Source organism: Drosophila montana, unplaced genomic scaffold (assembly GCF_035044405.1).
Source record: "Drosophila montana isolate Dmon_TW-CO22-7 unplaced genomic scaffold, ASM3504440v1 contig_3832_1, whole genome shotgun sequence".
NCBI classification, from domain to species: Eukaryota; Metazoa; Arthropoda; class Insecta; order Diptera; family Drosophilidae; genus Drosophila; species Drosophila montana.
This window is the reverse complement of record NW_026998703.1, coordinates 1-132,137: the sequence shown is the minus strand read 5'-3', so window position 1 is coordinate 132,137 and position 132,137 is coordinate 1. Positions and strand designations below refer to the sequence as shown.

Here is a 132,137-nt window from a genome sequence, read left to right as displayed (position 1 = left end):
GGGTTAATAAACTTTTCTGTACCTCGCTAATGTCCCGTAGCGTGCCTAATTCTTACTGTCCATCTACTTATGATCGCTGTTTCCAAAGTCCAGTTGCTGATCAGCCATACCGCCTTATGACCCACTTTCGCTCTATTCGCCGTGCTACGAGAGCTCTTTTCTTAAGCCTTCTTGCTCCTCTGCTCCTCCTGTTATCATTTTAGGAGTCATGGTTGTTTCAAACTAAACTTAAGCTATAATCGGATTCCTATTTAACTTCAATAAATCCTCTACTTGGTATTTGCTTAATAATGTGTTTTATTCTATTTTTACTTCATGTTTGTTTCTTATTAAAAGAAATTATTATAAAAGAATATATTAGTATATAACTCCATGTCGCTCCTTATTTCCTGTTGATAATTTGTTGGTCTCATATCTATTGTGACCCTGCGTCACAAACCCATTAGCGGCCTTAGAAAGCCCGGCCTTCTCCTCTGGTGTTTGCTGGGTAGGGCGATCCGGGGGTAACCTCGTCGTGCAAGGCCTTTCGGAAGGCGAGGCTCGCTACCTTGTATTAAGAAGGCGGGACACAATCTGGTGAAATCGGCCACGCTCGTGTTTATGGCGCGCGCGATATTTCCGGAAACATTTCGTCCCACGAACTATGATGCTGTCTGGTCAGACCGCTCGGTTGGGTTTTCCTGAGGAAAGTACGGTGCCGTGTATTGCACCTCTACGCCGATTGAACTCGGGAAAGCGTTGAACGTCCGACGAATTTCCGAGGGACTCTCGGAATGTTTGTGCTCTGCTGTCACCCTCTTCAAGGGGACCAATTCTACCCACTTACTGAACGCGGTGTGGAATACCAACAACATCATTTTCTCGTGTTTCGAGCGTGGTAAGGGGCCTACGAAGTCGGCGCAGAGGATGGCCCAAGGTTCCGTCACCTTTGCGCTAGTTGGGCTATCGTCTTCCTCACGCCTTGATGGCCCGCCGTAAGGGCATTGTGGGATTCCTGCAGGACTCTCTGCCGATGGCTGCTGGCAATGCACAATTTCCACGGGCCGAAATTGTCGAAGTCTACATAGTAGGAGTCACTCAAATACTTTAGAGAGCGTCGACAGCAGGCTTATAGGGCAGTATGATTCCAGCTGTGCAAGCGGCTAACCTGGTTTGGCGATCAGGATGATTTTCACACGTTTCCATTGCATCGGGAAGTCGCCATGAGCATGAAGTTGGAAATTATTGAGAGCACCGTGATGTCTTTGCATGGGAGTGCCTTGGCTGCTTTGTTGACGATTTCGTCCTACCCAGGGGGTGCAGTTCGAGCGCGAAGATGTGCTACTGATTGGGAGAGACATCTGCAGTGGCGCATCGAGTGATTCAACTAATTTACGTAGCTGTGCAAAATCTGCCTTCTCCTCCTCGAAGCCCGAGGCCAAAGTGAGCAATGGTCGGAGAGGCAAAAATGGGTTGCCATGTAATACTTCTTGTTAGCTTCCACACTGACAAGGTGCTGTTGTTGTCATGACCAGATGTTTCTAGAATGCTGTCTAGATTTTCCCTTTGGGTCCTAGCCAGCAGTCGACGAAGCGCTGACAATTTCTTCTTTGGCTGAGGGATCGTCGTTGCGTGGGTGCGTGGCGCAGTTTGTGGAGCTGCCCGTCTGGCAGCTTCTGTTATTTTTTCTGTGAGGAAGTTGACATAGCTCACCAGTTCCCTTACCATATTTCTAAGGTGTCCTCGAGGCAAGTCTAGTAGACATCCAGCTTAGAGCGCGGGAAGAGCATTTTGCCATTTAGGAGTCTCCTCTAGCTCAAACTATACCTGGTTTCCCAGGTCAGGTCCAAAATACTTTTTATTCTCAGATGCCCCTGTCTGAATCCCGCGTAGAGTCTGAAATCAAGCACCCTTGGAGTTGCAAAAGGTCTACTTAGATATCACCTTGCCTCTCCAGTGGCTTAGAGTGGCTTAAAGTTTCCCCCGCCATGAGTGTTGGGCCGCACACAGTCACTCTAAAGGCCGGTGGGCAGTATACTGACGCCAGGTTGAAGTCGTCTCTGTTGGATCCGAGTCGAATAACAGCGGCCTGCATATGCCAGTGGGCGACCTGATTAGGCTAGATGGTCCTCCATGTCTCATTCACCTTCGAGAAGACTCCGTTGGCGTTCCATAGTGCTACCCTAAGGGAAGTAATTTAAGGCATTGTGGGTTTTGCGCTAGTATTTATTATCGCTCTACGAGAGACATCATTCTGTCGAATCTGGCGAACAGTTGCTCCAGCCAGAGCTCAAGGGCTGAGTTGGGACGTCTTTCGAGGTTTCTCTCATGTCACTTTGTGTATGCATATTGCACTTATGGACTTAATGGGCTTGTAGTTGCCCTCCTTCCCAGGTCAACAAATCTCATGTTAAGTGGCTCGTTGTTGACTCTGCTACGCAAGATATATATATGGACGACGTGGTGCATTTTTTCTACCAATTGGTCAGAAATATCGTCAGATGGGACTTTGTAGTGGATATTTCTAAGCACGCTACGGTATGACCGGTCCTCTGTCAGTTGGTAGTGGTGGTGCTCGCAACAGTTGTCGCGAAAGTGTTTTGTCACGGCTCGGTTATTGTCCGAGGTTCGGCACTGGATGATATATATGGACGACATGGTGCATTTTTTCTGCCAATTGGTCAGAAATATCGTCGGATGGGACTTTGTAGTGGATATTTCTAAGCACGCTACGGGATGACCGGTCCTCTGTCAGTTGGTAGTGGTGGTGCACGCAACTGTTGTCGCGAAAGTGTCTTGTCACGGCTCGGTAATTGTCCGAGGCTCGGCACTGGATGATGCAGTCGCTAGAGTTGAGCGCTCTCACGGTATATGTGTCCGCTTAGGATGCAATCAAGTTCCTTGCAAAACGTAGCGAAGATTACGATGGCTGGCACAGTTATTCTGGGCAACCTAGGGGAAATTCGATTCGGTTGCAGGTGTGTTGCTGGTTGCTATTTTACCGCTTTTTGCCTGCTGGCCCTTGCAGGTGCAGCGTGCGAGGTAAATAGTGTATAATCTATATCTTCATCTACACTTTCCGCGGCTTTGTTTTTGGCTCTTCCTCCATGTCCATATAGTTATTACACAGCCTGCGGCTCGTCATGGTTAGTGTTAGTGGAGGTGCGTGTGCGATTACTGCACCTACGATAAGAGAATGGGTTATAACAGGTGCCGCTGCGATATAAGTTAGGGTTAGTGGAGGTGGGTACCGCTGGGATTATCTTCACCCGCGAATATATATACTTTATGGGATCGGAGATGCTTCCTTTTGCCTGCTACATACATTTGCACAAATATATAATACCCTATTTAAACATTTTAAATGGGTTCAGTGTATAAAATTAGAAGAATAAATCTTTAATGAAGCGACAATTGTGGGGAAAAAATATATATAATTTTATGGAAAACATTTTAAACTAAGCAATTGAATGAAACGGAAAGAAAGGAAGTGAATCGGAATAATGTGATAAGCACGACCACAAGTGTGGAAGGAAAAGAAAAATAACATAACAAATAAATCGGATTTAAATTGATTAAAAAAGTTTAAAAAAAAGAGAAAATAGTGTGTTAATAATTAAAGATATAAAACAGTGAATAGGAAGGTAACTCTTTTATTTATTTATTAATAATTTTATTGGTGGAACTCTAATAAAAAAATTCAAAAACATGAAATAAATAATAAAAGAAGATAGTTTAATAAAATGAAAATAAATAATGACTGTGAATGAGTTAATAATAGAAAATAAATAATAAAATAGAAATTACTTAACAACATAATTAACAAAAAAGTGAAAAACAGTGACCAAAAAGGGTTGGAACAATAACGAATAAAAAAACGAAAAAGAAAGAAACAAAAAACCGAACGCCGGAGCCCAGGTACTTTATAAAAAAATAATGAAAGAAGGATACGGGTTAGTGTAAAAATCCTGGTGTGCGTTGGAGCCACCAACGTCGAAAGGAAGAGTTGGAGAGGCTCGCTCGTGATTTCGGGCTGAGCGAGGAAGGGTGGGGTGAAGACCTGCGCCGTTGTTTGGCAAACTTCGTTTTTAAGGGTCTGCATTCAACTAAACTACGGACTCAGCTAACCGAGTTGGAGGCCAAGTTTATGCTAGCTCTGGAGCCCTAGATCGCCGAATGGGACAGACCGTGCACGACGGTAAAATCCAAGTCAGATTCTTTTAGAGGCCCTCGAGGAGCGGGCAATATCGTACATGGACAAGCTACCAAGGGCGATGTTCGAAGTAATGATAAGTGAAGCCGCGCTGTGGATCATGACAAGCAGGCTACGCGACGTGTCATAAGTCGCGTTTAAGAAGGGGTTTCTGGAGTTCTTCTTATAGCCGCGGTCCTTTGAGCGTCTAGAGAACGAAATTCGGGCCAGCCACCTACGAGATGGTGAATAGTTCAAGCACATGCGGGCGTTAATGCACCATGCCGACTACAGCCCCGAAAGGGAACTTAGTAGGGTTTACGAGAACGCGGTATATGGATAAGACAATACGGATAAGACAATAGGGTCAGCAGTATTCGTTAGACTCACGATCTCGAGTGGGGTGTGGGATAGGCACGTATCCGGGCGTATCCATTTCGAGCAACTCTACCGTCGGCTGTCGGGACGGCTTCCGGCTGAGCGATCTCCGGATCGTTGTCGATGCAGAAGCCGCAAATAGAATTATCGGTCAGGAACAAATGACACCAGTTAAGCGGCAAGAAGGTCATGTTATACGGGAATGTCCTAATCAACAGGCCATTTTTGTTTACAATGAGGCACTAGAGGGGTGAGCAGTCAGGAATGTTGTAGGCTATCGGCTCAGCAGCGAAGCCAACGGAGTCCGGAATCGTCGAAGGGGGTCGTGTCGTAGCAACGATAAGGATTGGCTGGGGCGGGGCGGGTACGCGGCGACGATCGACTCTGGCGCGACCCGATCTTTCATAAGCGAAGCATGTAGCCAACAACGGACAAATCAGGGAGGTTCGGACTAGGATACGGCTACCGGACGAATCGGGGTTAGATGTCGCACGAATGGTACTAATAGATCAGCTGAATCTAGGGTTTGACTTCCTTTGTGCGATAGGGACGAGGACACGCTGCGGAAACAGCGAGATCATTTTGGAGACGATGGTGAGGCCAGGGATTCAAGAAGGGGTGACAGTCCGCCTCGCATAGGGAATCCCAAAGGCGAGGCCATGGTTTCAGTAGGAGGAAACAGTCTGCCCAGTGGAGGGAGTCCCGGAGGCGCGGGTGGGCAATAAAGGCGTGGTCAGGGTACCAGTTTTCAATGACCAATATGGAGTAGCAGTGCCGAACCGGGAGCTTATAGGGGACTCGACGAGAAGTAGGTGGGAAAGACAGGAGACGACAGAGCGTGGAGCTGGGAAGAGTGGCCGGATCCGACGTGCTGAGGAATCATCCTCGCACCTCTGGGGGAGTCGTGCTAGCAGGCGAACGAGCCGCTGGAGTTCGCAACGAGGCTTGCCGGGGCGAAGAATCTGAGGAGGGGAGTCTGGACAGTGAGGACGTCTGGCCAGCAGATCTGGAGTCTGAGCTACAGAAGGAGGAGTTGGCATATTTCCAGCCATCGGATCGTGATGAAAGACAATGAGCCCATAAAACAGAGGTACTACCTGAGGAACCATCCCGAAGGGAAAAAGAAGACGGGGGATGGCGGATGTGCATTGACTACAGGCAGTTTACCGCGCATTCAGTCCCAGATGCATACCCTGTACCCTTGACAAGCCACATACTGGAGCGTCTAGGATACGCGCGCTATATCTCGATGATGGATTTTAAACAGGGATACTGGCAAACACCCGTGGGGGAAGTATATATGTATATGCCATTTACGGTCCCAGGCAGAGGGCTATACCAGCTGAAATTGATGCCCTTCGGTCTGCACTCCGCGTGCGCTACTTTCTAGAAGACTTAGACTCCGTAAAGGGCCAGAAACTAAGCTTTACGCATTTGCCTACTTGGACTTCATCGTCATAAGCACAACAAAGGAGCAGCATGTAGCCAATCTAAGGGAAGTGTTCCAACGGCAGAGAGAGGCTAATTTGAGGCTTAACCAGGAGGTTAATTGAGACAACTCAAGAGCGGCCAACAACAGCTCCGATCATGCTGCAGACGAACACGAGCACCGACCACATGGCGCTCGAGTAATGAGCCCTTGATGGGCGCTTGATGGGCCCTGGAGCTACAGCAGTTCCAATTTAAACAATACCGGCGAGGAAAGCTGAACGTGGTTGCAGATGCGTTGTCCAGACAGCCACAAGAAGCATGCATTCAGGCCGTGGAATAGCAATTGCCCTGCTTTCGCCTTCGCTAATCTCAGCTCACTGTGAATTTCGAGAAACGTCAATTCGGGAGAGAAGAATTGAGTCTATGGCAGCTCACTATGTATGACAATCAATGGATAAAGATATAGCAGGAATTGTAAGTTCCTGTATCCAATACCAGAAAGTCAAAGTGCACCGTCACACTAGGTCACCCTTGGCCAACTATGCATCCGTGGATACTCGCTTTGAACACATCAACATTGTAGGCCCATTGCCAACATCAAACTGATACCAATACTGCTTGGCATATATTGACCGCTTCACGAGATGGCCGGTAGCAATTCCGTTAGTCGATATTACGGCGCAATTGGTAGCTAGCGCACTCATCCATGGCTGTATTGCTAATTTCTGAATTCCGTTCCGCATTACAACAGATTTGGAACGGCAATTCAAGTCATCCATCTTTAGAGAGCTCGCCAAAATGTTTGGCTTCATTCAACTCCGCACGACTGCTTACCACCCGCAATCAAACGGTATTATAGAACGATGGCACCGATCTGTGAAAGCTGCAATCAAACGCTCCGACCCAGTAAGTTGGAGTTAGCACTGCCGACATCGGTTACAGCCGGGTGGAGATGGTTTATGGCACCTTTACGCATACCTGGAGAATTTCTATTGCCACGAATAAATCGGCCCACAAAATTTAAGTTTGTTGCAACTATTCGCTCAGCGATAGCAACCCTGTCAATATCAAAACCAGCACATCACCAAGTCCCGAAAGACTTTATACAACCAGCGCTGACTGACTCCAAACAAGTTCTCATCCGCATCGACCGAGTCAAAACGCCGTTGAAACCAAATACTACCGAAGGTCCTTTCGAGGTATTGACAAAGCATAATAAATATTTTCTGGTGAAAACGCATCACTGGGATATAAAGGTATCGATCGACCTCATCAAAGCCGCGTACATTTTCGATACAGATACACATCCTACAAGCAGACAAGTTACAGGCGAGTTAGTAACGACGGATACTTCTACAACACCACCAGAACGACGTACAAAATCTGGAAGACATATTAGGTTTCCGTCAAAAGACCGATCCTATCAAGAAGATTAGAAGGCGGTTTTGTGGCAACTCGCCACTTTATCAAACCACATTGTCATTCATAGCCTTAACATAATCGAAATATAATGTATTAAGTTTGACCTCTGTAACGATAATAGTACCGATAGTTGTTAAGCTTATCAAGCATATCTAACAGATACATACGAATACTAACTGACTAACTTGCACGCATTGCACCATTCTCTTATTTTATATTAATAATGTTATAAAATAAATAAAGTTGGTGAACAATAACACCAAAATCTTTTTGAACCACCCCTTTTAATTAAGATTGTGGTCCATTGGTGGGTTTTTGGTTCCATTTCAGCAACGCTTGATGTCATGGTAGGCTATCAGTAGCCTCTCAATTGGTCTAAGAGTGCATGTCGCAATTGTACTCTGGAATGCCACACGTGCACACAATACCATTCACAAGCATAGCCTTCTTCTTCAGTAGGTACGAAATTAAATTCTACAAAAGCCAACAGAGCCCCAATAATATAGACGAATATTACTAAGAACAAAAAATCAAAACATAAATAACTCCAATATTATATAAACTAACAAAATAACTTAAGATATATACATTTTCCTGGGTCTACGGGCTTCGAAGCTCTTCCTAACTACGGCCAGTACACATCCAACGCAGACGTAAAATGAAACAAAACAAATAGTAATTAATAAATAATATTTACGAAAGCAACCCTTATATCACATCTTTTATCACAGGGTTTTTTTATATCAGATACCACTACGCTTTGATGAACAGTCGCGAACGTTTCGCCACCGTGCAATCGCCATAAACCGCCCTTAACTTAAACAAAAAAAAATCCCCTGCCAGAGATCATGCTAGCTAGATCCGCCTACACACTGCGCAATTATGGGTTACCAATACGTGCTACATAAGACTTCAAGTTAGTGGGTCCTGCATGAATTGTTTTCATATATTTATGAATCCGCTACGACTTCAACGAAGCCGTATTGTTACGAAACTGCTTGTTTCGCATTAGACCTTGCCGGCTGGCTCCCGTACTCTGCACAACCTACAACACTGATACACAAAACATCTCTAGCAAACGGGCTTATACAACACTGCAGCAAAAATAAACAACAGAAATGAACAACCCAAAAAAATTTGTTATGAAATTAATAGTAAAAAAAAAGTAGCGACACTGATATATATGATAATTCCAATAACCTTCAAATACAAACGGCTGCACGCCTAATACAATATTTATTGACTGATAACACAGCTGCCAATCAATTTATTGAGACCCCGGACAAGCAGAGCGATCTCTGTGCAGGCGAACGAAAGGAGTTAACAAAAACATTGGACAGTCCATCTCACAATCTAGGCGAGAGACAGCTTTTGTGCAAGAACCGAGGCGGTTGCGCTTGCGCGGCGGCGCAGACATCTGTGGCAGTCATAACAAAGAGTCTCAAACGCGGGTCGTCTTGGAAAGGGAGAGACATAGAAAACAATAGTGATGGTGGTCGCAAAGCCATATAATAATTAAAATAATAGAAAAAGAAGGTGTTATATCCAAATCCTCTGTGTAAAGCTTTTCAGTCGACAAAATCCACTCAAAATCCCAAACAAGCCATTAATGTGCTCGCATGCCAAGAAAGTGCCAAGTATCCGCATCAAAGTTTTATACAAAATTATAAAAAATAACCATATACATGTGGAAATGCAAGTGAAACATATTTAAACTAGTTTGAGGTTCTAGTCGGGAGCTTCCGACTAGAGGATACACTAAACCCTCTTTTCCAACACCAAATGCAGCTCGCGATACGCACTCGTTTGCTTAAGAAATAAGGATAAATTTAAAAGATAAATTAAAAAAAAATCGTTTTCTTGGCAGGATTCGAACTCGCACTACCTGCCGCCGCCTCTACCCAACAGCCACACCATTATTGAGTCTTAATGAGAAAAATACAAATTAAAATAGCAGCACAGAATACAATACAATCGCAATTGCTATGCTGTTGATAGAATTCAAAGCAGATGCGCATGAATGTGTGTGTGTACATGTATACAGAAATTCTTGAAATTTGCGCTTGCTGCTGCAAACCCGTAGGCAGTTAAAACACATTTTCTTTCGTGTTTCTTTGTTTTTGTTGAAATTTTCTACATCTAATTGTACTATAAAATATTCGTGTATTCTCAAAATGACCAGTGCATTTAATTGTGGATTATATTGGTGGGCAGCATATGTAAATTGGTTTATTTACTTGATTTATAGCTATGTGCTGGAAGCGGGGTGGTGGCGATAGCTACAAAATAAAAGATAATTGATATATTCTATTCAAGATTGGTGACTCTAGCTCTTATTTTTTTTAAGCAAAATTGCTCAAAAAACAGGATTTCGATATCGATTTTTATCGATTACTTGGAAACGGGGCAAGTTATCGAATATCGGGAACAAACTCGATCTGGGCGGGCACTAGGAAGACCTACAGCTTTCAAGTCTCTAGCTCTTATAGGTTCTGAGATCCTTGCGGTCATACATACGGACAGACGGACGGACGGACAGACAGACGGACATGGATAGATCGACTCGGCTATTGATGCTGATCAAGAATACATATACTTTATGGGATCGGAGATGCTTCTTTCTGCCTGTTACATACATTTGCACAAATACATTATACCCGTTTTACCCATTTTTAATGGGTTCAGGGTATAAAAATAGTTTCCTCGGTAGGGTTCAAACTTGCAACAGACCACACTACTTGCCACCGCCTCTGCCCAACAACCACACCAATTATTGAGTCTACATAAGATAAAAAAACGAATTTAAATAGCTGCACGGAAAACAATACAATCGCAATTGCAATGCTGCAGCGTCAACATGTTGATAGAATTCAAGCGGGCAGGATAAATTGGTTTATTTACTTGATTTATAGCTTTGTAGTGGTAGCGGGAAAATGGCGATAGCTGTAAAATGAAAGATACTTGATATATATATTCTATTCTAGAAGCTACATGTCAAGTTTAGTGACTCTAGCTCTTATTATTTACCAAAATTGCTCAAAAAACAGGTTTTCGATATCGATTTTTATCGATTACTTGGAAACGGGGCAAGTTATAGAATATCGGAAACAAACTCAAACTGCGCAGGCACTAGAAGGACCTACAGCTAAAATTTCTCTACATATGGGCAGGCGGACAGGCGGACAGATGGACAGAGGGACAGACGGACGGAGAGATAGTCGGACATAGCTAGATCGGCTCGGCTGATGATGCTGATCAAGAATATATATACTTTATGGGGTCGCATATGGCTCCTTCTGCCTGTTACATATGTTTGCACAAATACATTTTGCCCCTTTTACACATTTTTAATGGGTTCAGGGTTTAAAAAAGTTAAAAATTTCCAGCTAATTACCACAAAATCAACAACAACAAAAAAACAAACCAAATAAAACTTCTAAGCACCATGGAGCGCTTCATCGGAATTTCAGAGGGTGAGTTCTGAGACAACGTTTTATTTTATATTATATTCTTTCCGATCATTTCAACATTTAACAAAAAAAAAAAAATAATGAAACTAAAGAGGAAAAAAAATCAAAACAAAAGAAATCGGAACACGAGTAAGATACATTAAGTCTTGTCCAACAAGTGCGAACGCATTGCGAAGATGTTGGAAAGGGTTATTCTCAACCGGATCTTGCAGCTCACAAGCGTGACACAGGCGATTCCAAAGTAGCAGTTTGGCTTTCGAAAACGTCATGGAACCCCGGAGCAACAAAACCGAGTGGTCAATTTTGCACTGGAAACCATGGAGGACAAGAATATGTGGTGGTAGTGTTCTTGGATATTCAACAAGCCTTCGATAGAGTATGGCACCCAGGAATTATCAGCAAATTAAAGAGCCTCTTACCGCCACAATTGTTCCAGTAAGTGAGTAGCTTCTTGAAGGATAGAACATTTTGTGTAGTCGTGGATGGTGAAAAGTCGACAAATCTACCCATATGCGCCGGAGTCCCAAAAGGCAGTGTCCTCGGTCCCACTCTCTAGACAATATACACAGCAAACATGCCAACAACCAGCTCGGTTACAGCAGTGGACAGGGAGGATGTCCTTATTGCCACGTATGCAGCTTACACTGCTGTGCTGATCAGGAGTCCTCTAATAGGCACTGCCACCGAGCCGTTACAAGAATGCCTGGGTAGCTTCGAAACATTGGCCTTAGAATGGAATATGAGCATCAATAGTAGAATATGCGCAAATGTCACATTTGCTACTAGGAGAGAGTCCTGTCCAGGGGTAATGTTGCTCGGCTCCACTTTAAAGCATGGACCCGCACACAAATAACTCGGAGTCATTTTGGACATACAGCTCACGTTCAGCAGACATATCACGATGGTTCATCAAAAAGTTTTGTCTAAAGCTACAAAGATGACATGGCTACTTTCTGCTAAAAACAAGCTTTCGCTTAAAAACAATGTAAGGATTTACAAATCAATACTGACTCCTATATGGACCTATGCACTGCAAATGTACGGGATGGCCGCAAAATCCAACCTCAACAAAATAAGAGTAGCGCAGAGCAAAATTCTTAGAAGGATTAGCAATGCTCCTTGGTATATGCGTACGAGGGACATCGAGAGAGCCCTAGGAGTTCCCAAAGTAGGAGACGTAATCCGTCAGCATGTCGAAAGAATCTTTGAGCGCCTTTGCTCTCATCCCAACCCACTAGCAAGGCACCTAACTTCTACTGGGAGAACAACAATAAGGTGACCCATTACAGGAGTCTGTCTCTCTAGGGCCAGAAAGATCTACCTAACAGAGCCCTATAAGACATGTCTCTTTAATAAAATATATAATACTAGCGGGTATTACGCGGACTTGCCCGTGGCACGTATGTTATAAAATCAATGTTCTCAAACAAATGTGAAATGATTTTGAAACTGATCGGACAGTAAACAAATAACTTTCATACAAACGTTTTCCGCCAATTTACCACTGTTGCGAGTGGAATTTCCCAAATCGCTGAATCAAGTATTCATTACATTCTTATGTAGAGCTTTGAAAATAAGTTTGAAGCAAATCGGACACAACTTAAAACTTCGCACAAAAAATCTTTGAGTCGCATTCCACGCGAAAAAGTTTGGATTCTGCGAAAAGTGTGAAACACGTCTTTTTCTTATAGATCTTTGGAAACGAATTTGAGCGCGAAACGTCACCCACCAAATTTTTAACCTCCATTTCCACCAAGGAGGAACGGATTTTGCGAAAAGTGTGAAACACCCCTTAAATTAATTTGAACAAAGATCTTTGAAAACAAGTTTGAGGCCGATCCGATAGTAAACAAAAAAGTTACATACAAACGTTTTTCGCGATTTTTCCACACTTGCGAGTGGAATTTCTCGAAGCTCCGTCTCAACGTGCACCTACATCACATAAGGTAGCTACAGTGAAATTTTCAGCTTCCTAGCTCTTACGGTTTGGGCTGTGCGTTGATCACCAATCAGTCAGTCAGTCAGTCAGTCAGTCAGTCAGGACAAACAGTTTTATATATAGAGATAATAAATAATCTGCAGAATATAAAAATAAAACTTTTCGCTTTATAGCCTTATACACCTAAGACTAATTTGTCGTAAGTCTTGTTAAATGTTTTCCCCATATATAACTAGCTTAAGCTGCCATATTAGGTAGAAGTGATCTTGTTAACAATAACATATATATGCATTTAATAAAAGAAAAAAGTATTTTTCAGTTCCTAGTTATTGTCCCATATTTTATGGAAGTGTTCTTATTTAGATAAAGGGTTAGGTTAAGCCTCTGGATTTCGATCAAATGGGAGTATGCTAAATTGTTTCGACCGATGCAATATCCAAGCTCAAATAAAGACGTCGGAGACAATTAACAACAACTTTAATGAGCTGAAGATTATATAAACATGAGGATCGTCCTTGTTACTATGTTAATTTGTCAGAGCAATGAAGTAGTCGTTTAAAATACATCATCAAATAAATAGCTCACTTGTCTTCGATTAAAGTTTAGTAAATCTAAAAAAAAAATCTCTTTGAATTGAGTAATTACTTTGCATACAATTGTGGATTTTAAGTGATTATTTAATTGAATACCTTTGACCGAAATTATTGGTATTAAGTTTGTTGCTTAGCAATTCATTATTCGACCATTCATTCATTCGACCAGCGCAAATAGTCAATCTGGCCGCACGAATCAAAATAAGTCGTCTCCTAAGCCTCCAGCAATCCGTGTGCCCCAAGTTAACAAACTTCACGAGTTGGAGAGGGCACTCAACGCTGTTGTAACAGACAAGGAATACGACGTGCGAACATCCAAGTTCGGAGTCACGCGTATCTACACTGCCAATGCTCGACCGTTTCGATCAGTTGTTAGAACGCTAATCCAACTAAACTGTGAGTTTTGGCACCACCAGCTGCGGGATGACAAACCTTATAGACTAGTACTTAGGGACATTCACGCCAATGTCCCAAAAGATCTTATAGAGCGCAAATTCTCGGATAAAGGATTCGCAGTCCTTAACATATATTGCCCAAGAAAGAGCAAATAAATAACGCGAAGACTAGACAAAATATGTTTTACGTTAATATCAAACGTACCTCAAATGTAGCCGAAGCAGTTAAAAAAACCCATATAGGAAATCACAGGGTTACAGTAAAGAAAGCAGGTCGCAATAACGAGTTGTTTCAATGTTTTATTTGTCAAGACTTTGGGCATACGCGGAACTATTGTCTTAAAAAGCCAGTCTGAGGCAAGTGCGCAAGCGATCACCGTACCGACTCCGCATCTTGTGAGTTGAGGTTGCTTGACAGCAACACATGTGCTAACTGTGGTGGGGACCACATAGCTAGTTTCAAGGGCTGCAAAGTAAGAATGGAAAATAAACAAAAAGTGCAGCAAATGGGCTTACGTTTTCTCACAAGCAAAACAAGCATGCCAATACGAGTACCAGACAAGCAAATGTACCGGCTGCAGTTGTCCAAAACGGCTATTCCTATGCTAACATGGCAAGGTCAGGTAACGTAGTACATAAAAAGACTGCTGAGAAAAATGTCGCCACAATAAAGGAAAAAGAAATAGATGATCGAGGATTTAGTAAAAAGTTCCACTTATTAGATAAATCGATTCAGGACTTAAATTTGAGAATGGATCAACTGTTCAAACTGACACAAGAGACGATGGAAGCTAACAAAGCTTTTCGTAAACTGGTTCAGCATATCATCTCCCTAAAATCCAAATGACCAACCCGCATTTAAAAATCGGATTGTGCAACGCACGAGGTTTGCTTAAGAACAATTGTGAACTTAGGCTCTTCCTTAGTGCCCACACTATAGACATAATGCTGGTAACTGAAACACACATGCGTCTTGGACTGAAAACGTTTTTGCCCGGCCATGAAATTTACAATACTTATCACCCTAGTGGTAACTGCAGAGGTGGAGCCGCGGTCATTGTGCGATCTTCTGTTCGTCATTGTCAGAATAAGCCCATATCGCGCACGCGTGTCCAAATTACTAGTGTGAGCGTGCACACAAACTCTGGAAACAGCACAATTGCTTCCTTATATCTTCGAGGAAAATGCTTACAGGAAGCCAGCTGCTCTTGCCAAATCCTGGCCACAGGTAACCCAACTATTTATTCATATAACACCCAGCTCACCCCGTCTGCGGTGGACTTTTTCATAACAAACGGGATTGCTTGGGATAGGCTCATAGTTCAATCGCTATATGAAATCTCCTCGGATCACTTGCCCATACTGGGAATAATGCATCACACACCACAATTCAGGTTTCGTAGGCAAGGACTCCTCCCACCTGGATCCTGTTGAAACGTTTAGAGCTGACCTGGACAGAAGAATTAATCTCAACATGGACTTAAGCGTTCCGGAGGACATTGAGGACGCAATCTCCGGGTTCATGGAAAATATAAGGCAAGGAGCAAATTGCGCTTCGCCTATGACGCTGCAACAACCATATCAACGAAGGGAAGTGCAGCTGCCGACCACAGTTAGTTCTCTGCTTTGCTTAAAGAGAAGAGTCAGAAGGGAATATGCCAGAACGGGTGATGAACGTGTTCATCGAATCTATAAAAGGCTTGCCAACCGTCTACAAAAGGTCCTAAATAGGTATAAGCAGCCTCAAATCGATCGACTTCTGGACGACGCAGGAACAGATGCATCCACAAACTATTCGCTCTGGAAACTGACAAGGCGCTTTAAGAGACAAGCTATCCCGAAGGCTTCAATCAAGGATCCATCAGGTGGCTGGTGCTATACGAGTCAGCAGAAAGCCGAATCCCCGCAAATAGTCTGAAGAGCCGGTTTATGCCAATAAACCTAACATCGGAATGCAGAAAAAGAAAGTTCAAGGAATCGCTGGAAACCCCATTCCAAATGTCTCCTCTAACCCAGTCACTCTGCCGGAGGTAATTTTGCAGATCAAAAACTTAAACGTTAAAAAAACCCCAGGCGAGGACCTGTTGGACAATAGGACTGTCAAACTTCTTTCTATATACTAGATCACTGCTCTTTATAGTTCCTTTGCTCAACAGCATTTTACAATAAGGACACTTTCCAAAGATCTGGAAGTCTGCACTGAACACGATGATCCCTAAGCCAGAGAAGCAGCTCACAAACGTAGACGCGTACAGACCAATCCCTCTCCTCCTTGCCCTTGCGAAGATGTTGGAAAGGGTTATTCTCAACCGGATCTTGCAGCTCACAAGCGTGACACAGGCGATTCCAAAGTAGCAGTTTGGCTTTCGAAAACGTCATGGAACCCCGGAGCAACAAAACCGAGTGGTCAATTTTGCACTGGAAACCATGGAGGACAAGAATATGTGGTGGTAGTGTTCTTGGATATTCAACAAGCCTTCGATAGAGTATGGCACCCAGGAATTATCAGCAAATTAAAGAGCCTCTTACCGCCACAATTGTTCCAGTAAGTGAGTAGCTTCTTGAAGGATAGAACATTTTGTGTAGTCGTGGATGGTGAAAAGTCGACAAATCTACCCATATGCGCCGGAGTCCCAAAAGGCAGTGTCCTCGGTCCCACTCTCTAGACAATATACACAGCAAGCATGCCAACAACCAGCTCGGTTACAGCAGTGGACAGGGAGGATGTCCTTATTGCCACGTATGCAGCTTACACTGCTGTGCTGACCAGGAGTCCTCTAATAGGCACTGCCACCGAGCCGTTACAAGAATGCCTGGGTAGCTTCGAAACATTGGCCTTAGAATGGAATATGAGCATCAATAGTAGAATATGCGCAAATGTCACATTTGCTACTAGGAGAGAGTCCTGTCCAGGGGTAATGTTGCTCGGCTCCACTTTAAAGCATGGACCCGCACACAAATAACTCGGAGTCATTTTGGACATACAGCTCACGTTCAGCAGACATATCACGATGGTTCATCAAAAAGTTTTGTCTAAAGCTACAAAGATGACATGGCTACTTTCTGCTAAAAACAAGCTTTCGCTTAAAAACAATGTAAGGATTTACAAATCAATACTGACTCCTATATGGACCTATGCACTGCAAATGTACGGGATGGCCGCAAAATCCAACCTCAACAAAATAAGAGTAGCGCAGAGCAAAATTCTTAGAAGGATTAGCAATGCTCCTTGGTATATGCGTACGAGGGACATCGAGAGAGCCCTAGGAGTTCCCAAAGTAGGAGACGTAATCCGTCAGCATGTCGAAAGAATCTTTGAGCGCCTTTGCTCTCATCCCAACCCACTAGCAAGGCACCTAACTTCTACTGGGAGAACAACAATAAGGTGACCCATTACAGGAGTCTGTCTCTCTAGGGCCAGAAAGATCTACCTAACAGAGCCCTATAAGACATGTCTCTTTAATAAAATATATAATACTAGCGGGTATTACGCGGACTTGCCCGTGGCACGTATGTTATAAAATCAATGTTCTCAAACAAATGTGAAATGATTTTGAAACTGATCGGACAGTAAACAAATAACTTTCATACAAACGTTTTCCGCCAATTTACCACTGTTGCGAGTGGAATTTCCCAAATCGCTGAATCAAGTATTCATTACATTCTTATGTAGAGCTTTGAAAATAAGTTTGAAGCAAATCGGACACAACTTAAAACTTCGCACAAAAAATCTTTGAGTCGCATTCCACGCGAAAAAGTTTGGATTCTGCGAAAAGTGTGAAACACGTCTTTTTCTTATAGATCTTTGGAAACGAATTTGAGCGCGAAACGTCACCCACCAAATTTTTAACCTCCATTTCCACCAAGGAGGAACGGATTTTGCGAAAAGTGTGAAACACCCCTTAAATTAATTTGAACAAAGATCTTTGAAAACAAGTTTGAGGCCGATCCGATAGTAAACAAAAAAGTTACATACAAACGTTTTTCGCGATTTTTCCACACTTGCGAGTGGAATTTCTCGAAGCTCCGTCTTAACGTGCACCTACATCACATAAGGTAGCTACAGTGAAATTTTCAGCTTCCTAGCTCTTACGGTTTGGGCTGTGCGTTGATCACCAATCAGTCAGTCAGTCAGTCAGTCAGTCAGTCAGGACAAACAGTTTTATATATAGAGATAATAAATAATCTGCAGAATATAAAAATAAAACTTTTCGCTTTATAGCCTTATACACCTAAGACTAATTTGTCGTAAGTCTTGTTAAATGTTTTCCCCATATATAACTAGCTTAAGCTGCCATATTAGGTAGAAGTGATCTTGTTAACAATAACATATATATGCATTTAATAAAAGAAAAAAGTATTTTTCAGTTCCTAGTTATTGTCCCATATTTTATGGAAGTGTTCTTATTTAGATAAAGGGTTAGGTTAAGCCTCTGGATTTCGATCAAATGGGAGTATGCTAAATTGTTTCGACCGATGCAATATCCAAGCTCAAATAAAGACGTCGGAGACAATTAACAACAACTTTAATGAGCTGAAGATTATATAAACATGAGGATCGTCCTTGTTACTATGTTAATTTGTCAGAGCAATGAAGTAGTCGTTTAAAATACATCATCAAATAAATAGCTCACTTGTCTTCGATTAAAGTTTAGTAAATCTAAAAAAAAAATCTCTTTGAATTGAGTAATTACTTTGCATACAATTGTGGATTTTAAGTGATTATTTAATTGAATACCTTTGACCGAAATTATTGGTATTAAGTTTGTTGCTTAGCAATTCATTAGATTTAATATTCGCTTAATTTCATGACTCGATTTTTATAGTGATACCAAGGGTGATCCGTTTTTGGTTCTACAGGAATACAAATGAATAAGAGCTTGCGTATCTTTGTCCGTAAAATCTGACTCAGTGAAAAGTTGGTCACTGGTAATCACAGCAAAACCCCTTAAATCAATAGCCCAGTTTTATATTCCTCTACTCTAAGTTATGAAAAGGGTATTCGTTTTTGTTTATGCCTGTGTATGTCTCCCATAAACGTCAAAGGAATTCGTTTGAAAGATGCCAGTCGAACATAGTTTTGAAGAAACAATAGAGCCGCAACAGCCTACCGCTGAACAAAGTGCGTGCATCATTTGTGGAGAACGTATAGAGGATACGCCGCCCTGCGCTTTCACCAAATTCCAGCATATTTTCCACAAAACTTCAATTGAAATTAGAGTGAAGACCCAAAATGTTCAAGTTGTTGTAACTTGTTCATCCTAACGATTTGAAGTGTGCAGTGGGAAATCATTCTCCCAAAGCATAAAATAAAAAAAAAAATTAGACAAATAAAGTCCCCCAGACAAAATCCCGTCCTTGCACTCGCTCGCTAGGTAGAGAATTAGAGCAAGCCGGTGATCAGTCTATCAGTCCCTAATCCTACTGGAAGAACAGACAGCCACCACTAGACAGGGAGTTGGACCTCAAGTGGAAAGCACACCCACACCGAAAGGAGCAGCCCCACGACCGCAACAACCACGTTTGCGTTATTCACCGAGGAAGAGAGGCAGACCAGTCAGACCCACATATCCACAACAGGAAAGCCCCAAACAGCTTGAAAATGTAGAGTCGATTGTCAAAGAGACAATAGCTCTTGCTCAGCAGCGTAACACCGTCAGAGCAGTGAGCGTCGGTAGAGACTGAGTCAGCGCACGGTTAAGTCGTCAAATTTAAAAGAGTTTTAAGAGAGAGGTTTGGAGCAAAATCGCAGACATCTTTCAAAAATGGGGAGTTCGATTTGATGGTACTCAAGAGGGTTATCGGATGAGGAATTCTTGAAAAGAATTAAAATCTTAACGCAAGTAAATCTGGATAACGATTTTGAATTGATAAATAAAAATATTCATCAGCTGCTGATAGGCAAAGCCAGTAGTTGGGTACAGCGTGAACAATATCGTGAGACTTGCTCAGTAACCGAATTGCGGGAGCAGATGCGCTCTCGAAAGCAAAACCCCGGAGAGTCGTTCGATTACTTCTACGAAGTCATCTATAAGCTCATGGATAAAATGTCTGTTAGTTTTGCTGAGGACGAATTGGTTCAAATGGCTCAGGGAAATTTGCTTACCGAATAGATTGTTGTCTGAAAAGGTTTTATCCATTTTGGAAATGCGTCGTCTTAAACATAAACGAGAAAATTTCTAGGTAGGACTCTCCCAGCGCCACTAAAAGCCAAAGAAACCGGTGCATATCGCATATACATCCTAGATCAAGAAAAGATCAAGGAAAATCCAACTAGTGGGGGTGAAGCGGAGATTGCCGCTGTTAATCGAGTAGTTTCTTCCAAAATCATTTGTTGGAATTGCGAATCTACAGGTCATCTGTGGGAAGATTGCTTGGCCGAGAGACGAATCTTTTGTAACGGTTGCGGAGCACCGCAAATTTATGAACCGAATTGTCAAACTATCAAGTGCGGGTCGGAAAACCGACAAGCGGGGTTATCCAGTCAAGACTGGATGTTCCACAAGTAGAATGTATCCTGAATTAAGCGAATAAAGTCGTTAAATTTTAGATAATAAAGTTGATAAAAACAATAAAAATGAAGTCAGATTAACTTTTCTACCATATCAAGTAAGGTTATTTAGTTAGAGATCGAATACTTTTAGGCCAAGTGAATAAGTGTCGACGTAATACAAATCGCATGCGAACATATTATGGAAAGCTGAAAGCTAGAAAAAATCTTTTAGTTTCTACGGTATTTCCAAACAATGTTGATAAACGTTCTCTATTTCGTTCCTACACTTAACCGAATTATGTTTGCTCGATACAGGAACAAATGTTAGTTGTATTGGATCACCACTAGCACAGAAAAATTTCTTGGAATATCCCAATTTTAATTAATCCTGTCGTACTAGGACTCCTTCGAGTGAAAATGAAATATTAAGATCCAGAGAAGGAAATTGATTTATGCGTGATACCTTCTATAGCCCAACGCTTGATTTTAGGTTAAGATTTCTGGCGAATATTTGCATCAGCTCCAGGAGTTGGCACTATCTCTACTACGGACTTGAAAACGGATCGCGGTTCAGATCAGTATCCCTTGTCCGGCAATCAGCTAAGACGCTATAAAGTCATTATTTCCGAATTTTGAGAAGAAAGGACTAGGGCGTACGTCCCTGATAAAGCACCATATCGATGTTGCAGGAGCCAGTCCTGTAAAGCAAAGACACTACCCTGCTAGTCTAGCCGTCGAAAAATTATTGTATGCGGAAATCAACCGAATGTTAAGTTTAGGGGTGATTGCTGCCTATGCAGAGTGCGTGAAGTTCTCCTATTCGATTAGTATTTAAGCCAAACAAGGTACGTTTGTGCTGAAGAAAGCTTAACGAAGCTACCAAAAAGGATGCCTACCCTTTGCAAGGCATCGAGGGCATATTTGCTCGCCTTCTAATGCCAAAAGCCAACTAAATTTCTAAATTGGATCTTAAAGATGCTAATTGGCAGATAAAGATGCGCAGCCATTGAAAGCTTTTACGGTACCAAGCAGATCCCTTCTCCAATTTACTTTTATGCCTTTCGGGCTATGTAACGCACCATGGACAATGTTTTCTCTCATGGATGATTTAATTCCAGCAGATCTATGCAATTTCGTGTATATTAAACTGTCCCACACAAAAGAATATAAAGCAAGAACGAGGTTTGCTCAGTGTAAGGGGCTGGTATAGACGCTTAATTACAACTTTTGAGGAAGTCTTGCTGTAATCTTGGCAATCGAAAAATTCCGATGTTATTCATTGACCTCGATACCTTCAGCCGTTACCATTGGTGGTATCCCTTTAAAAAATGCACTTCAGCGGTGATCAATGAGTTTCTGAGTAAACGTATCTTTGCAAAATTTGGAGTTCCCGATTCAATAATAAGTGACAATGAATTTGAAGTGTTATTGAGCAAATTTGACATTCAACCATGGCGATGACTATAAGCTATTAAAGAAAATATCTTTGTTGAAAGAATCCCAGACTGTGCAGTGGAATCAATTAGCATTGCTTAGGCAGGATATTACGAAAAATAGTTGCGTATGAACAGTGTGAGACAATACAATCTACGATCAAAACATGTGTCTTTTAAGATTGGCCAAGAGGTGTTTAAACGCAATTTGCACTTAAGTAAATTCAGACAAAATTACCACAAGAAATTAGGACCCGAGTTCGCGTATGTATGTCGTATAAAGAAAAAGTTGGGAAGCGGATCCTATATATTAGAAACTTAACAAGGAAGAGAGATTGAAACATTTCACGTAAAACTTTCAGATTATCTGTGTTTTTAATGGTCGCAAGATTTCTACCCCTATTTAACGGCACATATTTCGCTATAAAATCGGTTGCTTGGTCTTTCTAATTTGCTTTGAATTTTAAGATCCCTTTCTTTTCCATTTAATTTAGTAGTTTGTTAGAGTAGTTTAGTTTAAGTGGTTTAATGATAATGTGTAGGGATTTAAATTTAATTTTGTCGGGTTAGCCGAGACATCAACCTAGTTTCGAGGAGCTTAGACCTGATTAATTAACAGAAATTAGCTCGCTGTCTCAGTGACAAATGACAAAATGGTTCTTAAGTTTGCCTAGAGGTCCCCCAAAAAATTGCATTTCTGAGTTCGGTCTTTCCGTTTTGAGCTATCTTCGAGAGCAGATGGGTACATCTCAACCGATTAGTCCCAGCTTGCAAATTCGTCACGGCCCAAAAAACATAGAGGAAACCAATCTGCACAATATATAGCCCTCTAAGGATATAGCTCAGAGAATGTAAATCTCACAACCTTCACCTGAAAACGGCTGCAAGCCCGATGCAATATTTATTGACTGATAACACAGCTGCCAATCAATTTATTGAGACCCCGGACAAACAGAGCGATCTCTGTGCAGGCGAACGAAAAGAGTAAACAAAAACATTGGCCAGTCCATCTCACAATCTAGGCGAGAGACAGCTTTTGTACAAGAAACGAGGTGGTTGCAGACTTCTGTGGCAGTCATAACAAAGAGTCTCAACCGAGGGTCGTATTGGAAAGGCAGAGACAGGGAAAACAATAGTGATGGTGGTCGCAAAGCCATATAATAATTTAAAAAAATAGAAAAAGAAGGTGTTATTTCCAAATCCTCTGTGTAAAGTTTTTCAGTCGATAAAATCCACACAACATCCCAAACATGCCATTTATGTGCTCGCATGCCATATATTAAAAGAACGAAAAAAAGGAAACAAAATTATAAAAAATAAACATATACATGTGTAAATGCAAGTGAAACATACTTACAAAAATACAAAGAGAATCCATAAGTGTGCAGAGTAGCAGAGCATTGTCGCAAATGACTCTCAAACTGTACAAAGGGGAACTATATACCTATGACCAATATTTTTTTTTTCTTCTTCATTTTTTTAGTGTTTAATCGGAAATAGTAATATAAAATGATTTCTACCAAAAATAAAAAACAAGTAAGTAGCTCTAGTCGGGAGTACCGACTGTACCCTCTTCTACCAACACAAAATGCAGAGCTCCTTTGCTTTAGCAGTAATAAAAATAAATTTAAAAAATAAACAGTATCCTCAATAGGACTCGAACTTGTAACAGACCACACTTCTTGCCATCGTCTCTACTCAACAGTTGATTTGCTAATGAAAAAAAAAAAACGAATTAAAATTGCAGCACATACACACAGCACAGAAAACAATACAATCGCAATTGAAATGCTGTTGATAGAATTCAATAAAGACGTGCATGCGTGTACATATATACTGATATTCTTGCAATATGCGCTAGCTGCCACAAGCACGTGGCCAGCCACAACACGCTTTCTATGCGTTACATATATCATAACAATATTACAAAGCCCCCTACAGCACATATACAGCTCAGAATGCAATACAATTGCAATTGTAGTTGCAATGCTTTTAATAAGTATGTTGCTCAATAATGACGCGAGTGAATGAATGTGTGCACATGTATATGTATATCTACACGTGACATGTCAATATATATAAGCCCACGTTTATGTGGTTCGTATCCAATTTTAATGAAATTTCCTGCAGTAGATCTTAGCTTATTTAGAATATATTCTTGAGCCCTAATGAGTTTAGAGGGAAGTCATGAGAGTAGTGCAATAGGGCTTATATGAGAATAATAGCAATGGAGAATCGAGATTAAATGCAATTAAATAATTTGTCTTTCCCATCTTTCGACATGGGAGATCCGGTGGGAGTAATCATTCCTTATCCCTAGTCGCGGGTGGAGTTAATCCCATCGGCACCCACCTCCACTAACTTATATCGCAGCGGCAACTCTATTAATCCATCCTCATATCGTAGGTGAAGTAATACGAGCGACACCCACCTCCACTTACACTTACCACAACGAGCCGCAGTGCGGCGTAATCCTAGCGTCGTCCGTGATTGGTACGGTCGCCGTGCCACGGGGCAATCCATACATTCCCCGCGATTCAGTACTTTACAAATTTCTTTTGGGTTGGACCCGGGTAGACTGAGATCTGTATCCCGGCTTAAATCACTACTTTATAAAATGCATACTACACTTGTTAGACGCAAAACGATGCCTAATAGATTGATGATTTTATCGAGCCGGTGATGGATTTTTATTGTTGCAAGGAGATTTCTCATGTACCATATGTCCATGATGTCCAGGAGATTTCTCATGTACCATATGTCCATGTCCACTATCTGTCTCATATATGATTGGGAAAAATTATTTCTCAATTTCTCTTCTTCGCTTGTCATTGCCACGTACATTGTTAAGTTAGTCGTGTGCTTAAAATATTGAAAAATTTTCAAAATTGTCGTGTATCCATCCATTGCCGTAGTCCGCGTTCGAGTGGTCAGTCATTTTGGTTGTTGTCATCGTGACATAAAGTAGCAGATTCCAGTTCCTGCGGTGACGGTAAGAGAAGAAAATGTCTTTCTTCGAATGAAGTTACGAAAAATCATACTAACACAAACAGCTCCACACAATATAAACAACAAAATAACAGTATTCTTTTACATCATTGTGAATACCAATAGGCTACGATCAAAAACAATATAAACACTAAGATGAGTAACGCCATACAAAAAAAATTGAGAACGAAAACGAAATCAGTATCATTGCGCTCTCTCAGCCGAAAGAGCGAAAGGCTAAAAATATAATGTACTCTCAGCTTCGGCTCTATGAGAGCCGTGCAAGCAATTATGTTTGTATGTGTGTTAATATACATACATAACAGCATATTTGAATGTGTTGTTATTCACTGCTCTGGCTTTCGCTGGCAAAGAAATAAATGTTAGTTTTCTAGCGCTGGTCATGACCTATCCCAAATTTGTTTTCACATAATGAATGCATGTTATGTATTGAGGTTGGCTCCGTAGAAAATATTTATTTTTAAGTCGACTTATGGATCATATGGATCCTCGCTAACTTCCACTGGGCAGGTAAGTGTTGCGTCCTTAATATGGCGTTGAAGATCAACGTTATAAAAAGGAGTGCGCGCATTAGTAGGGCCTTCAGAGTGGTGTGGCATATTCCATCATGGCCTGGTGCTTTAGCCCTGGAAATGACTTTGACGACGTTGATCACCTCCTCCACGCGGATGGCGCCGATAGGTGGTGACATCTGTAGCGGTGTCTCCAACGCTCGGGCAGTTTCATCGAGCTCTTCTGGGGAGGCCAGATCGAAAGGTGTAAGCCGTTCCTCCAGGTGGCTGGCGAAGGTATCAGCTTGCTCTTCGTCTGTAAGGCAGTATTTTCCATTGTGGCGAAGTAGGGGAACATAACAAATATGTTATAAAACTATTAGCAAAAAAATAAAAAAACGGACACTGATCCTCTTATTGCTGACCCGGTACAAGACCAAGCCGTACCCACCCTTCTTGAGACGAACACCTTTACCTTGCCCCCCTCATGATTATCAATTTAATGGGCCCTACTCAACCATCACCGGCGCTCATAAATATATATGTTCTAGCGGGTATTGCCCGGTCCTGCCGTGGCCACGACCTTGACTCTACAAGTTGTAAGTAAGACTTTATCCTATTACCGGCGGATAGTATGGTTGGTTACTTGGTTATTTAAGTCGACCCATAATGTCTTCGACTCAACGTGTAGTTATATTTCACATTTCACATTTTCCACTGGAAAAAAAAAGTTTTTTATATAAATTGCCGCTCCCTAGCTTTTACTCTACCGTACTCTACCAGAAGAGCTCAAGGATGATAGGAGGTATGTTTAAGTTACGTTTTTTTGTTTTCTTAAGCCGGCAGAAGCAATAAAATTTGGGTCGTCCCCTTTCTGCAATATTAAATATGAAAATATTGCTGAAGATTGCCATCGGGACGAAGGCAACCTTATGGGCCTAGTCTGGCGCCCTCGGCACACTCTGGGGCGTCTCCTATGTCGTGGTTGGAGGAGGTTCTTGAACGATCTTCTCACACACCTCCCAGCGAGGTCTCTTGCTACCCGGTTGCAGTGTCGCTGCAAGCGTTCGTTGTACCGGTTGGCGAATGCTCCGACTTGGCTGTCTATAGTCTCCATTTTGAGGTCTCTGTGCAAGGTAGAATTTCTGACGTACCAGTCAGCACCGGTAATTCGGCGCAAGGCCAAGTTTTGGAGTGTCTGAATCCGTCTTCGATTTGTCCGATATGCAATGCCCCAAACCTGAATACCGTATCTCCAAGTTGGTGCCACCACGACGTTGTAAGCTGCCCGTTTGCAGCGAAGTAGCAATGGGCTTTTGAGGTTTAGTCGCCAGTTGGCCTTGGCCATCTTATAGCGGCACTGCTTAAGAAGACCGTCGATGTGCGCCCGAAAACAAAGCCTCTGATCCAGTACAATTCCAAGATAGTTGGGGCTTCTGCCAGGGTGAAGGGGGCTACCATCTATCCAGACTGTTGGAGCCTTGCCACGCCTCAGTGTGTAGTTGACCGCCTGGCACTTCGAGCTCTCAAGCAAGTGGATGTATTCCTGGGCACCGTCAGTGGCTCCATACTCGCAGTGGGCGAAGTAAAATATTGCCACGTCATCGGCAAATGTGGCCATCAAGTATTTGCCTGGGGTGGCAAACTCGTGTAGGTCATCCAGGATGGGGCTGTCTGCCGTGTTCAAATTGTAGAGAAAGGAGCCCAGTACGCTGCCTTGGGGGGAAGGCGGGTGCCTTCATTTTGCGAACAGGTGAGATTGCTGCTCTAACTTTGACTTCGAACTTTCGCTCCATTAGATAAGAGCGCAGAAGTAGAAAGAAGGGCGCGGGAAGACTCATCTTGATTTTCTGGAGCAATCCATTAATCATGACTCGGTCGAAGGCCTGCTTAACCTCTACAACGACTCCATAGCTGTAGTCTTTGTCGTCGTAAGCCTTAAGAATATGGTTAATCACTCTGTGAACCTGTTCAACAGCGCCATGCCCTCCCCTGAACCCAGGAAGGATGGCCATGTGATCCATAAGCCTTGAAAGTCGGGCGACAATCAGTCTTCCCCAGACCTTCGGCAGGGTCAGGAGACCGATCGGCTGATATGACTCGGGGTCATATTCCGGCTTGCCCGACTTATGGATTATATGGATCCTTCCACTGGGCAGGGAAGTGTTGCTTCCTTTATGTGGCGTTGAAGATCAACGTTATAAAAAGGAGCGCGCGCATAGGTAGGGCCTTCAGAGCAAGATAATACTATTTTAAACAAAAAACAAGTAAGAGGTTCTAGTCGGGAGCTCCCGACTAGAGGATACCCTGAACCCTCTTCTTCCAACACCAAATGCAGCTCGCGCTACGCACTCGTTTGCTTGAGTAATAAGGAGAAATTTAAAAGATAAATTTTAAAAAAAATCGTTTCCTTGGCAGGGTTCGAAATCGCAAAAGACCGCGTTACTTGTCGCCGCCACTACCCAACTGCCACACTAATTATTGAGTGTTAATGAGAAAAAAACAAAAAAGAAAATAGCAGCACAGAAAACAATACAATCGCAATTGCAATGCTGTTGATAGAATTCAAAGAAGACGCGCGTGAATACACATGTATACAGAAATTCTTGGAATTTGTGCGTGGGCAGCTAAAACACATTTTCTTTCGTGTTACTAAACCGATCTTGTTGAAAGTTTCTACATCTCATTTTACTATAAAATATTCGTGTATTCTCAAAATGATAATTGCATTTAAATTGTGGCCTAAATTGGTGGGCAGCATATGTAAATTGGTTTATTAACTTGATTTATAGCTATCTGGTGATAGCGGGGTGGTGGCGATAGCTATAAAATAAAAGATACTTGATACATATATTATATTCAAGTTTGGTGACTCTAGCTCTTATTATTTACCAAAATTGCTCAAAAAACGGGTTTTCGATTTCGATTTTTATAGATTACTTGGAAACGAGACAAGCTATCGATTATGAGAAGGAAACTCATACTGTGCGGGCACTAGGAGGACATATTTTTCAAGTCTCGAGCTCTTTTAGGTTCTGAGATCCTTGCGTTCACCCGTACGGACGGGTAGGCGAACGGACGGACATGGCTAGATCGACCCTATATCGGATATTGATGCTAATCAAGAATATATAAACTTAATGGGGTCGGCGATGCTTCCGTATGCCTGTTACATACATTTGCACAAATACATTATACTCGTTTTACCCATTTGCTCAAAAAACAGAATTTCGATAGCAATTTTTATCGATTACTTAGAACCGGGGCAAGTTATCGAATATCGGAAACAAACTCGATCTGCGCGGGCACTAGGAGGACCTGCAGCTTAAATTTCAAGTCTCTAGCTCTTATAGGTTCTGAGATCTTTGCGTTCATACATACGGACGGACAGACAGTCACGATATAAAAAGAAACCAGAGAAAAATATTATAAATAAATAAATTAATTTTAAACACATATGCACATAAACGTGAAGTTAATAAATGTATATTACTACAAACAAATTGATATATAATATGTAACAACAATTACGAAATACCAACAAGTTAAAAGCAACAAATAATACTGTGCAAAAATACACAAAAGAATTAAACGTTTTACCTAATGTTGGCCTCAGCAACGTTTGCGGATCTTTACGCTCGAACAGCGGTGGTGGCAAACAGTTGGTGCATAATAAGCCGCATGGCTAAGTGACAACCGCGAGTTGCATCAAACGCTGGACGCGGATCAGTTCACTGAAGCAAGTCGATCAAACACATCGACACGCTGGACGCAACTCTAACTGGTTTGAATAGCTCACTGAAGCGTACGATAAAACTCATATTCACGTCACACGATTTACGCTGCGATTTACTATTAGGGCAAACGAAATAAAAACAAAAATTTGTCCCAACAAATACAATAAATAAATAAAACAAAAATTAAAAACAAAATTTTTCCCAACAAATACAATAAATAAACAAGAAAGAAGTTCTAGTCGAGAGCTCCCGACTAGGGGAACCCACTTCTTCCGAGAGGCGAGAGGTATAAAATGAAAGATACTTGATATATATATACTAGTCTAGAAGCTACATGTCAAGTTTGGTGACTCTAGCTCATATTATTTGCCGAAATTGCTCAAAAAACAGGATTTCGATTTATATCTATTACTTGGAAACGAGGCAAGTTATCGAATATCGCGGGCACTAGGAGGACCTGCAGCTAAAATTTCAAGTCTCTAGCTCTTATAGGTTCTGAGATCCTTGCGTTCATACATTCGGACAGACGGACAGACGGATGGACGGACGGACGGACAGACAGACAGACGGACATGACTAGATCGACTCGGCTATTGGTGCTGATCAAGAATATATATACTTTATGGGGTCGGAGATGCTTCCTTCTGCCAGTAACATACATTTGCACAAATACATAATACCCCTTTTACCCATTTTCAATGGGTTCAGGATATAATAAAACAAAAAATAAACACACACGCATATGCACCTTTTCCTACCATTTTGATATACAAAATACCAATTTTACAATGCTACTTAATCTTGTGTAACATCCGATACATAACTTTTTATTATTTTTACAAAAAAAAACAAGTAAGAGGTTCCAGTCGGGAGCTTCCGACTAGGGGATACCCTGAACCCTCTTCTTCCAACACCAAATGCAGATCGCGCTACGTGCTCGTTTGATTTAGTAGTAATACAAATTAAAATAATAAAAAAAAATTGTTCCCTTGGCAGGGTTCGAACTCGCAACTAACCGCACCACTTGCCGCTGCCTGTACTCAAGGGCCACACCAATACTTGAGCTATAATTAGAAAAAAACGAATTCAAAATGCAGCACAGAAAACAATACAATCGCAATTGCAATGCTGTTGATAGAATTCAAAGCAAACACGCATGAATGTGTGTGTGTGTACATGTATATAGAAATTCTTGGAATTTGCGCAGCAGCTATGCTGCTAACACGTGCGCGTATAACTTTTGTGTTTCTTAACCGATCTTAATGAAATTTTCAACAGTACATCTTATTGTAGAATAGAATAAAGAATATTTGTGTATTCTCAAAAATTCAATTGCATATAAGTTGTGGCTTAAATTGATGGGCAACACAAGTTGGTTTCTTTACCTGATTTACCTATGTGGTGGTAGTGGGGTGGTGGCGATAGTTACAAAATGAAAGATACTTGATATACATACTATACTAGAAGCTTCATGTAAAGTTTCGTGACTCTAGCTCTCAAAAGCTAAGAGATTTGCTCAAAAAATGCGATTTTGTTATCAATTACTTGGAAGTGCAAGTTATCAAAACAAACTCGTACTGCGCGGGCACTAAGAGGGCCTACGTACAATTTCAAGACTCTAGCTTTTATAGATTCTGAGATCCTTGCGTTCGTACATACGGCCGGACAGACAGACGTACATGACGTACAGACTCGGGTATTGATTATGAGGTCGGAGATGTTTCCTTTTGCCTCTGACATACATTTGCAAAAATACATTATGCCCCTTTTACACATTTTTAATGGGTTCTAAGCACCATGGAGAGCTTCATCGGAATTTCAGAGGGTGAGTTCTGAGACAACGTATTATTTTATATTATATTATTTCCGATCATTTCAACATTTAACAAAAAAAAAAAAAAAAATAAAAAAGAAAAAATAAAACTAAAAAAAGAAAAGAAATCAAAACAAAATATATTAATCTTGTCCAACAACGTTACGTGGAAAAAATTCGAAACAAATATAAGTATGTATCAAGATAATAAAATTTTGCAGGTGCGGCTAAGAGAGCAGGGTTCGAAATCGCAAAAGACCGCGTTACTTGTCGCCGCCACTACCCAACTGCCACACTAATTATTGAGTGTTAATGAGAAAAAAACAAAAAAGAAAATAGCAGCACAGAAAACAATACAATCGCAATTGCAATGCTGTTGATAGAATTCAAAGAAGACGCGCGTGAATACACATGTATACAGAAATTCTTGGAATTTGTGCGTGGGCAGCTAAAACACATTTTCTTTCGTGTTACTAAACCGATCTTGTTGAAAGTTTCTACATCTCATTTTACTATAAAATATTCGTGTATTCTCAAAATGACAATTGCATTTAAATTGTGGCCTAAATTGGTGGGCAGCATATGTAAATTGGTTTATTAACTTGATTTATAGCTATCTGGTGATAGCGGGGTGGTGGCGATAGCTATAAAATAAAAGATACTTGATACATATATTATATTCAAGTTTGGTGACTCTAGCTCTTATTATTTACCAAAATTGCTCAAAAAACGGGTTTTCGATTTCGATTTTTATAGATTACTTGGAAACGAGACAAGCTATCGATTATGAGAAGGAAACTCATACTGTGCGGGCACTAGGAGGACATATTTTTCAAGTCTCGAGCTCTTTTAGGTTCTGAGATCCTTGCGTTCACCCGTACGGACGGGTAGGCGAACGGACGGACATGGCTAGATCGACCCTATATCGGATATTGATGCTAATCAAGAATATATAAACTTAATGGGGTCGGCGATGCTTCCGTATGCCTGTTACATACATTTGCACAAATACATTATACTCGTTTTACCCATTTGCTCAAAAAACAGAATTTCGATAGCAATTTTTATCGATTACTTAGAACCGGGGCAAGTTATCGAATATCGGAAACAAACTCGATCTGCGCGGGCACTAGGAGGACCTGCAGCTTCCTTCTGCCTGTTACATACAATTGCACAAATACATTATACCCTTTTTACCCATTTTTAATGGGTTCACGATATAAAAAGAAACCAGAGAAAAATATTATAAATAAATAAATTAATTTTAAACACATATGCACATAAACGTGAAGTTAATAAATGTATATTACTACAAACAAATTGATATATAATATGTAACAACAATTACGAAATACCAACAAGTTAAAAGCAACAAATAATACTGTGCAAAAATACACAAAAGAATTAAACGTTTTACCTAATGTTGCGTCAGGCCACACCACCACACATGGCTCCAAGCGCGTATCTAACCAAACAACTTGTTTGTTGCGGTCTTTTGGCCTCAGCAACGTTTGCGGATCTTTACGCTCGAACAGCGGTGGTGGCAAACAGTTGGTGCATAATAAGCCGCATGGCTAAGTGACAACCGCGAGTTGCATCAAACGCTGGACGCGGATCAGTTCACTGAAGCAAGTCGATCAAACACATCGACACGCTGGACGCAACTCTAACTGGTTTGAATAGCTCACTGAAGCGTACGATAAAACTCATATTCACGTCACACGATTTACGCTGCGATTTACTATTAGGGCAAACGAAATAAAAACAAAAATTTGTCCCAACAAATACAATAAATAAATAAAACAAAAATTAAAAACAAAATTTTTCCCAACAAATACAATAAATAAACAAGAAAGAAGTTCTAGTCGAGAGCTCCCGACTAGGGGAACCCACTTCTTCCGAGAGGCGAGAGGTATAAAATGAAAGATACTTGATATATATATACTAGTCTAGAAGCTACATGTCAAGTTTGGTGACTCTAGCTCATATTATTTGCCGAAATTGCTCAAAAAACAGGATTTCGATTTATATCTATTACTTGGAAACGAGGCAAGTTATCGAATATCGCGGGCACTAGGAGGACCTGCAGCTAAAATTTCAAGTCTCTAGCTCTTATAGGTTCTGAGATCCTTGCGTTCATACATTCGGACAGACGGACAGACGGATGGACGGACGGACGGACAGACAGACAGACGGACATGACTAGATCGACTCGGCTATTGGTGCTGATCAAGAATATATATACTTTATGGGGTCGGAGATGCTTCCTTCTGCCAGTAACATACATTTGCACAAATACATAATACCCCTTTTACCCATTTTCAATGGGTTCAGGATATAATAAAACAAAAAATAAACACACACGCATATGCACCTTTTCCTACCATTTTGATATACAAAATACCAATTTTACAATGCTACTTAATCTTGTGTAACATCCGATACATAACTTTTTATTATTTTTACAAAAAAAAACAAGTAAGAGGTTCCAGTCGGGAGCTTCCGACTAGGGGATACCCTGAACCCTCTTCTTCCAACACCAAATGCAGATCGCGCTACGTGCTCGTTTGATTTAGTAGTAATACAAATTAAAATAATAAAAAAAAATTGTTCCCTTGGCAGGGTTCGAACTCGCAACTAACCGCACCACTTGCCGCTGCCTGTACTCAAGGGCCACACCAATACTTGAGCTATAATTAGAAAAAAACGAATTCAAAATGCAGCACAGAAAACAATACAATCGCAATTGCAATGCTGTTGATAGAATTCAAAGCAAACACGCATGAATGTGTGTGTGTGTACATGTATATAGAAATTCTTGGAATTTGCGCAGCAGCTATGCTGCTAACACGTGCGCGTATAACTTTTGTGTTTCTTAACCGATCTTAATGAAATTTTCAACAGTACATCTTATTGTAGAATAGAATAAAGAATATTTGTGTATTCTCAAAAATTCAATTGCATATAAGTTGTGGCTTAAATTGATGGGCAACACAAGTTGGTTTCTTTACCTGATTTACCTATGTGGTGGTAGTGGGGTGGTGGCGATAGCTACAAAATGAAAGATACTTGATATACATACTATACTAGAAGCTTCATGTAAAGTTTCGTGACTCTAGCTCTCAAAAGCTAAGAGATTTGCTCAAAAAATGCGATTTTGTTATCAATTACTTGGAAGTGCAAGTTATCAAAACAAACTCGTACTGCGCGGGCACTAAGAGGGCCTACGTACAATTTCAAGACTCTAGCTTTTATAGATTCTGAGATCCTTGCGTTCGTACATACGGCCGGACAGACAGACGTACATGACGTACAGACTCGGGTATTGATTATGAGGTCGGAGATGTTTCCTTTTGCCTCTGACATACATTTGCAAAAATACATTATGCCCCTTTTACACATTTTTAATGGGTTCTAAGCACCATGGAGAGCTTCATCGGAATTTCAGAGGGTGAGTTCTGAGACAACGTATTATTTTATATTATATTATTTCCGATCATTTCAACATTTAACAAAAAAAAAAAAAAAATAAAAAAGAAAAAATAAAACTAAAAAAAGAAAAGAAATCAAAACAAAATATATTAATCTTGTCCAACAACGTTACGTGGAAAAAATTCGAAACAAATATAAGTATGTATCAAGATAATAAAATTTTGCAGGTGCGGCTAAGAGAGCTTAAAATATTTTACTCTTGCTTCGGGTACTGATTCGCTGATAACGCCAAATCATAGAAGCGATTGTTTTCTTTTGATTCTGATTTCGTAGTGTTCAAATCTTAGTAATGTAATGTGGGGCTCTAAGACGGCATAAGAAAAAAAAACCCAACAAAACCAAATAAATTAAAGAAAATGCGTGGACGATCATCTGCATACATTAGATTTTTTTCAAATCTCCTGAAGAATTAAAATAATTAGACCAGTTAAAAGAAAGTTAACGCGTAATAAGTAAATCATAATAATTAATAGAATCATGAGTTATCCTGTTAATAAATCGGAATAATTATTAGCTTCAGTAGCCGATCATTAAACAAATTAAAATAAAGAGAACTTAACATAACAAAAAAATGAACGTTGATATATACACAAATACCTCCGTAAATTTATTAAAGAATATTTTTAAAGGAATGATTTTGTAAAATTATTATTTAAATCCGTTGACATGGGAGCATAAATAGAAAAGAATGCCGTATCGCTTCTGGGGTCTTCAAAACACAGCAATTTAGGAGAACATGGTTGGACTCTATATAAAAACGTAGTAGTGGCGATCAGCAGCGGCAGCAAATCCCCCAACCCGCTAGAGCTAGGATATTAAAGGGTACCGCGTGCGGCTGCCTAGTTGTTGTCCCATATTTTATGGAAGTGTTCTAATTTAGATAAAGGGTTATGATTTCGATCAATTGGCCGTATGCTTAATTGTTTCGACCGATGCAATATCCAAGCTCAAATAAAGACGTCGTCGACAATTAACAACAACTTTATTGAGCTGAAGGAAAGCCTGGACAGGAAACAAACAGCTTGAAAATGTAGAGTCGATTGTCAAAGAGACAATAGCTCTTGCTCAGCAGCGTAACGCCGTCAGAGCGTCAATGAGCGTCGGTAGAGACTGAGTCAGCGAGTAAATCTGGATAACGATTTTGAATTGATAAATAAAAATATTCATCAGCTGGTGATAGGCAAAACCAGTAGTTGGGTACAGCCATTAACATGGAATGAATATTGAATAGCTTTGCTTGAACAATATCGTGAGACTTGCTCGGAGAGTCGTTCGATTACTTCTACGAAGTCATCTATAAGCTCATGGATAAAATGTCTGTTAGTTTTGCTGAGGACGAATTGGTTTAAATGGTTCAGGGAAATTTGCTTACCGAATAGATTGTTGTTTGAAAAGGTTTTATCCATTTGGAATTGCGTCATCTTAAACATAAACGAGAAAATTTCTAGGTAGGACTCTCCCAGCGCCACTAAAAGCCAAAGAAACCGGTGCATATCGCATATACACCCTAGATCAAGAAAAGATCGAGGAAAATCCAACTAGTGGGGGTGAAGCGCTTGAAGCGATTGCCGCTGTTAATCGAGTAGTTTCTTCCAAAATCATTTGTTGGAATTGCGAATCTACAGGTCATCTGTGGGAAGATTGCTTGGCCGAGAAACGAATCTTTTGTAACGGTTGCGGAGCACCGCAAATTTATGAACCGAATTGTCAAACTATCAAGTGCGGGTCGGAAAACCGACAAGCGGGGTTATCCAGTCAAGACTGGATGTACCACAAGTAGAATGTATCCCGAATTAAGCGAATAAAGTCGTTTAAATTTTAGATAATAAAGTTGATAAAAACAATAAAAATGAAGTCAGATTAACTTTTCTACCATATCAAGAAAGGTTATTTAGTTAGAGATCGAATACTTTTAGGCCAAGTGAATAAGTGTCGACGTAATACAAGTCGCATGCGAACATATTATGGAAAGCTGAAAGCTAGAAAAATTCTTATAGTTTCTACGGTATTTCCAAACAATGTTGATAAACGTTCGCTATTTCGTTTCTACACTTAAGCGAATTATGTTTGCTCGATACAGGAACAAATGTTAGATGTATTGGATCACCACTAGCACAGAAAAATTTCTTGGAATATCCCAATTTTAATTAATCCTGTCGCAAGTACGTACCACTGACGCAAGACTACATAAGCTACTAGGACTCCGAGTGAAAATGAAATATTAAGATCCAGAGAAGGAAATTGATTTATGCGTGATACCTTCTATAGCCCAACGCTTGATTTTAGGTTTAGATTTCTGGCGAATATTTGCATCAGCTCAAGGAGTTGGCAGAAAGAAAGTCCCTGATAAAGCACCATATCCATGTTGCAGGAGCCAGTCCTGTAAAGCAAAGACACTACCCTGCTAGTCTAGCCGTCGAAAAATTATTGTATGCGGAAATCAACCGAATGTTAAGTTTAGGGGTGATTGCTGCCTATGCAGAGTGCGTGAAGTTCTCCTATTCGATTAGTATTTAAGCCAAACAAGGTACGTTTGTGCTGAAGAAAGCTGAACGAAGCTACCAAAAAGGATGCCTACCCTTTGCAAGGCATCGAGGGCATATTTGCTCGTCTTCTAATGCCAAAAGCCAACTAAATTTCTAAATTGGATCTTAAAGATTGGCAGATAAAGATGCACAGCCATTGAAAACCTTTACGGTTCCAAGCAGATCCCTTCTCCAATTTACTGTTATGCTCTTCGGGCTATGTAATGCACCATGGTTAATGTTTTCTCTCATGGATGATTTAATTCCAGCAGATCTATGCAATTTCTTGTATATTAAACTGGCCCACACAAAAGAATATAAAGCAAAAACGAGGTTTGGGGCTGCATTGCTTAGGCAGGATATTACGAAAAATAGTTGCGTATGAACAGTGTGAGACAATACAATCTACGATCAAAACATGTGTCTTTTAAGATTGGCCAAGAGGTGTTTAAACGCAATTTGCACTTAAGGAAATTCAGACAAAATGACCACAAGAAATTAGGACCCCAGTTCGCGAAATGTCGTATAAAGAAAAAGTTGGGAAGCGGATACTATATATTAGAAACTTAACAAGGAAGAGAGATTGGAACATTTCACGTATAACATTCAGATTATCTGTGTTTTTAATGGTCGCAAGATCTTTACCCCTATTTAACGGCACATATTTCGCTATAAAATCGGTTGCTTGGTCTTTCTAATTTGCTTTGAATTTTAAGATCCCTTTCTTTTCCATTTAATTTAGTAGTTTATTAGCGTAGTTTAGTTTAAGTGGTTTCATGATAATGTGTTGGGACTTAAATTTAATTTTGACGGGTTAGCCGAGACATCAACCCAGTTTCGAGGAGCTTAGACCTGATTAATTAACAGAAATTAGCTCGCTGTCTCAGTGACAAATGACAAAACGGTTCTTAAGTATGCCTAGAGGTCCCCCAAAATATTGAATTTCTGAGTTCGGTCTTTCCGTTTTGAGCTATCTTCGAGAGCAGATGGGTACATCTCAACCGATTAGTCCCAGCTTGCAAATTCGTCACGGCCCAAAAAACATAGAGGAAACCAATCTGCACAACATATAGCCCTCTAAGGCTATAGCTCAGAGAATGTAATTCTCATAACCTTCACCTGGAAACGGCTGCAAGCCCGATACAATATTTATTGACTGATAACACAGCTGCCAATCAATTTATTGAGACCCCGGACAAACAGAGCGATCTCTGTGCAGGCGAACGAAAAGAGTAAACAAAAACATTGGCCAGTCCATCTCACAATCTAGGCGAGAGACAGCTTTTGTACAAGAAACGAGGTGGTTGCAGACTTCTGTGGCAGTCATAACAAAGAGTCTCAACCGAGGGTCGTATTGGAAAGGCAGAGACAGGGAAAACAATAGTGATGGTGGTCGCAAAGCCATATAATAATTTAAAAAAATAGAAAAAGAAGGTGTTATTTCCAAATCCTCTGTGTAAAGTTTTTCAGTCGATAAAATCCACTCATCATCCCAAACATGCCATTTATGTGCTCACATGCCAAGAAAGTGCCAAGTATCCGCATCAAAGTTTTATTCTTTTAAACAATTAATTTAAAATAATATAATAAAATATATAAATAAATTTTTAAAAAAACAAAAAAAAAAAAACAAAATTATAAAAAATAATCATATACATGTGTAAATGCAAGTGAAACATACTTAAACAAGTAAGAGGTTCTAGTCAGGAGCTCCCGAGTAGGGAATACCCTGAACCCTCTTATTCCAACACCAAATGCAGCTCGAACTACGCGCTCGTTTGATTTAGTAGTAATAAATAAAAATTAAAATAATAAAAAAAAATTGTTCCCTCGGCAGGGTTCGAGCTCGCAACTAACCGCACCACTTGCCGCTGCCTGTACTCAAGGGCCACACCAATACTTGAGCTATAATTAGAAAAAAACGAATTCAAAATGCAGCACAGAAAACAATACAATCGCAATTGCAATGCTGTTGATAGAATTCAAAGCAAACACGCATGAATGTGTGTGTGTGTACATGTATATAGAAATTCTTGGAATTTGCGCAGCAGCTATGCTGCTAACACGTGCGCGCATAACTTTTGTGTTTCTTAACAGATCTTAATAAAATTTTCAACAGTACATCTTATTGTAGAATAGAATAAAGAATATTTGTGTATTCTCAAACATGGAATTGCATATAAATTGTGGCTTAAATTGATGGGCAATACAAGTTGGATAATTAACTTGATTTATAGCTTTGTGGTGGTAGCGGGGTGGTGGCGATAGGTATAAAATGAAAGATACTTGATATATATATACTATTCTAGAAGCTACATGTCAAATTTGGTGACTCTAGCTCATATTATTTGCCGAAATTGCTCGAAAAACAAGTTTTCGATATCGATTTTTATCGATATCTTGGAAACGGGAGTTATCGAATATCGGAAACAAACTCGATCTGCGCGGGCATGATAATAATACTACCACACTCAATTACAGATACTAAAACACACATACAACAATCAAGGAAGATAAGTCTACACAGCCACAATACACTCCACACATATACAGTTACAAATAATTCTTATAACAAACACTCACTACATTACATACACAATTATATCTAAATATTGTTAAGTCTAATTAAGTCAAAATAGCTTAACACTTTTCCAACAACGTTAAGTCTAGAATAACTAAGTTAAGGTATATAAAACCAAGAGCCAAACTCTAAATTAAACAATCGCACCTATTAAAATAAGATGTCTACTCTTGGGAAAGTTAAAAAACTTATCCCAAACACTAGGGTAGGGTCAAAATTAGTAGTAGTTTATCAAACATTAGGGAAGACCCCGCCCAACAACTCCAGACAGTTACAAGAATATCCTCAGCACCATCAATGACTTCGACATCTAGCTCTCCTCTACCTAACCAAGCTGCAATATCAGCAAATAATATGGACGTGATCCGCTTCCTACCGCCTTATGATGGTTACCACAAAAGGCTGAGCGACTTCATTAACAATGTAGAAGAAATCCTCCTTCTAATTACAGGAACTGTTAAGACCCAATACGGACAAATGCTCATAAGGGCAATTAGGCAGAAAATTTAAGGCAAGGCTGATGATGCGGTTCATACATCTGGAGCCAGCCTTAATTGAGATGAGATCAAGGATGCATTAATTTTGCATTGTTCCGACAAGCGAGACGAACAAACTCTCATGTCCGAATTGCATAACCTCGCTTATTGTCAATATCCAATACAAATTAAATGTGAAAAAATTTGCGCAATCAGAACGGCCCTTTTCAAATTAACAGATACCAAAGATGCGAACCAATACTTATCAAAACAAAGAAGGAATTGTTTGGAATTGTGTTAAGGGTCCACTTGGTTTAGGAGTAAGATCTATGAGACCTACTAACCACCAGGAAGCTTTTGAATGGTCTATTAAAGAAAGGGACATTTATTTCCAAGAGAATAGCAGGAAACAAGAAACCAGGAACTCAGATTACAGAAAAAAGAGTAGTCAACCTGATGGACAGCAAAGGGAATATCAGGGCAGCTCTTAGCTGCGTTACTGATGACGTGAATACTAACGACGTCGTTTCCCCCATAAACAAAAATATTTCTTACATAATCCCCAGCTCTAACAACCTTTAAACGAATTTAATGTACAAACTGTATTCAAAGTTAGAACACAAGCCGAAATGTTGACTCCTATGCCTTTCAAAAACTTAAAGAATTCCGTAATTATCTACCCTGACATAAAAGAACGCATAGATAATAATATGAATGATTGAATAACAAAAATTAACGAAAACATAAATCCCCCAATGAAGTCTTTAGAAAACAAAATAGGAGAAATAAGTTAACGCCTAGATTCACTAAACATAAAGTCAAGCAGGACAAAGGACAAACTTTTGTATCACACGAAAAACAAAAGATTTACCAATCAAAAATTAAAAAAAGGACAAAATAGTAATTACAGTTATATTTTACAGATTCTGCTGTGTAACAGCACAGATTATTGAAGTACAACAGCTGGAGGAACACGACATCCAAGTTACAGAAAATTTAAACAAACAAATAATATTTAACCAAGAAACTATCCTAAGATTTGAAAATATTACTGAATACATAAATCAAGAACAGGGAATTATTAACAATTTTATTTAAAACAATAAAAACAATATATACAAAATGTAGAACTCAACGAAATATATCTACTCCAGTATATACATACAGTATAGCAGAAACTATTCTGCTAACTTAACTAAATATAATACCTTAATTTATATTATCTGAAAAAGATATTAGATTTATAAATGAATTCATATCCAACCAAAATATGATATTAGAATCTGACGAACACTTATACAGATTGTTAAACTTAGAAACCTACATCAACGATTTTAACATAACATTCCATGCACAAATTCCCATATTCAACACACAAATGTATAAATTAGTACACATTGTTCCTTTGCCGCTACATTAACCAAATTCCTAATTGTACCCAACTAAATTATGTACGACGAAAATGGTCAAATTTTGTACTTGGAGAAGAAATGTCCCAAAATCCACCAGACCTATATATGCGAAAACACGCTTGCACAAACCAACTTGGTCAACACCCACTGTCTCAAAGGTATACTCTAAGACCAAACGGCAACATGTGACATCAAGGATGTCGGCCATCAATAGGTCATCAAAGAAGTGGAGCAACTACACATTTTTTTTTTTAGCACCGTGAATACCAACGTCACATCTTCATGCCAGAGACCCTTTTCAATCAAAGGGTCACCCATATTAACATTCAACAACTGTACGGTCAAAATCAATGGCTTATCATACGATGACACAGTAATGAAATTCGAGCAAAGGACAGAACTGTCTATAGAATCGTTCAAGCAGATGAACATAAACAACACGTTCGAAGACATAAATCTACACAAACTTCACTTACAGTCCTTATCAATTGTCATGAAGACGACAGCGACAAACCACCTCTTCACACTCTCCATACTGCTTACTATATTGGCTGTATCTGCAGAATGCATCCTGACACTTAGGAGAAGAAACATCATCTTCACCCCGGCGGAGCCTCCACTGATTTGCGTTCCGGCCATTCCAAGCGTGGCCTGAGAACATCGAGATGCTCTTCATTATCTCCAGGAGGCCCTGAACTCTCTGTTGCCAGACTTGACTGACTTCGGACCAAAAAGCTACCAATCTAACTTTTAATAACGCCAAAACATCTTAATCATACGAATAAACGCTACTAATATCGACAAATCTTACTAAAATTTATAATTCCTAATAAATAAATAAAGTACAAAATAAAACTCACGAGCTTTATACTCAGCGAACTACCTATAAGCTGGGGGAGAAAAAACAAATCCTAAAACAGGCTAATTGTTCATAGGCGTGGAGAGGTCATATGACAGCCGACGCAGGCTAATGTAGGCCCACTAAGTGGCTAATATGAGGGCGACGAGATTAAAGAGTGCGGCTCAGGTAGGTCGTACGCCTGGGTCGGGAACCGGGATCCTATCTGGTGATAGGTCTTTTTATTTTGTTGTTATTAGAGTCTTACCTTTGGTGTCATTTATTATAAGTCTCAGCTGTTTATGTTGTTCACTTTTGTATGTCGTTTTGCTGTAGGATTGTATAAGCCCGTTCGCTTCAGATGCTTAGTGTAGCAGAGTCGATGTTGATTGTGGAGACTGTGGGCCTGGAATGGAACTGCCCTTGAGAAGCGATGAGCCAGCCCGCTCGGCACAAAAGTTAATAAGCAAGTTCGTAACAATTGTGTAAATCAAAGTTAAGCTAAGTACAAACATGTTATTAAAACAAAGCTAGTCCTGTGACCCATATTCGCTGATACAAAACTTAGTCGAAACAAGCCGTATTTCGGACTACCAGTGCATGCACTAACAGTGCCTGTTCATACACTTGTTTGTGCGTGTGCTCGCTGTTGCATATTTCTGTTTGTGCATCGTGCTCTCACAAATATTTGCTGTTGTCTTTCGCTCCACACAATTTGCTTGTGTACGAATATTTTCGCTTTGCGCTCTCGCAACTTCTGTTTAACATTAACGCCGGGAGAAAGTATGTCGTGCTGTAAGAAACCTTACACGTTCCAGCAGGCTGATGATTCTGCACAGCCGCAATTTTTTAATTGCTGGCTGTGAGAGAATATGATGCATGCTAAATGGTCTGGTCTCACTGGGCGTGATTGCGACAAAATCGGTGCAATTGCCAAGAAGGGCTGCGGCGGTTGCGTTGGTTATGCCCAGTATGCATCGACAAGCAAATTGCTTTCTCCAGCACGTATAATTATGTGAAAATCAATTTTTAAAACTTAATAATGTGGCTAAGCAGCTCTCGAGAAACTTTGACTCGAGTTTTGAGTTGCTTGGTAAATATGAGTCACCACCCAATCGCCGATTAAATCCTCAATTTTTGCAGTTGCCCTCTCTGTCTGTCCAAACACCTACGCCTCTTTTGTACGTGCCTAGCAATTTATCTCCAATGTTGTCACTATCGCCTTCTCCGAACGATTGTCCAAATATTACCCTTGTTGTATCCCCAGATGTAGTCCCAGTAGACCCTGTAGTTGTACCTGCCCCAGTCAGCGAAACTGCTTCTGCCCGTCAAATTCTGGCCGCAAAGGTATACCTACGCGAAATCTAGTCCAAATTGTTAAAAGCAATCATGCTGCCTCTTTGGCCCACTCCTGTATTACCTTCAGCCCCATCAGTTCCTACTTTGACTGTTGATGCCCCCCGTAGGCAAGTTTTTGTGTCTCGATTTTCGTCTGACACCACTTGTGAGTCATTGGCTGCCTTTGTTGCTAGCAAATCTTCTGCTAGCGTGTCAATTACAAAATTTAATGTATCCACCCCTCGTGATATAGCATCATTCAAAATTAATGTTTCACATGATTTATTCCCAATCATTTGTGATCCTAAATTTTAGCCTCCTCACATGATTGTTCACGACATTAAGTAAAAAAAGCGAGACCCTGTCAGCCTTCCGGTCCCCTCGATACAAGGTACCGTTACTGCCCCAAAAACGAAATTCGTCTTCCGAACTAATTTCCATTCATTATCAGAATGTCAGAGGTCTCATTTCTAGGCTTAAAAATCATTTTATGGCTAGCACTTCCTTCGATTCGGATATAATCGCATTTTCAGAAACATGGTTAAATTCAACCATATCTGATTTTGAAGTTTTTTCGAACAGTTTTATTTTGCATAGAAATGATCGGCGGACTCGAGGTGGGGGGTATTAATTGCCGTTAAAGCAACGCTCCAGTCAGAACATTTCTGTTTTAGTACTCCTACTGACGCTGAGATTGACTCAGTTAAGGTGACTTTTTCATCACGTGATATATATATCACATACTCCTATGTTCCTCCTTCTCCTGATGTTTAAGTTATTTGAAACATATTACTTGTATTAAAGAAGTTTCTTCACACGTGCATGATACTGACCTATTTATGGTGTTGGGTGATTTTAATTTGCCGAACATCTCTTAGTAATTATTCACTGCCGAAAATTATCTAGTACCCTCAGCACAGCATGACTTTATAGATTGGATGCTAGACCCTTCGTTGTTTCAAGTCAATTCAATTTCTAATCATTTGAAAAGAACAATTGATCTTGTATTTGTTGACGACTACCTTATTGCTAATGTGTCCAGGTCCCCTACTTTATCTCTTCCTGAGGATGAATATCATCTTACTTTAGAGGTTGCAATGTTCAATTGCAATCCTCTAATTCCTTATTCACCAGCTACCAACAAGCTCCGCCGTTGCTTTCGCTAAGGACACCAATCCTTGCTTAATCAATGTATTCATGCAACCGATTGGTCTTTTTTATATGACTCGGTTGATATGAATACTGCCATTAATTTTTGTATAACACCCTAAACTCCCTCTTAGATATATGTTTTACCTAAATTTTTGCAAAACTGTCCGCTGTTCCTAAATTATTTGAAAAAATAATAACTTCGAATTTGCAGCATTTCTGCAAATCAGTTGTCTCCCCTGTTCAATATGGATTCTTAAAGAATCGGTCAACGACGACCAATTTGCTAAAATTTACTTCCTTGGTTTATTATGCATTTCTTACTGAAATGCAAACTGACATCATTTACACTGACTTCAGTAAGGCGTTTGACTCTGTGCACCATGATCTACTACTCTTTAAACTTGACCGTGTAGGTTTCCTCCGTCTCTTCTACAATGGATTTCTTCTTATTTAAAAGGTAGGACCACTAACCAAATAACATATAGACCGGACATGCAGTGTAAAATAGGTGGTCTCCAAAAATTGGTTTGCATCTGGTCCAACGAGCGAGTAAGATATACATATGACATCTTTTGATCGCTCACACTACAGGAAACTCCTTTGGCTTACTCTCTTCCATATGATTTGTGCGATAGAACGGCATCGCTGTTTTTTATCTCGCTCCCACTACAGGAAACTGCTTTGGCTTACTCTCTTCCATATGATTTGTGCGATAGAACGGCATCGCTGTTTATTTTTATCTCGCTCGCAAAAGAAAATATCATTTTTGGCCCGCGGTTGTCGCGCACCCTTCTTTTTATGATTTTGGGTTTGAACCCCTGCAGCAGCCCGTTGGGTGGAAAGGGTAAAATTTTGCCAAGCACCTGTACCTGCATATGTAGGTCAAGTGACTGATCACTTAACTAGTTTTAGGAAAATTGTGTAAAAAATAAAATCTTTAAAATATTCAAATATACCAAATACAAAATAGGAGCAATTATATATTTATAGTATTCATAATTTTATTGTCTTTAAATATTTAGCTTTTTCATATATGAATTGGATCTGCAGGTATTGAGGGGTCAACATTTTTTCATCGATTCAACCCCAAAATCATAAAAAGAAGGGTGCGCGACAACCGCGGGCCAAAAATGATATTTTCTTTTGCGCCCATGATCTGCCCATTCACACACATTTGTGTCTGTGTGTGTGTGTGCGCAGAGCTCGAAATTCAGAAATCACAAAATATTGTCAAATTTGGATCGGACAGGCAGGCAGGGACCAACAGGCACACATGCGCATAAATGCTTCTATTCATATACAAAATACGCAAGTATGCGTGAATAGCAAGTCCAAAAACTTTAAAATGCACACATGCCAACGCTTAGGTACCCTTTCCAGCAATACCGAGCTAAAATGAAAGAATTTCGCATCGACTTGGCAAACCCTTTCATGATTTCATATTACTCGTCCCCTCAAAAGGGAAGAAATGCCACCGACTTTTGACAAAAATTGAATTTGTGGGCATTTTTGCTTGTGCGGCCACATGCACACACAAACATTTAAACGGTACCTAGACATGAAGAGAGCATTGAGAGCACTGAGAGTAAGTGCGAGCGAGATAAAAATAAACAGCGATGCCGTTCTATCGCACAAATCATATGGAAGAGAGTAAGCCAAAGCAGTTTCCTGTAGTGGGAGCGAGATAAAAAACAGCGATGCCGTTCTATCGCACAAATCATATGGAAGAGAGTAAGCCAAAGGAGTTTCCTGTAGTGTGAGCGATCAAAAGATGTCATATGTATATCTTACTCGCTCGTTGGACCAGATGCAAACCAATTTTTGGAGACCACCTATTTTACACTGCATGTCCGGTCTATATGTTTTTTGGTTAGTGGTAGGACCCAACGAGTAATGCTGAGGCTGACTACCACGTAACAGAACACCAGAGTGTTCTTCAAGGTAGTCGTCTTGGACCTTCACTCTTTACTCTTTTTATAAATGATCTCCCCTCGGTTATAACATGCCCGTGTACTTAAGTATGCGGACGATGTGAAACTTATTCTTGCTGACAGTAATCCCCTACATCATTCTCGTCTAAAAGATGATTTGAACGCTTTGCGACTATGGTGTTCGGCCAAACAATTGCATCTCAATTGTTCAAAGTGTATGTTTATAACCTTTAATCGTACTACACCCTATCTAATAAGTTTTACAATCGACAATACTCCATTGCAACGTATACTTACAGTTAAGGATCTAGGCGCTCTTTTTGATTCTAAACTCTGCTTTAATTTTCATATAGATACCATCGTTAATGGGGCAAAAAGTGTACTTGGATTCATTAAACGATGATCTAAAGAGTTAAACGATCCTTTCATAACGAAACTTCTGTACATCTCTCTTGTTCGCCCTATCCTTGAATACTGCTCTTGCATCTGGTCTCCGCAGTAAACCAATAGCCAGGATCGTATTGAATCAGAAGCAATTTCTGGTTTTTGCCTTACGAGGTTTAAATTGGGTCCCCAATCTTCGGTTGCCAGCAGGCTGCTTCTTCTTAATCTTCTGTCGTTAACTAACCGTAGGACAATTATCGGTGTTGTCTTCCTACATAAGTTGATTGTTGGCAATATACATTCTCCTTTTCTGTTAGGGCGTCTTCAATTCTCTGTTCCGTCTAGACCTACCAGTAATTATCGCCCTTTGTTCCTACCAACGTGCACAACAGACTACGCTATGTAAATCCTTTTCGCGTGTTATTACAATAGTTTGCATCACGTTTTCTCTACCGAACTTTTTCAGCCTTTAATAAAATCGTTGCTTTCAGGATACCTTCGGGAACTCACTAACCATTCCCAATTATAAGCAGGGGCATAGCTTGCCGGACAGGCTTTAAATTTTTTCCCTCCGGGTCGGTGATGTCCCATTACTATCTCTTAATCCTATCTTCCTAACACTCTATATATCTAGTTTAAATTTCTTTACTTTATTAATAACTTCTTTCATTATTTTGCCATATTTATTGTATTTTCTTAAATAATATAGTAAATTAAGATTATTTTTAATTTTAATTCAGAACACTATTTTCTCTACTTACACCCCTCTTCTTAGCTGTAGGTTCTAATGGCGTCACTGACTAAATTAGCTGTGAAAAGGGGCATAGCTGGCCGGACGGGCAAAGAAAAACACCTCCATCGGTCGGTGATGCTATTAGAAAATTATGTATTTTAACTAGGCTTTTAGCATTTAATTATCATAATGTATGCATAGCGTATCGAAAAATTAAGAATAATAAGTAAAAAAAAATAAATAAAAAAATAAATGGGAACGCTGGAGACAGCATTGTTGCTGACGCGCGTCAATGTTGTTGTAGTCCCACATGCGGCGTTAGATTATAGATAATTCACAAAATAGTTTTTATTATGCATGATTAAAAGGCCGTTCACTTATTGCTAGCTGGATATGTTAACTCATATGTACGCACGTGCATCTGTCTGGTGAACGAGTGCATCGAGGACTTTCCATTTGACTGTAGGCTGTCTTTTATCAGAGGTTATCAGAGCGAATTTGGCACGCAACCAAAAGTCCTTTCTCATTCTACCTGCACTCGGAGAACGTTGATAAGATCTCTACGCATCTTTTGCCTGAAATAAATACTCTCAAGGAATCTGCTCTGTATTTCTCGTTAAGAGGTGCAGTTAAGGTGCTGTCGTAACTCATTATTATCTTTTTAATAAGGAGCGCCAGCTTACGTTCGATCTCCCCATAGTATAGCGTTATTGTCCAGTTTTCCTGACGCAGAGTCGATAGATCCTTTTAATTAGCTAAACAGGCCGTTTGTCGGCGTACGTAAGGTTCAGCCTCCTAATTTTGCTTTAAAATTTAATGGTGTGTCTTATGAAGCAGCATATCGGCAGGGCCATTGTTTTATTTCAGATTGGCTTTCCTATAGACAACACCAAACAGCTGATAATCCTATGCAGCCTGACGAAAATCAATTCCAAACTCAGATTGCCTTTCCTATAGACAACACCAAACAGCTGATAATCCTATGCTGCCTGACGAAAATCAATTTCAATTAGAATGCCTTACGCAGACCGGCCGATAGCTGAGGTTGGTGGCCGCTCCCTGTAAAAGGTGAATCTAAGTTAAACAGTACTAACTGTCTCTCATGGCAAAAGTATCACCTGTTCAATCACTATGTCGCGTTCGCGAGTATTGCTTAACCAAATACGTTAATATTCAATTTTATTGTTAACCGAAAAAGTTTATCACGTCCAAGATAAGACAATTTTAATACAAAATAAGCAGACGATGTGCCCCTGTTGCATTTGTTCGATTTCGCACCCCAAGACGAAGTGAACGAGTGCGATCGCGTGGATAGCTCACTTTGGCTATGCAACTACTACGGAACGCCAGCTACATTTGTCACTTGTGATATTTAACGGTACTATGGAGTAATTGCTTATATTTTTTTTTATGTTTTTTTTTATGTTTTTTTTTATTGCGTTTACATCAGGTGCGAATGGAAACTGATGCGAGAAGATGCAAATATCACAATAGCCGATGCGTGAGAGCGAGACATTAGGCTGACCACCTCGAGAGATACGTACGTACATACGACTTAATATTAAGGGTTTAATTATTCTAACCTACTGGCCCCCACAAGTTACGGACGTGCTTTTTCTTTTGGTCGGTGCCGGCTGGCTCATCGGTTCTCAGGGGTAGTCCCAACCCTGGCCCTTACTACAGTTAATACTACGAGAGTCTCAACTCGAGAAGATGTAAAATAAAAAGGTGCAGTAAACTACGTTTATCATCTTGGGGCTATTAATTTATGTTTTTAAGTGATAGATTTGTTGTTTTCATAATACGTCAGACTTAATTTTTTAACAGCCTTACCTTTATTGAAGGCTGGGGCGAGTTTGCTGCTAAGCTTATTGCTTGCATTATTTTGTGCAAAGCTACGTGCGTAAATAATATTGCCGTAACTAAGCTTATTTTTCTAAGATGTTCATAGTCTTTACCATTCATACACATATTCTTGCCAAAGAACAAAACTATCCTGTACTACGACGCAGACTATACCTCAGTAATCCTCTAATTTTATTTAGATACTTGTCCCAACTTGTGTGATCCTTACCTATATATGCACGTATAGCTGCCAATATGGAACGGTTCAATCGCTCGCTTGCATTCGCCTGTGGAGAAAAGTTTGCGGTGCAGATGTTAAAGAAGCTTCGAAGTATCCAAATTAAATTGGGACCCATTATCTGTTTTTTATTTCACATTCAGGTCTTCCGAATGTGGAAAATACATAATTTTCCAAGAAATCACAGATTTTATTAGACGTCAATTTTTTAACGGGTGCAAGAAGTAAAACTTGGTGTGGTGGTCGACAATGACAAAAAGACCAATGTTTCCGGTTTTTTGACCGTGGGTATGAACCTAACAGATCCATGTAAAATGTTTGGAATGGTCCTTCCGATGTCATAGGCTTACCTATTGGTGGTCTAAGAACAGTATTAGGACCTTTTGTTGACTTCCATGTGGAACAATTGGAATAAAGTCACGAATTTGCGTTACCATGCCGGGCCAAAAGAGATTCCGATTCAGAGGTGAGACCGCCGAATTATGGGCTCGATAAGTCCTGTTCTGTCAAATTGACTGGAACCCAAAGCTTCCTAGAGTCTGATCTAGGTATATCATCATCTTTTGCGGGCTCAGTTCGCTTATATACAAATTTATATACAAACTTTAGGTCTGGTAACTTAAGTAGGTTCACATTTAATTTATTTATCAAATCTAGATATTCCTGGGAAGTAAATTCTTTGGACGATACATCAATAATTGGTCCGAAATTCGAAAGTGTCCTCCAGGACAGGGTATCGTTTTGCGATCCGCTTTAAATGAAAAGCCTTGCAATCGGATCGACCATCTGCCCAAGCGCCCTGATAGATACTTTTGCCTCATCAGCCACTGTAAACGTGATCGGTATCTACCGTGAATTCTTGTCCTTCAATGAAGGCACGGAATTTACTTATTCCTTTAATAACTGCTAAGCATTCGAGTTCGGTGACCGAAAAATTTCGCTGAGCTTTAGACAATTTTTCGGACATATATGCGACTCTATGCTGGTCATATTTTTATCCAAACTAAATAATCTCACATAGCGTTGCCAATACTGAAAACTACTGATGCTTTTAATTGCTGAGATTCTGTACGTATTTACAGGTCCACTATTCATAAGTTGCTTTTCCGCAGACATACGCGTCCTAATCTTGCAATCGTTACCCCAGAATAGAAATATGCTTTGGTTGTCTGGCAATCTATCCGCTCTAGTCCATCTATTCGTAATAGATATCGCACTTCCCAGAGACGAGGATTCACTTATATCAACGGGTCGCTACAACCTATGTAACTGGGTGAATTATATGACTTAGAAGTTATCTCTGAAATAAGATACGATTCGGTCAACTAATCCGTAAGCACTTGAAATATAATCGCTTCTCCAGAGAACAATATCATAAGACAGGTATGGAAATCTTCAAATTATAAAATTACGGAGTTAAGTAAATGCAAAGTATGTAATTCAATGGGTGAATGTTAAGAGCTATAATGTAGGGTTTATTTCTCCTTCGGACCCCACGTTGGGCGCCACTTTCTGTAGCATGAAGAAGGGTATATATGCGATCTTGTGCCCTATTCAAATGTCAATTGCATAATTCAAATGAAAATGCTTTACGCTTTTGCATTTCCAAAACTAAACTAATGTATAACAGATCGGTGTTTACTTATGAAATATAATCATACTAGCTAACAAGCATTCTGAGTGCGATAAGGCCGATTTAATAATTCGTTCGCCAATAAAAGGCCGAACTCACTTTAAGTTAGATTAAGACTTGTCACTCACACTTATATCAATCGGCGCTGGTTCGTTGGGCCCATCGAAGTTGCAGTTGATGTAGTATTTTAAAGTTATCTGTTGCTGTGCCTACAAAAATTATTTAAACGGTAATCGCTGATACGGGTAACGCAATTATGTACTCATAGGAAACTCGTTTATTAAGGATTCATTTAAATAATAAAGAAAGTAAAGAATCCGAACTCAGATTGGCTTTCGTATAGACAACACCAAACAGCTGATAATCCTATGCAGCCTGACGAAAATCAATTTCAATTAGAATGCATACGCGCGAGATATCGAACGAGCTAGGCTTTATTCGATTGCGGTTAATTCTATTTCGTTTCCAGATAAAGACTTCTCTTTCACTCCTTTGTGGACTGCACTTCTTCTTTCCTTGTGTCAGATCTACGCTTTACGTTACCAAGCGCGGCTATACTCTACCAAGTAAGATAAGATATGCACGACACAACAACTCGGTCGCTCCCTGTAAAAAACTGAGTCTAGGTTAAACAGTACTAACTGTCTCTCATGGCAAAAGTGTCACCTGATCAATCACCATGTCGCGTTCGCGAGTATTGCTTAACCAAATACGTTTGTCTTCAATTTTATTTATGAGCGAAAAAGTTGAAAACGTATAATCTATGACAATGTTAATACAAAATAAGCAGACGATGTGCTCCCATTGCGTTTCTTCGATTTCGCAGCCCAAGACGAAGTGATCGAGTGCGACCGCGTGGATAGCTCACTTTGGCTATGCAACTACTACGCAACGCCAGCTCCATTTGTCGCTTGTGATATTTAACGGTACTATGTAGTAATTGCTTGTCCTATTCTTTGATGTCTTTTCTTGTCGCTTTATACATCAGGTGCGAATGGAAGCTAGTGCGAGAAGATGCAATTAACACAATAGCCGATGCGTGAGAGCGAGACGACATTAGGCTGACCGCCCCGAGAGATAATACTCTACTTTAGCTACTGCGTATATACGACTTAATATTAAGAGTTTAATTATTCAAACCTACTGGCACCCTTTTTCTTTTGGTCGGTGCCGGCTGGCTCATCGGTTCTCAGGGGTAGTCCCAACCCTGGCCCGCAGTCCGCACAATCAACATTAACATTGCTACTTAAACATCTGTAGCGAACGGGCTTTTACAACACTACAACAAAACAATATAGAAAAGATACAAAACGTAAACAGCTGAAACAAAAAGTAAACGACAAGAATGGTAAGGAACTAATAACAACAAAAAACGAGAAAGAGGGCTATCTTCAGCATGGCTTTTTATTATGCTTTGCTCGTGTCTAAGAAGCACGGAGAAAATAGTTAATGCCGAGTTTGATCAAAATATCTCGATATAAAAAAAAGTTGTTCATTCAAGAACCTAATTTTTGACCGATCGTTCCTGTGGCAGCTATGTAATTTTGTATATATGTAGGGAGCATAGTGATACCCTTAAATGCTGAGTTTGGTTGATATATTTTGAAAAACAAGAGGTTCTCCATACAATTACTTAATTTTTGACCTATCGTTCCTATGGCAGCTATATGAAATAATGGTCGGGTCCAGCCAGCTCCGACATATGTACTGAATGCACAGAAAAAGGGGCGTTTGAAAAGTTTCATGACGATAGCTTTAAAACTGTGACACTAGTTCGCATAGAAACAGACAAACAGACGGACATGGCTATATCGACTCGGCTGGAGATGTCTCCTTCTAAGCGTTACACATTTCGAGACAAAGATATAATACCCTCTGCATGGGTATAAAAACAATACTGATCCACTTTTGTTTTCCAGATAGGCGAACCCGCTCTACCTGATACAAACTCCCTAATCTCCTCTTCCTTATATTGGCCATTTAGTGGGCCTTCATCAGCCTGCGTAGGCTGGCATGCCTTTTTTCTAGTGTGTAAACTTGGTTGCATGATTTTTATAACTATGACAATAAATATTATATCTTAAATTTTAACCTTTTAACTGAACATATCTTTAATACATTTGTTCAAACAAAAAAACATAACAGACAAGAACGTCACCAAAGACTATTGCTAGCCGCCGAGGAAAACACCACAATTGGAAATAATAAATAAATAAAAAATAATAATAAAAACTCACTCTATTCTTCCCGCTTTTCTATTGGTTTCGAACCATATGCTGCATATCTCTATAATAGACACTGTTGAAAGCCGCTCTAGCTTCAGGTACGCCCCCCTCTCTTCAGTCCTTTATCCGCATGTTTCAGTTGTTGTGACTGCGCCAGTTTCTTGTCTGAAGGTTTCCGACGAACCTTGGGGTGTTAGCTGGATACTCCTCACTACGCGCGCCTTGCCTTTATGGTTTCGGTGGTGAAAACGTTGCGCGCTGTATCCCTTCGCGGTCGTTCGGGATGACACCTGTTGCCGGTTTCGGCACGATGGGTCTCTGTGGCACGGGCACAGACTTGAGCCCTCTGGCGTACATATCTTTCGGCGTCACCTAAGCACAGGGATGACGCCCTTCATCATCACCAGGAAGTCGTTTCGCACTTGATTGACTTCAAACCAACACTACTACTTTCGACAAATCCTTCTAGTATATATAGTTCCTAATAAATAAATAAACAATGCACAGTAAAATAACTCATGATAAATTTGTTTTGCTTTCAGTGAACTACCTGTTGGCGCAGATCTGCACATTGAATAATATATTTGATTAGAAAGTCGAAGTCTAGTGTAAGTTAGGTTTAGTGCGGAGCGAGAGGGTAAGAAAGATTTATCCCTTTCACTGGGAGCGGATTCGCCTCGCTTCGCCGCAGTAGCTTAATTGTCCTAAATAAGTTTATAGTTCACAGTCGTCGAATTATACAAAACCGATCAGCACGAAGCACACAAATTTCGGTTTCTTTTAAAGCCACCAACAAATTTTCGTTAATAATTATTCAAAACCGTATAATATTTCATGGCCACCCGGGGGGTGGACTCTTTTAAAAGATAATTCATCATATAAAATAAACTCAAAAGATAATTCAAAACTAAAAGATAATTCATCATATAAAATAAACTTAAGTGGTTAAAGTGGAACTAGTTGTGGCTCGCGATTCAATTAAATTGATAAGTAAAATAAAATTGCGTCGACCGGGAAAATTCCAACAATCAATTTATCCTCCTGTCTTCGTTGGATAATGCCAAGGAATGTAGCATCTAAGGTGGAATGTCCATGACAGCAGATACTGTGCTAAAAATTGAAAGGCCAACTCTATTGGCTTGGTTGCGCTAATGAAGCAGCCGATTTCAATTCTTGGCACATATTTAAAGTAGTTGAGCATAATTAAAATTGCATGAACTAAGTAAGATAAGATAAGATAAAATATTGATATATAATAAATATTTGTGCGACCTATAGTGCTTGTAACCGAATGTTTAATTAGTTGTCAAAAACTTATAGTCATTGCAATTTCATTTCGCTATCGTTCCCCCCTCTTGCCATCACTCGCAACCACTGTAAATTATACAGTTGCTCGAGACCAAGCGCTTGTATATAAGAGCAGTACACGCATATATACACACGGACATGGCAAGCCAACTGCAGTCCATTTATTTTCGTTCCAATTTGTGCTAAGCGGTGGCTGCAAAATTGTTCTTGTACGCACTTTCGTTGGCACGTTTCGGTCAAGAGACGCTCGCTCCCGCACTCTTTATTATTCGGGCTTATCACCTTTTTTGAAGTCGTTTAGCACATAGAGCGTGCACGTCTAAAAATAATTTGATATAGTTGCTATAAATAGTAAATTTGATTTTTAATTTAAATTAATCATTTTTAAATCGAATTTAGAAGAATGCGTTTATATGATAATAAATGCTCAATGACTTAAGTGGAAACTTTTGTTCCAGATGATGTTTATCTTGCCGAGCTGGAAGAACTTTGTATCCGTTATGAAGGTTTTAAGTCCTGCAACGCCTGCAGGCATGCCCGTTGCGGCTCCAAGCACACGTCTTCCGCATCTGGCACCTCCCAAGCTTAGTGGAAAAAAAAATTGTATAAGCTTGATCTATCGATAACGATCATGCGATTCCGAGTATAGAGATATTCAATCATCTGATCTCATGATAAGGGCGCTTCAAGTCACCGATAACAATTATTTAAAAGCATTAGACAGTCTAAAGAAAGTATACGACAATGAATGTCTAACATTCAATAAAAATATTTCGGCTTTATTAAGCCTGCCAAAAATAACGCAACCCTCTGCTGCATCATTGAGATCTATAATTGATACTCTCTCCGCCATCTATGGCTCGCTCCTGTCAAAAAGTGATGACAAAAAGATTTCTAACGAAATTCTCAGCAGTCGTTAGCATCAAAACGAGAAGTGCCGAACTCGTTTTGACTGAGCTTCACTCGATCCTGGTACACAAATTAATTTTTTAACAGACGAACTAGCACAACGATTGCAGCTGCGTAAAGAAAAGACTAGTATCAGTTTACTTGGGATTGCTCAATGCAACACTTAAGTTAAAAAGAATATTCATACAGTGGTGGAGTCGCGAGTCAATTGCAGCGAGTTCTTGTTAGATCTGTGGATCTTGAAGACCATTTCTGGTTACCAGCCTGACCATACGGTAAATGTCAGTGGTGGGAAAATCCCTGAACTTGCGATTGGCTGAGCCATACTTTCACAAGCCACAGAAGATCGACATGCTCATCGGAGCTGAGAAGTTCTTCGAACTTCTCTCTGTCGGTCAGATTAAACAAGAATCGAATTTTCCGACTCTGCAGAAGACTCTTGTTGGCTGGGTTGTTGCAGAAATCTTGGTCATTGGAAGAGATGCCTTCAGCCAAAAATGTGTGAGAGCCACTTTAAAGATTTGGATTTAAGGTCGATTTAAAGTAAGACTGCCATTTATATCAGACCCCAATCAGTTTGGTAACTCCTTCGAGGATTCTAAGCGGCGTTTTTTGACGTTTGAAAGACGCTTGTCCCGAGATTCCGAGCTTAAGCGTATGTACTTAAAATTCATGCAAGAATTTTTAACATTGGGTCACATTTCTGAAGTAGATTATCAGATTCCAAGTACTTCACACTACTTCATTCCGCATCTGTTTGTTTTAAGACCACGAAGCACATCGACGAAGTTATGCTTGTTTTCGACGCGACCTGTCGGACATTGTCACAAATTGCGTTGAACGACATTCTTATGGTTAGAAAGACCATTCAAAGGAGCTATTTTGACTCTGCTTCAATTTAGACTCCACAAATAAGCATTGACAGCTGACATCAACAAGATGTATAGGCAGGTCATGGTGCATGAAACAGATTCGAGATTGTGGAAAAAGAACCCATCTGACTCTTTGGGGTCCTTTAGGTTAAACACTGTGACTTACGGCACTGCGCTGTAAACACTTAAACACTGAGATGAGCGAGTCATCACACCCTAAAGCGGCTGACGTTATCAGGCATGACTTTAATGTCGATAATTTACTGGTGCTGCATGCGTACAGAACCTTCAGACGACTAAGTTTCAAGTGTCGCAAATACTTCAAAGCGCAGGTTTCGAATTAATCAAATTGTTTTCGAAATCTCCTAAGCAGCATTTGATATCAAAATTGATTCAGTTGCAACGAATTAAAATACCCCGATATGTGTTTACAGAGCCAACTTCACCGATCTAGATACATGGTTTCGCCGATTCTTCAATAAGAGGGTTTGGCGCACACGTATATATACGCAGCCATACTGCAGAAGGTTGCCGTATTTCGTTCTTGAGATCCAAATCTAAAGTAGCCTCCCCCAAGACGAAGACCCTTCGCACCTTGAGTTGTGCGAGCGTCACCTTCTCGCGAATTATTGTCATCGAATCACAAATCTCATAAGATAACCGGTCGGTTCATTGGTCTGATTCCGAAGTCGCTTTATTGGATTCGGTCATATCCTTCGTCTTTGGCAACATTTGTGTCGAATCGAGTGGCTGAAATCCAAGAGTGGACAGAGAACGCTGAATGGCGCCATGTACCTACAAAGCAAAACCCAGCTGATATCGTCTCGAGAGGGTTTGCTGTTAACGAGTTACTTTCATCGATGTGGTTCGATGAGTCTTCGTTTTTTAAGGACCATCTGATGACAGATGTCATACGAACCTTAGAAGTACGTTTTTATTTAAAAATGTAAAAATCGAGCAGTACAATTGAAGAGTATCCCTACGGCGCTCGAAAGGAAAGAAGAGGAGAGTTGACGTCATCCCACGAGTTGAATTTAAAGATGACATAGATAAAGTTCGAAAAGGCACATGCATGTGTCGTCGCCTGCAACGTCTCAATCCATTTAAATTGAGTATAATTGCTCTTTTCCGTTGTTAGGAGTAGGGGGACTACTTGCAAATGCTCTTCTTTCGTATGATGCCAATCTTTCGCTTCGTTTTGAATATAAGCTCGCACTTCGCTAGAAGTTTTTTTAGATACGTGCATTTGACGAATTGTCATTCTGGCCTAAGAACCATCGTAAGTCATCTTGGTGAACGACTTTGGCTCATAAACGGTCTTTCGTCAGCGGTTCACTTAAAACTAGTATCTGACTTATCTACTAATAAATTTTTAATGGCTTTTTAAAGGTTCGTCGGCCGTCGAAGAGACCCACAGACCGTCTATACGCGTGAGTTGCCAGCTCGAATCGAGGAAGAGGCGGCGCGATTCGCAAATCGGCATCAAAAAGCAGAAGCAAATTTGCGTTTATACCGCGGCGATAGTCAAAGGAGTAAGTTCTCATACTGCTAGCCCTAGCAGTGATTGATCGGCAGAGTGACGGCGGTGCGTGCAAGAGAGGACGGCATCGTTAGGGTGGCAGAACTGAGCACGGTGGCGGACCTTTCAAACAGCCGATCCACAAGTTGGCACGGCTGCCAGACAAATGAAGCCCCAAGCGCTTCATAGTGGCCGGTGTTGGCGATGATCTGCGGATTGAATAATTAAATTGATTGAAAAGTTGATGTCTAGTGTAAGTTAGGTTTAGGGCGGAGGGAGAGCGCAATATAGATTTGTCCCTTGCTCTGGGAGCGAATTCGCCTCGCTTTGCCGCCGTAGCTTAATTAAGCCTTAAGAAGTTTATAGTTGTCAGTTGTCGAATTATAAAAACTGATCAGTACGAAGCGCACTAATTTCTATTTCTTTTTAAGCCACCAACAAATTTTCGCTAATAATTAAAAAAAACTATAATTTTTCACTTCTTATAATCTGGGGGAGAACAAACACATCGTAACACAGGCTAATTGTTCGATTTCGTTTTGTATTGTTGTATTTCGTTTTGCTGTAGTATTGTATAAGCCCGTTCGCTACAGATGGTATGTGAAGCAGAGTCGATGGTGATGTTGCTGCGCGCCACCCGGCGCGACACAAAAGTAAATAAGCAAGTTCGTAACAATTGTTTAAATTAAAATAAAGCTAAGTACCAACATGATCTTAAAGAAGAGCTAGTCCTGTGACCGACATTCGCTGATCTAGCATTTAGTCCAAACAAATCGTATTTCCGACAGCCAGTGCATGGGAACGCTGTAGACAGTATTGTTTCTGACGCGCGTCAGTATTGTTGTAGTCGCACATGCGGCGTTTAATGATAGATCATTAACAAAAATATTATTATTATTATGCATATTTAACAGGCTGTTGACTTATAGCTGGCTGGATGTGTTTACTTATATATACGCAAGTGCATCTGGCTGCGGTCATCAGTGGCCACCAGTGCATCGCGGACTTTCAATTTGACCATTTCCATCCAGATATATATAATTTATAAAATACCATACCATTATCCATATGTTTGCTCTTTACGGTTAGTTATCTATTTGTATATCTATATACAAATATATTTATAATGTAATGAGCTATTAAGTCACTAGCAGGCCACAATTTAACCATAAAATTTGATCGGCAAAGTAGCAAGAAATTGTTGCATATATACTTAACAGCTCACTACCACTAACTATACAATGCATAGACATGTCAAACAGCGGAATAATCGGATACCGATAAATCGTCAACGACTGAGCCCCATGGGTGTCCGCGACCATTTTAGTGTGCCCAGACAAAGTAAGACTGCTGAGAGTGGCAGCCGAACGCCGGCCTTGAAAGCCGATCGTTAAATATGAAGCCGCATCTCGCTCAGCGCACAACGTCGCTGCAGCTGATGCCTTTTCATAATATATGTATGTTAGTTTTTAATTCCTTACATCCCAAAATTGGTCCCCACAGTAAACAAAATAATTAATATATAATATATAAATATATCATTTAGGTCATTTAAGTTTTTAATGAATATAAATATATCAGATTCTTCTCATTATGCCTGACTGGACCAAGAAATACATGATAGAGCATTTCAATGTGTGTGCCTTTTGCTACCACGGGCACAAATGACACACAATTGAAGAAAATATCTCTGACTCGCGACAAACGCCGTGATCTACTTGTGCGCACACACGTACACAAACATATGTATGTTTGTAGATCTCGGGGTTTTTGAGAAGCTATGCAGAGAGAAAGAGATGCACACAAGCGCGCACAGCAATGAGTGGGAGCAAGGCAAACTCTGGACATGCATACACACATATGTATTTGGGCTGTAAGGATTTACAACTAACATACATATATTAAGAAATAGCATCAGCCGCAGCGACGTTGTGCGCTGAGCGAGATGCGGCTTCATACTGAACGTTCGGCTTTCGAGGCCGGCGTTCGGCTGCCACTCTCAGCAGTCTTACTTTGTCTGGGCACACTAAAATGGTCGCGGACACCCATGGGGCTCAGTCATTGACGATTTATCGGTATCCGATTATTCCGCTGTTTGACATGTCTATGCATTGTATAGTTAGTGTCACAACATTATAAAGATATCGCTAATATCAAACACCTGCGTTTCCCCTCTTACTGATTTTGGATGTGAATGTAGATGCATCCATAGTAAGAACGCACTATGTGTTTGTAGTTCTTATCGAAATATAGGTCCGATATAAACATCTGTAATCAGCACGGTGAGAGCGCACCGTCATTTTTAGGCATTTTGTTTACTATCACTTTATATTTACCTAAATTGAATTAAATTTAAGTTACGCACCATTTAAAACAGAATCTTGTATAAATCGATACGGGGCGAACAGGGTATGTAAAAAGATCAAACCCTAGTTTTCCAATCTCTATTGCTTGCCTATTCTGTGACCATTTGAGCTTAGATTTGTGTCAAAACCGCATTGCTTGATAAAACAGCTGCTGAGTTTTCAAGTAATTGTCATTTTAGGCATTATATTAATCTAAATTAAATTCCCTATCCGAGATTCCAATAACAAACTGTTAGATCAAAACATTAATTTTTATTGCGAAATTTTTAAGAAATGGCGGCCAAAAATTAATCATTGAATATTCAATACTTGATACAAAATATGGATATTATACGCAATGCCTATACTTAGGGGAATTTTAGTACCCCATAAATTTTGCTACATTTATGTTTTCACATTTTCCTAATTGGTCAAAATTGCACACATCGTTGTGCATTATTTCCTTAACAAATTCAAATTTGACTAAAATTTGGTTTAAAAACAAATTCACATACAAATACATGAAAGATTTTGATAAGGGGATGTTGTCGGTTATGGAGTCGAGGAATGTCCGGGAATCTCACTGCTTCAGCTATCTTTCACTTGGTAGCAACATTCGCTACCGTGCGGGACTTTCGCTTTTTCAACTTCGTTTTAACCTTCCGTACAAGGCTGACTGTGTCTAGGGAAATCCCTGCAACAGATTTGTTTGCTGGCAATGTGTTAGTATTGCGATATTGTAGCATGTTGTGTGCGCCAGTGGCGATTCCGCTGCTGCCACTCTTTATAAGCGACCCACCAGCATGACGCATTCGTCTCGAAACCCCACCACCACCTCCTGAATCCTGCTGGACCGCCGTGACGACTAGGCCACTAGCCTTGAACTTGTTAGATGTGCGTCCAGCAGAGTGTTGCATTCCACTGACAGATGCTGTTTGAGCGTGTTCTGTACCGCTGCCTGGTTGAGTTTTCAAAATCAGGCGTTGCATCTGAGTCATTTGTTGATGTTTCTGTACAGCAAAGTTGACGGAGCCTCTAGCACTGCTATGAGTCCGCGAAAAGCTTGTAACCAGCTGCGTCGTCTCAGCAATTTTAATCATACTGGATTTGCGCTTACTCTTACCAGCTACGCCAGATACATTGATAGCGTTACCACTAGCTGTTCTGGTGCTCTTGCTTGGTTTGCAAACGCGTATGGGGATCTGCGGATACTCAAGCTTGGCGCTAGTCCCGCCCATTAGGCGTGTGTTTGACGGCTGTATTTTCTTATGCTCTTGCTGCCAGAGTAATAGTTTTTGTGAACATGCGCTACAAAAGGTATGTTTACATTTTTCGGGAAACTGAAATACACTCTCTAACTTACTTAAATAAATCCACCTGCTCCAATTTGCGGGATCTGCGCGGCGCCCCTACATAGGGGGGTGGCACAGTTGCTGTAGTTGTTGACGATCCCGCTGCCGATGTCAACGGTTCCTTGTTGCCTCCTCCAGAGCCCCGAAGCGCTGCAGTCGCTGCTGCCGTAGCCATTACGGTTGCCATGTGAGCATTTGTCTTGGCCTGTCCTTTGTACCAAGCAAACGGTCGGACGTCGGGGTCGCCATGCGCTCCTGTCCAAATTTTTCGTTTCATTGAGAGTTTTACATGCAGGTCGTTAGCATGACTTTCAGTGCCATGTCTTTGAGGGCCAAGTGAGATTAGGTTGCTGTGTACACTGCTGCAGTAAGAATAGGCTTAGGTAATTAAGGGTACTTGAAATTGTAGCACTTACCGTCGCGGTGGTGTCTTATGAATCCTCACAGCTGGCTTTGATTCGTTGATAAAGTTGGGCCTAACACGGCTGCTATCTTGGTTGAGATTGTGCCAGGAATATGTACGTCGAGCACCTGTGGCATTAGTCTGGCTGTGCTGACTGCCTTGCTGCTCGGGCGCTGTACTAGGCGTCAGTTTGTAGACGTCTAACCTTTTAACTCCGCCTGGCCCGGTGCTCTTGGAGGGTGTTGTCACGATCAATTCTGGTGGCATGTAACCAGACTTCGGTTTTTGGACAACCAAGTCACCAATTTCTTCGATATAGCGGCGCTGCAACTCGCTCTGGAGTAGAGTGTGACGAAGTGGAGCCACTGCTCCAAATGTAACGTTACCAGCTGAGAAAAGTTCCTCATCGTCTGTAGAAAAATGCAAATCAGATCCCGGATCAGTCGTTGGCAAATCAAGCGCAGTGCGCACCAATTCGCCGCGCTTTTTAACAGGCTTACTTCGAACACGCTGCCGGCGATTCTGAAATATAGGAAACACGCGTGTACCCTTCAAAAGTTATATATATTTTATATTGGCAGTAAGCTATTAAGTTACAGCAATTTGTTAGTACAGTATGTACATTGTATATTGTGTTAATATGTTTATTAGATATTTATGGTTATTTGGTTTGATATTGCTCTTACTATTTATGTTTGCTTTAGATTCACAATAACTTCTTGCTTTCAAAACAAATGGAAACTAGAGCAGTAAGCGCAACATAATGCAAGCAACTGTAGGCTTCGGCATGCCGAAGAAATATTCGTTGTAGTATTGTGAGGTGGACTGTTGTTCTTAAATGTACCTTTTTTCGGCGAAAAATAAAAATACGTCGGTTGGCCAGCCAAAGTCGCAAATTGCGGTCGATACGCATCTTGCGGTTTAATGCTTTAGTCTTGCACTTTTCTGTGGACAGGTGTTTCTTTTTTTTACTGCGCTTACGGGAAGACTGTTTACCAGTCTGATTGACATCGTTGCTAGCATCCGTCAACAAATCTGAGGACTGAGATCCGTTGCTCTCAGAACTTTCGGAGTCAGGCGACTGGCGTGGCGTCTTGATCGTTATCTGAGCGCGATCTGGCGTTTCGCCGTTCACAAGTCTCTCGACATTACCGCGCGGTGAAATTTGTCCACCTCCACCACCAGTCGCACGCCTGGGACAGACCATCTTGCATCCCAATTTGTGGCGGCGACGCTTAAGCCGCGCCAGTGCCTTGAATTTCCTCTGAAGAACAGGTGAGAAGTATATTTGGTCCAAAACATGCATCACCTTGTGCATTCGGCGTACACGAAACTATTGGCAGTGGGCGAACGTATCGGTTGTGCTGTGAGCCGTGTTTTTAACAAAATATATGTGAGCCACACTTACCTTACGAATCTCATGCATGATCTCAGGCGAACTGGGCGGCGCGCGTATAGGCGCACAGCAAGGACCTTCTAGATCAGATGCTGTTATTGAATGTTTGCCTTCATTGTCGGAACTAGAACTGCAGTTTCCCTCGTCGCTAAAGTGTAAAATTAAAAGCGGAAGATTTGTTATTATATGTGTTGTACCCGCAAAGCTATGAAATCGTTGTTAAAATTTGTTGAAAACTATAACCAATCCAATCTTTTATCTATATACATATATATATATATATATATATATATATATATATATATATATAGCATTTTATTATCTGTTGGAAGGTGGTGCGAATTACTCAAACAACTTTGGTACCTCTTACATTTTCAACATTATTCATTCGATGCTTTAACTTTGGCGGTACTGATTACGAAAACTGGCACCTATAATTTGCCTAAGAATCGTTTTCGTCAAATCTATATTCGGCTGCTCCGGTTTCATAAATTATAACCAACCATATTTATGCAGGCAAGGGCAATGTGTTTGTGCAAATGACAAAGTATATACATATATTCTTGATAAGCATCAATAGCCGCGTCGATCTACCCATATCCGTCTGACTCTCCGTCCGTCATGTATGAACGTAAGGATCTCAGAATCTATGAGCTAGATAATTAGAATTGAACATAGGTCCGTCTAGATCTCGCGCAGTACGAATTTGTTTTCGATAATCGTTAACTTGCTCCGTGTTCAAGCAAGTATCTTTAATCTTATAGCTAACGCCACCTCCCCGCTACTACCTCAAAGCTATAAATCAACTTAATAAACGACGTGTTTGCGGCAGCTACCGCAAATTGCAAGAACCTGTGTAAGCGTGTGCGCACACACATTAATAGTCGTATTTATTGAATTATATCAACAGGGTTGCAATTGCGATTGTATTGTATTATGTGCCGCTGTCAATCGGTTTTTTTTTCTCAATGAAAATAAATTATATGCTTGTCGAGCAGAGGCGACTATATTAAATGATGTTTCGATTAAATACGCATTAAGTTGATTTAATTGTAAACTGCACACGTTTTTATGTTCAACACACAAATATTCAAACGAGCACTAATTAGAAAGACTCCAGCTTTCGCCTGACTAGGGAATACTCAACACCAAATGCACCTCGCAATAAGCGCTGGCTTGCCATCGCCTCATACCTCAGCCATAACATGACTTGAGTTAACGTAAAAAAAACCACTTAAATAGCAGCACATGCAAAGAGCACCGATGGAGGAGGGGGTAGTGTTATCCATAAAATGACACGATACTTGATTTGCTTATTCTATTCTAGAAGCTACATTTCAAAATTTATGACTAGTGTTAAGCAGGCGGAAACAAACACGTTCTACGCGGGCACTAAGAGGACCTAAGTTCAAAATTTCAAGTCTCTAGCTCTTCTACGTTCTGCCACACGTTCCTAAATATGGGCAGACGATAAAAGCGCCTAAATACGTCCTATGTATATACTTCAAGGTGTTTAATTGTTGCCTTTTGCCTGTTATATATATTTAAAAAAAAAACCGACATTTTAACGTAAATCGCACATTAAGAAACAATAATGAAACAATAATCCTACAAAACAACACTTGCCACCCATTGTGCAAAGAGTGAACATACAGCTATCTCAGCTGTCAGCATTTTACTATGGGAAATGTATTCTTAAATAGTACCGAAGTTTATAGTCCAAACTTTATGACATTATTAAAGGCATAGATATTGAAAGTGAGTGGGGCAAAGCGGAAGGTATTTAAAAAGTGAAATTTTAAATAAGTACATACTATACCAGAACCGAAACACCAAGTTTAGTGTATTTACTATGAAATATGGTTCAAACAGTACGACCTCGCTCAACGCAACCTATTAAAATTTGACCAATTGCGAAATCTGAGGTGGTTGCAAAAACCGAGGGAACATTTTCTGTTGGCCACGAGACCTATTTCCAAAAGGAGATGCCTTTGCTAACCATTAAAATTAAAGAAAATCGAATAGTTCTGTGTTCAAAGCATGGATTTCATTTTACTTTATTAATTTTTTGAAAAATTGAGAAATTGTGGTCTGTACTTTTTTACTTTTATACTTTTCTGAGCAGCTGTTTCTACAATGTTAAGAAATCGGGTGCTGCAATAATCGAGGAGTTGCGTGTAACGAGGGTTGCGTTGAGCGAGGTCGTACTGTATATATATTTATACTAACGGGTATAACCCGGCCTTGCCCGTGGACGTATGAAATACTTTTTTTCAAAATGCTTTCAAAATAATTTTGAAACTGATCGGACGGAAAGCAAATAACTTTCATATAATTGTTTTCCGCCAATTTACCACTGTTGCGGGTGGAATTTCCCAAATCGCTGAAAAACTTTTTCGTTAAACGCGTATGTAGAGCTTTCAAAATAAGTTTGAAGCAACTCGGACAAAACTTAGCCCAAAAAATCTTTGAATCTTAATGGAATCCTTTTCTACTTTTATGTGACCACAGTGATCGTTTCGTCCCTTGTGTTACTCAGATCGGCGGTTCAATAATGATCAAATTTGGACTTTCAGTTGTCCAGGATCTAGTGTTTCCACCCCAACTTTTTTTTAAAAATGTGGTAATAATTTTCGCCTTGTGGCAAGGAGCGTTTTCCTGGAGAATAAATTCTTCCCCGATCTGTGGCTTCATAGAACCAAAGGCAATATAAACACTAAGATGAGTAACGCCCATACATTTGCATGCGAAGAAAAATTTCTAGCCTGGCTTCCTATCTGGCCTTTACGACTTCACACAACAAGGCAGCCGACTGCTGTTCGTTCAGAAGAGCGAATGCCGTAGTCGCGGTTTGCTGATGCTGACACGAGCAACGAAGTTCGTCGCCAGCCTGCCTTCAGCAAAGCTGGTCGATGGTACTTTGCGTCGCTTCGTTTTCGAAGTACATTGAGCGAAAAGTTTTAAACTTACGATCGACGCAAAGTACTTTGGCTTTATCCATGAAATGCATGCTTTATTTAAATGATACATTACCCTAGATACTAACGATTAACTTTACAGGAAAATTTAAGAATAAAATAATTTTTTTACAAGGCGCAACTTGTGCAATAACTATGTTAAGAAAATATCACACATAGATTTATTTCAATTTTGTATTTGGACAGTGTATGCTCGAGAGAAGTTCTTGTTCAGCCAATGGCGTGCAAGCACCTATGTTTGTATGTGTGAATTATGCATGCATAACTATATCAAAATATGTATATGTATATGTGTTGTTATTCACTGCCTTTGCTTTGGGTGGTGAAGAAATAAATTTTGTTTTTTAGCGCTGATCATGCACGACCTATTCAAATTTGTATTCACAAATGAATGCATGTTGTGTACTGAGGTTTTGAAAATCGATGCGAATATTTATATAAATTCTAAATTAACTTATTAATTAAATTATTATAATTTTCAAGAAATAAAGCAATGAAATTAGAGCGCAAATTGTGTGTTTCCAAAAATTAATTTTATCAATTTTTTTTTTGTTGAAATTATTTTTTACTCCGCCGGTCGAACTAGCTACCGACGTATTTAATTTACCCTATTTGATTTTTTTGGCACTCTTAGTTTTTAATAACATAAAAATAATAATAAATAATTAATGATTTAATTTAAAGAATGTAAATATTTGCGACTACTTTAAAAAGTACACAGCATGCATTCGTATGTGAATACAAATTTAGGATAGGTGCATGATCAGCGCTAGAAAACTAACAAAATTGATTACTTTGCCAGCTAAAGCCAGAGCTGTGAATAACAACACATTCAAATATGCTGATATGTATGTATACTAACACACATACAAACATAATTGCTTGCATGGCTCTCATAGAGCCGAAGCGCAGAATACATTCTATTTTTAACTTTTCGCTTTTTCGGCTGTGAGAGCGCAATGATACTGATTTCGTTTTCGTTCTCAAATTTCAAAAAAGCAAGCTGCATAGAAGCATTTTGTTGTATGGCGATACTCATGTTAGTGTTTATATTGTCTTTGGTTTATCTACAGTGTTACATAAATTTGCAAAAAAAAAATCATTAAACCCCTTAACCCATGTACAAATTTTTAACTTTCAGGTCACATCCTCCCCCATTCCCTACAAAACCAGAGAAACTTATTTAGGTAAATACACTTTTGCATCCGATAAACATCTGACTATAAAAGTTAGTCAAGAATGCAATGTGTAGGTGTAGACTAAATAAGTTAAAAAACCTCTGATTTAGGCCGACTTACATACGTGCTCGCATATATGTTTTAATATCAGCTGCCTATGCTGATATTGTAGGGAAACCATACCTACCTTGAGTAATCGGATAGCGGTATGTTTAATGGTTCGTCGGCGCTTGAGCCTTCGCGCATCAGTCTTTCGATTATTTTAGAGCGTAGTCTTTCCTGTTGTTTGAGTAAATTTAAAATCTATTGTAAATGTTAATGCATTAGGATTAGTGAAAATATAAAAAAAGCCGAAATAAAGGAATGTAAACATTATGTAAATTTAAAATTAATAAGTTTTGATATAGTTTGTAAAGCTAGCTGAAAACATACAAATATAAAATAGCGTCTAACTACGTCAATTGTTTTATTTAGACAAATATTTTTACAGTGTACTGCAAGTTATTTGCGAGCTACAACAATACTACTTAATTTATATATGAAATAAAACATTGAGTAGTATGACTTATGTGCCTGTCGGTGCTGTGTGCTTATAATAAAGTATATATATATGGTAACTTTTAATCAGTGAGTTCAATAAAATATTAAAAACGGCGATTAGCGATAGATAGCATTCAAATTCATAATTTGGCAACATAACTCATTTTTAGATGGAAATAAGTCTCTGGTTTAAGCCATTGCTTTACTCGCGTAGTATCTTCTCAATTTTGTTTACATAATGTTGTGTCGGGAATAATCAGCACAACAGCAACACAATTACAACACAATTACATATTTTTACCAATTTAATAAAAAGCGGTTGACTGCGGTATGTTTTGGGATGTGTGACTATGCATACGTGTAGTGAGTAAAAGACATTCCTAGGAGACACTTCTCTCCACAGAACGTTTGACTTTTAATTTGCTTATAATACATCCCTGATCGGCCATTTTTTGTAATTTCAATGCTTTCTGTTCGCGTTTCTCGCGTTTTCTTATCTTTTTGATTTGCTTAAATAATTTGGCATGTCGTTTTACTTTGTTCGGGTTTTCATCACAGTAGTCCAATAAAGTCTCACAAAATGCGCGCCCCATATGCTCATAATCCTGAAAAATGAAATCAACTATTTTTTGCTCTACAATGGATCTCACCAAAATCTTACCTGTGTGTTAAAGTGGGTGCCTTTACGCGAGCCCAACGAAGAGCCGCCAAAAGAGGCCTCAATTGTGTAGCTGTTCGTGATGCCCAGCATCCAAACAACAATGCGTCCTGTCCCTTCCTTGCTCCGTTGTATCTTAAACTTACAGCTCTCAAACGAGAACTGATGAAGAAAATATTTAGATTCACAAAGAAAGAACTCAACTGACAAGAAACATCAGACATACCCGATCGGCGCTGTTTTTGTGCAGCATTAACGGAAAAACTTGCTCGGTAAGCCGCTTCTCTGGGTTACGCTTGTTTTCGCAGCCATATATAAATATATTATGTTTGCGTGAATGTGCGTGCATATCACAGTACATGGCTACTCCACATTCCTCAATCAGTCTAAAGATGTTTAAAATGTAGATCAGGATTGTTAGGTTAAGTTGATCCTTCACCTACCTTCTAATCATGGCTTTTGTATACCAAATAGATGGATAAGTCTCTCTTATAACTGTCCGATATTGACGATTCAAATCCTTGCCCGTTAGCGAGTTGCGAGTGTTACCTACGATGACTCCATCCGGATTCAACATGGGTACCAGTTTGAAGATAAACTTGTGGCGTAGGCGCTTAGCTACTGTAGAATCACCAGTTATAAAGTCCATCAGACCCTTCATCATCCATGACGATGGCGTCTCGCTGGGATGCACTCGTGCCGATACCACAATTGATTTTTTACGCTGGTAATATAATATAAACGCACTTTTAAACAAGCTGCTACTTTTACAGTGACTTACCCTAATGTTGTCCTCATTATTGGATGGTGCCGTAACGGTTAGATAATACACATTATTTCCAGCTAGTGTGCGGCAGAGAAGACGCAGCTTACAAAATTTTGATTTTACGGGATGACGCTGTATTTCCATCAAATAGTCCTGCAAGTCGCTGTAGGTGTACGGGTAGCTATGGGCAAAGTACACCGTATCATCATCGTGCTCAAACTCAATTGTAAAGGTCAGTGTGTAACTCGAGTTATCTTCATCCTCTTCATTAGTATTGTTGTTGCTTCTGCGGTGAAATTTAGAATTTGTCTTTAAATCGTTATATTAAGGGAAAGTGCCCCCACTTACTCATCATCATTACGATAATATGAAATATTATTGCCACATCTTCTCCAGCCTTCGTTTTTATCTTTAGCACCCAAATTAGAGTACATGACTGGTCGCATTCCATCGTTGTAAAGGCTATCCGACTTCACCAGATTGACAATGGAGAAGCGATAAAGCATGTTACGGCGAGTGCGTCGAACGCGAAAGTAGAACCACTGCTTGGAACGACTTGTATATAGATCGGGACGTAGGTAGAGCTCATAGTAGGTGGGCGTGATTTGCACTGCCTTAGCCAAATTTCCGGACTCGAAGCGCGACTCAAACTCCAGACTATCAGACTCGTCTGCGTTCATGGGATGGCAGTTCGTCATGTATTTTGCGCCGCCAACCGACGAACGACTGAACTGGATTTGGGGAATATCATAGGGAAGAGGTTGAGATTGAAAAGATGCCCGTTCATTAAAATTATTCTCTGAACTGGGTTTATCGTTAACTTGTTCATAAGTGCTAGTATTGGTGCTAGTACTTATATGCGTTACCCCAATATCGTTTGGAATTGATTCAAAGCCTCGACGACGCCCCCTTGCGACAGCTGCAACTGCTGCCGCCATGCTCACGGTTCTTGTGCAAATTGGTATTGGAACCGAAGGAAATGGCTTTAGCTTTCTATCATCGGTGGCTGCTGGGGGTAGAGAGTGTATTTTACTGTTTTAATTGTTTTTAAAGTAAAATTAGATCACAGCGCGAGTTAAATACTCAGACTCAAACACAACACAATTTGTGAATTGTTCTCATTAATCACAATTTCTCAAAACCTATTATGTTTGTGGTCACCGATAATTTTACAGTTATGGTAGTCTTAAATCTGTTTGTCTATCATTTTTTTTTGTTGACGCCCACCACGTCATGACTGAAAAAAATTTGTTGAACGAATTTTGAATTAAGATTTGTACCTATATCTATCTATAAGATTTTTAAAATAAATCTATCCTGTCAAAACTTCATACCATAAACATAATATTGCGAGGCTCAAAGAGATTGAGATTTTGACTCGTACTGATGTCTAATTTGAATTTTCATTGATCATTACATGCTAGCCTGCACATGCTTTCTCCTCCGACTAGCGTTTCTGTATCCGATACAGAGCTAGAACTGGTACTTGGACGCTTATCAGCGCCACCGGCCAAACGACTAACGGAAACTTTTGGCTCGTCCTTAGCAATGTCTGTACTGCAATCGTCGTCGCTGTCCTCGTCCGTGTCACCGACCTTGTTACTCTTGCGCGATATTGAAGTCTTATCATTATAAGATTGATGTGAACTGCTTTGGAAAGCAACCTCCAAACGCGAAATGTTTGTTTTGGGTAGTTTAAAGGGGGTAACTGCATATTTATTTTGTACCTTGCTTGAGGTGGAGCTGCCTGTGCCAGTTAAGGGATTTTCGTCGTAATCGATAATCTTCTCAATTATCCCCTTAGAAACTTTTTTGCCAAACTGACTAAGCACGTAGTGCGGCGAGGCGGGCTTGTACTCAATGCTATTGTTCTTCCAAGTATCGCTGATCCCAGTGTTGTCTTTAATAGTTAATTTGCTGGAGTCTGTACCATACGTTGCAGTACCGAACAGTTTGTTCTTCGAATCGATGAGACATTGGAAGTCTGTTTTCTCTTGGGACTCCTTACCATCTCCACTTGTATTGCAGTCATCGTCATCGTCCTGAGAGTTGCTTGTCGAGATGTCACCTAGCCTATTTAATAGGCTAGACACGCTGTTCAGCTGATTTTTGCCTGAATGAAGCGTCAGCCTCCGACTGAGAGGTATGAATTCGTTCCTGGAATCCGAAGAGTCATCTGAATCTTCGCTTGACTTATCCTCTGTCTTAGTTTTCGTATTTGGGCTCCCCTGTTATGTTGTTGAAAATCAATTTAAGTAGGATAGTATCCCAATAGTTATCGCTACACCAAAACCCCAATCTTTTTGCAGCCCTCCCAAATTTGTTGTGAGTAAATGTGCCGGCGGTGCATATTTAAAAGTATCACGACATATGATGAAGTACTCACATAGTTTACAGCACTTATAGGACAATAGGAAAATACAACAATGCCATTCTCCTCGCCAACTGGACGTGGCTTTAGCTCATTACCCGTGGGCACATTAAGCGGTTCAGGCTGCGCTGGCACGTAAGGAATGTGTATAATACGCTCCCCAATGACCTGCGAAGGAATTTTTTCATGATTTACAAAACAGTTTGGCATTTAAGATCTAGAATACGCGGTTACATCAAATGAGGGTGTTCAAGTTGAAAGTTTATGACTACGGTAACCTGTACTAAAATTAGGAGCAGGTTCATCTTTTTTGTTTCGATACACGAATACGCATGTTTCAATACGAAAAGCTTCTATGTATAAAATTAATGAAAACAATATATGGTCGACCATTCCTTGAACACGGCTTGACTGATTTGCATGTAGCCATGTTCGTCTGTTTCCATGAAAAATCTATTCTTTTATAAATCTGCCACCATTAAACTTTATATAGGTACGTCTTTTTTGCAGGCAAACCATATAGCCGCCATTAAAAAAATAGCATCTTCGAAATTACATATGTAAGATTAATGAAGTTATGAATACATTTATAGTTTTAATTGAAAACAAATCATGATTTTTCACGTCAAAGAAAAAAAGTATAAAGTACATATATTCTTGATCAGCATCAATAGCCGTGTAGATCTAACCATATCCGTCCAATACACTTGAACTTTTAACATAGGTTTAGTGCCTGCACAGTTCGAGTTCGTTTTCGACAACTTTCCCTTTTCAAGCAGAATACGTTTCGATACCTGTTTTTTAAGCAAATCTCTAAGGTTTTGATAGCTAGAGTTATCTTATTTTGCTTCTAGAATAGTATATACAGATCACTTATCTTTTATTTTATAGCTATCTTTGTTCGTTAAATGTCATTTCTGGTATGGCTATGAGGTTTGAGGCGACGCAAGCAGTTCGGTCGGTTAAAGGTAGTTACGAGCTCAACAGAGTCACAGCGAATACATGTTTTTTTTCAAATATATTTTTACTAATATTAAGGCAAACGAGAGCGTAGCGCGAGCCTCACATGGTGTTTGTAGATGAAGGGCACTCCTGACTGGAGCACTCTAACTTGTTATTTATATATGTGTCGGAACTGGCCGGGTCGGCGCACTATATCATTTAGCTACTTTATCGATCAGTATCTGTATTTTCCAAAATATTTCGGCAGTAAGTGTTCACTCTGATCCACTGCTCCTATTAACCCGTGCGAAGCCGAGGCAGGCTGTTAGTATTTTATAATTTTGATATTATTAAAGTATAAATTAAATTGATAACTTATTTTAAGCGCGCTTCAAGCAAGATTGGATACGATAAATTTCCATAAGTTACTTGCGTGGGAGTTTCCAAATTGTGGTTCATGTTAGAAACCCGACTCGGGTCCATCTCTGTCTGTATCCAGGTTTGCCTTGGCGTGACAACGCCACTCACATTATATGTTAGTGTTACAGAATATCTGAAATATTTTGACTACCTTTTTTGACCTACTTTCACTATTTTCATGCAAGCTTATTTAAACCAATCGATAGCTTTTCCTGAAATTGATAAATATCGACTAATAGTCACGGTTTTTTGAGTAAATCCCTGAGATTATTAGGGCCAGAAAAAGTAATATTGAAATCCGATTATTTTACTTTTATATTTCCCAAAGTTAAACAAAAAATGTTAAATGTATATTATGTATTCAGCTTACCGCCACAGACAGTGTTATACATTAAGTATTTACTATATACATACATAGGTAGGAAAAATGAAACTAATAAGGGTCTGTATAAAAAAACCTATGTATGGTATTAAGCATTATATCATAATTGTTAATTAATATTAATATATTAATATTAACCTTGAAAGATTTTTAGACGAGGCTGCGGACCTAGACGCGGCATAATAACAGCATTCTAGAAAAAACCTGGTACAAACAAAAGGTGGAAGTTGGATTGCGGGTTTGCTCGCTTTGCAAGTCGTGTTAAGCTCCGAACTGGTAAGGTGTTTATTAGTTAGCGAAACTTGCTAGTGATGGATCTGAAAGGTTCTTAAAATGCCTTTAAAGACGAGCTGCTCACATTTTTATTTTTCTACCTTTACTTATAAAAATAATCAATATTTACTTTTAAGCAGCTAGTTAAAAGTATTAAGTTCGAAACTTTTACCTGTTAGATACTGTGAATGGATAAATATTCTTCGATAGCTCACCTGGCATTCAACAGGCCATCTGGGGGCCTGCTGTGAGCAATCATTATCCTTTTCCTTGGGCAGGGCGAATAAATCCCGCGGTTCCTTCAATCGTGCAATTGGTCTCAATGTTTTTTCATCGGTATTAACAACCAATTGATTGGTTTTCAGGCCTTTCGACAGAAGATTGCCTAAGAAGCCTGTTAAAATAAAAATTATTTAAACAGTATGCATAATATAAATATACTTAAGTTCTTAAGGTTTCATATGTTCAAGTACTTTTGCACTTGTTGTTTTTCACAAGCAACTGCAATCGTTTTTACGAAGCCTCTTAGCTAGTACCCTTGCAAATATAGTTCCTATCCAGCATATATTAATCTGACCTTAACATAATCTGACTGTCATATTTTTTAAAATGTTTCTAAAGAGAATAAGAACTTATCTGTCTTAAAAATGTTGTTTATTAAGATATCTTAACCACTACGGTCCTTACATACTTATAAGCGAAAGCTCATTAACATCAGACGACGAAATCATACAGCTGCCATTGGAACGATCGGTGAAGAATAAAGCTGTATGAAAAACTATTTTGTCCTCCCGTCTGTCGTCCATCCGTATGTATGAACGCGCCGATCTCAAAAGAGCTAGAAAAATTTTGAAAGAAGGTCCTACTAGTGCCCGCACGAGATTGTTTCACAGCATTAATAATTTTTCCCGTTTGTATAATATTTCAGATAATATTTTTGAGCATATTTCAGAGGTGGTACGAGCTAAAGACACTTAATTTGGTATGTAGACTCCCTGGTGGACACAGAACCAAAATATTTAATTTTTGGACACTCCCCCGGTTGCCCAAAAATAAAAAATAAAACATTTTAAAAGGTATTGTCTTGGGCTATAGTTTTTACACACATTTAGATGCCAACCGTAGGCCTTGCACATTTTACAAAACCTGACAATAAAGCGTGAAGTTAATCACGAACGTATTTCCTATTGTGTGGTACTGGGGGGCTGCAAATTTGCCAAGTTTTTAGAATTTCTGAATTTCCAGTTTTTGCATCCAAACAAAACCGAAGTCGACGCTTATCCTGATCTGCAGAAAATGAATGGCTACCAATTTTTCTTCTAGCTGTCCCATCCCATCGAAGCTACATGAAGATATTGGCTGAAAAAACAGGTTTTCGATATTGATTTTTATCGATTTTTTTGAAACGTGTCAGTTATTGATTATCTTAAGCAAACTTGTACTGGGCGGGACTCGGAAGACCTACGTTTAAAATTCCGAATCTATAGCTCTTATAGGTTCTGAGATCGACGCGCTCATACATACGGCCGTACAGATGGGCGGACATAGCTATATCGACTTGGCTATTGATGCTGATCAAGAATATATATAATCTATGAGATGCTTTTCTGCCTGTTACGTACATTTGCACACAACCATAATACCCTTTTTACTCATTTTCAACGGGTTCAGAAAATACAAAATTTTATTTTTGAACGATCATTTCTATGGCAGATGTACTGCCGACAGCAAAAACACGATAGTTTTAAAACAGAGAGCTTCGGCACGCAGTGAGTCAGCTTATTGATTGCGGGTATTAACATGTTTTAATTGTCAATAAGCAAACAAAAAAGTGTTTTTAGTTGTATGTTTATAGTGTTACATTCAATCGGGTTTGCATAAAAGCAACCAGCCTAAATTTTTTTTAGCTTTATTTCTAGATTTTAAACTTTGTTTTTTGTTAGAATGCCCAGATACATTGCGTATTTGGCCGCTGTTCAAAAGTAAGTAAATTACATTTTCGGAAAAAAATATCTTATTTGTTAATCTTTCTTTAATTTGTACGTGCAGTTTTATCTTTATAATATTTCTAAATTAATATGTGTTGGAGGCGATTCTTTTACAATTTCTGCAATGAGACTACATATTCGCAAGTTTGAATTGGTGAATTGCGTCTACCTATTCTCAAATTGCTTTTGTATGTACGCCAATTGTGAAAATTGAATCGAAAACATTACGCAGCAGCACAATATGGGCTATTTTTACGGTCTTACATGTGCATCAAATGTGCCGGGTTATTAGGCTATATCTAAAACTCCAAAAATAGCAAAGTTTTTTTATTTATCTGTTTTTGCTCAGCCTTTTTATAATGATCGGACAATAAACTCAGAGAAGCTATATAAATACATTTTTTCCTTAGTGGGCCGTGAAACAGCACAGTCACTGTCTAAAATATACAGCATGTTTGCTTTTGTATATTTTTGTGTATTTATAAATGTATTTTAAGATAGATACTAATAGTATTTTACAGAGCCGATCAGTACTCTCTCGACAATAGTACTTATACTCGCTTGTCATCGATAATTGCGTTATCTTTCAATATATTCTTCATTAAAATTAATACACTTTTATTTAAGTATGAACCAATTTTGTTGACCTTAGGGTCCAAATAAAAATTAAATTTCATGCGTTGAGTATCAATTAACATCTTTCAAATGTGTGTGTTTTCAAGGTTGCACATTTGTTCTTATCATTTGTAGTAGACTGTAAAAGTTAGAAAATTTCAACTCGGAAAGTAGCTTCACCTATTGGATACATCGATCAATTCTGTTTTAAATCAAATGTTCAGGGATTAAATGACAGCGGTGCCCCTTTTAATGGATTCCAGGAAAAAAGATTGCACAATTGAATTGTTTTTATGACATAATTGGTTCATAGTTATTTCCCTTTAAAACAATTTCTCCTTTTGGGACAAACTTAAGAATTTTCATGAATCCATGTTTTTGCTGTGGGCTCTTTATTTTTTGATTTACCAGGATCGGAAGACTCTCTTGAGAACTATTGGTCGAAAGTTGAGTTTTGTTTAGTTTGTTATTTTAGACAACTTGGCCAAACTCAAAAATTACAAGGTTCATTGTGGTCCTTACATTTGAGAAATACATCAAAGTTTAATAGCTCCCATTAAAACGTTTAACAGAAGGTTTAGTTGTTATAAAGCACCGTTGTGTGACCATTATAAGAAATTTATTTTATATATTCCGCAAGTGAATTCTATTTTCAAAATGCCAGATATTGAAATTATCTATTCATTTAACAAACATGAAGCTTACCAGTGAAATTTCAGTACTCAAACTTTCGAAATTGAATTAATAAAATAAAACAATGGTAAAAAAACATGCAACTGTGTTGCTAAAATTAAAGAAAACACAAAAATTGTCGAAATTGTTGAGCTATGTTGTCGAAAGACTTTTGCTGAGGTTTGAAACACGAAAAAACCACTTCGCAAAACCAAGTTGCTACATATGTATATGAAATATACTTATTTGATTGTTATTGTCGTCGGCTGTCGTTGCTACTCGCACAATTTGTTGTTGACTAAAACTAAAACTCAAATGAATGAATGTATCAATATATTGAATCTTTTCTCGCCACATCGTCGACGTCAACTCTTTGCTCACCACTCGGTGTGTCATCCACTACACGAGCCATGAAAATGAGAGGTCTCGCCGACGACAGTGCCAGAGAATATTATTTATTGCGTTGAGAGATAGAGAAGGCAACACAGAATGCAAATTTTTCATTTCGTATTTTCCCTGGTAATCATTCGGATGATGTTGAGCTCTGCAAGTGTCGCGGCATATGGTAGGAAACTTTTGGCTCACACTCAAATTGAGACATTGAAATCAGAATACATCTAGAATATCAAGAATGCAATAGTTGAGTGTGCACGAGTAGGCGATACCCTGTACCCGTTTTCGAATCGCACTTAATTCTTATAGTTTTCTTATGCATACAAGAATATTCTTATCGGAGCAAGGAATCGGAAAGCTATAAACAATTACAAATAAAATTAAAAAAAAAACAATTGGAATTGATTAGAGTACAGAGAAAAGGTGGAACGTTTTCTAAATTTAATTCAAAGTTTACTGAGTTGTATGAGAATTTATTTTTTTTTCGTCCTTTTTCACACAGGGCGGTCGATTGTTCTTTAACGTGTAAAACATGTATCCAATGAATTTTCACAAAGTTCCTCAAAAATGAGTTTAAAATCCGATCGGATGATAAATAAAAATGTTTCATATAACCATAACCACAAATTTTCCCCTGCTGAATAAATTCGGCTAAGGTGGTAACCGCAGGGTGAAATTTAGCTTCCTAGCTCTTACGGTTTGGATTGTGCGATGTCAGTGTCATTTAACCAGGGAATCCTATTCTATGTATAGATTACGATTTTCTACAATTTATATGTGTCCATGTACATATATAATTTATCGGCGAAAAAAATTGCTTTTCAAACGAAAGTACAATTCGACTGCAAGACGGACCAAAATGCTGATATATATTTTATAGTATAATACTACATTTTACAGGATAAGAAAAAACCAATTAAGAACTTCATAGTCAAGTGTCATGGAGTATAAAATTGCGTATGCACTTCACTCAATATAATATTTTGGTTTATAGGAATTTTAATTCTGTAAACCATAAAATAAAGTCAAATTTAAATTAATAAATAATAATAATAAATAATTATGCAGGTTCTTGAAGATGCATTTTTGTACAATACGCTAACTGCGCTACTAACGCAGCGGTAGCGCTGCTTCTTTCGCTTGAGCATATTAATAGGGCATTAACATGTTTATATACCAAATCAAAATGCTCTAGCTTTAAAAATAAGTTTTTAAATTTTGGGGGAAATGGGGGGAGGCAGTCAAAATGTTAATATAAATATTCTTAATTTGGCTATACTTCCAAGAACTTACTTACTAAATTGAGTGCTCTTATGAGTTATGACTAAAAACCAAGTCATAAAATCAATTTTAATCGATAGTATGAATAAGTGAAAAAATCTGTTTTGCTTGTATGGCTTAATCAATTCAGCTCGTCGATGCTTTTAAGTTTATTTTTAAAAAACTTCTGGTCGAACTTAACAAATAAGAATGTAATTTTCCTACTGGTCTTCAATCGGTCCTCAAATGGTGTTTTGGCATTGTTCTTAGTATAAATCCCCAGAGGTCTATCGTTCCTTTCTTTTAAGAAGGTACAAGGTCATTATTTGCACACTATATTGGCATACATACCGTGGAATTATCTAGTGAGGTAAATTGACTGGGTTTTGTAATAATCAAATAAATTGGAATTCTTATCTTCTCAAAGCACTGTGGGCCTGCTGTTAATTCTTTGGCAAGTCGGAGGATTTTGATTTAAGAACCATCAGGTGGTTATACAACTTGATGATCAGAACTTTTGTAACATACGGCGCTCTCGTGGGATAGTTTTATGTACTACAGGGCAATGTGCAAACTGCAACGACTCGAGTATGGGGCTCTGATGGGAGCTATGCGTACGTGTCCGACCGCAGCCATAAAGAAAATCTGAGGATTGATTGCTGCAACCCAAAAAAATTCTCGGTCTTTCGATTCGCGGTTCAAACTAACTTCTCGCCTTTAGTTTTGCATACTGAACCAGGTTATTCATATTCGTGCACGATGGTTTTGGTGCAATCTTTGGCAAATTAAATACATGCGTCAGATGCGAAGGTCAATACCGAGAATGCTCATGTTTAAATTTGGCACGTGTCCTCATGGTCTACATGTGTACATAAATTTAGTTTTTTCGTTAGTGTGAGCAAGATAATATACATATATAACATACATGTATTTTTGTAATTATTTGTGTATGAAATGTATGTACAGTTATTTAAACAGAAAATGAATTTTCAAATATGGAAAGAATTTTTTTAACAAACCCGAGCTCGAAATGGTTCGGCTCAAACCGATTTTGCAGCCTTGCTGCTTACTCGTTGCATCAAATATCTAGGTTGCTAGCAGAGACGAATGGTCTAAATAAAGACACTTCTGGCTTGGAAATCAAACTTTTGGGAAAATATTCATTCTCTTCCCAGCCCCCAATGAATGGGTTAAAGGCAAACCCAGCGTCGACCCTCCAATCCTACATTGGTGCAGCGATCACTAGAGCCAACTCCAAAATCTTGATTGGAATGGCACCTTCGGCCAGCGCTGCCTCCAGTTGCTCTGCAAGGCTTTGAGCCTTTCTGTAAGCTATGGCGTCGTCAAAACAATCATCGTTAGGTGGGCGTCTAGAGAGTCTTTCAGGTATTGGGTTTTTAGGCCAGGAATGAGACATACTAAAGATTTTTGCCCCCGTGAAAAATCATTCTCAAAACATTCCAGCGTGGACCTTCTTGGTGCCAGACTAACGGCCCACTACGCGAGGTACTCTGCAACTCTGGTACTATCTTCACTAAATGCGGTTGTCTACGTGTTTCCACCATATTAGGCAATTATTTTCTAACAACGTATCGCTAATGAATAAATAATTATGATGTATGCATATACTAAAGGAGAATATCAACCAAACGTCAATTTGGTAACTGTGATTGTGGGATTGTTAAGTGTTGTCATAACAACGTACACAACGTTGTAATGTCGAAAAAAACGTACCAAGCTCTTCACTTTTACTGATACGCAATTAGGTTTTAGGGATAAAATTTACAAATTGTGAACTATTTTATAACACAAAAAGCACGGGCATAACCAATTGTCTTAAGACGAATTTTTTGAATACTGGAAAAATAGCCACTGTTTTTAACAGCAGCGACTATATCGTGGTGCACACCCATATATATTTTTCCGTATAATTATACGGATATATATATATAGTTTAAAGTTTTCCGTATAATTATACGGATGTATATATATATATATATACATCCGTATAATTATACGAAAACTTTAAACCGGCAACGTCTTTCTCACGCGATGCTGGTCAATCATATACCTCCATTAACCGTGATTTATCTCTATAATCTGCAACCTTTTGGGGTAATGGGGAAATTCAGGGGTATCATTGATCTAATGCATTTAATTAACTCGTGATATCGGATCGTATTTCCAGTATTCCTATAATTTTGTAATTGTAAATGTACATTTGCTCAATATATATTACCTCCATTGGATGTTGTCAGTATGCAAACGGGAAATAGCTGAGCTTGCAGATACTGTACGCGACCACCGCCGAATCCGCAGAAGTCCATATTAAGGCTGAGCCTGAACGAAGTGGTGACTTGTGGTACAATAGTGCTGGTCTTAAAGTCTGTTCACAAAGTGTATGAAGTATATTTTAATGGAATTTTTAGCGACACTATCGGATCTGGACCTTTCAGCTTTGAATGTATACTCGTATATACAAAATGTTTCGGAGAAGCTCCTAACTTTTCGTAACGGAAAAACCTGTTAAGCCCTACTTCAATTCCAATTTTTATAGAAACTTGGGCAATCGGAAAGCTGTTTCAAACATTCGAAAATGCCATTAATATTTTTTTTTTAACGGTTTTCTGGTCTACTCCTCAGGCGAAGAGCATATGTGTTTTGCTAATACATGTCCCATATATTCAGAATGATTTTTTCTTTTGCACATTTAATTCGTTTAGAACCGAAGGAGTGCGAGCGAATGTAGCTATTTCGAATTGAGAATTTGGGCCTGTTATATACAAAATATATAAGAATAATTGTTTGCAATGTGTAAAAATTCTTTGAGGCATTTCTTTCGGAATCCGGAACATCAAAACGAAAAACAAGCCAGACTTTCTAAAATTGAAAGGTAGATAACTGGTAGTCTCCTTAAGCGATTAAACTACAAAGGGCAAATATAAAGTCAACTTTTGATAGTCGCACTAACCAAAAACCCAAGAAGTCCTTTTGCCTCGTGTTCGGTTTTAATTCAATTCTAGACAGAGTATTACGTATTCGGTTGCATATTTCACTGCAACATTGAATTCAGCTACTATAAAGTAGCTAAATAAAGTTAATCACTGGATATAAAAAGGTCAAGATTCGCTTTAGGGTTACTGCTTCTTATCTTTTTTTGAACACATTGTAAGTACACAAATGAACACAAATGTAAGTAAGTGTGGGGGCGAGTTTCGTTTTAAGTTTGTTTGGAATTGATATTATGCAATTGCCTTTTTTTTACAGCCCGTCTGTTAAAAACATTTTTCGGCGTTACGTCCTGTTGTATAAAATAAACTGAGCCGTTCTGCGTCGTTGACGTCGCACTTGAGTCAAACGCGGCAACTGTTATAAACAAAAAAAAACTAAATAGCTGGTCGCTATCGTTTTTTGCTCCAAGAGGAGCTGCTAGGTAGCCTCCCATCCAAATTCAAGCAGAACCAAATATAAAATGCCACCACCATTGAATGCGGCAACTTATTTGCCAGAGGCAGCATAGAAAACAAATGACCCGGTTAGCTACAGGAAAAGCTAAAACATCCAAAAAAATATTTTATTGTTTGTAAGCCTACAATGCTATTTATACACTGAAAATGTGTATAATAAAGTTGTGTGTAACAAGCAGAAAGAAAAACCTTCAACCCCATTACCAATCAATCATACATCAATTGTTCGTTGGTATCCATAAGTCAGTCGATAATGTCAGGTCTGTCTGTGCGGCCGTTTGACCGTCCGTCTGAATAAACAGCTCTCGTTCAACATCTAGCGAGCAAATTTATTTTTTTGAATCTCCCCCAATCCTCCTAAATTTAAAAAATTGTGTTTTCAATATCAATTAAAGCGAAAATTTTACTGTCTTATTATATTCATCTAGTTATTTTTATCAATATCGGTTGAGAAATATATAAGTTATGAAAGCAAACTGTGTTGGTACCTCTACATATGTGCATAGTATATTTGCGTTTATTTTGTTTCGTTTTGAATTCTATTGCAGTTATAATGTATACATGTACTATTACTTATTTAAATATGTATATATATTCTTATCACTAGTGACAAAATGGTAAGAAACAGGTCTCATTAAATTTATTAGGGGCAGCTAGCCGTCACAACATTGCATTATGTCACCAAGAACAGGCGGCAATGATCTTGATGACAATAAATATGTGTTCTTTTTTGGCAAGTTGCCGTGTCTCAAGGTAGAGGAGGTAATATCTATTCCTCCTCCTTTCCTCTCTCTCTCTCTCTCTCCTTCTAACCGCATACACTAAATGTTTATAAAAACAAATTACAATATAAGTTTTGTTCACCTCATTTTTCACATTAATACATTATTATGTTCCCATGCTAAACAAGTTCACAATGTACGATAGGTTGTATCTAAAATACACACATACATTTATATACATACATATATAGATATATACTTTATAATGTCGGAGCTGTTTTCGATTTTTATATTAATAATAAAAAATATGTACATTTGTATGCTTTGTGACACTAAAAAGCCTGCTTCCTTTTATAAAATAGTTGCACAATTGCATATATATATGTATATATATCTGCACACGTTGAAAATGGGTCACAATGACATAATATATATATATATATATATATAATATATTGTTTAGCATGGGAACATAATAATGTATTAATATATATATATATATATATATATATATATATATATATTCACATTAATACATTCCCATGCTACACAAGTTCACAATGTACGATAGGTTGTATCTAATATACACACATACATTTATATACATATATAGATATGCATATATATATATATATTATATCATTGTGACCCATTTTCAAGGGGTGCAGATATATATACATATATATAAATTTTAGCTGCAGGTCCTCCTAGTGCCCGCGCAGATCGAGTTTGTTTTCGATATTCGATAACTTGCCCCGTTTCCAAGTAATCGACAAAAATCGATATTGAAATCCTGTTTTTGAGCAATTTTGGGAAATAATGAAAGCTAGAGTCACCAAACTGGACATGTATCTTCTAGAATAGTATATATATCAAGTATCTGTCATTTTATAGCTACCACCGCCTCCCCGCTACTACCTAATAGCTATAAATCAAGTAAAAACACCAATTTATGCTGCCCACCAATAGAAGCCACAATTAAAATGCAATTGACTTTTTGATAATACACGAATAGAATACTATAGAATATACAATATATAGAAAATTTCATCAAGATCAGTTGAGAAAGACAGAAGTTATTAAATAAAGAATGTTATTGCTGGCCTCGAGTTTGGGGCAGCTATTGCTGACCTCGAATTTGGGGCAGCAAGCGCAAATTCCAAGAATTCCTGTATACATGTACACACACACATTCATGCGCGTCTGCTTTGAATTCTATCAACAGCATTGCAATTGCTAATGTATTGTTTTCTCTGCTGCTATTTGGCTTGCAATTATTGGTGTGGATGTTGGGTTGAGGCGGCGGCAAGTAGTTCGGTATGTTGCGAGTTGTGATCCTACTGAGGACACTAGTTTTATTTTTTTTTTGGTTGGTGTGGCTGTTGAAGAGAGGCGGCAGCAAGTAATGCGGTCAGTTGCTAGTTCCAACCGTGCCAAGTGATTTTTTTTTTTTTTAATTTATCTTAGTTACTACTAAAGCGAACGAGCGCGTTGGTGTTGGAATAAGAGGGTTCAGGGTATCCCCTACTCGGGAGCACCAGACTATAACTTCTTACTTGTTTTAAAGATAAATGCGTGTCAAGGTTTAATAGGGTGCTTCCGGGTTCAAATTGACTGTCAAAGATCTATATTTACTACGTCAAAAAACTAAATTCTTCTTTCGAACCTGCCTACCAGAAAGTTAGAGGTCTGAAATCGCAGCTTGTTAAACTGTATTTAGACTCTCTTGCTTTTAATTTTCAAATTATAGCTTTTATTGAGACCTGGCTGAAGCCGGACATCTCAGACTCTTCCATTTTCACCTCCAAATACACTACTCACAGGTGTGATCGAGCTTCCCGTACAAGAGGAAGAGTACTCATAGCTGTCGAGTCCGCTCTTTCGTCGGAACGCATCGAACTTCCCATCTCAGAGATTGAGTTGTATTTGGAAGTTTTTCTATCTAACTTGTTCATGTATCAAACCCATCTTAATGCTATTAAATCTATCTCCTCCCTACTTTCGTATAAGGACCTTTTAGTAGTTCTTGGGTACTTTAATCTCCCAGATGTCGACTGGCCATCGCCATCAGACTCAAACTTTCTGTTGCTGTCTTATCAAACGAATTAATTGATGGTCCACATGAAATGTCCTTACGGCAGATTAATCGTGTGCGCAATTCAAGAAACAGATCTCGATCTAATTTTCGTGTTGGATTCGTTCGACAGTGTTGTGCACAGGATTAATCCGCTTACGCTTCCTAAAGACCCTTTTCATCCAACTTTGGATATGGTCATTCATCTACCTGCCCGAGTCCCTAACAAGGCATCGGAATAAGCTGAACGTGTCCGTTGTTTCCGAAAAGCTGATTTTCATAAACTGAATGATCTCATTCTGCAAGTCGACTGGTCCCAACTGTACAATTTTGCAGACATTGATTTTGCCATAAAACTATTTTATGGTACCTTGTACTCGTTTCTTAATGTCTGCGTTCCTTTTGATCATCCAGCGAGGCCCAATGGGTCTCCCTGGTTCTCAAGTGAACTTATTAGATTAAAAAAAATAAAAAAAATTAGATTAAAAAAAAAAATTAGATATCGGGAAATCGCTCTGATTTCTCCCGTTGTGCAGTTGCCCGATCAAATTTTTCTACTCAATTTTCTAATAATCCTAAGCAATTTTTTAACTTTGTCAATTTTAACGAAAGACACTTATTTTGCCTTCTTCTGTTAAGTTTGCAGAAGAGAGCGCGAATACTAATCCAAGCATAGCCGATCTGTTCGCAGACTTTTTTCAAACTTCCTACTCCTCCTCTAGGTATAATAAAAATCTGCCTTATCCTTATCAGTTACAGAGGTCAAACTGCATTCTAAATCCCATTATTACGGAAAGTTCGCTTCTCAGCGACATGAACACTATCAAGCCGGTTGACTGACCGAGCCCTGATGGTGTTCCTGTGCTCAGGTACTGTGCTGCAGCATTATGTAAACCTGTGTTAAAACTTTTTGAATTGTCCGTAAACACTTCATCTTTTCCGACCATTTGGAAGGAATCATACCATATCCCTCTCCAAAAGAAAGGGAGTAAGTCCGATGTCGAAAACTATAGAGGTATTTCCAAATTATCCGCTATACCTAAAGCTATTGAGAGAATAATAACATCTCAACCGCAACATTTCAGTAGTTCTATTATTTCAGCTTCCCAGCATGGGTTCGTGAATCGCAGATCTACAACCACTAACCTTCTTGAGTTTACTTCGCTTGTAATCGATGGGTTTAAGAAAAGAATGCAAACTGACGTCATCTACACTGATTTCAGTAAGGCGTTCGACTCTGTCAACCACTCCTTGCTGCTTCTTAAATTATGCCTTCTCGGCTTCCCAGCCAATCTCGTGAACTGGTTTTCAGAGAATTTGCGTAACAGATCCCAAAAGGTTATTTTCAAAAATTCGTTTTCTAAACGAATTCAGGTGACTTCCCGTGTTCCTCAAGGTAGTCATCTTGGCCCGTTACTCTTTACTCTTTTCATTAATGACCTTCCCTCGATACTGTACTCTCGAGTACTAATGTATGCTGACGATGTGAAGTTATGCCTTGCATATCAAGATATGGAATCATGTTATCTCTTACAAGCTGGCATTGATGCGTTACAGGCTTGATATCTAGCCAACGCCTTAAAATTAAACTGCTCCATATGTAAGGTAATGACTCTCTATAGAAGCCCTCCTCAATTGGTTTCTTACATCCTTGATAGCTTACCTCTTGAGCGTGTTAACAGTACTTCTAATCAAGTTAATGATCTAGGTGTCATCCTTGATCATAAACTTAAATTCGACTCTCATGCTAAGACCGGTGGCAGGTGTCATCATTGATCATTAACTTAAATTCGACTCTCATGCTAAGACCGTGCTCAATAAGGCCAGAATTGTTTTGGGTTTTATCAAGCCATGGTCAAAGGAGTTTGACGATCCGTCACGACAAAAACTTTATATATCTTTGGTACGACCTATACTTGAGTATGCCTCATATATCTGGTCACCACAGTACTCTATCCATCAAGACCGAATTGAATCCGTTCAGAAACAGTTCTTGTTGTTTGCCCTTTGTGGTTTTAATTGTGATCCTCGTGTGCGGTTACCGTCATGCTCCAGCAGACTTCTGATCATATACCTTCCTTCCTTAACTAATCGTAGAACCATGCTGGGTGTACAATTTATCCATAAATTAATTACTTGTGAAATTGACTCTTCTGTGTCGACTAGCCAATTAAATTTCTCTATCCCTACTAGACTAACACGTAATTTTACACCCTTATCGCTTCAATTTTGCTCAACTAATTATGCCTTGCATGAACCCTTCAGGGTTCTCTGTGATGACTATAACAAGCATTACAGAGTATTCTGCTCGAAGTCTTCTCTTTCTCGTATCTTCTATTCTAAACTATTTAGCAAGTAGTATAGTCTTATTTTTTGTTGTAATTGTATTGGTACATATAGTAGTTGTTGTTTGTATTCGTTTTTTACTTTGCAACTCGTGTCGTACGTTACACGACTGCACCCCTCGTACGGTTGGGCGGGAGGTGGTATGCAGTACATTGCATCGGGATTCGCGTTAAAAAAATATGCAAATTTATTGTTTTCACAAAATTTACAGCGAGGTCCATAACACAATTGCACAAGGATTAGGGGAAAGCATTATGCGCCCCAACCACCATAATCTAGTCCCATTTTGAAATATGGAACTTTGGGATTTATAAATTTGTGTGCGCGGTGAGAGCGTGGCCTGAATGATTGTCTTTATTTTAAGATAACTTGGTCAGTAGCCGTACACTAGTCGGCATATATATCTTGACATAGTTTATATCTAATTATTAGTCTCTTTTGCTATGTACCGTTGTATTCAACGAAAAGAAAATGATGATGAAAGTGAAGTGTACATTAAAAACTGGAAATATGCGAAATATTTTGTCTATTATCTTTTGCCATTTCTTTCTGCTGAAAAGAATGCCACCAGGCAAGTGATATCGTTGTTTTTTATCGATTTGAAAGTGTTATTAAAGAAGTTTTTGAAAAATCTTCATTATTATTTGATAAACCCGTGATTTTAATATTAAAAGTGGTTAAAATATCAGAAATGAGTACATTTATAAGAACAGAAATTGTGACAAATATAACTTGGGTATTTCAGTAATAAATATCGCTAAGGAATATAATTGGTCACGTCAAACTATATATAATCAAATTAATTAATATAAAACCTTAAATCAAATAACCAATGTACACCGAACAGGCAGAAATCGAAAGACAAAAACTGATACAGACCGTCTGATCTTTCACCAATTTAAACTACACCCTCTCATAACACCAAAAGCTGTGGCCTTGGAGTATAATAAGACTGCAATTAATCCCATAAGTAAACTAACCATACGCAAGCGTTTAATTGATGCAGCTTTAAAAACATTTATAGCAAAGACCATACCTTTCATCACCCCTAAAAATAATCTTAAGCGTTTGAAATTCGCGAAAATATACATCCTGTTTAATTTTGGCGCAATGTCCTGTGGACGGTTAAACAAAGATTATCGTAAAAAAATATACCTATATGTCAAAAAGTAAGCCGTGGGGGTGAGCGTTATGTTCTGGGGATCCGCTTCTGATAATAATGCGGGAGACGTGATTCCCATTGACGGTCCTATCAAAGACAATATAAACACTAATATGAGTAACGCCATACAACAAATCGCTAGTATGCAGCTTGCTTTTTTGAAAATTGAGAACGAACACGAAATCAGTATCATTGCGCTCTCACAGCCGAAAGAGCGAAAAGCTAAAAATAGAATGTACCCCCAGCTTCGGCTCTATGAGGGCCGTGCAAGCAATTATGTTTGTATGTGTGTGAATATACGTATACATAACAACATATTTGAATGTGTTGTTATTCACAGCTCTGGCTTTAGCTGGCAAAGAAATAAATTTTCTTAGTTTTCTAGCTCTGATCATGCATGACTACTCCCAAATTTGTGTTTACATATGAATGCATGTTGTGCACTGAGGTTGGCTCTGTAGAAAATCGATGCGAATATTTATATAATTTCTTTAAATTAACTTATTACCCTGGGTAAAAAGGATATAATGTTTTTGTGCAAATGTATGTAACAGGCAGAAGGAAGCATCTCCGACCCCATAAAATATATATATTCTTGATCAGCATCAATAGCCGAGTCGATCTAGCCATGTCGGTCTGTCTTTCCGTATGTATGAACGCAAGGATCTCAGGACCTATAAGAGCTAAAGCTGTAGGTCCTCCTAGTGCCCGCGCAGATCGAGTTTGTTTCCGATATTCGATATCTTGCCCCGTTTCCAACTATCGATAAGAATCTATAACAAAATCCTATTTTTTGAGCAATTTTGGTAAATAATAAGAGCTAGAGTCGCCAAACTTGACATGTAGCTTATAGAATAGTGTATCTATATAAAGTATCTTTTATTTTATACCTATCGCCACCTCCCCGCTACTACCTAATAGCTATAAATCAAGTAAAAACACTAATTTATGCTGCCCACCAATAAAAGCCACAATTTAAATGCAATTGACTTTTTGATAATATACGAATATACTATAGTACAATAAGATGTAGAAAATTTCATCAAGATCGGTTAAGAAACACAGAAGTTATTAAATAAAGCATGTTGTTGCTGGGTGTGGCTGGTGAGTAGAGGGATCGGCAAGTGGTGCGGTTAGTTGCGAGTTTGAACCCTGCCAGGGGGACTATTTTTTTTTATGTTAATTTTTCTTTTTTACTACTCAAGCAAACGAGCGCGTAGTGCGAACTGCATTTGCTGTTGGAAGAAGAGGGTACTAGGTATCCCCTAGTCGGGAGCTTCCGACTAGAACCTTTTCTTATTTTTAAGAAATACAAAAATAAAATCAAATCAGAGTGCACATATTTTGCTTCTAAAGATTCATTTTATCAATTTTTTTTGTTTCATCTATTTTTTTTTCCGCCGGTCGAACTAGCTACAGAAGTATTTAATTTACCCTATTTGTATTTTTTGGCACTCTTTTATTTTTTAATAAAATAAAAATAATAATAATTAATCATTTAATTATAGAATATATAGAATCATAAAATTATATTAATATTTGCATCCACTTAAAAATACATATTTTCTACAGAGCCGACCTCAGTACATAACATGCATTCATATGTGAATACAAATTTGGGATAGGTTGTGCATGATAAGCGCTAAAAACCTAAGAAAATTGATTTCTTTGCCAGCCAAAGCGAGAGCAGTGAATAACAACACATATACATATACATATTTTGATGTAGCTATGAATGCATAATTCACACATACAAACATTGGTTCTGGCACGCCATTGGCTGAGACAAGAACTTCTCTGGAGCATACACTGTTCAAAAACAAAAGTGAAATCAGTCTATATGTGCTATTTTCCTAACATTGTTATTGCACAAGATGCGCTTTGTGAATTCTTAAATTTTCCTGTAAAATTGATTGTAAGTATCTAGGGTAATGTATCATTTAAATAAATCATGCATTTCATGGATAAAGCCAAAGTACTTTGCGTCGATCGTAAGTTTAAAACTTTTCGCTCAATGTACTTCGAAAACGAAGCGACGCAAAGTACCATCGACCAGCTTTGTTGAAGGCAGGCTGACGACTAACTTCGTTGCTCGTGTCAGCATCAGCAAACCGCGACTACGGCATTCGCTCTTCTGAACGAACAGCAGTCGGCTGCCTTGTTGTGTGAAGTCGTAAAGGCCAGATAGGAAGCCAGGCTAGAAATTTTTCTTCGCATGCAAATGTATGGGCGTTACTCATCTGTTTATATTGCCTTTGGTTCTATGAAGCCACAGATCGGGGAAGAATTTATTCTCCAGGAAAACGCTCCTTGCCACTAGGCGAAAATTATTACCACATTTTTAAAAAAAAGTTGGGGTGGAAACACTAGATCCTGGACAACTGAAAGTCCAAATTTGATCATTATTGAACCGCCGATCTGACTAACACAAGGGACGAAACGATCACTGTGGTCACATAAAAGTAGAAAAGGATTCCATTAAAGCACCTCCAAACCTTGGTGGATTCCGTTCAGAACCGTCTCCAAAAGGTGCTTGAGTATTTTTCATTAATTTTAAGTTTTAATTGAATTTTTCATACAAAATATTATATTAAGCTGATAAACAACATTTTGTCAAAATACTTATGCCACCTTTAGAATATCTTTATTTTTTATTTTATATGTTGAAAATAAATAATTGTTATATATAGCTAACTATAATAAATAAAATCAAAAACTGTTCTCTTAAAATAAGAAAGAATTGAAAAATAAACTGATGCATCACTATGTCAAAATATATATGCCGTCTAGTGTACTGTTTAATTTGAAAACTAGATCAGTATGCGTGGTATAAAAATTATAACAGCTCAATTTTGTGACCCTAGGTTACAAACTGTGGAAGATATGGACTTACGCAACGAATATTGCGGACTTCCGCACAGATAACAAGAGCGACATTGAACAAAAACAATGTACTATTTTACACTTTGGGAACAGAGTAAAAAATTATTTGAGCTGAGCTTTCTAGTCTGACATGCAAAAGTTATTCAAGAATTAGTTTATGATGCCAAGCGAAGTCTTGTAGTTGATAATGTGTATTTAAATAGGGTAATCGCTATATATTAAACTGTTTTTTGAGCAAATCTCTTAGCTACTGACAAGCTTTTAATTGTTAGCATGTTGTGCGGTCTGTTACGGATTCGAATCCTATTGAAGGATCTATTTTTTTTAAATTTATTTTTTTTTAACTGCTAAGGGAAACCTGCTTGTATAGCGAGCTGCATTTGATTTTAGTGAAGAGGGTTTAGGATATCCTCTAGTGGAAACTCCCGACTAGAGCTTCATACTTGTGTTTGTACTGTAGTGGGGATTCGGGAAATTTGTGAAAAACGGTTGGATCTAACCTTTTTTTATATTTGTTTACCTGTTTCGAGGTCAGAGGCTTAGTTTTTTAAAATCAAAAATAAAAAACAATTTTGTTTTGATATATACTTTCCCTATCTATTTTGGTTGCGCTTCGGCAACTGTCTTCAGGGCACTAGCTTAAAAACAAAACAAATAACATTTAAATAAATTAAATTAAATAATTACCCAAACAATTTTAAACATACATTGCTTTACAGGTCTGCGCTCTTTGACGTGGAGGTTGAAACTATTTGGCCGTTCAATAGAATTCTATATATGAGAGCGCAATTTTCGGTGTCTGTTTTGTAATTTAGTTGTTTGTTGTTTGGTGTGTTTAATATGTGTATCAATTTCAATATACGCCGCTTGTTGTAGTGTTGTTTTTGCTGAAGTATTGTTTTTTGCATCGAAGTTTGGTGTGTGGTTGATATTCATACAGCGGGTTATTAGTGATATCGTGGTACATATGTTAGAGATTTGTATATTTTGGTAGGTTCTGTTGGCTTTTGTGTTCTGATTTGTCGTATTTTAAAAAATGTTTTAATTACATTCTTTGGGAATTAATTTTCGTCAAGAATTTTTAATTTCGTGTCCAATTTCTTTGTTGTATATTGTGTCCGATTCATTGATCATCCATCTCATACAGCTTAGTGCTGTATTTATTATAATACTTCTCGGGTGTTTAGAGTTAGAGTTAAGTATTCGTCTAGCGGTTATGGTTTTCTTATACTACTTATTTTTGTTAGTTTAATAAACTAAACTCCGGACCTCAAACTAGCTAAATAAAGATTTAACAAGTAAGAGGTTCTAGTTGCAACATCTTATTGCAGAATAGAATATAGAATATTTGTGTATTCTCAAAAAGTCAATAGCATATAATGGGCTATACAAGTTGGATAATTAACTGGATTTATAGCTTTTCGGTGGTAGCAGGGAGGTGGCGATAGGTATAAAATAAAAGATATTGATATATATATACTATTCTAGGAGCAAAATGTCAAGTTTGGCGACTCTAGCTCTTATTATTTACCCAATTTGCTCAAAAAACAGGATTTCGATTTCGATTTTTATCGATTACTTGGAAACGGGACAAGTTATCGAATATCGGAAACAAACTCGATCTGCGCGGGCATTAGGAGGACCTACAGCTAAAATTTCAAGTCTCTAGCTCTTTTAGGTTCTGATATCCTAGCGTTCATACATACGGACGGACGGACGGACAGACGGACATGGCTAGATCGACTCGGCTGTTGATGCTGATGAAGAATATATATACTTTATGGGGTCGGAGATGCTTCCTTCTCCTGTTACATACATTTGCACAAATACATTATACCGTCTTTACCCATTTTCAGGGTATAAAAATGGAAAGGTCGCCAAAACCAGCGTTTGACTTTTTTGTTCATACATTTGCACAAAACCATTATACCTTGGCTTATCCATTTTTATTGAGTTAGGATATACAAAAAAATAAACTAGATGACAGTATTTCGAAAGGCTAAAAGGAATAAACGTGTGACACTTACAGCGTTACCGCCCAAGATATATGGATTACAAAAGGCTTAAAGACGAAATGCCACTGAGACACCCGCATGCTCCTCAGTAAACTCGCCGTCATACAATTTGTGCAAATACATATGGGATATAATAAAAAACAGTCGCGAACTCCAAATACAATATAAACAACTCGGTGGAATTTTAAAGCTATTTGTGTAGTATACCCACAGACTTCAATGAAAATGAAAATAATAAAATGACAAAACTAACGGAACACAAGGATTCAAAATATACTATTTATGACAATTGTTGAGTTTTGCATCAAAGAAAATATAAAGCTTAAATATGAAGAAGAAACTATGATACATCATGGAAGAACTCCTGGACTATACAATCAAGAAACTTCAATACACACCAAGAATATTGCCGAAGTACGTCAACGATTTGACAGAAATATAAAAGTCCCTTTTTGTTTTGAATTCGTACAACATAAACATATTATTTACGATTGCGTCAGAAAATGATTGAAAATTACTATACATTGACAGATTTGTGGAAAAAGATAGAAATACATTAAAAGTAAGCTGGTTTAGCAAACGTATAGCATCAGGTAGGATCCCTAACTTCTTATCAAAACATACGAGATGGAAATTAATACAGCAACTTTCGGACTAGCTTATAAGCCTTACGATTATTATAATTATTAGCTTAGTGATATTTGGAATTTGTTAATATTGTAAATACATTATAATATTTCGTTTTAAGCTTTAAAGAAGAAATCGAATGTGTATTACAGTTTTGTGCAAATGTATGTAAAAGGCAGAAGGAATAATAATCCGACACCATTAACTGTATATATTCTTGATTTGAACATATCTGGCTGATCCTATTGCCCGCGCAGTACGAATCAGTTTCCGATAATCGATAACTTGCCCGTTTCCAAGAAATCGATAAGAAACGATATCGAAATCCTGTTTTTTCAGAAAATCCTTAAAAGCTAGAGTTACCAATATAATAGAATAGTAGATACAGATCACGTATCTTTCATTTTATAGCTACCGCCAACCTTCGCCCATAGAAAATATCGAACGACAAAATCTTTTAAAAATTTCATTAAGTTTGGTCAAGAAACATAGAAGTTAATAAAGAAAACGAGTGGTTAAGTGTTGCAAGCACAAGAATTTCTCTATCATGTGTACACACACATACGCATACATACAAATAGAATTGGTGTTGGCAGAAGGTCCAGCGCAGCCCCTAGTCGGGCAATTCCGACGAGACCTTAGTAGGGCACTCTTATTTCTTTAATTCAAAGACTTACCATCACACTGTTTCTGATGTTTTGTTTCAATATTATCATGCGCTGCCCTCGCCAACCAATTGTCCCTAGCGAACTTCTGCATGCTGCACTGGTCGTTCCTGGAATCCACACTGGTTTCCTAACCGCCAATACGCTTCCTTTATGTGTATGGTGGAGAAATGCAAAATATAAAGAAACGCACAAATTTTGTTGAACGCTTGAATTCGTTTCTATTTCAACCGGATTTTCTCGTGCTCAAATCAAACTGATGTCTGCCTCTGTATGTGTTTATGTACTTAACGAAATTAACGTCTCGGCCTGCTCCCAAAATCCAAACGAATGCTCAAAGCCCACTTGATTACACTATGCAACAAAAATGTATGTTTTGTTACCTTTTTTAATTAAACCAATGTTTTGGATAGACTTGGGGACTCTAATAACTAAATTTTTTTTTGTTATTTTTGGGGTCATATACATATATACATATATATGTATATATATATATATATATATATATCTATATATAAATACTAGCGGGTATAACCCGGCCTTGCCCGTGGCATGTATGTTATAAAATCAATGTTTTCAAGTATGTTATAAAATCAATGTTTTCAAAAAACTGAAAATGATTTTGAAACTGATCGGACGGGAATCAAACAACTTTTATGCAAATCGGACAAAACTTAAAATTCACAAAAAAAATCTTTGAAATGCATTTTCCATCGAATGAGTTTAGATTTTGCGAAAAATGTGAAACACGTTTCAAATGATTTTTCCTATAGATCTTTGGAAATAAATTTGAACACAAAACGTCATCCACCAAATGTTCGACCCCCATTTGCACCAAGGAGGGATGTATTTTTCAAAAAGTGTGAAACACCCCTCAAATGAATTTGAACAAAGATCTCTAGAAATAAGTTTGGGGCCCATCGGATCGTAAACAAAAAACTTTCATACAGCCGTTTTCCGACAATTTACCACTGTTGCGGGTGGAATTTCCCAAATCGCTGAAATACGTATTTATTAAGTTCTTATGTAGAGCTTTGAAAATAAGTTTGAAGCGAATCAGACACAACTTTTAAACTTCGCACAAAAAATCTTTAAATCGCTTTCCCCCCGAAGAAGTTTAAATTGTGCGAAAAGTGTGAAACACGTCTCAAATGATTTTTCTTATAGATCTCTGAAATAAATTTGAGCGCAAAACATCACCCACCAAATCTTTGACCTTCATTTCCACCAAGGAGCAATGGATTTTCCTAAAAGTGTGAAGCACCCCTCAAATAAATTTGAACAAAGATCTTTGAAAATAAATTTGAGGCCGATCGGATGGTAAACAAAAAAGTTACATACAAACGATTTTCGCGATTTTTCCACACTTGCGGGTGTAATTTCCCGAAACTCCGTCTTAACGTGCACCTACATCACATAATGTAAATATATATATATATAAATTTGATATATATATATATATATATAGAGATATATGCAAATAAAGCAAACGAGCTCGTAGCAATAGCTGCCTTTGGTGTTGTAGAAGAGGGTTCAGGGTATCTCCTAGTCAGGAACTCTCGACTAAAGCCTCTGTTTTATACCGTGAACCCATTAAAAATGGGGAAAGGGGTATAATATATTTGTGCAAATGTATGTAACAGGCAGAAGGAAGCATCATTAATCAGCATCAATAGCCGAGTCGATCTAGCCATGTCCGTCTGTCTGTCCGTCCGTCCGTATGTATGAACGCAAAGATCTCAGAACCTAGAAGAGCTAGAGACTTGCAATTTAGAACGTAGCTCTTATCCGATATTCGATAACTTGCCCCGTTTCCAAGTAATCGATAAAAATCTATATCGAAATCCTTTTTTTTTTTTTAGCCATTTGGGTAAATAATAAGAGCTAAAATCACCAAACTTGACATGTAGCTTCTAGAATAGTATATATATATCAAGTATCTTTCATTTTATATATATCCCCGCTACCACCACATAGCTATAAATCAAGTAATTTGTATTGCCTACCAATTTAAGCCACAATTTTAATGCAATTAACTTTTTGAGAAAATTCGAATTTTCTATAGCATAGTAAGATCTACTGTTGAAGAATTTCTGTATTCACACAAACATTCACGCGCGTCTGCTTTGAATTCTATCAACAGCATTGCAATTGTGATTGTATTGTTTTCTGTGCTGTGTTTATGTGCTGCTATTTTAATTGGTTTTTTTTCCATAAGAAATAAATTGTGGGTATAGCTGTCGCGTAGAGGCATTTGCAAGTGTTGCTAGCTTTTACAATTTCGATTCCTAGTTAGGGAACGTTTTTTTTTTTTTAACTGCTAAGCAAATGAGCGCGTAGTGCGAGCTGCATTTTGTGTTGGTAGAAGGGGGTGCAGGGTATCCCCTAGTCGGGAGCTCCCGACTAGAGCCTCTTGTTTTGGAATTAATTTTTTTTATTACTGCTAAAAGGTTGTAACGCGAGTTGCATTTGGCGTTGGTGAAAGATGGTTCAGAGTATCTCCTAGTCGGGAACTCCCGACTAGAGCCTCTTACTTGCTTTTTAATAATGCCATTAAATATGTAAAATAAAGTGTTCAGCTTGAGCAAGCTGTAGCTGATATCGGTAGAAGATGGTTCAGGACATTCACTGGTCGGTCAATCCCGACTTGAGTATTCGTACATGTTTTAATTTTTTTTTAATCATTTTAGTTATAAACCTTGGAACATTGAATAAGTAATTATATTTCTTGTTTAAAGCTTTTGGTTTTGGTGTAAGAAGGGTCAGGGTATCACCTAGTACCACCCTGAGAAAGTGCCCGGGTCGGTACGAAAAGCCCAAGCCCATCGGGCTTCCTTAGTTGCCCTTGAGACACAAAAAAAAGGAAGGCCCATCTTTAGTCTAAAGTGAGTAATAAGGGGTTTTGGAAAATTAGATCTAAATTGGGAATGATCAAGTTTTTGTGAAAAACTTCCAAATTCATAGACGCGTGGTAGCTATTAGTGCGGATCTGTTAATTCTTAAGTTCGCGTAAATAACGCAAACATGTTCGGTATGAAATTGGGGGCTTACAAATATCATCCAAATGTGTTTGTCAATAAAAGCGCATTGCTGCCTATGCGAACTTGTCAACAGTTAATTGAAAAATTTTCATTTAGGATACTTTAATTTAATAATAATGTAGGAGTCTCTTAAAAAATAAGGAGACGGCACTGCGGCCGAGACGATCAAATCAAGTGTTGCTCCACCTCCCAAATGAAGGGCCCGATCTGAGCTGGGGAGACAGTTTCTGTGGCTGGATATTTACATAGAGTTTGAATACCGGCGTGGCCAATGGTTCAGAAAAGCATTACCGTGTTGTAGGTTTAGAGCTGATTGGCACATTTTCAGCAATCTGCTAAAAGTTTCGAGGTTAGCCTTTGTCATGAAAAAAGCTGAATTTCAGCTTGGATATACGTGAAGATATTTAAGATCTTTTTTCTTGGACCTTTTCTGAGTAAGTTACCTATTGCAGTAAAGATCCGAGTGTTGGGTCCAGTGTTGGATTCATCAGCGAAGCATTGATGCATCTGAGATTGCTGGAGGAATTGCCATTTTCCCGGGCTCCCAGGCATCGGATTAACGATTTGAACATGGCCCCAAAGTTCCTTGGTCTTAAAATTAAATCTTTTACAGAACCTTAGACCAGTTTGGGGTGAATTGGCAGGACCCAACTCTTACGATCTCTGTGTGATACAGATGTGAAGCATGTTTAATACGGCCATCTTTTTGATATGTAGATGCAGAAAATCTTAACCAACGACTGTCTCAGTGGCCACAGTTTGCCCTGTGTGCTTAAGTTCTGTCAGTGCAATGTACACGAGCCGCTGCCGCCAGCAATTGATGGCAGTTACTTGGCGAACAGACGAGAGCAGCGTAGAAAAAAGTGTTTACCACCATGTTATACAACCAGTTACAGTTTTTGATTCAAAGTCCCACGTTTGTAGGCGTACCTTTTGTTAACGACTTGTAAAGATGGGAATTTCAATGGATTCTTTTATTCTGCACTACGACCATATATTTTAGCTTATTGGATAGTTCCACGGAGCCAAAACCGACAAAGAGTTGACCCATATCGACAATACAGTTTAGAGAAGAAAATAACAATCGCCTTCTGTGGCTTAGTATTCAGCCTTATATTTAAGCATCAGGCAAGCGTCGTGTTGGTACTGCGATATTGCTGCTTAACTTTCCGGATACTGGAATGAATAAATCAGCATATCCAATTGCTTTGGTGCCCAAGTCATGCATTTTCTCAAAAATCACTAGCGATAATGAACTCCTCTCTTGCATACAAAGTCGATGAAATATCTCTCTGGGACAACATTACTTCAATCCATGCGATAGTGAAGAATCGGTATTCCTATGCGTAAGGATCCTAATATTTTACGTCTGAGTTCCCCCTTAGTTATTTTAACTCAAAACTTTGTAAGAAACTTGGCTGGCAATCAAAAACAGGCGGTTATAAAATGTGAAAACTATGATAAAATATAGGCACTCACTCTGGAATAAGACGATTATAAAAAACGAAAAAGTAAGGATATCTTTGGCACGCCGAAGATTTAACCCCCTTGAAGATGTTTCCTCGTAAGCTCGCAAATGCTGAGTTAGATGAAATTATCTTGGAAAAAAGAATATTTTACCATATAAGAACCTCTATGTTGTATATATATAGTGGAAAATCTTAATATGATTTTGCATATCATAGTTATACTAAAAAAACCCGAGATTGGTCCCCGACTAGGGGATGCCCTGCACCCTCTTCTGCAATGTAGGCATTTACCTTACGGTTTTACAGATATATGGGAATAGAATGCGGAGTTTGATAAATAATTTTCGTAAACGGAATATTTTGCCATACAAGATACCGATCGTTCCTATGTCAGCTATATGACATAGTGGTCCGATGTTGATAAGATTTTGATTATATATGAGGATCATATTGAAACTAATAAATGGCGAGTTTTACTAAAATATGTTGAAAAGGAAAAAGCGGTTTTTCAAACTAGAACCTACTTTTTTACCGATCGTTCCTATAACAGCTATATGATAATAGTGCTCAGATTCGGACAGTTCCTATAAATGTATTATCTGCATTGGAGAGACGGACCTATGTACATTTTTAAGACGATAACTTTGAAACTGTGAGACCAGTTCGAACAGAAATAGAAAGGTTGACAGACGAACAGACGGATGAACGGACAGATGGACATGACTATATCAACCCAGCTGTTAATGCTGATCTAGAATTTATGTTCTTTATTGTGTCAGAGATGTCTTCTTCTATGAGTTACACATTTCATGACAAAATCATAATTCCCTCTTAAAGGGTATAAAAATGCCAAGAACGTTATTTTCGGTCGATCGTTCCTGGGTCAGATATTTTGATAAGCATAAAGTTTCCCTTAAAAGAATTTTGCAAATATTTAGGGAGTAAAGTGGAACCTTTAAATGCCGTGTTAAGTCAAAATATATTAAAAAACAAAATAATTTTGCATACCAATATTTAATTTTCGACCGATCGTTCTTATGGAAGCTATACATATGACATAGTGGTCCGATGTTGACATATACAGGGAGCATAGTGAAACTAATAAATACCGAGTTTGTTCGAGATATCTTGTTAAACAAACATTTTTTTACAAGAACCTACTTTTGACCGATCATTCCTAAGGCACCTATATGATAAAGTGGTTCGCTTCAGCCGTTTCCGAGTTATGTACTGCCTGCGAGAATAGTTCGCAAAGAAACAGACAGACGGAGAGACGAACAGACGGATGGACGGACAGATACTTATAATATTAAATGGCAAGTTGAGATATCTTGTTAAAAGAAAATATTTCCAAACAAGAACCTACTTTTGGACCGATCGTTTTATATAGCAGCTATATGATAAAATAGTCCGTTTCAGTCGTTTCCGTCATATTTACTGCCTGTAACAGACAGATGGACCTACATATGTAAAGTTTTAAGACGATAGCTTTAAAACTGACAGACTATTTTTAATAGAAGCGGGCAAACGGACTACCGAATATGGCTATATAAAAGTCACCTGGTGTGGGAGACAACTCCTTTTATGCGATACACATTTCATGACAAAGGTATAATAAACTCTATAAGGGTAAAATCAAATTGTGGGGTTCCAGCTTTCCAGAAAAAGACATCCTTTTAGTTTCGAGATATGCTTAATTGTTCTCGATAACATGACGCAAACTCACTTCTTGTGGTGTAATAAAGACCTATCTTCCCATTTGTAAATCTCTACTCCTTAAGGTGACTAATGCGCTAATACAGACCTGTATGTTATAGCGTAATGGAAGCGACTATTGGTACTGATAAACCATTATAAAAAGTCTTCGGATCAGAGACGCCTCCTACTGATTATTACAACAATATCCACAACTTCATAATATAATTGTATGCCTATGCATACAGTTTACGTATTTATATGCATACTTGCTTTGTTATGAATGTAAATGTATAAGTAACTTGAACGTCCTTGGTTATGATTTGGCATTGAGTGATATACGAAGCGACTCAACAAGCAATGGATTTTTTTGGTTTCGTAGTCATTGCGAACTGGAAAAGTTGTGATTCTATTAATAAATGTCGTCTTCGTCAGGTAGCCAACATTTGAACCATTCGCTTGTTTAATCAATAGCAGGAACCATTAGCAACGATATAGAAACTGCAAAATTTCAAAAAAAATAGTTATACTCGAATTGAAATACCACTTAATATCTTATATATATGTTGCAGCGTATTACTGCCCATATAAAGGTCGCAATTTTTAATTAAACAAACGTTCTCCAGGCAATAAAAATGGGACGCAAAATAACTGTTGCGGTTACCACTCTAAACCAATGGGCTCTGGACTTTGAGGGAAATATGGCGCGAATATTGCAGTCTATACTTGAGGCCAAAGATATGGGTGCCAGCTATCGAACTGGCCCTGAACTGGAGGTATGGTAGGTACATACATTATGGGCTTGTACAATAACTTGTAATCTTCAAATGCATCATATCCTTAAAATAGTGGTTACAGCTGTGAGGATCACTTTCGTGAGCCAGATACGTTTCTTCACTCTTGGGAAACATTAGTTGAAATCATGATGTCCCCTATTTGGTTAGCTTAAATATACTATTCCTAACGTACTTCCTGGCTATTGTTGATATCTTTGATTAAATTGCAGCGAGAATATGCTAGTGGACGTGGGCATGCCAGTAATGCATCAGAATGTCGCCTACAATTGTCGTGTGGCATTCTTTAACCGTCAACTGCTGTTAATCCGTCCCAAGATGGCCATGTGCGACGATGGCAACTATCGTGAGTCTCGCTGGTTTACCGCTTGGACGAAATCACTGCAAACTGAGGAATATTTGTTACCACGTCTAATTACGCAACATACTGGTCAGGAGTCGGTGTCTATTGGTGACGCGGTAATCGCGACACGGGATACATGCATCGGATATGAAATATGTGAAGAGCTATGGAACGTGCGCAGCAAGCACATTGAGATGTCACTTTCGGGTGTGGAGATAATTGTCAACGGCTCTGGAAGTTATATGGAGCTGCGAAAGGCCCACATTACCAACGACCTCATATGCAATGCAAGCTTTAAGGCCGGTGGTGCCTATCTTTTTAGCAATTTACGCGGCTGTGATGGCCAACGAGTTTATTTTAATGGTTGCTCGGCCATAGCGCTTAACGGTGATCTATTGGCGCGGGGCAAGCAATTTGCACTTCAAGATGTTGAGGTCATTTTGGCCACTATTGATCTAGAAGAGATTCGTGCTTATCGCGTAAGTCTCCGTTCGCGCTGCTCAGCAGCCGCAGGAGCTATAACCTATCCTCGAATTCGTTGCGACTTTGAAATGTCTACACACAGTGACATATTCAAGACATCCACGCCACCACTGCAACTTACGACTCACACACCGGAAGAGGAAATCGCTTTGGGACCTGCTTGCTGGCTTTGGGATTATCTACGCCGTTCCGGTCAGGGTGGCTTTTTCTTACCCCTAAGCGGAGGTGTTGATTCCAGCAGCTCTGCGACCATTGTTTATTCCATGTGCCAGCAAATAGTGCACGCTGTACAACTTGGTGATGCGCAGGTGCTTTATGACATACGCAAAATACTTGCCGATAATGACTATACACCGATTAATGCTGCAGCACTATGCAATCGGCTTTTAGTCACCTGTTTCATGGGAAGCGTCAACAGCAGCAAAGAGACGCGACGCCGTGCTGCTCAGCTAGCTAACCAACTGGGCAGCTATCATATTGAGATCAGTATTGATCTGGCTGTGAACGCGTTGCTGAGCATATTTAATGCAGTAACCGGACTAACACCGGTCTTTCGTACGCAGGGCGGTTGCGCTAGGCAGAATCTGGCACTGCAAAATATTCAGTCGCGCATTCGCATGGTTTTAGCTTATATTTTTGCTCAACTAATGCTTTGGGTCCGCAACCGACCAGGTGGTCTGCTCGTTCTAGGCTCCTCTAATGTAGATGAATCGTTGCGTGGCTACCTAACCAAGTATGACTGCTCCTCGGCGGATATCAATCCCATTGGCGGCATTTCAAAGACAGATTTACGACGTTTTCTGGTCTATGCCAAGAAAAAGTAAGCAACACCACATTGAATCGTTAAGGTTTACTAGCTCACCGTCTCATATTTTTACAGGTTTAATCTTCCTGTGTTAGAGTCTATAATCGATGCTCCTCCCACTGCCGAGCTAGAGCCGTTGCTGGCGAATGGTGAACTTTTACAAACAGATGAAGAAGATATGGGTATGAGCTATGCGGAACTTAGCGAGTATGGTCGCCTCCGCAAGCAATTCTTCTGTGGACCTTACAGCATGTTCTGCAGACTAATGGCCACTTGGAAAAACGGTCTTAGTCCCAAAGAAGTAGCAGAAAAAGTCAAGCATTTCTTTCGCTGTTACGCCATTAATCGGCATAAAATGACCGTACTGACACCTTCCGTGCATGCGGAAAACTACAGTCCCGACGATAATCGATTCGATCATCGGCCATTCCTTTATCGCGCCAACTGGAGTTGGCAATTTAAGGCCATCGATGATGAGATTGATAAGTTGCAGCCTATTTACACACCTTCCACCCAGATGAGGCCCAAAAGCGATGAGCTTCTACTCTCGGTTGACACCAGTACGCAACAATCCATGCATTTGGATGAGTCAAAGCACTCTTCGCCGTTGTCATCTGCTTCTTTGGATGTAGGTGTGTCTACAGCAGGGCTGCCCCGTATTGATAATCAACCCTGGAAAAAGGCCAGTGGATTTTCAAAGTTGCATGTAAATGTTCTCGGCAAGATAAAGGATCGCACTGGCATACCAGTTTAAACTCTTTGTTTGCTTGCATAACTTTTGTTACATCTTACATTTTAGATTATTATATGTACAAACGTATCCACTGCAAAGAAAACGGAATAATAATTACAAACATACTATATTCATGTTCAGCATAAACAACTGTTTCGATCGACCATGCCCGCCTATCAGTTGGTATGGAAATGCCCGTCTCAGAGGTTATAAGAGGTGTAGGCACAGTTCATGATTAATTATTTTATTGTATTAGTATACCGTCTGTTGTTAATTCGAAAAAAGAGATTTTTGATTTGCAATACAGGTAGAATACTGACGATCAATATAGAATAGCATCATATTTGGATATTAAAAATGTTATGAAGACCACATCAAATTTTGGCCTATACAATTGTCGGATCACACATTTTTTGTATGTGTTATAAATATTTCTAAACGCTGAACCTATTAAAAATGGTATATTGTTTTTGGCCAAATTTTTGGAGCGGGCAAAAAGAAACCTAAAAGAAAATATTTATTCGGGCTCACCATCAATAGCTAAGTCGATCTAGCCATGTCCGTCTGCATGACTGACTACTGTTTATTGGAACGGGACGATTTCTAAATCGTCAAAAGTACTATAAGCGGACCAAGATAATCATTTTTCGTCAATATCTCTTTCCATTTATATAATATCGAAAAAGTCGATTTTAAGAGCATGGATTTCAATCCATAATAATAAGAGCTAGGTATACACCTGTATGGTATACAAATTCGGTTTTTAAATTTCCGTATCAAGTCCACCTGCATATTGTTTATTGTTGTTCCTCGATAAACCAGATTATTGTCCCGCGGTGATCTAGTTGTAGATTTGCTGGATATCGTCTGAAGATTATAATGGCAAAGCTATATGCTTCCAGATCACTGGCCTTGTGGCTCTGTAATTAATTAATTATATTTATTTAAACGACAGTTGCCGGGGCATGAAGTTTATTAAGCTATGGCTCTTCCAATATTCATACAAAGCTCAACTAAAGCTAAAAAAATATAAACTACAAAGACATTAGCTGCTAATTATCTTTTGATTTGTGTTTCTGTCTAAGATTGCAAAGGTAAGAGGTTGATGGTCAGCAAAAATTTTAATTTATTTGGTACCATTTAAATAAATCCGCAACTTAGTCAGATCCCAAACAATGGCTAGTAATTCCCTTTCATTTAAGTATCTGGCAAAGCCGAAGAATTATCTGATTCTGAAAAGATTTTTTGGCTCAACATATTCCTGTAAGGCTTTAACCTTTTCCGGGTCTGTTCTTGCCCCACCCCTGTTTACTAAGAAGCATTAGTATTCGACGTTCTCTTAAAAGGACTTTTCTTGCGAGACTTTTATGTCAATGTGCTGCACGTGATCGGCTTCGTTTTCAGAGAAGATTACGTCGACCACATAGACGTAACAGATTTTGCATATTTGGGCTCTTAATACTTCATCTCTGCGGGTACTTTCCGCATTTTTTAAAACACAACGACAAACACAGAATTCGTATTTTCCGCCGCTTACCGAGAATGACGTAATGTTGCGGTCTTGTGCCTCTAAATACATAAATCTGGTGGTACCGATATCTCTTTATATTTCAGGGTGCTTCTGTGTAAGTCTAATGTAACTCCTGCCTGTGTTAACAATCATAATGTCTACAAAGGTACTGAGCGTGTCTATAAAAAAAAAATTGTGAATCTTCCTTAAAATTTTCATTGTGCATTTACTTGTTTATTTTTACTGGAGTCAGGTATGGAGTTCGCAGTGAAAGGGTTGTCGACTGAAATTACGATTATAGCCCTTTTATAGCCCAATTCCACTGTCAACTTTTCTTAAATTGTTTGCGAATGTAAAATTTTCTTCTAATGTGAAATATGTGGCCTGTATGTTTTCCTATCAAAAACCACATTTTTCACATTTGCAAAAAAATGTAATATTTGCAAAAAATGTTGGTATTCGCCCCGAATAGTTAGTGTTTTTGCGATGATTTATCGAATTTCGTATCGATGTTATGATAAATATGAAAGTATCATTCCCACAAACAGCTGATATAGCAATGAAGGCAAACGTTAACTCTAAATTATAATTTTAAATTTTACAAACTCCAAAGTTTTTAACATTTAAAGATGGCTAAATCCCGCAAAGGGTCCAATAAATGGAGCCCCTACTTCGAGGCCGTATTATTTGACTTTTGGAAGAAAACATTTGTGGCGCTAAGGCAAATCAATTCAAACTGATCCGCTGTTTATTTAAAGAACCGGTACTTTCACCACTCACAAATTACCGACAACGGACACTTGAGCATAGTGGAATCAGGTTACTATTCGTTGCCACATGACGAATCGCTTTCGTGTTTTATACCGATTACCGCGGCTGTTGCACCGTTATTAAAGGCTATATCCTGATCTTCAAGGGCACTTTGAATAACTTTGTTATGCCTCAGGCCCCTTTGGCCCGGTTAGTTTTGCCTTTATTGTACTTGTGTGCCACTATTTTGTGGCATGCTGAAATTTTTTTCCTGCATGCATTTTTATGAAGAAAATACCTCCATGGTATCGGGGTGGTCTTGACCTACATTGTTATTCTCCTCCCAACTTTAATTGGGGATGCTGCGGTTAGTTAAGGAAATCGAGGTTTCTCTCTTGACCCCGTCGGTCTCTATTATTTCCTGCCTGCCTGACATGTGAACGATTCTTGCTGTGCTCGGCTGCCCAAACTCCTTCATCGTTGGTTTAGGAATACAAGGCCTAAAATATGCAGCGTTCACTACTGGCATCTGCTTTCCTGGCCAACGCCATGGCGGACGGCAGATCTTTCTGCTGTGCCGGACACAATTGATTTAAGAGACTTTTTAAGTCTGAAACAAAGGAATGCAATGCGTAAGATCTAACCTATTCACAGAGCAATCTCTCTTGTTCATGAGTTGTAATAATAATTTGTTGGTTACGGGAGACAACTTTCGTTGGACTTCATCGTAGTACTACATTAGGCTTAAATTGCCCTGCCTGACTGTCTCCAGTCCCTGTCATAGGAGGCGTAGCGATGTCTTGTCAGCGTAAATACAGTCAAACCTGGCTATAATGGTATCAAAGTTGAGTACTGGTTTATGCGATTCCAGTAATGCTCTTGCTGGTCCTTGAAATTCTCTGGTAAGTTTCTACGTCGAGTGTATCTATGCGCAAACTATTAACCTAGTTTGGTAGATTTAGGGTTTGGAACCTTGGGTTGGTTTTGGAACCTTGTGTTGGGTTTATAGCCTTGCCGCTTTCTGACCTAAAGCTTCTAACTACGATAGTTACCAGTCCGTTGGCGGCGGGTAACGTCTTTTAGGTGTAGAAGCTGTAGATGGGTTAGATGTTTGGTTTAAGTGTATATGAGAAATATATTTAATTATATATTTGGTTTGAAATGAAATAAATGCCAAGGTTTGATCCGTTTGAAATCCACAATAATTCTACATGTTTATTCGATGAAGGATGTAGGGCGTCGCAACCTATTAAAGTGTTTAAGTCGGCCTTCCTACAATGTAGCACAATGTACTCTGTTCGAGTGGGCGTAGAGGGGATTTAGCTGGTGGGTGACCAGCCGTATCAGCCTGAGAGTAAATATGGCAACTCCTCCCCCCCTTGGATTTGTGAGAGGGCCATAAGGGAGGTTTGGCCTGAAGGTTAGTGTTGCTGTCGTTGATTTCAAAGGTTGCTCTTTTTCTGGAACATCCAAAGAGTGCAATTCCGATAATGGCTGCTATAGTTAGTATGGAGTAGATGGCAAAAGAATGGGTGGAAATTCGTTATGCGATGGCTGTTGATATCCTCCAACACTAGTTTGTCTAGGTCCAATTCGTCGATGGCTAAGTTGGTCTGTGTGTTTGGTATTGCTGGGATTGAAAAGTTGAATTTATCTCCGATCCGAATGAACATATCGACGAATCGTTCTTCGTAAATAGTGACTGTGCAATTCCTTAAGTGTATAACTGTGGATTGTTTGATTATAAAATCTCCTCCGCAATCCGATTCAATTTTTAGGTTGGAAGTGTTGAACACGAAGACGTGCCCCTTTTCAGGCTTGAATATTCGGCATTGATTTCCTATGCCTTTGGTCTCGCAATTACCCGTTTTATTAAGGAGTATATTTTTAAGACAATCTTGGTAAATTATATTATTTTCGCTAACTTGAATTTTACAAATGTTTGTGTAGTGTACTCTTATGCAGGGCTTCTTAAAGTATTTATATTGGTTTTTATTGTGTGCAATGTTAAAATTCTCGTAGTTCCTACTTTAATATACTTGTATAAAGTTCTGATAGATTCTTAAACTTAATTACCTAAAACACTCATCACCCCTTTTTTGTCTTTTGCTGGTCATTAGATTATTCAACCTATCTTGAGTTTGTTCCAGTTTCTTGAATAATGTTCTTAATGTTGAATAATTGAAATGAAATGAAGATAAACTGTTGGTTTGCCTGTTGAGTAGGGGTGGTGTGGTGGTGGCAAGTGTGGTCAGTCGCACGTCCTATTGAGGGACCTATTTTTTTTATACCCTGGGCTCATAAAAAATTGTTAAAAGCCACTACGTAGCAATAAATCAAATACATTTGAACTACCCACCAACTTAAACTACAATTTTAAAGCAATTGACTTTTTGAGAATATACGAATGTTCTATAGCAAAATAAGTTATACTGAAAATTTCATCAAGATCGGTTACGAAACACAAAGACAACGTGTTTTGGCTGGATGTTGAGTATAGGCGGCGGCAAGTAGTGCGGTCTGCTGCAAGTTCGAACCCTACCGAGGAAAATATTTTTTTAAAATTTATTTTTATTACTTCGAAAGCAAATGAGCGCGTAGTGCGAGCTGCATTAAGTGTTGAAAGAAGAGGGTTCAGAGCATCCCCTAGTCGGGAGCCCCCGACTAGAGCCGCTTACTTTTTCATTAAAAAAATATTTGTACTTTGGATTTGTGTATCTTCTGTTTTTTTAGAAAGTCATGCTTATTATTAAATTTAATACTATTATTGAAAATATGAGTCCGACCTGTCAGCAATTCGTGAGCTTTGTAGATGAATGGATGACATTGTAGTATGTGAATAATGTTTCGGACAAAATGTCACCGTAAATTCTAAGTAATTTTTTCGTTTTGTTTTTTTTTTAGATTAGTCTGTACATCTCTGTCAAGGTTGAGTGTAGTCGCTCAACAGGTGCGTTACTGGAAGTTTGCTTAAATGAGGTGGTGTGTAGCGCTATTTCGTACTGGGTGCAAAAGCCTTTAAACAAATTCGAAGAGTATTCTGCGTGCTGTTCGCAACTTATATTTTTGGGCATGCCATTTTTTTTATAAGCATGTTTTATTTTGCGTTGGAATTAATTCTGATCTCTACCAAGCGGGTGAATAAGGGAAAAGGTAAAGTTACAAGAGTGTTACTTATATGTTATTTACAATGTAGTGATATTTACAACGAAGGAAAATAGGGTATTGAAATAATTCGCGTCGTAGATAGGTCGCCGGGGTGAAGCCTTTGGAGCCGCCTCTCACTAATGGGGTCAGTCAGGACCCTGGCGGCCGCATTCGGATGCTGCAGTAGCTTGTCGGCGTATTGGCTACTGAATAAGTTGATCTGATCTCCGACTTTTGTTATGCGGAGTTCGCGTTCGATAGCATCGGTTGTCACTTGTAGGGTCGTCCTGCCAGAAATGAGCTGAAGATGCTGAAATATGGCGCAGGGAGCTTTGATTTTGTGGAGAAGGCCATCGTGCCAGACCTTGTCAAACACGTGTTTGACGTCGACGAACACTCCGACGCAGTATTTCTTCTGTTCAAATGGCTCCAGTACATGGTTGACTACCCGGTGGACCTGCTCAGGGTAGCCGTGAGACTTTCTAAAGCCAAACAGTAGTGGAAGGTGATCTGAGGTCAGGTCCAGAAGGCTTCTCATTCTCAGCTGTTCCTGTCCGAATCCCTTGTAGAGCCCGAAGTCAAGTGCACTCGGTGTTGCAGTAGCTCTATATGGGTAGCACGTTGTCGCTCCAGTGGCTATGACTTCGAAGCCTTCGGTTTCAATGACAGAGAAGAGCGTTTTCCCTCGGGGGCACATCCGTTAGTTTCCCCACCATCGGAGTTTGGCGTTTCAGTCTCCCCCTGCCAAGAATTTTGGGCAGAGCTGGTCGAAGAGGGCTTGAATGTGTGTTTCAGTCACTTTTAGGACCGGTAGGCAGCATACTGACGCGAGGTTCAAGTCGCCTCAGTCGGATCTGAGTCGGATAACTTCATCTTGCATATGCCAGTGGCAGGATGACTCAAGCGGATGGTGTGACAAGCACGACCTGATCAGTATTGCTGCTCCTCCATGTTGGCTGCTGTCTGGGAGGTTGGCAGTGAGGAGAGCGTAGCCTGGCACACAGAGGGTGATATAGGAGCAGAAGTGAGTCTCCGTGAGAAGAAACACGTCGATGTGGTGGAGCTCGATCAAGGCAGAGATTTCATTCGCCTTCGAGAAGACTCCGTTGTCGTTCCATAGTGCTAGTCTGAGGGAGGTCATTTTAGGCATTGTTGTTTGCGCTAGTATTTGTTATCGCTTAACGAGAGACATCATTCTGACCAATCTGGACAGTTGCTCCAGCCTGAACTCGAAGGCTGAGTTGGGACGTCTTTCGAGGTTTCTCCCACGTAACTTTGTGTATGCATATTGCACTTATAGACTTAATGGAGTTTCGGTTGCCCGTCTTCCCCAAGTCAACAAATCTCAACAATATATTGAAATTCAAATTTTCCACAATAGCATATTAGAAATTAAAAATGTATCTTTCTCTTCTTACCAGTTTCATTTCATCTTGCAATGTCACATATGAAATTTTATGTAATTCCAAGTCCGATGTAGCTATCATCGAAATCGGAGATAGTTAAGTACAACCAGGAGATTTTAAAATTCTACATCATATTAACATTAACGACTATATGATTACCACAGATCAGATACAAAAAGAACTCCTTACTAACATATCTCAAAACAATCCCTTCTTTCCCGCTTAAGAACTAATTTCACAATTATTTCATTTAATATTAATTAGATTCAAACTGCCGCTGCTGCTGGCGTCTTATCGCTGTAGGTTTGTCGCTGCTGCCGCTGCTGTCGCCGTTTGCCGCTTTGTCGTCGTTGCCGCTTTGATGCTCCCGACCAATTGGTTGGTGTCAGGTGTCCAGGTTGAATCCCACGGTGGAGCTGTCCTACGGGTCTCTTCGGAATGCGCTGACTTGGCGCACGTGATTGTTGGGCTGGGTGCATGCGTACTTTCTATTGCTATTTGTAGTAACTGTTCCATCCCCGTTGTTTAGTTGCGAGGTGCCTTATCAGGTGAACGACCTCTGCCACTATTAAAATGAGCAGTGTGCCTGAGAGCGTAACGTTTACGGTTTTCGTATTTGTGTTTCTGCTCCTAAAGGTTTCCAGTTCTTTTGTGTTGTTTATGTTGATCTCATTCAACATCTGTAGTGACAAAACTGTTAGTTTTTTCCGCCATTAATTGAAGCAGAGGTGGAGTTGCTTCTGCGAACATCATTGTTTTCGACACGTAGTCATCTTCTCCAATTCTTACCGTAGAGTTCTTGAATCGGATAGGGAATGTTCCCTTCAAGTCCATTGTCCCCCTATCGATGCCGATTGTGACCTTGAAATCGTTAAGCAGAATCGAACTCCTGGTCAGGCACATGATGGCTATTAGCTATTGTACAATCTGCTACTTGTCTTCTCAGCAGATGTGTAATGCATGTGTCGTTGCTAAATTATACCAAGTTAGTTTTACTACAAATAGCCTTAACGTTATGGGCTTCACAATTTTTTCTAATTCCCAAAATATGCTGTTTGCATTTAACAATTTTGTCAAATTTTATTTTATTGGCCATACAAATTTCTTCAACTAACAATGGCACGCTAAAATATAGAGTATTCTTTTACCGTTGTTGCTATTTTGATCTTGGAAAATTATAATAATTCTTCCGCGTTAATGAATAGTATATTTTCGTTTCCTAAGAGGCTTGTTATTTTATCAATTTCTATTTCGAGCAAAATAACTGAATTAATTGTATTTCTTTTAGCCTAATCAATAGCATAAATTAAACTATTTAATTCTTCTTCGAAAATATGCAACTTATATTTTAGGATAGTGGCTTTTTCTTCTTTAAAATTTTTGTTTTCGGATTTTATTATATTATTTGCTACCTTGCTTAATTAATTAATTATTTTTCTTAAAACTCTATTTATAACGAATTGATTATTATTATTTTTCAATGGTTCGTTCATTTTAGTAATAAGGATTTCGTGGTCATTGTCGTCCGGTGTACCGACCAACCATTTCCATGCTGTGCCCAGTGCATCTATTGCTCTAACTTTTCGATGGATTGGTTTGAGCCTTCGTATGCCAGTTTCGGGCTTTGAAAGTTCAAATGCAAGAAAAATGGGTGTGCTCTTTCCATTTCGTTTAAGTTTCTCGATAGGTTACCGAACGCCATTCATATTTTTCTATCTTAAATACGTGAATAATTCTGTAAATGCCATTTTGTACAGCCGCAGCGCCTGTTTTTATCGGAATAAGCTGCGAGTGTGAGTAGTCTAGGATAGTTGCCAAACGAAGCAGGTCGCCAAGAATAACCTGTAAAATATTATGTTTTGATATTATTTTTGTGGATAATTTTACCATTTAGTGTTTTGATTGTTGTTTTTCTATTTTCTGCTTTTTTTCTTTTCTGTATTTTGTATTTTCTTGGCATACACAGTGTCTCCTGTCTCATACTGTTTTATTATTTTTTTCTGCCGTTTTGATATTGCAAATATTCATCCTGCTTTATTAAATTTTTTTTCTGATTGTCATTCTTGTGTCTTCCTATTCCTGAGGGTCGCTAGTATACAGAGTTTCGAAAAAAATATCTAGGGGTTTTGTGTGTACTGTGTAGTGTACGGATTGGTTGTATAATTCAACGGCTTTAAATGCTAGGTTTTCGAAATTTGCACATCCGTCATCCTTCTTTACAAATCTGATTATTTCGGTCAACGTTGAATGGAATCTTTCAACTTGACTACTGCTTACTGTATGTAAATTAATCTAAGAGTCACTCCCACGACGAATGTTGCTCGTTCGTTGTGTGTGCTTCTTGATTGTTGTTGAGCTGCTCCCACGACGAAATGTAGTCTGGTTGCAGGGTATGATGTCTTCTGGTATCCCACGTTGGCACCTTAAGTGCACTTGGTGATACTGTAGAATTATGATGGTCTTGTGACCCAGCAAGTTGATTTAAAGTATTGCGGTAATGGCCGAAAACAATTAAACACAAATATTACGGCTTTAACCGGAGCAATGTTTATTCTTCTGCTGAAGAGTTTGAATGCTAAAACAGAACTAAAGTATTGGATATAAAATTCTTAAGTCTAAAGCCCAAAGCGGGCATAAGAATCACGCCGCAATGTCATGGTCGGCAAGCCGACTCAGCATAATCATAGGCGATAATTGGGACTCTTGCGACAATAACAAAAGTATTAGGCTACCGCCGCTGACCATTGCAGCTAGAGTGCTGAAACAAAGTATTCCGCACAGCGCGTGTGAGGCTACTTAGTAATGATATTTATGTGCGAGGGTAACTCGTTAACTATTCCCCCCTTAGAATCATGACTGTCCCCGGTCACGCTAAACTTATTAATGGCCCTTTGGATTTCCTTCGAATCTCGTCTTCGCCTTAGCACTTGGAAAAGGCGCAGAGAGCCTGTGAAGATGATGCTGAGCCCTACTCCAGCTGCGAACCAAACCTTATGTGGCCAAGTTGACGCCATTTCCTCCTTGAACTCTTGAATGAATTGTAAGTTCTGATTATTCATCCTATGGAGTAGTGGCATGCTCAGGACTGGGTCATGGCTGATGATGTTCAGTAGAGGTGAAGTTGCTATGCCCGGAGTTTTGCTTAGGACTTCACGTTGGTTCACGTACTTGGTGCCGTTGATGGTGGCTGAATGCTCAAAAGTGATGAGATGTGTGCCGTTTGTTGAAATTTCGGGGCCGCCATCTATGCTGACTCGTGCTGAGCTTTCGTTGATAATTATAACGCCATCGTCAACGTGTGTGATTGGTTTTAGACTGCTAAGGTGTCGTCTTCGCATTCGGCTACGGTGTCGTCTTGTAGTTGTAGTACAGTGTGTTGGTGTGATACAGGAAATATGGTGACCTTTTTGCAGCTAAACTTAATTCGATTAATATGTGTATTATACTTTCGGACTGAAGGACTTTAATGTTAGATGCATCCATTAAACTAACAATGGGGACATCAGAGGAGTGTTCAACTAGTGACTTCACATCATTATGGTCGAACACGGTAGGATTTATTATATCGGATTTAGCAAGAGTGATTGTCAGCATTAAATTCTGAACTTCTGTTATTAACATTCTGTTTCTAGCAAGTAGTGCTTCATAAAGGTGTGGAGTGTCAACAAAATCATTTTTCTTTGCCTTGATTATTTTATTAATTGGGTCTGTGAGCTGGTTTATCTGTTTCTGCGTTTCTGAATTTATTACTACCTGCCTATTATTTGAATTAATTAACTGCGATTCGGTCATTCTAATTTTCTCAAAATCTGAGGCATCTGGAGTGCCTGCTACCACCTTGAGAGCCGTGCCGAGAAAGTCTAAACTTCTGGCGATCCGGTGATGGATTTTTAATACGCACAAAAGATTCCTGATGTGATCTGTATCAACATCTAACAACTTTCGCATGTGCGACTGGGGAAATAGTTTGGCCAACTCTTCTGTACTATCTACGATTGCTGTGAAATCGGATAAATTACTAGAGTGCCTTAAATAATCTCGCTGTTCCCACACCAATGCGTTTCCGTCTATTACGGGTCTGTAGTTTGAGTGTGAATAGTCGGTAATCCGAGCATTATTGTTATTGTTATTATGCATAGGATCGTGCCCACAATCCTGTAATAGAAAAAGGGGTAAAAATGAATTTTGTGCATTCTATTTCTATCACTAACCTATTTTTATTTTTGGTGCTGCTAGGTGCTATTTTACTTGAGAGTGTCTTTATGGACAACCCTCCCCTTAACAAGAACAGACGTTCCTAGGTCTGCTTGTATTCTTTCCTCAGAACATAATGCGGTCAACTTGTTGCCTATTCTTTTATTGTTTTTGACAAATACCCTCTCGCCTACCTCGAACACCCTGTTTTGTCTGTCCGGGTTGCATCTTTCAATGTTAGATTGTTGGGCTCTAGCTACTTTTTCTTTTATAGCTTGCCGAAAATCTTTGGATGCCGCGTGTATACCTTCGATGGGTTTTTGTTTTGTAACTGAGTGCAGTGTCTTGTTGTATCGTCAACTTTCTTGTCAATTTTTAAACACCTTGCAATTTCTATTAGGGTGCTGTGGAAACGTTCCACCTGTCCGTTTGAAGTGCTATGGAGTGGCGGCGCATTTACGACATCTATGTTATAATTATTTTTGAGTAGTGACGTTATTGTCTCGGACTTGAACGCGGCCTCGTTATCGCAATATAGCGTTTTAATGTTTGGGAATAAATTGGATTATGGGTGTTTTTACTTCAATTATTGTTCTCGACGCCACTGGTTGAACGATGGAAAATTTAGAAAACTTGTCGATGCACGTTAGAAAATGTTTTCTATCTGTAGAAAAACTGTCTATATGAAGTATTTCGCCGGCGTATGAAGGGATTGGCGTTACCCCGAGCTCTTGTTTCTTGGGGTGTCTGTCGTATTTTGCTTTAGTACAGACCCTGCAATTTGCTACGATTTCGTTTGCTATTTTGTTCATTTTAGGAAAATAATAGTCACGAATGACTTGTTTGGTATTTTCCTGAGCGGCTCGGTGTGCGCGGTTATGTTCGACAGTTATTATTTCTAACTGTTCGTTTCTGTTTGTAATGTCCGACACAAAGTTCTTACAATGCCAGAACTTTGTTTTTGGGTAATGCAACACCACTTTGTGTTGGAAACTGGCCAAAGTTGGTAAATCGCAGTATATTGCGTTTGCAACGTTGGGATTGAGTGTATCAAAAACGCTGTTTTTGTCAACGAAACTGATTAAGTGGCGAGTCTTGCTGCCGAAGAGTATCAGGTTTCGTTTTAACGGGTAGCGTGCCTCTTCTAGGACTATTTGATTCCTGAAGCAATTTAAAGGCTTGTCTGTCGTTTCGACCGTGTAGGTCAGTGATTCTTCGCTGTGAATGGTTGCAGCGTCTGACTGAGGTTCATTTTGTAAGGCGTTTATATTTTGGCTTGATAGGGCATCAGCCACGAAGTTTTCTTTCCCTGGCTTGAAGAACATTTTGGCGTCATGCTCATCTATGTAAGCTTTCCTCCTTTTGATTTTCGCTCTTGTTTTTTTTTCCGAGACTGCAAAAGTCAATGGTCGGTAAAGATCTGTATTTCTTTCGTGCCATACAAAAAGTTCTGAAGCTTGCCCAGGGCCCATACGGGAGCGTTCCCTAAAAAATTTAGCGTGTCGTTTTCGCCACCGGAGTCGTCATCGCCTTTGACACCTTCGGCAGCCGAGGCCTGCTTTTTGTAGCTCTGAGAATCCTGATTCTCAGCTTCATGATTGACATTATTTAATCTTTGTCGTCTTTGGCCGGTCATGCGCTCAGACGTGTTTTGTCTTTTTTGTGTTTCCGACTGTTGGGTGTTACTTTGTGGTTTCCCCCAATTTGTCGGTTGTCTGATCTTGGACAGCGATGGAGCAACGTCCATAGGCTGGTCCTGGCTTTGTTGTGCGTTGCTATGTGTCCTCCTATTTTGGTCTTGGTTAGCATTGATATGCTGCCGCTTCACAAAATGGGGATTTTTCTCATGGTTTCGGTCGTCCCTGTAGCTTTTTGTTTGTTTGTGTTGTGTTCAGCTGCTTGTGCTCTTTCTTCGATGGCCTTTGCATACGAAGTGGAAAAGGTGCTACGCTCAATGCTCGCTTCTGCCTCCCTAGCTAGTGCTAAAGCGGATGGCAGGTCTTTCGGCTGTGCCGGAAATACTACCGCTCTTAAAGGTTTTTTGAGGCCTAAAATGAATGCATGTAATGCATCAGATCTGACTTCTCTGTTCAATAAGTCAGCGCCTTCTCTGTCGTGTGTCATTACTATTTTGTTGGTGACAAGGGTTAACTTTCGTTCGACCTGATCGTAATAGTCCATAAGGTCTAAATCACCTTGCCTAACCATCTCTAGTGCTTGTCGTAGTATGCGCAGCGATGTTCTGTCTGCATACGCGCAATCTAATCTGGCTATAATGGCATCGAAATTTAGGACGGTATTGTGCGAAACTAGTAGTGCTCTCGCAGACCCCCTGATTTTGTTTCGTATGATTGAAACGGCTTGATAGTGCAAGCTGGTGCCATTAGATGGCCTGAAAAGCTCGTAAGCGACAGTGGCTGATTGAAGCCATCCTACATAATCATCTTGGGTGCCGTCAAAATCGGTGATAATGTGTCTCTATCGTATATGTCGACGGAAATTCTTTGATATGTTTCTACCTGTGGTGCCTCAATTTGTAAATTATTTACGCGAGCCTCCACTGCACTAAGTTGCGCTCTGAAATTTGCCTCTTGCTGAGCTAAAGCTTGGTTAACGGCGCTTGCTATTAGGGCTTGGATCTGATTTACATCCATGGCTGTCACTGTTTGTGTCTGTGTGTGAATAGTGTTTTCGGATTCAATATCCCACCCGTCGTCACTATCGTATTCAACTTTCACTTCCCTATACGGACGGTGCCAACTCATCAGCTTTTAATAAAAGCTTTTATTGACACTTTACACTTGCACAAATTCTCATTTAAGAGCCGATTATTTTTTAATCGGCAAAAGGCACAACTTGTATTTGTATTTGTATAATTTTAGGTGATTTATTATTATTTTATTTAAATAATAATTTTGATTACCGCTTACAATCACTTTTTTAATAATAATAAATATAATAAAATTTTATGTAAACTCGGCAATCACTCTTGTTTCAATACAATTTATTAAATCAATATTTTTATTCAAATTCAGCAACTACTTGTTGCTCGTATCTTAAGTTTTTTTTTTTTTTAAATTTTTATTTGTGAAGTCACTTTTGAACTTACATGTGTTGTTAGGGTATAACTTCTAACTTAAATGTGGTTCCATTAATGTTGGGCGCCAATTAATCTAAGATGTGTGTGCTTCTTGATTGTTGTTGAGCTGCTCCCACGACGAAATGTAGTCTGGTTGCAGGGTATGATGTCTTCTGGTATCCCACGTTGGCACCTTAAGTGCACTTGGTGATACTGTAGAATTATGCTGGTCTTGTAACCCAGCAAGTTGATTTAAAGTATTGCGGTAATGGCCGAAAACAGTTAAACACAAATATTACGGCTTTAACCGGAGCAATGTTTATTCTTCTGCTGAAGAGTTTGAATGCTTAAACAGAACTAAAGTATTGGATATAAAATTCTTAAGTCTAAAGCCCAAAGCGGGCATAAGAACCACGCCGCAATGTCATGGTCGGCAAGCCGACTCAGCATAATCATAGGCGATAATTGGGACTCTTGCGACAATAACAAAAGTATTAGGTTACCGCCGCTGACCATTGCAGCTAGAGTGCTGAAACAAAGTATTCAGCACATCGCGTGTGAGGCTACTTAGTAATGATATTTATGTGCGAGGGTTACTCGTTAACTTGTATATGGCGGTGTCGTGTAGACAGTTCCTTTTAATTGGTTCTCCAATAAGAATTTGATGGATGCGGAATTTAATGACTTATCGTTGTCCATAACAACTAATTTAGGCATACCAAAGGCGATCATGACCTCTCGAATTGGGTGCTTTTGATTTCAAAAAGTTTATTTGAGCGTATTTAGAAAACTTGTCTATGGCGGTAAGGACAATGTTTATTTCTGTAGTGTACAAATATATATGAATAATTTGACCGGGGCAAGAAGGAATGGGTGTCGGTTGCAGCTCACCTTTTGGCGGTTGCCTATCGTACTAACCAGTTTCGCCACGTTTTGTTATCGTTTTTATTTTATGTTTCATGTTAGGAAAAAATTTGCTCTAGATTTGTATTTTATTTTTTATTGCATTCCTGTGAGCCCTGGTGTGTTCTTTTATTATTATTTCTATTTGTTCGCCCTCAGAGGTGGCGTCTTCTAATTGTTTTTGCGTGTATCGTATTTTGTAGATGCTGAAATGTAAGGGGTAGATAATCTGGATTTTGCCCATAAAATTTTTTGATGTGAATAGTCCATTTACAATTTTGGGGTTAAGCCTTGTCCTTAATATTTGTATTAAATCTTTTTTCGGAATTGTTAGGTTTCTGTACTATGTGGGTATGGTAGGTTGGAAAGGGTATTTTAAACTCGTATGATTCTCTTTTTGAAGTTGGTTTTCGAAAATGTTTATTGGAACTTCTATGACTGGTATGAGATTATGTGACGAGCTATCGTCGCTATGTATGGTTGCATTTGTGCTATTCATTTGGGGGATTTCTGGACAGAGCGTCCGTAACTATATTTGAAGATCCTGGTTTGTATCGTAATTCGTAATTGTGCTCTTCAAGGTAGCTTATCCACCTTTTGAATTTACCATTGTGGTTCTTATTGCTAAGTAAAAGACTGACGGTCTATTCACTTTTGAAGTTCCGTATAAAAACCTGCGCAAGCTCTGTAGAGCCCATACGACAGCTAACATTTCCTTCTCACTCGTGGTGTAATTTTCTTCCGCCTTAGAAAGTGTACGCGATATGTAGGTTATAGGCTTACCGTCTTGTTCTAAGACTGTTCCGATAGCGTAATTTGATACATCGGTTGTTAAATGAAATTCTCTTTCGAAATTGGGGTAAGCTAGTATCACATCGCTTAAGGTAAGCGTTCTCTTGATTTTATTGAATGCGTCCAGTGCGCTGTTGTCAAATGTCACATTTACGTTATTACAGACATTTTTGGAGAGTCTGCCATTTTCTTCTCTAAGAAGAGTTGTAAGAGGTTTCGCTAATTTGGCATAATAAATCGATAAGCCCAAAGAAGAACGCAAGTCCTTGAGGGTGTTGGGCATAGAAATTTTCCATTGCCCTTACTTTTTCGGAGTTGGTTTTTACGCCTTTTGTCGAAATGGTTTTGTCGGTTTTGAAAAACTCACATTTGTCGATTTATTCTTTCGTATTCGTCTGCTTAGGGTTGTGAAGATCATTTCTAAGAGTTTGGCGTGATCGTTCTCGGACTGATTGAAGACGATAATAGCGTCGATGTAAACGTAACATATATTTCCAACGTGTACCCTTAGAATTTCATCTAAAGCCGTCTGGAATTTTGATTGGGAATTTTTCAACCCAAACGGAAGTCTGGTAAACTCATATTTACCTCCATTTACTGCAAATGCTGTTTTTTCTATATTTCTCGCCTTGAGTGGAATTTGATGAAAACCGCTCTTCAGATCGAGCACAGAGAAATAATTGTATTCGCCCCATTGTGCGATTATTTCTCTGATTTCAGATTAAGTTTTCTATAGTCGATGACTATACGATATTTCTTTTCTCCTGACGCATCGCTCTTTTTAGGAACCACCCATACGGGTGCATTGTACGACGAACGTGAAGGTCTTATAATGCCGTCGCGCAACAACTGATGTACTTTTTTTTTACTTCTCCCCTTAGGGAAGCAGGGCAGGGATAATGCTTGCTGTACACCGGAGAGTCCGATGTCGTTCTTATCTCATCTAACACTTTCGTGGCGTAGGTCAGTTTTTCGAACAAGTCTGAAAGTTTTTGTGTAATGCGAGCTATGAGGTTTTCTTGTGTGCAGTGTGTTCAGTTCTTACTTACATATTATTGACCGCTTGAGTTGCTAGTTGTTATATTTTAATTCTATAGATACCATTTATTATTAATATATTATTACCTAATATCCCAAGATATGTTTTGAGTGTAGGTAACATGAAAAATTTGATTGGCTTATTTTTTTTTTGAGAACAAACTATTGTTGCTATGGTATGTTAATTTTGTTTGTTCACCAAACTAAATTTACGAAAAATGTTTTTTCGTTTTGTTTAGGATTCTGAATTAAATTCGGTTGGATATCATTTTGGTTTCAAACGGTGTCGATAAGGAAATTGAGTGTCGTTCCGTTCCCCGTTACGCAATTGAAATAAGGCAGCGAGGAAAAATGTAGTCTTTGAAATGGACATCTGAGGCCTTGAACATGGTCGGGTTATATTGTAGTGTATCCTAGCTTGCGGTCTGGTCAGGTAAAGCGGTAGCTCCTTTTAACTCTGCGCTTTCGAAATAGGCTTGCTCATCAACGTCTGTGTAGTATGAAACACACGGTTTGGTCTCTTTTACCGTTGGCTCCAGTTGCTATATGGAACTATCGTTGGAATTTCGGAGGAGGTCCGATGGCTGCGGTAGCGGGGCGTTTACGAAATCGTTTACCTGGGGCCTGCTCATATAATTAATGCTTCCGGTCCGAATGGAACCATCTTATTCCATCGGTACCGTTTTGGGCTCCGGTTTGGCAGCGATTTGGTGTGGAGAAGCTGGGTAGGGTTGTCTAGGCCCAAAGAATTGTTGGAGTATAGCGTCTTCTGCATATGTCGGCTAAGGGAATTGTTTGGCTTGCTGAGTTATTATTTGTTGTGTACTCTGGTAATTGGCGATTGGTCTTGGGATATAACACATTTTCGGATCAAAGTTCCTCCACTGTCCAGAACTATTATTTTGTATAATTTTTGGTGGTTGGTATCTAGGATTAGGGTGAACTGAAAAATGTCTAGGTGGTAGAGGTGGCGGTTGTTGTCTAATTTTGGGTATAAAAGAATTTCTCTGTTCTTGGTTTTCTAGTAGACTAATAGCCAGGAGTCGAGGTAAATCGTCATTTAAACCTCGCACGAACGTGTCCAAGGCTTTGCCTATTCGTCATTTCTGGAGTGTCTTCTTGTATGCTTATCTTATTAGGGATCAAAGACAACTGGTGATATATCGTTTGGTAAAATTCATTAACGGACAGACGACCCTATGCCAGTGAGAACCTCTGACACTCGAGAGTTTTTAAATATCGTTTGTCGCTGTGTTTTATACTGCGAGTGCTTGTTATTGGCCACTTATTGTGTTACCTTATTTATTTAAACACTTGTTTTTGGGCTTCGTCTTTTCTGTTATCAATGGACGATTATTAAGCAGGTATTATGCAATAAATTTATAAAAATTATAAATGGATTTGTAATTAGGTTTTCAGATTACTTAATCTAAATGTAATAATAGGATATATTGATCTTAAAATATTCCCAAGTAGAGAAACAAAATGGTAAAATATATACATTTTCTTGAATGTCTTATGAAATTAATTTTTGTTTGTTTGTTTCTTTAAATTATTTCTGTCACCGAAACACTAACCTTACACGATAAGTAATATTCGGCGAATCTCCCACGTCTTTACGATTCGCACTCGCGCTGTGGCTCTTTTGAGGCACTTTTCGAAGTACTTAAACATTCGTGCGTGGCATTTTAATTTCGCGACACGTTGTCTTGTTATCTTTACTCGGTCCCTGCTCGGGCGCCGATTAAAACACTCGAAAATTGTTTTTTATAAAAAAACCAGAAGTCCCAAATAACAGTCAACACATACTTTTTTGCGTTCTGCACACAAAAAGGAAAAAACAGAAAAAAAAATCAGATTCAGTTTCGCTCTTCATCGAACACTTTATTTCGTTGCACTTGTGTACTCTGTTTCCTGTTTCTGGTTGAGCAATGCACACTGTTCTGTCTAACAGTAACATCTTAACAATACACATTCGGTCGATCGCACAGAAAATGTGTGCCTGTCCAAGAGCATAACGAAAAAAGGGGAAGCGAAAAGTGTCTTTTCTTGTTGTTGTCGTGTGACGATATCAATGAAAGCTAGAGCGAGAGAGAGAAAGAAACAGAGACTAGGCTATTATATGTACATATGTGTGCATATCCACGTATGCATATCCACAAAAAACACTTTGACAGTTTGACGAAAAGTGGCTTTGCTCGTGCCTAGTGTCTGGTGCGTAGAAACAAAACTTCGTGTGTTTTCTTTCTCCCTTATTCATTTTGTCCAACAAAAACTGGTATTTTGCAGATAACCAGATAGTGAGGACCGAATTTTGCGACCTCTGAAAAAACACAACTGTTTATTTCGAGTGCTGCGTAAGAACTTATTTGACAATTATTTAATTTAATATAAATTAGCCTCGCCAGCCGCTGCTGCTGGCGTCTTGTCGCTATAGGTTTGTCACCGCTGCCGCTGCTGTATCCGCTGCGGCTTTGTCGTCGTTGCCGCTTAGACGCTCCAGCCCAATTGGTTGGTGTCGGGTGTCCAAGTTGAATCCCACGGTGGTGCTGTCCTACGGAGCTCTTCGGGATGCGCTGACTTGGCGCACGTGTCGATTATTAGACATGCACCTTGGCCGTGATTGTTGGGCTGGGTGCATTTCTATTGCTATTTGTAATAACTCTTCTTAAAAAATTCAGAAAATGTCCAAAATACTCATACCAGACAATTGAAATGTAAAATAAATTAAATTAATTTTAGATAATATAAGCCTCGCTATACATTTGTCAATAGCTTATATAGTAAATACCTTTATAATATCCGTTGAATAAACTATAGTTAAAAGTAACACTTTTACAGAAGAAAATATACTATTTAGCAATATAGAAGAATATTTAAAATTTGCTAATATAAAAATTGCATTTAATGGCGAAAAACTTATTTAGGTTATTGACATCCCAATATCAGAAAAGGTAATTTCTCAACGCCAACTTTTAAAACCTTTAAAAAAAAGAAAATGTAAGCAAAATAAAATATGAAAAAGTAAAAGTGCAGTTTTTGCTATTAACGATCAATGTAGATAGACACAGCAATCATTGTTAGTAATCATATATAGACAATAGAACCGATAGATACGGGAATTATACTTCTTAACGACTCTAATGGTAAACTTTCTATCGGTAATGAATCAAAATAAAGTACGGGATAATTTGTAATTAAATTAAATAACCGTACATAAGTCGTGGGAAATGAAGTTTTATCCTCATATGAACCCTCCATCTTTAAACCACTGTCGGCCATGATCCAACTGGAGGGACCATTAAAGGCGATAGAAGAGGTGTTGTCACTGCAGCTGATGAAAGACGCTTTACAAGCCAATTTCAAGACTAACACCATTACTAATCTCGGAGTAACATCCGGAATACTTTTGGCTTTCGTTGCCTATACAATAAAACTCAAGCTGTACAGGCTATTATTGGGGTAACTGCCCCACTAGCAACGAACAGCGCCCAGCCAAAACTCAAGCTGTGCAGGCTATTGTTGAGGTAGCTGCCCCACTAGCAACTAACAGCGCCCAGCTTAGGTTGACGAAATAGAAGCTCCCCCGTAAAACAGCATGAGAAAATATAGAAGCATCGACGATCTATCTGTTTTTTAACAATCGACCGGGACTATTGACATCAGAGAGGGAGGAGTTAGCACCTAAGTTACTCAAAATATCAAAATTTAGGTAATCAGCTTTCTTACATTTGGTTCCCGCACGTGGCAAGTCAACGTTAAAGCGTTGCGTATTCAACTAATGTGAATCGAGGTCAACGCGCTTGTTGGGATCGGAAGTTCGGCAACACGATTGCACAAGAACTTAATTGTGGAATCAGCTGAACCAATGGAGTTCGTTGCGAACCCATGCGAAATTCACTAATTGTGCATTTCCACAGACGCAACAACACCAAACTGGCGATGCCGACGCAAACTGCATTTTGCGAGCCTTTCTTATAAGTGATATCGAAGTCCTACTCCAACAACTAGAGTCTTCATCGAAAAAATTTTGGAGTTAGACTCCTTTAAACTTATTTATCACACTAGAGGTCTGTGGTCAGTGATTATAGTGAATTTCCTGCCGAATAAGTATGGTCCAAAGTATTTAATAGCCAAAACTGTTGCCAGCATTTCTTTTTCTACTGTTCTGTATTCGATAGGGTTCTAGCAAAACATACCGGTTTGTCATTGCCTAGGCGTCCCTGTGATAATACTGCTCCAATCGCTATATTACTAGCGTCGGTGATTAATACCAATTTTTTGGGGTTCTGTAAGAGGGGGTCATTACAGAGGAGCGTTTTGCAAAACTTAAATGTGTTTACACATTTTTCCGACAGAAATGTGTTCACACATTTTTCCGACAGATCGACTGGTTTTTTGCCTTTTAGCTGGGCTGTTTTGTGATTATAGCAAAATCCCAAATACATTTTCTGTAATAGCCTAGAAGACCAAGAAAAAAATTCATTTGTGTTTTTATTCGGGGTATTGGACATTTTTGTATTGCTTCTAGTTTGTTCGGATTCGGCTTGATCCCATGCTCGGTCACGATATGGCCAAAAATTTAAATTTTCTCCTAAGGAATTAGGATTTTTCTGAATGTAGTTTTCAGTATGCTTCATTTAATTAAGTGAACACTCGTTCTAAATCTGTAATGTGGTCTTGCAAGAATTTAGAGAATACTACGATAGCGTTTCGAAATACCGGGCAACAATCGCCTTTTAAATCAGCCAGAACGTTGTTCATAATTCTTTGAAATGTGGGGAGGGCATTCTTAGGAAAATCATAATGGTCTCCCATTGCCGTGAAAGCTTTTTTTTCGTGAGGTTCCATTTCAATTTGATGGTAACCGTTTGCTAGGTCTAGCACGGAGAAATATTTCGCCCTGTCAATTTTATCTAAGATTTCATTTATATTAGGGACAGGGTACTTGTCTTTAATTGTCTTTTGATTCAGTTTTACATAATCTACCACTAGTCTCCACTTTGATCGCCCAGTCGGATTTCTTAGGAACTAGGCAGATGGGGGAATTGCATGGGAAGCAGCTGTTCCTAAATTTAGGAAGGAAGATGCTATACATAATTGTTCGACTTCTTCGAGTAATTAACAAGTTCTAAGTAAGCCAAGTTGTTTGACGCTGTATAGATGGCTTCTGAGATGGAAAAACTGTCCGACACATTAGTCTCCATATGCCAAAATGTACCGTACTGTAATTGGACTTGGAGGAGCAATTTTTTTCTGGTTAAGGCCTCTATTACATGAACTTGGGTTGTTCTGTTTAGTTTCATAGATAATACTATTAGACCATCGAAATAATCGTGGAACTTCAATAATGCCTTTAATTTGGCTTTTACCGTAACAGATTTATTTAGTTGTATCCTCTGGTACGAATTGAGGGTCTATAAAGTTTGAAGCTGCTGAGTCTATTAGAAACAGTAATTGCCTACCAATGGGTGAGTTGATCACGATATACGGTAAGGATGAAGCGTGTCTATTTTTATAGTACGTAAGATATCTTGTCCCTCCGTTGAGGCTGGTTTTTGAAAATGTTCGCTTTCGTCTAGGTTATGTAAATTGGACTGTCTGCTACTCCCTGCTGAATTATTGTATTGGTTGTTGGAGTATCCTTGTCGGGAAGTATTTGAAATTCTGACTTTTTAAATAGATTTGAGTTAATGTCTATATTTTCTGTTTAAGGCGGCTTTATGGCCCCTTTTTATTGTTGTTTTGAAAGTTGCCCATCCTATTATCATTGGAATACGATGTTCTCGGCTACTATTTCTATTGCTGGGTTGGCTATAGCGGGTTGTCCTCTATAGTTTCTGTTGCTGGCGTTTTGTCTGTAATCGTCTGTGCGTTTCTTTTGCATGTAAGTGTCGTGTTTCTGAATGGCGTTGTAAAAGGCTTTCTCTAGGTCTTGCGGCTGCATGGCCCTGACAGCATTTCTTAACGGGCCAACGAGGCCTTTAATAAAAGATTAGGCATAAAGTTGCGAACAAAGCTCTTCTATTGTCGAGTATTCGCTACTGCTGTCAGAGAGTATTTAGGTGAGAATTTTCTTCATTTCATCCCAATTAAGGGGAGTGTCGGCCTAGTCTGGGATCTCGCTAGCTCTTCCCTCGATCTTATTCCCGAATGTCTGAAGAGTAGTTGACCTCTTGGCGTTTGGTGACTTTCCCTGACCATCATTAGTATTTCTTCTACGTTTGGCTATAAATCATTTGAGCCAGTTGGAATGACCGTCAAAGGGTAGAAGGAATTTTTTAGCGTGTGGGAAATTTCATGGATGCTATATCTCGAGGTGTTTGGTTGTCCGTTACGTGTCATTGTTGTAGTTCTAGGTATCGGTTTAGAATTGGTTTTTGTTTTTTTGTTGTGCGGCTGTGTAGTGTTGGCTAGTCTCGTTTTTTAGTCTTGCTTCCAGTAAGTGTTGTTAAGTTGTTTCTTTAACAATGAATCGTCAATCTTAAATTGAAAGGCATCTTCATTCGGCAACCACCACACGCCAAGTGTTTTGGTTTTGTCAGACTCTGAGATCGTTATCGACTTAGCTGCGTTTGTTGCGGAGAACTCAGGGGAATTCGAAAACCATTTGGTTAGTTCGAAACCTGCGCTTTTGAGTATTTGCGACACTGCAGACTTAATTGTGTGAAGGTTCTCTATGCATGCAGCACCAGTTAGTAGATCATCGACGTAAAAGTCGTGCCTGATAACGTCAGCAGCGTTAGGGTGTGATGACTCGCTCATCTTACTTAGCTTTGTTAAACACCGTATTGCCAAAAACGGGGCTGGCGCAGTGCCGTAAGTTACGGTGTTTAGCCTGAAGAACCTCAAAGAGTCAGATGGGTTCTTTCTCCACACTACGTGCTGGAAATCTCGATCTGCTTCGTGTACCATGACCTGCCTATACATCTTTTTGATGTCAACTGTCAACGCATATTTGTGGAGTCGAAATCGAAGCAGAGTCGAGTACAGCTCCTCTTGAATGGTCGGTCCTACCATTAGAAGGTCATTCAACGCAATTTGAGATGATGTCCGACAGGACGCGTCGAAAACAACGCGTAACTTTGTCGATGTGCTTTGTGGTCTTAAGACACACTGATGCGGAATGAAGTAGTGTGGAGTACTAGGAATCTGATCATCTTTTTCAGACATGTGACCTAAAGTTAAATATTCCTCCATGAATACCAAGTACATGCGCTTAAGCTCGGGATCTCGAGACAAGCGACAAAAAACGACGCGACCTCAAAGGAGTTACCAAGCTGATTGGGATCTTATTTAAATGGCAGTCTTACTTTAAATCTACCTGACTGCAGTATTTCAAAATTATCTTGAAAGTGGCTCTCACATAACTGCTGTTCAACTGTTCGGACCTTTTTGGCTGAAGGCAACTCTTCCAATGGCCAAATTTTCTGCAATGTTTTGTCTATCGAGGTATAAGACTCTTCTTGACAACTCAGATTGACAGCATGAGTCTTCTTATGACTTAACGGCGTGTAACGCCCTGATACAATCCAGCCAACAAGTGTCTTTTGCAGAATCGGACAATTCGGACCTTGTTTAATCTGACCGACAGACAGAAGCTCAAAGAACGTCTCAGCTCCGATGAGCATGTCGATCTTTTGTGGCTTATGAAAATATGGATCAGCCAACTGCAAGTTCTCAGGGATTTTCCAACCACTGACATTGACCTTATGGTCAGGCTGGTAACCAGAAATGGTCTTCAAAATCCACAAATCTAACGAGAACTCACTGAAATTGACTCGCGACTTCACCACTGTATGAATCTTCTTTCTTACTTGAGTATTGCATTGAGCAATCCTAAGTAAGCTGATACTGGCCTCTTCTCTACGCAGCTGCAATCGTTGTGCTAGCTCGTCTGTTACAAAAGTAATTTGTGATCCAGAATCGAGTAAAGTTCTAGCCAAAACGAACTCGCCACTTCTCGTTTTAACGCTAACGACTGCGGTAGCTAGGATTACACTATCAGATATATTGTGTGTGATAATTGATAGTGTATGTGGTCGATGAAGAGGAAAATAATATGCTAAAGCCAAACGAAACATTCGTATTCTCGAAATGTACACTTAATTGCGTACAGACACAATTACTTTCATGAATCGATGTATTAGTAATCCGAATTGCTTGGTATTAAAAAAAAATGGTATACCTTTGGCGTCCTGCACCATTCCTTAGTAAGGAGTTATTCGACGAAGTAGAAATTAATATGCTGAAGCTAAACGAAGCATTCATATTCTCCAAATGTTCGCTTAATTGCGTACAGACATTATTACTTGCAATAATCGATGTGGTCATAATTTAAATTAATTGGTATCAGTTTGTACTGTTCTTGTATAAATATTTTTTATGAACATTTTTTATTACAATTTTATTTTTTTTTTTTTTTTTTAATTTCAAAGACATTGTGGCTAATGGTATCGACAAGATTCTGTGACCTCTGCGAACTGTGCTATACACATGTTCGCGACCAACAAGTCGTGTCCTCTGCCCTATATGAAACAAAAAAAATGATCTTCGACAAGCTTCAGGGACATGTTCGAACACTACTAGTACTTGTTCGCATAAAACTTGTCGATTGTGACCGCCAAATCCCTAATACGGACAGCGAAGTTGACTTGTAGCAATGATTTGTTCGAACAGCCTGAGCGTGTTCTCGTCAAATTTATCATTCTTTGTGTTCGTTCTTTACGCTTGCTGTACACGATCAGGTTTGATCATGTTGTACCTTTTTCGAAAATTATTATACATGTTTGCTAGCAATGCAACATTTCTCTTCGGCTACAACCTGTTTGCTGTGTCCGTTGAAGGTGACACATATCGAAGGTTTGTTCAAGCCGTATTACTACGTGTTTGAGTTCGACTCGCCGTTCACCACCAACTGTGCGAATTTAAGCTACGCTGAGAGTTCGGGGTCCACCAACTTGTATGGTTCGATCGGTCTCTCTCTCTCGGCGCTGCCACGAATCACACGTTTTACACTGTTGCGCAAGGCTACGCACAACTTATTAAATTTTTCTGTTTTCACTTTGTATATGTATAGTATATAATTGCTTTTCTATTTGGACACATTATTCTTATTATTTATATATTTGTTTTTAATTATTATTATTTATATATTTGTTTTTATACCCTGAATCCATTAAAAATGGGTAAAAGGGGTATAATGTATTTGTGCAAAGGCATGTAACAGGCAGAAGGAAACATCTCTGACCGCATAAAGTATATATATTCTTGATCAGCGTCAATAGCCGAGTCGATCTAGCCATGTCCGTCTGTCCGACCGTCCGTCCGTATGTATTTAATGTACGCAAGGATCTCAGAACCTATAAGAGCATGCGACTGGAATTCGGAACGTAGGTTCTCCTAAAACCCGCTCAGTACGAGTTTGTTTCCGATAATCGATTACCTGCCGCATTTCAAAGTAATCGATTAAAGTCGGTATCCAAATTGTGTGTTTTGAGCAAATCTCTTAGGTTTTTAGAGCTAGAGTCATTAAACTTGACATGTAGCTTCTAGAATAGTATATACATATATATCAAGTATCTTTCATTTTATAGCTATCGCCACCCCACATTGTATTTGTATTGCCCACCAATTTAAGCCACAATTTTAATGCAATTAACTTTCTGTCTGCTACCCCCTGCTGAATTATTGTATTGGTTGTTGGAGTATCCTCGTCTGAAGTATTTGAAATACTGACTTTTTAAATAGATTCGAGTTAATATCTATATTTTCTGTTTTAGGCGGCTTGATGGCCTTTTTTTATTGTTGTTTTGCCCATCCTCTTATCGTCGGAATACGATTGTTTTTGGCTACTATTCCTATTGCTGGGTTGGCTATAGGGGTGTCCTCTATAGTTTCTATTGTTGGCGTTTTGTCTGTAATCGTCTCTGCGCTTTTCTTGCATGTAGGTGTCATGTTCCCGAATGGCGTAGTTAAAAGTTTCCTTTTAGGTCTTGCGGTTGTATGGCCCTGACAGCATTTCTTAACGGGCCACCGAAGCCTTTAATAAAAGAGTTTAGGCATAAAGATGCGAACAATGTCTTTTTGTCTTTAATAGACAATGGTGGGAGTTCTTGAGCTTGGAATTGTTTCAAATATTTTAACTCTAGCCGGAGATCTGAACGGGATTTCATACAGTTCTTCCACTATCCAGTATTCACTACTTCTGTCAGAGAGTATTTTGGTGTATTTTAGGGGAGTATCGGCCTGGTCTAGAGTCTCGTTAACTCTTCACTCGATCTTATTCCTAATTTCTCTCAAGAGTAGTTCACCTCTTGGCGCATTTTAGGTGTTTGAATTCCAATTTTGTTTTGTGTTGTGGTTTTTTGCACATTGTATTGTTGTTGGTAACTTACAATTGTATTAAGATTACGCTCTTTTGCATGGTTCTAGTTTAAGTTCTCCCATTATTTCGTCTTGTAGTTGTAAGAGCTGGTTTCAGTATATATGTAATAAATAAAATAGATGTAATTATATATTTGGTTCGAAATAAAATAAATGTCTGATCCGTTTATAATCTAAAATAATTCTGCATGCTTATTCGGACAAGTACAGTTTTTATATATCTTAATGTACTTATAAGCCAATGTGTATTTATGTAAGTTGTGTATATAATTCTAAAATTGTCGTTGCGGGTTAAATGCTGGCCAAGACATTTGAGTAGCCAACGAATGATGTGGGGCATCCCATCCTGTTAAAGTGTGCGGGTTTTATCTATATGAAAAATAAAAATCTCACAATCACTCTTGTGCGATCCAGTAATAGATTAGCTGGGTGTCGTTATACTCCTCCAGGTCACTGGTCTTGTGGCTCGGTAATTAATTAAATACCCAGT

General features: G+C 39.1%; 2 protein-coding genes and 1 long non-coding RNA gene across 11 annotated transcripts; 1 reads left to right on the top strand and 2 right to left on the bottom strand.

Annotated features, from left to right (window-relative positions):
- Window positions 1-60,459: 60,459 nt before the first annotated feature.
- On the top strand, window positions 60,460-104,572 carry Nadsyn (NAD synthetase). Its single transcript, XM_064695604.1, has 5 exons — window positions 60,460-60,595; window positions 101,911-102,065; window positions 102,134-102,223; window positions 102,291-103,724; window positions 103,785-104,572. Exons 2-5 carry the CDS (start codon window positions 101,920-101,922, stop codon window positions 104,461-104,463), a joined length of 2,349 nt encoding a protein of 782 aa, XP_064551674.1. The 5' UTR covers window positions 60,460-60,595; window positions 101,911-101,919; the 3' UTR covers window positions 104,464-104,572.
- Nna1 (Nna1 carboxypeptidase) lies at window positions 60,785-95,365 on the bottom strand. 8 transcript variants are annotated; one of them, XM_064695602.1, is made up of 17 exons: window positions 95,092-95,364; window positions 74,406-74,584; window positions 72,189-72,341; window positions 71,220-72,030; window positions 70,669-70,811; window positions 70,151-70,533; window positions 69,818-70,088; window positions 69,480-69,760; window positions 69,263-69,422; window positions 69,040-69,198; window positions 68,818-68,983; window positions 68,026-68,143; window positions 63,695-63,830; window positions 63,131-63,619; window positions 62,300-62,808; window positions 61,895-62,245; window positions 60,785-61,839 (listed from the first exon to the last, which is right to left on the bottom strand). In XM_064695602.1, the coding sequence occupies exons 1-17, from the start codon at window positions 95,171-95,173 to the stop codon at window positions 61,131-61,133; spliced, it is 5,100 nt and encodes a 1,699-aa protein (XP_064551672.1). In that variant the 5' UTR covers window positions 95,174-95,364; the 3' UTR covers window positions 60,785-61,130. The 8 variants fall into 8 exon arrangements, with proteins under 8 accessions (XP_064551672.1, XP_064551667.1, XP_064551665.1 ...); XM_064695597.1 differs by having other exon boundaries at window positions 61,895-62,242; window positions 70,151-70,811; window positions 95,092-95,365; XM_064695595.1 differs by having other exon boundaries at window positions 70,151-70,811.
- A 98-nt stretch (window positions 104,573-104,670) lies between the features above and the next one.
- Window positions 104,671-106,379, bottom strand: LOC135437618 (uncharacterized). 2 transcript variants are annotated; one of them, XR_010437728.1, is made up of 4 exons: window positions 106,183-106,379; window positions 105,980-106,131; window positions 104,974-105,362; window positions 104,671-104,889 (listed from the first exon to the last, which is right to left on the bottom strand). It is a non-coding gene; the product is annotated as an uncharacterized LOC135437618 (long non-coding RNA). The 2 variants fall into 2 exon arrangements; XR_010437727.1 differs by lacking the exon at window positions 104,671-104,889 and having other exon boundaries at window positions 104,898-105,362; window positions 106,183-106,376.
- Between the last annotated feature and the right edge of the window lie 25,758 nt (window positions 106,380-132,137).

What these genes read in the sequence shown, in the direction of transcription:
- Nadsyn (XM_064695604.1), top strand. Translation starts at nt 101,920, where the DNA reads ATGGGACGCAAAATAACTGTTGCGGTTACCACTCTAAACCAATGGGCT. An exon ending in ATCATGATGTCCCCTATTTG is followed by an intron (nt 102,224 to 102,290) that starts GTTAGCTTAAAT and finishes ATTAAATTGCAG; the next exon opens with CGAGAATATGCTAGTGGACG. An exon ending in CTGGTCTATGCCAAGAAAAA is followed by an intron (nt 103,725 to 103,784) that starts GTAAGCAACACC and finishes ATATTTTTACAG; the next exon opens with GTTTAATCTTCCTGTGTTAG.
- Nna1 (XM_064695595.1), bottom strand. Translation starts at nt 95,173, where the DNA reads ATGCAGAAGTTCGCTAGGGACAATTGGTTGGCGAGGGCAGCGCATGAT. An exon ending in CCGCTATCCGATTACTCAAG is followed by an intron (nt 63,831 to 68,025) that starts GTAGGTATGGTT and finishes TTTACACTTTAG; the next exon opens with CGACGAGGGAAACTGCAGTT. An exon ending in TTATTTTTCGCCGAAAAAAG is followed by an intron (nt 62,809 to 63,130) that starts GTACATTTAAGA and finishes CCTATATTTCAG; the next exon opens with AATCGCCGGCAGCGTGTTCG.